The following is a 142,685-nucleotide window of genomic DNA, read 5'->3' as shown; positions in this document are numbered from 1 at the left end:
CGTGAATATAATTCATTACAATACGCGAAAGCTCCTTCTGCAAAACGATTATTGTTTTTATATTTAATTTAAATTGTTTGTCTGTTAGTTTTAATATTTTTTTATTTCCTTACATATTTTTGTAATGTAACATTGTTTGCTGGACTTGAATTTGTCCAAAATTGAATTAATTTCTGCCTGATCTGATCGACTTTTTAAAATGATTTATTTTATATATAATTTATGTAAACAGCTAATAATTGCTCCATTATTCTCTGTGTGTATGAGCTTGTTATCAGGATTATTATTCAGGTAAATAAGAAGGCGTAAATATGTCGATCAGGGTCAGGTTTCTTTTTTTGAGATTCATAAGTGAATTTTGTAGGCTATTGTGTTGTAAATAAATAAGGCTCATTAGATCATTCTAGAAGTTTTTTTTTTACATTAGGTAATGGTTGCTTATAGAAAATGCTAATTGTGACCTGAAGTCAAGCAGAGACCATATTATCGTGTGCCTGTGAGGATTTTACCAGTCGTGCTTTAAGATCTAGCACTTTAAGTTGCATTATGCTATGTCCAGTTTGGGCTGAAATTTATTTTCTTCAAACTATTGAATTCAATTGATTATTTTCTCTGTAAATGAAAAAGTTCTTTGATAAAGTTCTTGGATAAAGACATGAATTGGAATTTATACTGAATTCAAACCTTGAATAATATTTCTGTGATTCAACAAGAGGCTGTTGACACATCAGCACTTTGTAGGTCATAACAGACACGTCATCGCCTTCAATTTTGGATCTCTTCGTGACTTGAACTTAGTTTTATTCAGGACATTTTATTACTAGGACTCGTGTCTTGAATTCTTTTTGGATTTAATTCGCAATACCGTAAGTTCTTTTTATCTCATTTTTTTACTTTGTATTCTAGGGAAGTAAATTGTTTGCTAAATTTTACAAAGGCTGTTGTCTTCACGCTTTTCTGTTACTTATTTTAAGATCGTAAACTCGTAACATTATCCTTTCCCTTCATGTGCATAATGTCAATATTGTATTCCTGCAGCATCAAGCTCAATGTTAATAATCTGTGAGTTCTGTTGTTCATCTTGCATAAGAAAGTAAGTGGTGATCAATGAATAGAATAATCGGAGAAGGATCTAATATACACTTCAAAGTGCTGCAAAGCCAGTTTCAGAGTAAAAAATTCTTTTTCGATTGTGGAATAATTTCTCTGGTGCTTATTAATCTTTTTTGGCAAATTGAACTCTGGATGATCTACACCATTTTTGTCTTAAAAATAATATATGCAGTTATGTTTTCCCAGCTACACTAGATACAGCAAGATGACTTGTCTTCATGTCAACCTTACGTAAAATTTTCATAACGTTAAGGTTGACATTCTGCATTTCTTTGGACTGTACAAAAGTCACATAGTCCTAAAGCATAGTTAATTACAGACCTAACATGGATATCAGATAGGGATCGTTATGGGTCTGAAAATGTATGGTTTTGTGTTGAAAAATAAGAACTGCAATCCTTTCCCCGCATAGTTACGTTGTATTATCCTTTCCCCGCATATGAATGTTGTATTATCCCTTCCCCGCATATTTATGTTGTATTATGCTTTCCTTGCATGTTAATGTTGTATCATGCTTATCATTTCCCACATGGAAATGTTGTATTATCCTTTCCCCTCATGGGAATGATGTAGTATGGTTTCTCCACATAGGAATGTTGTGCTATCCTTTCCTCGCATGGGAATTTGTGTTATACTTTCACCGCATGGGAATAGTTTGCTTTTCTTTCCCCGCTTGGGAATGTTGTGCTTTCCTTTCCCCGCATGGGAATATTGTATTATCCTTTCCCCACATGGGAATGTTGTATTATCCTTTTCCCACATGGGAATGTTGTATTATCCTTTCCCCACATGGGAATGTTGTATTATCCTTTTCCCGCATGGGAATGTCGTTCTTTTCTTTCATTGCATGGGAATATTGTGCTATTCTTTCCCCGCATGGGAATGTGCAGTTATCTTTTCCTTACATGGGAATGTTGTTATCCATTCCCCACGTGGGAATGTTGTGCTATCCTTTCCCCACATGGGAATGTTGTGCTTTCCTTTCCCCGCATGTCAATGTTGTATTAACCTTTTCCCGCATGGGAATGTTGTGCAGTCCTTTCCCCGGATGGGAATCTTGTGATTTTCTTTCCCCGCATGGGAATGTTGTTATTTCCTTTCCAGCATGGGAATGTTTTGTTATCCTTTCCCCGCATGGGAATCTTGTGCTATCCTTTCCCCGCATGGGAATGTTGTGCTTTTCTTTCCCCGCATGGGAATATTCATTTATCTTTTCCCCATATGGGACTGTTATTATCCTTTCCTGCATTGGAATGTTGCGCAATCCTTTCCCGCATGGGAATGATGTGCTATACTGAATGTATCGTCAAAGCGAAGATATATCCCAAATATATAAAATTATCAACTGTTTCTATGTCAATATTATTATATTACTATTGTCTATCCCTAAGTTGTTTCCAATATTTTCTTAAAACAACTATTTTTGTTTTTATGGTATAACCTTAAGCGACCATTTATCACCGTAACCCTTTGACCTGTGTAGGTGATATTGTAAATCCTCCGTGTCGTCTGAAAAAATAACCATATCTCTCGCAAATAATAGTAGATCCATTTAACAATCCACCGTCTAAAGTTTCCTGTAACAAGGACTCTGGGTCCTCTCCAAACCAAGAACACAAAGCTGGTGGCACGAATTACATCCCCTCTCATGATACCAACTGAACACTCAGAGAACTCTCTTAAAATGTTTAGGCATTTCAAACAAGAATTTACAGTCTTATGAAGTGGTACTGGAATGGTTCTGAATATTTTGTTACAATTTGTTTTGGGCTTTAGCTTTGAACCTGTAAATAAATTTAAGAACATATTTTAAAATAGTCTGCAGCTACACGTGCAGCATGTCCATCACCTGCATATATATGCATATGAAGTATCACAGGTAAATGGCACTGACCCAAAATGACAAAGAAGGAAACTATGTTGCTATTGAGCAGAGAGCATCCTGTAAAATTCGGGTGCTCATAGGGTACTCTCCTACTGAAATCAAGCTGACTTGGGTCAAGTTTACGCATGTATTTCTCTGTCCTATTCTAAGGTTCTGAAGTCGTTTCATCGTTTTAAAGATGGTCGCTAATCCATGGAATGACCCACGTTCTGGAAGACCGTTGTGTTCGATCCTTGATCAGGACCTGGCTACTGTGATCACAGGGGCACGTTATCAAGAAAATTAAGAGTACCCGTCAATGAATAGAGGGCTTGGGGGTGGGTGGTCTAACACGTAACAATATGACACAAGGGAAGACACGAGTCCGCACCCCTCGGCATGTCCAACTCTGCTAGTTTGTGCTAATTACGTCTATTAATTTGCAACTTACTCCAGTTGTAATCAAGAACAGTTCAATTTCCAAAACAATTCAACACGCTTCGTTTAATTCGTGATATAGGCCTACTGAAGAAAAGTTAACAATATTGGTCGATTTTGACGAGACGAAATGTACATGTAAGGAATGTCGTTAGCATTCGGAGAGTCTTTGACTTTAACATTCACCGAAGTTAAGATCCTTACAACCTCTATCCTGCACTAAATAATGTACATGTACATTGCAATGCGTTTTAATTTCGGTGGTGAAAACAAATAAGATTGATCTTGGTGTGTGTGTGTGTGTGTGCGTGCGTGTGTGTGTTTGATTTGGATTTGTAACGTAGCTTTAACAATTTTCTAGTCATATCGCTACGATGTCTGCAGTGTGGAAGTTTATAGTGATGTCTAGCACTGGGGGATCATGACGCATGATGTCCCACCCAGTCACGTTATCCTGACACCAGGCCGACCAGTTCTACCACTAACCTCTTAATGCTGAGCGCCAAGCGAGGTAGCTGTAAATACCATTTTTGTTATGATTCAGCCGGGAATCGAAGGCATGACCTCCCGCATCCGAGGCGGGCGCTCTAACCACTAGGCCACCGGAGCGATAAGATTGATCTTGGTAATCTTGTTAGTTATGAAGATCGCCGAAAATTTACAGGCTGTCATGGAACTGGAAAAACCTTCACACTGGGCAGAATTATTGATAAATTGACCATGAGCGGGAGATGGATAGTTTTAGAGGCATCAACTGGAAAAACTACAAGTGTATTAAGACAGTATGTATGTAAAGAACTTAGTGTCATATATAATAGATTCACTAGCATCAAAGACGATGAAATATTAAGCCTATATATTGTTTATTTTCAAAAGACATACTTGCAAAATTTTGAATGTGGACGTTGTCATCATAGATGAAGTGTCCATGCTAAGTATGGCAGTTGTCTGTCATATCAAAGTTTTGTTCAGACATATTAGGAGCAGTGAGAAACCACGCTGGTGGTGTACACGTGATATTATTTGAAGACTTTTATCAGTTGCCTCCTGTTCCTACCCCAGAATATGGAGATGATGTAGCTTTTATAATATCATCCAATCTAAAGGATTATTCCCATTAAATCAGTCTGTGGACTCCATAGACAAGATGAGCCTGACCTTATTGCAGCAATTCATGAAATATCCAGGTACTGAAACAAATTTGTATCACATTCTACTTCTGATCGGTGTGTGCATTTTTTTCAAAATGCTTAATAGAAAATTTGACATTATACAGTTATCAAAGGTACTAATACCCAATTGAAATGAAGGAACATGTGTAAAGCAGCATGTATTTTTGCTTATACTGACCATATTTCTTAATGATGTGTTATCAGGTTAGAACTACCTGTACTGTAAATCCATAATTGTCATGTTTGGCAAATAAAACCTAGCCCTTTCTTAACTTTCATTTACAGTTTTCTGTCTTAAAGTTATCATATGATTTCCTCCCACATCGTCGTGAGGACCACCTTTTTATACCCCAACATGAATGAACTATGCAGGCGAACCTTGATTACTGGTGTATTTTGCTAACCACATCATGTAAATTTTCTAAGGACTACGAACTATTTAGATTTAATCTCCTTTTGGGATTACCAATCGATAGATCTTTGATTCATGGATATGTGGATAATATACATCAAGAAGAACAGATGGATAGATAGGATACAGTGTACACTAGCTTTTGAGTATCATATCAACATCTCGATAGGCCATCCCTTCCAACTTGCCCCACACCTGCTCCACACCGAAATGCAGTATCCTAGTATTTACCATATTTGCCATTTCGTTAGTATGTAATGAAAATAAGCTGATTGGATTGATAGATACTGGAGAGGAAGCGGATGCATTATGAATTCTAAAGGAGAAAGAAGTAAAGCAAATACTTACATCCAAAGTTTTACAAGTGCCGTTTTGGGGATACGCTGGCTTCCCATTGCTCGTCATCCTACTGGAGGCGTAAAAGCTTCTGAACTTTACATAATAATCTGGGACATTATATCTTATTTACAGTCTTGGGGTTTCACAGTTAACTACATTCTTCAAGATGGAGGTGACCAAAATTGGGAGTTTATATCAAGATGCATTTCAACAACAGTACTGATGCTAAGATGAAAGCTTACATGAGTGCAAATCTGATAAATTCAGCCCAAAAATTGCATGATCACAGAATTTCTCTCATAATGTAAAAAATGAGGAATGCAGTAATTAATATTGGCATACATTCCTTCAACACAAGGAAGATAGTCAAGGCAGATCAGTGCATTGTATGGGACCAGTGGATTAATGCTGCACAATGAGATACAGCCTCAAGCAAAACTGATTACAAAAATTATCTTACATTTACATCCAGATTCTTTTGAGAAAATGAGAGATCATCTTGCTGAGGACGTTTGGAACTGTGATATGCTAAACTTGATGCAACAGTACAGAAGTTCATTAATAATTGCATGTGTTCTGGATAGCGCTTTTGAATAGTTGGACAATACGAGCAGGCTGATCACCATTTTTACAGATCCAAGGCCGATTAAACCCATTTATGATACCCGAATAGAGTCCTTATAAGTCATTGTACATTGGTATCAATCATTGAGAGAGGAAATAGAAACAAAGCCCTTGTCAGAAAAGAAAAAAGAAAATATAATTCCAAGCACCCAATGTAATGATGATAGTTTAATTCCTACATTTACCGAATTATGTAAAATACATATCACTCATCTTCCAGGTCAGGATCTTTGCCCAGCCAGGTACCATTCTGACATCATAGAAAAAATGTTTTGCCAAGTGAGGGGCCTACAAAATGGCAATTTAACAAATCCAATTATCCTGATTGGATTTCTGAAAGGCACTTAAATTCTGTACACGGTGTCTACGTGCGTCACCAGTACTTAACCAGCTCAGAACATCCTTGCAGGTTGTAGATCGCATTTGGATGGATTTGTGTTGCATGCAGTGTCTATAATTTCGGTTATGATATGAACTGATATTAATTTCTTATGTACAATTTGAAGACTTGTGCAGATTTTACTACCTGATTTACAATGTGAAGAACATTCCTAAAGTTTGACACTGTTTTGTCAACGTAATTTGAAACGCTCAATGTGTTCATGTTGATTGGATGTCCAGGTACGTTTAGTTACCAAAAGTTACTACAAAAATTGAAGGTGATTGTTTTCGTAACATTGGCTGTTATATCAGTCATAAAATAAATCACTTTTCAGTCTTTGAAGTCAAAATTGATGTGTGATCCATGTCATTTTGAATATTTGACAAATTTGCACTGCCTATTTCGGATCTGAAATGTGATGCTTGGCATGGTATCCCGGTGTACAGTTCTGTTCTTACATTGTCGAAGATGATTCTTGTATGTTTACTCATGGGAACAGTTCAATATACAGTTTGCAAAAATATGTCTTGCCGTGTATGGAACCTCATTGGATTTGCGTTATTGTTCGTACTAAGCATATATATCATTTAAATAGACTGTCCCGTTGCTATCTATCACAACATTTGAACACAACCTAGAAACAAATTCATATAACTAAATATAAGCAGACTGTATTAATAAACCCCAGCACTCCATTACATTTGTCCACAATACCGGTACTCCCTGAGAAACAGTTTTCAACATGTTATAATCCAGCTTCATCATGTATCTTTTGTTCTTCCTCACTGACCATGCTTTAATAATATAAAAGTTAAGCTGTGGTTTTAAAGTCGGTGCTATGCTACTGAATTAGTGGTATAAATTATGTTCATCTTTTATCCGAATGATATATAGCTAGCAAGAAAAGAACGAGTATTTTTGTTGATACCAACATGTAGCTAGCAAGGAAAGACTGCGAGTTTTCGTTGACATCAACATGTAGCTCGCAAAGATGGGTCGAGACTTTTCGTTGATCAGCGTAGCACGACTCATCTCAAAAGAAGACAACTGAACTATTATAATATAATCTTCGGAATCCAAATTGTCACTGAGAGAGAGAGAGAGAGAGAGAGAGAGAGAGAGAGAGAGAGAGAGAGAGATTTTTAACGTAGCTTTAACAGTTTTTCAGTCATACCGCTACGATGTCTGCAGTGTGACAGTTTATAGTGATGTCTAGCACTGTGGCATCATGCCACAGACATGTAGGATGATGTCCCACCCAGTCACATTATCCTGACATCAGGCTGACCAGTCCTAACTTTAACCTCTTGATGCTGAGCGCCAAGCGAGGCAGCTGTTAGTACCATTTTTGTAAGTTTTTGGTATGACTGGGCCGGGGATGGAACCCACGACCTACCGCATCCGAGACGGACGCTTTAACCAATAGGCCACCGGAGCGGTCGCGGATACTTGAGAAAAGATACTATAAAATATTAAAAACTGAATACAGTTGTTAACAAGAATATGTGAACGATGCGTATCCAGCACAGAAATACGCGAGAACATCTTGGGCGTCTAGACAAATATGAATAGTTGATTCCTTGTTCAACACACTGACAATGTAAAGCTAGAAGATAGGAGTACAGAAGCTGGCATCATATCACTAATCATGCATTTTAAGTGAATAATATGGCTATAGAACACATTAGACATCATGATAGTTCCCTGTCGAAAGTTTCGTGAGTACTTTTTCCACAGGGGAGCAACAGAAGATGAAAATTAATAATTAGATCATTGCTAATAAGAATTAGTAAGTCTCGAGACACCATGTCCGAAGAGTATTGACAAAATCAATTTCAGACAACGAATCTACGTACATGTTAGCGTGTACTCCGAATCGATCAATAATGTGGCACCATAGCTTATCCCGGTCTGGTCTAAGGAAGTTACATGGTCATATGAAATGATGAACAACAGAAGGTGTACGAGCGAGTGCGACAGCATCATCCGCGGAAGAAAACAACGTCAGCATGACATTGGCAACAACTCAGCATGATTCAAGAGAAGCTGAAAATTCCTAGGAAATTCTCATAATACAGGCGGGATGAAACGGACATCAAGCAACAACTTCTAAAATCTGTTGAGCGATGTGTCTTCAGTTAGTGTACATTTCAACGCAGTTTCATATGAAGTAAGGACTTTGTATTTCAAGCTGAACATCTTCAAATAATGACAAAAAAGTCAAGGGGGGGGGGGACATTTTCAAATAATGACAGTAAAGTCAAAGGGGAACATCTTCAAATAATGACAATAAGGAAAATATGGATGCTAAATGTACTGAACACAGCTGAGAAACTGAAATCACTACTTGCAAATTTTGCATTGTATGTATTCCGAATTATCTTGATTACTCGTATATAGTCTCATGTATTCCAAATTATATTGGTTATACTTATATATTCCGATGTCTTCCAAATTATCTTGATTAGATGTATATATTCGGGTACATTTATCAGCTCCACACCTGCCATACACAATGCTAAGCCAAGTAATTACGTACAACTTAAAAGTATTTTGTCCTTAATGGTTTATCTCCCTTTAATTTTGGTTTACGCGATATTCTAACTACGCATCTTGCGGATAATTAATATCATGAAGTAGGTCAGTAATGCTATCATACTTTATAAATTCTGGTTCTGTACTCGTATGCGTGTTAAATTCAGAAACAATAATAAATTAATGATCTGCGTATTTGTCGTTTAATTTGGTTGTATCATTTTTCATAAGTACACGTGTTTTCACCGACAAATAAAGACGTGTACAATAAAGATCAATATCTTTATACAACTTGACGTTTTCTACGGAACTACAGAAAGTAGGAATACAACTTCTTCTTTACTTTCCACTATAAGGGAAATTAAAGAGAATATCCCGAAGCATACGAATTAGATCCTTTACCTTTGAAGGGTCGGGTATTACTGATAAACAATGTACAAGTGTCGATAAGACGATATCTGGTATTACTGACAAACTATATACAAGTGTGGATAAGGCGATATCGGCTATTAATGATATAAACAATATACAAGTGTGGATAAAGCGATATCGGGTATTACTGATAAACAATATACAAGTGTGGATAAGGCGATAAAGTGATGTTTTACCTATCACAGAATGATTCATAACTGACAAGTTTGCTAATATTTTTTTTGGCTTCTAATTTGTCGGCGTACTTTATGAAAGTAATATTTATGCACCTAGATTTAACCTAATTCTAAAAAGTTAAAAATGTTCTTGTGATTCCAGATAATACTCTTTGGTGTCATTCTTTCTTGGCACTCCGTACCACTTGTATTTGTTTCAAGTCTGCTTTTAGACTTGAAGAGCAGGAGAAGCTTTCTGCTGCATGTAATACTTTGTCAAGATCTATCATCATCAGCTACAAGAAGTGTAGAGTTATCTGCATACTGAATCATACGATATCAGTATATATCCCATTTATATTTGGATTATCTTGTATGGTAGCAATTGTAAATTCCACGCTAATAATAACTAAGCATGGTGAGAGGTGGTTCCTGTCAGTCTTCAATAATAACGAAAAACAATTTAGAACAGGTTCATTATTTAGCACACAACTGAATATGCCATGATAAGAAGATTCCATCCATTTAAAGAGAGATGGACCGAATCGAAAACTGTACGAGAGTGAATAATGAGAGACCATTTCACAGAATCAAAATATTTTATAAGTTCAAGTAGGACTAACTTGGCTACAACGTCTTCCACTTCTGTTTGTTTTAATAAAATCGTAAATGAGACTTGTACAATCTCCAATATATATTCCTTTCATTAAAAAACCGACTGAGTTTCGCTAATTATTTTTAATAATGAGCTTTTAATTCAATTTGTAACTTTTGAGGTCACCATTCAAAAGAGATATAGGTCTCAAGTTTACCTATATAATTTTGATTTTCCTTCTTTTGAAATACACTGACCCCTTGTTTTTGTTTAACAGATGCATCATAATTCGTAGCTTTTACTAAAAAAAAAGAATTTATAGAATTCCAGAGTGAAACCATCTAAACCAGATGATCAACTATTTTCATATTTTTCAACACAGAAACAATCTGGCAATGATGTAAACCTTCCATTAAGTCCCCGTGATCTGTAGATTATTCATTTATGAAGAGATTAGAGTATTCTTTGGTGATTATCGTGAAGATACAAGATTTCTATATTCAGTCCATTTATATTGATCAGTTGTCTGAAAGATATAGCATATGACAATATTTACATTTTCAGGATCATACAGCAGACTGTTGTTCAACTTCAATATTACTCGCCCATAGAATTTAAAAGAGGAAGAGCTATTATATGTAAATATATAAATATTATCTCTCTGCTGCAACATGAATATGAGCTAAATCTTGCGTCATAACCGAATTACTTTTCCAATACAGCTCAATATTCTTTTTTGTAGAGCAACTATATGCCAATCAAATGTCATATTGATCTCTACATATAGAAATGTTCTTTTATCCTTATCAGAAAGAGACTTCGACAATTCAGACAACCAGTTCTTTGAGTTGTCTCTAAACAAACAATATAGAGTGAATTGAGAGAATAATAAAGCAACACATTCGATATGTTATATGACAAACTGTTCTCTGATTTATGGCCAATTTCCATTTAAACCGACATCAACCTAACCTAACAATAAACAGCCTTCCTGTGTATAGTACCCATCATTTAGCTTACACAATAAGAATCACGGCTGTTTGCTATCGTTTTATTACGAGAGACAAGGAGTAAGAGAGAGAGAGAGAGAGAGAGAGAGAGAGAGAGAGAGAGAGAGAGAGAGAGAGATTCAGAAAAAAAGATTTACATGTCAATGGCATTGGTATAGTTTTTACATAAGTTTTTTTTTATATATATCATTATGACATTTCAAATGTGAAGTTAACTGATTCGGTTAGAACTGACAGGATTGAACAGTACGTTATGAATAATATATTGAAACATTTACGATCCGAATTGGGTAATGTACAAAACACTAGTAATACAGTCACGCAATTCACAGTGTATGGAAAAGCGCTGGTATTAAAGCTATACAGTACACAGTGAATGGAAAAGTGCTGGTACTAAATATATACAGTACACAATGAATGGAAAAGCGCTGGTACTAACGATATAAGTACACAATGAATGGAAAAGCGCTGGTACTAAAGATATATAGTTCACAGTGAATGGAAACGTGCTGGTACTAAAGCTATACACTACACCGTGTATGGGAAAAGTTAAGAATTCAATAGCTTTAAGATTCTAGCTGATCACTATCCTGTTTATTCTTGCACTCTTACATTTGATTTAAAAGTTAGCATAGCGCTTGCAGCAGTCAACGGACATGATAAAGTGTGGATACCGAAATTTTGAACTGGAACATATTTGTGTTAGGTTTTCTATGTGAACTTCAGATAACAATTTTACAATCTGTAATTGACAAATATAGCATTGGAATTGCTTTCTTTCATGACTGCACCTCCCTGAAGAGAATTACCGACATGGCAGCCAGTGCAACATTAATGGACCTCACACATAATGCTACCAGAATGAATTTAAATAGTGCTGTTATTGTGTACTAATAAATCCGCCAGGATAATTGATTTATTCACAGGGTTTTCAATTCAGAAACCAGTTTGCAGATACTACAAACTACTTCTCGGATGAACAACAAAGCACATAAATCAATATCACAACTGTTAATATTTATTTCACTGAGGGTCATTGTATCCGGTCTTATTTAATTAGTACACATGCTAATAGATTACATGATAGTGATCATAAATTAACGACTATATAAGAAGGTATCCGGATAGAGATCAATAAAAAAGAAAATGTAGATGCTCACAAAATGTTGATTTATTTTGTGTCCGATGCCAATTTAAGCATTCGAAACTAACTAAAATCAATCCAGTTTTAGACATAGATGATACCGGAGGCAACGTGTAGACATTTCGAAATGCTTGCAAGGCTAATTATATAAAAGTTGAAATATGTTCGTTTGGGTTGTATTTTACATTAAGTACAGAGAGGAAATGGAAACTGTCTTCACTAAAAATAATTTCATCATAGATGATGTACAAGATAGATTGTTGAAACTGTCAAACAGAACAAAGTGAACAAACTGTTTAGGAAACTTTATTATCCCTTTGATTCAAAATAAACTAAATATCCCTTATGTTGTCAACCAAAAACCACTTGTCGTCATACTTAGACATTGACACTTTGTTCATATTCATGCTGTAATCTCTTATGTTGTCAACCAAAAACCACTTGTCGTCATACTTAGACATTGACACTTTGTTCATATTCATGCTGTAATCTCTTAATTAATAATCTGAATAAATTAATTTCTTGGTAATTTTCATTTGTGGTTGAATACGCAATATGCGTAAATTAAAAATTCTTAGTTCTTTTGGATTACAGATTCTTTGTATTCGATTATAAACTTCCCTTTCGTCTGTATTAGTACTTAATGAATAAAGTTTCACTTTTAATCCACGGAAATCATTCATTTGTGCTAAACCAAATATGGTTGTCACCTGTATTACAACACTTGATGATAGCCTTCAAGCCACCGGAGAAGATTTCTGCCTCAACGCCGATTCACAACGAATCTATATGTTAGAAAAAGTCTCAGTATATCACCATATTTGTTGTAACCACGTTCTAATCGAACCTTCGCACATAAACCGTTTAGTTTATTAATTTTCTGGTTTTTTTTTTTGTTCACCGTGAAGATGTTTTCTCCTTACAAGTGATTCTTTTTCTGATATTGTTCTCAGAATTATTCATTCATCTGAGGAACTCTTTCGCATGAGTGTTTGTTGCTTTTGTCCCAAATTTAATTTTGGTTTTATGTACGATTTTAGCTACAATTCTGTGTATTTGTTTCATTTTTAAACATTTTGCGTTGTACCCTTGTAATCACCCGTCAACTTTTTCAGTAACTCTGACAAATAATTTTCACGTGGAATTAATTTCCTTGTAGCTAAAGGCTGTCTTTGAAATAGCAATGCATGTGTAATGACATATCTGAATTCACTTTTAGAATACGACTAGCATCATTGTCATAAGGTATTTCTAACAGATTAACCTCTATTGTGCATTACGCTGGCTCCAACATCCATCTAATTTCTTCATCATTTTCCTAATCATGCTGGAGTTATATATTTTTTAACCGGCATATATTGGTTCATAACTCATTGATAAAGATTGTTTGAATCTAGGTACATAATGAATGGCACTGACCACGATCTTCTGTATCGTTTAGTACACAGGGATATATATTTCAGTTATTTCATCGAAGAAGAGTAATTAAGAAGGTGAAATGTCGGCATACTTAGATATTCTCGGAATTTAAAAGAAATATACATATAAGCAAATCTTTTTACAGACTTGTTTCACAAAACTGCAAAACTGCTCATACCATTTAAGAATCAAATTTCATACTAAAGTATTAGTTTGTTAGTTTCAACTTTAAAAAAATAAAATAAACGACAAGCATTCGTAAACTTAAATATGGAGGAAAACGCAGTCTTCTGAAAATGCGCACAGATGCGAGTGTTTAATCAATTTATTAATTATTTATTAGCTATATGAAAAACTATAACCTTAATATACGAGAGAAACAATATTACTAATGTGATTTACAGATCAAAGTTAGAAACTTCTATCAAAAATGAGTATTGATGAGGTTCTAATACTTTGTATCAGTCACTTTCTCGGGGATAATTATCAACAATTTATCGTACATTTTAATACCTGATAGAAAAGTTCCCGCGGCACACCGTACATTTTAATTCCTATTGGAAGAGTTCCCATGGCATATCGTACATGTAATTCCGGATGAAACAGTTCCCATGGCACATAGTACATTTAGTTCCTGATGGAACAGTTTCCATGACACAGCGTACATTTAATTCCCGATGGAACAGTTCCCATGGCACATCGTACATTTAATACCTGATGGAACAGTCACCAGGGCACATCGTACATTTAATACCTGATGGAACAGTTACCAGGGCACATCGTACATTTAATTCCCGATGGAACAGTTCCCATGACACATCGTACATTTAATTATCGATGGAACAGTTCCCATGACACATCGTACATTTAATACCTGATAAAACAGTTACCAGGGCACATCGTACATTTAATTCCCGATGGAACAGTTCCCATGACACATCGTACATTTAATACCTGATAGAACAGTTCCCATGGCACATCGTACATATAATTCCCGATGGAACAGTTCCCACGGCACATCGTACATTTAATACCTGATGGAACAGATCCCATGGCACATCGTACATTTAATACCTGATGAAACAGATCCCATGGCACATCGTACATTCTAATACATAGTGGATCAGTTCCCATGGCACATCGTACATTTTAATACCTGATGGAACAGTTCCCATGGCACATCGTACATTTAATACCTGATGGAACAGTTACCATGGCACATCGTACATTTTAATACCTGATGGAAACGTTCCCATGGCACATATTACCGTGCTTTTTTATCGACAGTGTATTCCTGTATACTTTGTTATAATGTATACAATGGTTGATGCCTTGCACAAAATCGACAATATATTTTGCATTTCATTTTTTATGACTGATTTAATTCCCTGATATTTTTTATCATATATGATGTAGCAATATTACCCCCTGAAACAACTGGTATTCTTTTCACATTGCTATAAATGTTGTAAATTGCTTTCTGTGAAATTTATTGTTTATCTATTTTGGAATATATATGTTGTCCAACCTTTTTATTACACTGTTGCACATGTTATTTTTCGCACAAAAACGTTGCAAAATCAGAAAGAAAAACTGATCAAGTCACATCAGTGAAAACGGCAAACAAATAGGTTAACAAATTAGCTAAGTCGAAACAAACGACTAACAAGAAACAGCATCAATAATTACAAATTCATCTTAAAATAGAAAAATAAGAATGTGCATTGTGTCTTTCATTCCACAAATTTCTGACAAATTCGTATTTCTCGCTCATTAGTTTGGAACCACTTGTCATTTATATAGTTAAGAACATGCGAGATTCTCGGACATTGAAGTGTTTTAAATTTAAAATAGTATGCGAAGGTTTGCTGATATTTAAGTTTTGAAAACTACAAAAAAATATTTAAAAAAAGAAATACCGCGTTGGGCCCAGCTCTCACCTTCTAAGCTAATGAAAAATATGTGATACTCAACACATTATTATGTCTAAATGAGCCGTTAATTTTCTGGAGGGATGATTTTTTCCCTTCTTTTTCTTATACATACATTCCTAGAAAATGTAACAACAACCGACACGGACGTGGCAGCAAGAGAGACAACTCTTCCGACACTGGATCGAGCCCCAAGATACTAATGCTAGCATATCGATTTGTGTGTGTGTGTGTGTCTGTGTGTCTGTGTGTGTATTCGTGCACAATACACACATAAATGATCATCACATTTATTGTACTGAAATGTATGATCGATACTGATATTATAGTATCGATAAATATTGTTTCTACATAGGATATCACAGACGCAAACACGACAAATTTAATATCACTTTTTTGTACTTATTTGTCGATTTATATCAAAGATGAGTATAATAGTGACTCGATATTTACTATTTACTAAGCTTTCTGCAAACAGACAATGCCAATTCAGTTCGTAGTGTAATATTATAGAAAGAAAGTTCATAGCTAATTAATCAGAGAATTTCTAGAAATTGCGTCACTAAGCAAAGTTCATTTCATCTGATTAAACTCAATTCAACATGGAATCAAATGAGGAATATCGCACTTTCTCACGGTGTGTTATGTGTGTGTGTGTGTTTATATATACATATACATATATATCATATATATATATATATATATATATATATATATATATATATATATATATATATATATATATATATATATATATATATATATATATATATATATATATATATATATGTGTGTGTGTGTGTGTGTGTGTGTGTGTGTGTGTGTGTCTCTGTGTGTGTGTGTGTCTGTATGTCTCTCTGTGTGTATATATACATTTTATCCAAGGTATACACAGGAAAAAGAAAGAAAAATAGGCTCTTGGTTATTGGATTCTTTGCATTTTAATGGCATTAAAATAGTACATGATTCTTTTAAATTCTCTGATATTTCTCTGTTATGAAACAAGACTCTTTTGGTGAACGCCAATATACAATTACGTAATTTTAATCAACTATGCCTGCTGAATATCCAGAACAAACTGATTTTAATCAATCAAAAATATTAAAAAATCTCAGGAAGGATGGGTGACATATAATGAGTTCATGAATAAACGTATGGTCTGCTGGCTTAAACAGTTAATCTTAAAAATATGCACAGATTTTCCAACTAGTCAAAACTATCTGGTATCTTTACAGTACAACTTCATATTGCAGTTCAGACTTTTTGAGTAATTAAATTTGTGTAGAAATATAAACTCCATGGTGGCAACAAGCTCATAGCATGACAGGACGCCAGATCAGCAGATATTAGATAAAAATCTTGATGACTTTATAAAAAGCTTAAATACGAACTTTAATGAAAATCTGTTCAGAATTAGAGACACCATAATAGCAAAACCACATTTTATAAATCAGTCAGTCAGTTAGCTCAGTCAATATTTGCAGATGTAACGAATAAAGAAGTTTAAATGAGTTTTTGATGATTATTGCTTTCATACCAAGTTTAATGATAAATAATTGTTTTTACCCAAAAAAATGGCAATGGTGATATTAAGCTTTGCCAACTGGATGCAAGAAGATAAGATATGTGGACGCTGCTCATAACATGTGTACATATCAAGAGCAATCCAAATGCAGACTTTTAGGTGCCAGATCATTTCATTAATATGTGCAGATGTTTTTCCTAGTCGGATTCATGCGATATCTGACAAGATAAAACTGATATAATCCTAACCGAAGCCAGAAGACACCACCCACTTGAAAAAATGTCGCTTTTTGTCAAAATAATCCAAGATCTTGACAGTATAAGTATGCATTCCAAGTTATATCCAAATCTGATTAATAACGAAGTCGTTAGTCTGGTAAAAATATCAACAATTTAGATTTTAGACGTATAATTTTTATTTAAGGATAATCAAATCCATACAAGATATGTATGATGTTAGCATAAATATCACATTTGACCGAATTTGGTTAGGGAATAAACCTTCCAGACGGCAATCATTGGCAATCAGATATCAGATTACCTTGTTATAACCAATCAGCTATCCGCTTATTTCGTTTTAACCAATCAGCTATCAGATTACTTCGTTATAACCAATCAGCTGTCATATTTCTTCGTTATAGATACCCATATATTTAGCTCATAATCGAACTTGTCTGATTTTGATAATAGTGCAAACATAACAAAATAGACAATTGTTCTGTTCAGATACGAAGCCCTCTTAAAGTTACACGTTTAACTATTGAAATGACAGATCACCTCATTCATCAATTTAAACAGACATCTGCGACATCGCTTCCAATTAAAACTATATTGAGATTTTGCTGATACACCCAAATTCACTAATGAGGCACAAATCAATGTCTCTGACACGTCAACTCATTATATACGTTTCTTTTCTTAATGCATACCTTTTTGCTATATCAATATACGTCTATCATTCCAAAAAATTAATGTAAACAATAAATTAATATGGTCTGAAAATATCGCAACCTAAATGGTGTATGTCAATACCTACGTTACTATCGCTAGTGCAATTACGAAACAATTGTGTCAGACAAAGATGACAAATAAAACTGAAGATTGAATTAAAAAGTCTCTGATTCAATCGTGTATATTCTTTGAGAAATCTAAAAGCAAATTTTGAATAATTATACCCTGAACATTCATTCACAAGACTTCAGAATGTAGGTCGCTAAGGTAATGATACGTACGAAACCCTTATTTAGGCACGGCATTTTTGTGTAAAACGAGGGTCTTGGGGAATATAAAAGGCTGTCAAAATTCACTTGTACGTTTCATTATATAAAACAATCCCAAATAAATGGCTATTGCTGATGCATATCATTTTTTTACGTGCCATATGTTGTGATGTTCATTGGTTATAAGATATGGGATACTTACGTTACTTGGTCCAAATAATATGAAATCAAAATCAAGGGATTAAATAAACCCTTCGAAAATGTAACCATGTTTCATATATGTCAGAAAATAAAATCTTATAAATCTATCAATTAATATTTTGAAGTTTTTTTAGCATAAATAAGAAAGAGTAAATATCATACATTAAAATATAGTGACCTTTTGTTTATAAGAAATGTAATCACTGTGTATAAAGTACTGATACATACGTTACAAAGCGTAACGTATGTATTAAGACTTAATCCAGAACAAAAATGATTATCAGTGTAAAATATGAGTACAATTTAAATCTTCAGTTTAGCTCTACTATACAATTATTCTGAAAAACACAATTAATATTGGATACATTTTTTAAAAGTTTTAAAAGTGACTATGAATGACATGAATGAGTATATTCGATAACTAATGGTTGAAGGACTAGCATAAAAAAGAACAAATCTTTAGTGCGAATGTAAATTATAAACAAACTAGGACAAAAATTCAATGTAAAATAAAAATTAGAAACAAACCATGAGTGTAAATACTTATAAAAAGTTAATTAATTTCAGCCATACTCAATACTTCACTTGATAATTTCGTAACGTATTATCGATGCCTACGTTATTAGTCCCCTACCGGTGAAACCGGGGGGTGGGGGCTGTAGGTTTGCACTGACTCTTTCTTGTCTTATATTATGTGCTTAGGCTCTAATAAACATTAACTAGAAGGAAAAAAAATGAAGACAACAAGCTTTGTAAAATTTAACAAATAATTTATTTCCCTGAAGAAGAAACAACGATAATGTTAAAAAGGAACTTAGGGTTTTAAGAATCAAATAAATAATTTAAAAAATCCAAGAATAATCCAAGAATTGAAATATAGAAGTCCTAATAATATAATGTTCAAAGAAATTTGAGTTCTAGTCCCGATGTATACTATAGCTAGTATGGTGCAGTTGTGTCAACATTTCTTTGTTATTCCACAGACAATATCATTCCGGTGTTTCAATTCCAAATAAAATTTAATGAAATGTCTTTGTCCAAGAATTCTGTATAAGCACTAAAGCATTTCTAGAAAAAAGAATTATTCTTTTAGAATCCAAATAATCTGAATAAAAATTAAAATGTAACTCCAAAATGATCACAAAAAAACGAACACACTGACATCAAGTGTTTTTAAGCCCAAACTGACTAAATTCTCTGTACACATCGGTATTAAACATGACTACTGCGTAAAACCAGAATTTCGAAACAGAGGCTGTTTACATCTAAAGTCACGTATTCCCAGTATGACCTTGACAAAAACCAATCATTTTACTATAAAAGTAAGACAAAAAAAGAAAGTTGTTTACTTGACTCACTGGATTCTGAATCAAGGTCGGGAATTAGGTCAGCTTTAGGTGTTTACGACAAAACATTCAGATCAAACTAATTTCTGGAAAATGCCATATTCCAGTACAAAATTACAATACTTTAACATGTAATATATTTTTAAAAACTTACAGACAATTCAATTAAATCAAATATAAATTAAATCAAATATACATAACACTTGTTTATTTTAGAATGGCCAAAACAGGAAAGGAAATACATAAGGCCTACAGGGAACGCCAGAAGGCTAAAGGTCCAGAGTGCCTCCAAAAAGAGAGAGCTAGGCAAAGGCAATATTTTGTGCCATCATCACAATTAAGTAAGAAGAAAAGGGAGGAGAGAAACATGAAAAATAAATTAAGAAACAGACTTTCACGCCTGAAAAAAGGAAAGATAAGAAAGCAACGAAAGCATAAGTGAACAGACCAGTGGATATCACAGTGATATTGTGCCAAGAAATGAAGAGCAGAATGATCACCAGATAGTAAGGATACCATTTATTACTAAAAGTAACAAAATAAAAAGTTTCCAGATGATCAGGTGTAGAGCTCTTGCTCATGTCCACAAAAAAATAGGCAGTCTGAAATCAAACGTTTGAAACTTGAGACCTAAGATAAAGACAAAAAATAAGAACATTGATCGAATCGACTAAGTAAAAAAACTCAGATTGTTGACAGCACCTAAGGAATTAACACCAAGTAAACGAGCCGATGCAGATGTTGAAAATTTATATCTAACCCCAAGAAGACGGAATCTTGTAAGAAGAAAACTCATTGTATGCAATACAGTTTTGTCTGAAATAAAAGCGTTAAAACAGTTGTTTGGACTTTAAAATATTTCCGTGTTTTACACTACGACACATATGTTACCATTCTACGTTACAAAAACATTTTTTTAAATACATTAGTTATTTTGTTTTATTTTTAAAATTTCGGGAATTCACTTAATTAACCGTACAAATTGTAATCACATATCTACCTATAAAATATAAAATAAGTCATAAAGATTATATCAGATCAATGATTATGTGAATAATGATGATGTTCAACTGTCAAATACAGGAGAAAAATACTAAAATGACGAATGTACGTGTTTGATAGGGTTACTCCAACATATTTGTAATAATTTTATGCCAAAAGGGAACCAAGAAAATTGAGTGAAAACAATTATAGATTTAATGAACAGTCTCCAGTCGTGTGTATCTGATACATACGTTATATTTTGGAGTAACTTTAAACTTTCGTGCTTATATTTTGAATCGGAAATTGTTAAGATTAGAATGGTATTAATTTGACAACTGAAAATGTTTTTGATGTTTTGAATATTCATTATTATCAGTTTAAATAAAATTTAAAATATGAGAAATTTTGGTTAAGACGCATTTTACTTTACGCACATTTATCTGTTTTTTTCTTTATAACTCATAATAGCAAAACGCAATAATGTTTTGAATTAAATTTATGTGAAATTATCGCAAAATACCTAATTATACAATTTTCAACCATTTTCACGGTACAATTTTATTGTAAATCATAAGAAAATACTTTCAAATACGAGATACGAGAAGATTTGTAACGTATGTATTTTGCTTGAGAATTAAGGTTTTGAGACCATATTTGTGAGTAAACATAAACAAAATATGGGTCAGTTGGTGTTGTTAAAATTGTGCAGTTTAAATTTCAGATATTTCTCTGTAAAATAGGCGAATAAAGTTGTTGTTTCTAGATCTTTTTTTCTTCTTCCATTTTTTTACGTCTAATTGCTCCTCGTCGGTGAATTTGGTTCCATAAATGCCTTTATGCCAAGTTTGATCAATATATGCTCCAAATTAAAGATTTCTACAAATTGCGGTCAATATAATGCCAGAATTAAAATACTCCTAGATGTCTATTGTAATCAAACTTAATCTGAGATACCGATCATCTAAGATTATATATGAAGTTAGAGCGAACTTGTCCGACTTAAATGCTGTTTCTCAGGAAGGGCTCACTGATGGTGCACGACCCTCGATGAACACCAAAGTTTGGATGACGTCAGCTCACATGGTATTCGGTCAGGTTATCTAAACATGAAAATCTCAATAATCTAAAAAGACAAATCTAGATAAAGATTTTGCTTCTATAAGAGAACCAGTTAAATTTGTAGATATGATTTTAACTGTCCATATATAAACATTGTTTGCACACTTGTTAAGTCTTCAAGCTGAAATGAATACAAAATTTTTCAGTTCAAATATTTGTTAATTGTATTCGAAAAAGATTAGAATATTTGTCGATGTTAATAAAGATATATAGTCTTTGTTTTGTTGTGTTAGTTTTGACCCCCCCCCCATCCCACCCAAGTCGTATTGCAAGCACAGTGAACTTAGTCATCGAAATATAATAACATGAGTTTGTAGCGGTCATCATGAAATTTGTTGAGGATTCAAACGAAAAGAAACTGAATGCAGGTGTTATTTTCCCTGTTTATTTGTTTGAATTCAGTAGAATCAAAAATGTTCTTATAGTGCTGAACACCTGGACGGAAACTCGATTTGTTTAGTTCACATGGCGGCCATCTGGAATATTGCTTTGGAAAGTGATTTGTTATGAATCACAATTGCACTGATTTATGGCCTATTTAATATAATTGAAATTGGATAAGTTTGGATAAGTTGATTGCAGGTTTTTAAAAATTTGTCATACTGACATGTCCGACAGAATATTAATTTTTATCGGCAAAAAATGCTAAAATTTGACATTGGAATTCTCCGCTTAACCATAAGAAACTCAGATTTGGTAAATTATTTAACTGAGACCAGTACACGGGCATCACCATTATCTTATCTGTAACCCATACACAACGGGCATTGGCATCAGCTTATCTGTAACCCATACACGACACCCATATAAGGGCATACACATCATCGTATCTGTAACCCATACACTGGCGTCAATATCATATTATCTGTAAGATGGACCTCAAACCTAGCTTCCTGACCTAACCGCGTTTGCGAGCTGACCGTTCGGTTTCACGGGTAAATAGGTATTCCCAACAAACAATAGACAGTTTCAAATAGACATAAGAAATAAAAGGTAAAACAATCCCTGCAGAAATTCAAATGCATTCAAATTCAAATAAATATGGTTTTGCACTTAATTTTAACAGTAAAAACAGTCAGAGTCAGAAGCTTTAGTCTTACAGCAGACTCTCGACTGACACAACTTAAATAAGTGTTTTCAAAAGTCATATCAACTGACCCCTGTATTTCTACGTAATACGAAGATGACATCTGCATTACTGACCTGTTAAAAAAGTAAAGCACAGTGTCGGAGGTTACGGAAAATGGCAATTGCATTGCAGTGCAACAACTTCAAAACTTCAATACAAGACCAAACGTGGGGCTACATCGGACTTTCTGAGATAAGATAACCGGGAATGGGGTGGGTCAAGATTGGTATTAGTTTGCGGGATTTACAAATGCGCTGACGGAACAAATGTTCCACAACAGTTCGTTTATTTTTCGGAACTCTGATTGATTGATACGTAAGGCTTTGCTGACTTAATACACCTATTCTGTACCATGTTGTTCATCAACCTGCCATGTTACTTGGTATCTTTTCATGAGTACAATAACTAGAAATGGGGAAGTTATGAGCAATGCGATTATCCCTGGTGAATCGGACTTGAATTTCTGGTGATTTAAAAAGATTTTAAATTGTTCCGTTTTAAACTAATTATCACAGCATACATAGCTTACATTTCGCTTTCTTTGTTTCTGTTCAAAAATGTTGCCAAACTCGTTTGGCAAATAAACTAACGTTAGAATAAGATGTTTATATTCGAATATGCGCCAAAAAGCATTCTAATTCCAATGTTCGTATATTCATTTCACCTGTGCTAATTAGTCTCAGATCAGGCAGCTGCTCTGGCGAGGTAGATGTAGCAAGACTGGACCATCTATTTTGTTTGTGTCTGTAATGGGGGGAGAATTGTCCCTGGTGGGTGTCCCAACAAATTTGGTTTTCGTTATCTAGGGGTTGACCGCCCTCGATGTTATTGCCCGGTTCGAGTAAATTTAAATATAAGTGGTGAAACTTATAGGTGAAATAGATAGAGATCTGAGCAGGTATATAGAACAAACCAACACGAACCCCGTACATATAAACAAACAATTTAATCAATTAAATAAAAAAACACTGTGAAAATTCCTTACATCAGGAATATACTCTGCTTTTAGAAATTTAAACTTTCACCGAAATACAAAGAAAACGCAAATAGATTTAAATAAAATAGTCGATCTGTTTACTTATAGATTTAGTGAACAATCGAAGTCCACGTCTTGTACGATTGCATAACCAGTTCGTCTTCAGTTGTTCTGCTGCCACTGTAGCTGTTCAGACGCTTGGATCTCAGGATGATACTTTCCACCCTCCGTCTCAGGATACTCTCAGAATACGTTTCAGAAATTAAAACGTCGCAGGATTGCGTCACAGGATTATACGTCTCACTGCACTTCTCTCTATACTTCTCAGTATACGTCTCAGAATAACATCACATCATACGCCCCAGCATAATACGTCTCAGGATTATACGTCTCAGGAGCTATTTTCTCCCTTTGCTTTCAACGTTCCTCCCTCTAATCGGTAAATTAGTTCGTCGGTCCCCTTTGGACAACGGTTCTTTTTACGAGGAGTTTCTTGAGCTAAATAGGCGAGTGGTTGGTGGTCAGTTTCCAAAATAAATTTTCATCCATACAGGTAACATTGAAATTTAGTTATCCCAAAGATAATTGCCAAGCATTCTTTCTCAGACACCGAATAATTGCGTTCTGCAGTCGACAATTTCCTGCTACTGTAAGCAACTGGGAATAAACTTCCGTCATGCTCTTGTAATAACACTGCCCCTAAACCTCTATCACAAGCGTCAGTACGTAAGAAAGAATCTCGTGTCACATCAGGCAGTTTCACTATTGCGTCTGACGTCAGTCTGTCCTTTAACGTCTGAAATGCTCGTTCACATACGTCTGTCCATACAACTTTCGTCGGAGCTTTTTCTCGAGTTAAGTCAGTCAGTCAGTCAATATAACTCCCAGGTCTATCATAGCGTGAATTTCATTTCGGACAGTTTCTAAGTTTGCATAGGGTAGCGGATATGGTTTCAGCTTCACTGGTTTTTCATCCAGTAATTTCAGGGTGAACTCCTCCAACTCCGTCTTGCCAGGTCGTTCTGTCAAGACGCTTGAATGATCTTGGAGTAACGAGTCCACTTTCTTAAATTGCTCTGACATTAACGTCCCGTCAAGCACAACGTCTACGTAGGTTTCTTCCCTCGTCAAAGAACAAATAGGGAGTACTTCCGCATCTCCTCCGTTGTCGTCGACTTCTTCCGTTACAACCGTAGCTACCACAAACTCTGTGGGTGTTTCTCTTTCACGGTGACGTTTCAGAAGATTTACGTGGTACAACTTCTCCTTGTCTCCTACCCGGATACGGTAGTTCTATCCACCCTCTTTCTCCGTTACCACGAATGGTCCCCTCCATGAGACTTGAAGTGTGTTGTGCTCTAACGGTAGCAACAAAAATACCTTGTCGCCCACCTCGAAGTGACGTTCTTTCGTCCTTTTGTTGTAATATTTGGCTTGACGCCCCCTTGCGTCACAGAGATTCTCCTGAGCCAATTTCGAAACCTCTTCCAGCTTGTTGCGGAGATCAACAACATATTGGTATGTTGTTCGCACTTCCTCAGATGCTTTCTTATACGTCCATAATTGTTTTAACACAGCCATGGGTCCCTTGACTGTCCTTAAATATACTAATTCAAAAGGTGAAAAAACCAAACTTGCCTGTGGTACTTCTCGATACGCAAACAGTATCGCGGGAAGGTATCGATCCCAATCCCTAGATCGACCTTCACATAGCTTCTTCAGAGCCTGTTTCAATGTCCCATTGAAACGCTCCACCAACCCATTGCACTGCGGGTGATACGGGGTAGTCGTCAGGTGTCTAATAGATAGTAATCTATTTACTTCCTCTATCACCTGGCTCACGAACTGCGTCCCCTGGTCAGTCAGTATCTCCTCAGGGACACCAACTCTAGACCAAACTCCTAACAAGGCCTCAGCCACCGTGACTGAGTCAATGTTCTTCAAGGCCACTGCCTCTGGGTACCGAGTGGCGTAATCTACTATCGTTAATATATAACGATTACCGCTTTCTGCCGCCGGCTTTATCGGACCTACCAGGTCCATCTCCACCCTCGAGAAAGGTTCGTCAATCAGTGGGGTGGTTCCTAGTAGCACCGGGCGATGGGAGGTCTTGGGTACCACCCGCTGACACTTGTCGCACGACAAACAATACCTCCGAACATCCCCATACACACCTGGCCAGTAGAACTCCCTCACTAACCTATCTCTGGTCTTCGCCACACCCATGTGGCTTCCAAGTAGACCCTCATGTGCCAGCCTAAGCACTTCCGCTCGCTTCGCTCTGGGCACAACAACTTGCTTGAATGTATCGGTCCCTTTCTTGGCGTACCGATACAAAATACCGCGTTTCGTCGCGAACTTCACCTCGCCGTCTGGCATTCTCCGTATAGACCCATCCTTTGCATACTTGCGTATCTTGTTGAGAGACAAATCTTCCTCTTGAAGTTTACTCAACTCGCCAGGTAGCAAATTGTCTATGGGCGAAGTCGTGGGTCGTAGCGGCTTTGACCCTGACCATCGCTTCATAGCCCTCGTCTCAACAGACCCGGCGTATACAGGTGTACACGTCATAGGGTTAGGTTGCGACAACACATACCTACACCCTAATATTACATCATGAGACAGTCCCGACAAACACGCTGCTTGAATTCGTCCCTTTACATACGGCGAATCAAGATCAATGCTAACGATCGGAAGCGAATCCTTCGTCCGGTTAGCAAACTGGACCTCAACCGTCTCGCCTGTATAATCCCCAGGCTTGACATACTTACTATCCACCAAGGCAGGATAACTGCAGCCAGTATCATACAGTACGGTTGCCCTCTCACCGTTAACCATAGCTACCGCTGTGTTAGTCAACTCCACTGTTTCTTGTCTCTTAACAGTATTCGGAGTTACCGAATTAATCGTTGTCGGACGATACTTCCTACAATCCTTAACGACATGGCCTGGTCTGTTGCAGCCGTAACATACCGGCTCACCTTTCCTCCCCGTGGTATCCTTCTCTACCCCCTGAGTCTTCCCCGACCCACGGAAATGTTCTCGGCTGAGATTTCCGGCCCCTGGCCTCCCACCATTCTGTACATTCCGTCTTTGGCGTGCCACCTCAGTGGGCTTTCTATGCTCGCCGATTCCAGGTCGGTCCCTGCCGCCCCAGGTGGTTGGGCGCGAGTGCGCGCTCTCATAGCGCTCGACCATCACGCTTATATCATCCAAGGTAGAGAACTCATACGTTAGCGTGGTGAGAGACATTTTCATCCATTTATCAAAAATTACGCGTACTCGGCTATGGAATTGCGCGTGCGTTTCGGTAGCTCTCTTCGACGATTCTCTAAAGAGTTTCCGGAACGTTTCTGCCGACGGCTTATAGTGCCGTAGTAGCGCTTTCTTCAGAGCGTCGTAGTCGTCTATCTCCTCCGGTGTCATATTGTAGTAGACGTCTTTCGCGGCTCCCTGTAAGAATGCTGAAACATTGATAGCCCACTGGTCTCTGGGTAGCAGATGAACCAGTGCCAACTTTTCGAACTGTGTCAAAAAGTTGTCAACAATTTCGTCCTTGTCATTGAACATGGGCATGGTGATCTGTATTGGTAGTCTGTCTTTAGATCGTCTACATGCGGACCTGGACGTTCGTTCAAATCTTCACCCCTCCTGAACTCGGCTTCGATCCTCAGTCTCTCCATGGCTAACATATGTTCGCGTTCTCTAGATTTCTCCTCGGCCTGTAATCTGGCTACTTCGAGCTCTCACTCACGCTCAGCTGCTTGTCTGTCTTTCTCTCGTTCCGAGGCTAATTGCTCCTTGTGTTCCCTAACACTTCGTTCGACAAATTCAGCTAACTTGCTCCCATCGTAACCTAACTCTTCTTTTCCTATTGACTTAAATTCCCTAACTAATTGTCTGTCTGTCGCCATCCTGGTCTACTTGTAAGGTGACACAAGAATTTAGTTTTTTACCTATAACTTACGTTTTACTGCCCTATTTGAAAATAGCCCCTCACGTATTTATCGTATGCCTGACTCAGTTACACCAGACGGTCCCTGTACCAATCAATCAATAAATAAACGGGCAGTACGCAGCTGGAATGCCTCTCCAAATTAGTGCAGCGCTTACCCACTAACAAGGTGTAATTTATTACTGCGGATTTTGCCTAAATATCACAAGAGAATACAAATTTCCCACTTTACTCCACAAATTTAGAATACGACTTGATAGCAAAGGTATGTGTCTCAATTCTTACAATATTCTCAGCATAATATGAAAAGAAATGGCAAGAAATTCGCATGCACTCTATATATATATATATATATATATATATATATATATATATATATATATATATATATATATATATATATATATATATATATATATGTGTGTGTGTGTGTGTGTGTGTGTGTGTGTGTGTGTGTAAACAAAATAGCAGACAATGACTCGATTCACTTTGATCCTTATAGTAATAATGGAATTATTACTATATAGATACTGATTTTGTTCTATATTTGCTCAGACTCTTTTACTCGAATGAAAAAGTTCTGATATCCCGGACGAAAGCTCCCAACTTGTAATGGGGGGTGGGAGAATTGTCCCTGGTGGGTGTCCCGCCAAATTTGGTTTTCGTTATCTAGGAGTTGACCGCCCTCGATGTTATTGCCCGGTTCGAGTAAATATAAGTGGTGAAACTTATAGGTGAAATAGATAGAGATCTGAGCAGGTATATGGAACAAACCAACACGAGCCCCCGTACATGTAAACAAACAATTTAATCAATTACATAAAAACACTGTGAAAAATCATTATATCAGGAATATACTCTGCTTTTAGAATTTTAAACTTTCACCGAAATACAAAGAAAACGCAAATAGATTTAAATAAAATAGCCGATCTGTTTACTGATAGATTTAGTTCATCATAGGATCGAGTGAACAATCGAAATCAACGTCTTGTACGATTGCATAACCAGTTCGTCTTCAGTTGTTCTGCTGCCACTGTAGCTGTTCAGACGCTTGGATCTCAGGATGATACTTTCCACCCTCCGTCTCAGGATACTCTCAGAATACGTTTCAGAAATTAAAACGTCGCAGGATTGCGTCACAGGATTATACGTCTCACTGCACTTCTCTCTATACTTCTCAGTATACGTCTCAGAATAACATCACATCATACGCCCCAGCATAATACGTCTCAGGATTATACGTCTCAGGAGCTATTTTCTCCCTTTGCTTTCAACGTTCCTCCCTCTAATCGGTAAATTAGTTCGTCGGTTCTTTTCGACAATAGTCCCCTTTGGACAACGGATCTTTTTACGAGGAATTTCTTGCAAATCCCCCGGAGCCTATTCTGGTTTCTCACGTAGAAAAACTTAGACTGATTTGATTTTTAAACCTAGAAAATTTTGTATGGGAAAACACGCCCCTTATCTAACGTAACCAATCAGAATCAAATATCTCTGCCGCGTTTTTCCAGAGGCGCCAAAGTCAGGGTCAGCATGACCTGGTAGTTTGAGTAACAGAGTTTCTGAGATTTCTCAACTGTGACAGTTTTGCCATGAAAAATGAAGTTTTCCTTGTCCCTAATAGTCCGCCTGGCTGCTGTATAAACAAATGCTTAATTAGGAACAAAATTCTCCCTCTAAAGGACATTACCGTACACGGTAGTATGGCGATATGATACGCGCCTGTCTCAATAAATCTTATTAATGGTTCACTGGTCTCAACTAATGTATTCTTGTTAGATCACCAGAAATTTGCCACTTCACAGTGTTAACACACTGTTTTTTATACCATTTTTTGATTTATATTATCCAGAGTGACAGTCGTTACTCTAATGCTTTTGCATGGAATAGCGGAATTCGATAAAGATGAATTCTTCTTTCTAATTTGTTTAACGTGAAATGCGAAGAAAGTTTTGAATTTTGTCCAATTCGCGCTTCAGCACCCCCTCCCCCCAAAGATAAGTTTCAGCAAACAAACAATGCTTGTATGTCCTGATTGTATATTTTATTTCGTGCACGTACCGCTCCGGTGGCCTAGTGGTTAGAGCGTCCGCCTCGGATGCGGGAGGTCGTGGGTTCGATCCCCGGCCGAGTCATACCAAAGACTTTACAAAAACGGTACTAACAGCTGTCTCGCTTGGCGCTCAGCATTAAGAGGTTAGTGTCAGGACTGGTCGGCATGGTGTCAGGATAATGTGACTGGGTGGGACATCATGCTTCATGTCCGCGGCATGATGCCCCAGTGCAAGACATCACTATAAATTGTCACACTGCAGACATCGTAGCGATATGACTGAAAAATTGTTAAAGCTACGTTAAACATCCAAATCACATACAGACACACTTTTTCGTGCACGATACAAACACAGACGACACACACACACGTATATATATTTTAATTCAAATAATACTATCATACAGGTTAGAGAATTTTTAATTCGTACTCTACGGAGATTCGAACCCAGGTCCGCGGGGTAAACGGTAAATGATGTGACTCAGTCGGTGTTATATGCACTCGTGTATAGCAGACAAACTCGCATGAGAAACTAGTAATTAAGTCACATTTTTTGGTGATGTGTGCTTAGTCATGAGGGCAGATGGGCTCGTGTCTGCAGGCAAGGCGATGGGTGCCGTTTACCCGCGGACCTGTGTTCGAATCTCTGTAGAGTACGAATTAAAAATTCTCTAACCTGTATGATAGTATTATTTGTATTAAAATATTAATTCTGCCTACTGTCATCAAGCATTCTTTTATAGGAATCCAGGGATAGCACTTTCCATTATGTCTGGTGTATATTTACTATTCTCTCTCTCTCTCTCTCTCTCTCTCTCTCTCGATCAATCGACCGCTCCGGTGGCCTAGTGGTTAGAGCATCTGCCTCGGATGCGGGAGGTCGTGTGTTCGATCCCCAACCGAGTCGTACCAAAGACCAATGGTACTAACAGCTGCCTCGCTTGGCGCTCAGCATTAAGAGGTTAGTGTTAGGACTGGTGACAGGATAATGTGACTGGGTGGGACATCATGCGACATGATGCCCCAGCGTTAGGCATCACTATAAACTGCCACACTGCAGACATCGTAGCGATGTGACTGCTGAATTTTTTGTAAAGCTACGTTCAAAATCCAAACCACACACACACAATCTCTCTCTCTCTCTCTCTCTATATATATATATATACTAAATGTTATTTTCAAAGATTTTGACCACTTTTTTTCTTGAATCAAGAAAAAGAACGATGCATTATGATCATGCAGACCAGTAGCGTTTTCTACTTTCATTTAACGAAACCTTCACCGTGTGAGAACAAGGTAGAACTGCCAAGGATTTTGAACATCTGCCAATTTAACTGCGAGGCGAAGGAATAAAGAAAATAATTACTCCCCGAGAGGATGAAGCCGCAAATTTACCCCAGGCTTCTTAATATCATAAAAATGAGTCTTCAATTGTAGTTCTCTTTGATATCACGTGACTTGAAAGAATCTTTATGGGCTATCAAATTTATATATATATATATATATATATATATATATATATATATATATATATATATATATATATATATATATATATATATATATATATATATATATATATATCTGTGTGTGTGTGTGTGTGTACTGGGGACCTCTCCTCTCCAGACGATGAAAGCAAAATATTGTATAAAATGGAGCAAAATATGAAATGTTTTGTTAGAGGAAATAGAATACATATCAGATCTAACAGAAACACGCAGTTCTTTTTCAATAGGAACGTCACAGAAATGCATACTTTGCACGAAGAATATTCATATAGTCTCTTATTACCTAATAACACACACACACACACACACACACACACACACACACACACACACACACACCGTCTGCATCAAGAGTAATCGGTTACCTACTATATATGATTTTTAGTTTTGGAAATGAATTCAAAATAACGCTAATACCAAATTCATCACAGAAATTTATCAATAACCATAAATTTGATTTCAAATCTACATTGAATCTGTTTGATTGGTTTCCACTGAGTGCATATTTTTGTATCACCTGAATCGAGGACTCGAAATTCTGGAATTCTCTCCAACACCCAACTTTGTATTTTAACTACTCCCCAAAGCATAACACCAAAGTCTTCTATGTTTAGAAAGAAAGATGAGAACTATAAATCAGACCATTATAACACTAGAATTCATTTTTACAGGACTTTCTTCACCGGTACATTACTTTAATGACGGCGTAACGGTTTAATGAAAAATTTTGTATTTTTCATTTTTATTTTTAAATATTATCTTTCTTTTTTTTAAGAAAGCGGCTGTATCGCCCCATCATTCATATACCTATTATCATTGTCGTGGTCATGGCGATACTCTAGCATTGCTGACAAAATAAGTTATAAGATGGAGTCCTTCCTTCATTTAATCAGGCTCAATAACGTTACAAACTTTCATTTCATTCTATCTAAGATTCTTAAAGTCACTCTACATCTTGACTGCATCATCCCTCTAAACACAAATTCTCTTTCTCTCTCTCTTACACACACGCGCGCACACGCACACGCACACTCAGAGGTGTTTAGACCCCTTTTCTCAGTGATCTCGCGAGAAAGCGGATTATCGGTGATCCCTGCGCAGTTTGTATCGGTACAAAAACACTCATGTGAGTTTGTGCGTATGTGTATGTGCGTGTGTTAAAAGTACAATTAACCCACTGAACCATACCGACACAAAGATATGACTCACTTCGTTTTGTCAGCACGTATGAATCCGAATGCCACTCAGGGCCGGCGCTACCATATAGGCAAACTAGGCAGCCGCCTAGGGCGCTGATTTCAGGGGGGCGCATTTTAAAAAAAAATTATTGTTTATAAATTTTGAAATTGATATTTTCCGGGGGGGGGGGGGGAAGGGCGCCAGAATCTAACCTTGCCTAGGGCGCCAGATAGTCTGGCCGGGTCTGGCGCCGGCCCTGCTGCCACTTCATTCTTTTTCCATGGATCATGAATCTGCTTGGTTCACTTTGAAACCACTGAAGTGAACAGTGCATACCACTTTCTCTTTTCGTACTTTTCCTCGTTAGAAATTAAACAGTACCGAGTTACTTAGGTACTTGCTGCTGCGCAACAGGTGCGCTGGTAAGTAGTTTGTGCATTTTCTTATCGTTGGTGTTAATAAGAACTTTAAATTGGCCAATTTATGGTTTGCAAGATCAGATCAAAGTGGAGTCATCAGCTTTTATTCAATGAAAATGTTCTCTGGCAGGGGTCACTGTCAATGGATGTGACCTATAGATAACGAAAGGTGATAACCCGAATTTAGTTCCGAGGTAGCTCAGTTTTTTGGCCGCTAGACTGGTATGTGCCCATCAATTGTCTGTAACATAAATTATCCAGTTAATGCAATCTTACCAAAAACCAGTCGCGGGACCCACAATAAGGTGTTTTTCATTACAGCAGACGAATTCTTATTTCTGCTTACGCCATGCTATAATGAGTGCGTAAAGATCCAAGAGATGATAGGATTAGGTTGATTAGATAAGACAAAGACGGATTAGCAATCTCTTCCTTTTTTAAAGCAAGTGTTATGCAGAATATGTTTCACGTGGAACAAACTAACGAGACTTGGTAACAGGTATGCTTTCACAAGTGTCATAAAATAGAACAGGCAATTTCAAATGGAAAAGGAATTAATTTGTACCTACAAATAAAAGTTTAAATAGAATGGGCAGTTTATGCATTTTAGTGACTTGTTTAGTTATTGTTTCAAATGTGGCATCCAAGGATATACGGGATTTTGGAGTCGAGGTGGAAATTTACAAGAAGCCAGAACAAGAGAAAGAGGTGTGGGTAGAAGACATGGTAAGTTTTTGAAACTGCATGGTTCTTGTCCGATATGGGTATTGATATTGCATAGCTCTTGTCCAATATGGCCATTGAAGTTGCATAGCTATTGTCCGATATGGATATTGATATTGCATAGCTGTTGTCCTATATGGGCCTTGATATTGATAGTTATTTCCGATATGGGTATTGATATTGCCAAGCTATTATCCATTATGGGTATTGCTATTGCATATACATTATCTGATATGGGTTTTGTTATTGTCCGATATGGGCAATGAAATTGCAAATAGCTCTTGTCCGATATTGTAATTGATATTGCATAGCTACCGTCCGATATGTGCCTTGATATTAATAGTTATTGTCAATAAATGGCATTGCAATTGCATAAATCTTGTCCGATATTGGTATTTATATTGCATAAATATTGTCCGATATGCGCATTGATATTGCATAGCTATTATCCGATATGGGCATTTACATTATATAGCTATTGTCCGATATGGGCAATGATATCATAAAAGTGTACAACACTAAAAATTCAATGACCGTCAGATATTAGCAAATACTGGCAGGCATTGCATTCGGTAGAAAAAAGAACTACTGACATAATCTCTTAAAAGAAAAGGTTATCAGAACAAAAAACTTTATATAATTATCTTGTTGAAGTGCTAATTTTATATAATGATCTGGTCAAAGTGTAAATAAATTTCCTCTGGATCATCTCTGGTTTGAACTAGATAGGTGACAATGGAAATTGAAGTCTTTACAAATGTTTTTTTTTATACTTCAGTTTTTGGATGATTTTACTCAGAATGAAAATAGAAATTCCAAATTGCAGATTTAGCTGAATATTGTCTTTGCTCTTCACACTTTCGCATTTCTCTGGTGTCAGTTTGTCTTTTATTTCGGAATTAGTAATCTCATTTGAATATTTGTAATCAGTTCCAACAACTGCTTTAGGATAAAAAGAAAAACACAAGGAAATAATATTACGTCACTACGTCAAACTGGCATAGTGCAGGATAAGAAACTGACTGGCAACTTAAGTAATGCCAGTATACGAAGTTTGGAGTACCTGTCTTTAAAATTTCAAACTAGATTGAGGGTAAAGGGATTTAGAAAAAGCAAGTCTAATAGTCAAAAACCAGTCGGAGATAGTTGGACTACGTTGCTGTTGTTGATGTTGAGAGAGTCGCCCCATCACATATAAAATGGGCTGGAGTCTTTGCAAACCACGCACATTCGCTCAATTTTTCAATCACCCTTTAAAGACAACTCGGTGTTTTCTGAAGCCTGGTTCATCGTTAAAACATAAAAATTATTTAAAATATCCAAGTATATATTGGTGGATATCCATGTTTCGCTTTCTTTAATATTATATTTTCCTTTTGATGGATCCCAATGTTTTGGCTTTCTTGATATTGATAGATCCCAATGTTTTGCCTTCTTTCATGTTAAGTCATCCTTTGATGGATGCCCATGTTGGTATTTTGGGGTATGATATCCTTCTTTTGATGGGTCCCCATATTTTTCCTTCTTTATTATTATGTTATCCCCTCTGCCACATCCTTTCGACTCTGACAAAAACAACCCTAAGTCGAACTGTTATATACGCAGGACAACAATGCAAACATTATTTCTTTCCCAAATTGTAATTTTTCCCTTTCTCCTCCTTCACAAAAGGAAAAAAAAATATGGAGGTAAATTTATTTCTTCGGAACTTAAAAGTGTTATTGACTTTAGAATATACTGCAATTGCACTTTTTGAAAAGTCAAATAGATCACAACGAGGCGTCGATCGTATTTCTAACTCTCTCATTCTCTCTCTTCTTTATCGCTGTTCATGTACACGATAAAAAATGTATGCAATCGTAAACTGAGAAATTACATCAACGTACAACAATCTCTTAAAATGTTCCGAATTTGCAGTTATGAACCTTACTTTACCGTATTGCACAGCATTAATGAACTCGGTTGGAATGGGTATTTTAAGGTAATCTAACACACACTTCTGTATTTCTAAAACAAGGACCTATCCCCTTAAATTCTCGGAGTTCAAATAAATGAGTCTGACTCAGACAATAAAATAAAAACCGATCTCTTGGGCTTTGGGCATCGCTAAAACTGCAGTCATTGGGGCTTTGGGCATCTCTAAAACTACAATCATTGTGGCTTTGGGCATCTCGAAAACTGCAGTCATTGGGACTTTGGGCATCGCTAAAACTGCAATCATTGTGGCTTTGGGCATCTCTAAAACTGCAATCATTTGGGCTTTGGGTATCGTTAAAACTGCAATCATTGGGGAATTGGGCATCGCGAAAACTGCAATCATCGGGGCTTTGGGCATCGCTAAAACTTCAATCATTGGGGCTTTGGGCATCGCTAAAACTGCAATCATTGGGGAATTGGGCATCGCGAAAACTGCAATCATCGGGGCTTTGGGCATCGCTAAAACTTCAATCACTGGGGCTTTGGGCATCGCTAAAACTGCAATCATTGGGGAATTGGGCATCGCTAAAACTACAATTATTGGGGCTTTCGGCATCGCTAAAACTGCAATCATTGGGGCTTTGGGCATCGCTAAAACTGCAATCATTGGGGCTTTGGGCATCACTGAAACTACAATCATTGGGGAATTAGGCGTCGCTGAAACTGCAGTCATTTGGGGACTGGGGCATCGCTGAAGCTGTGCAATCGTTTATGGTTTTGGACATCGCTGAAACTGTGCAATCGTAAATTGTTTTAGACATCAATGAAACTGCAATCTTTTATGGTTTTTTAAATCACTGAAACTGCAATCATTTATGGTCTTGGACATCACTGAAACTGCATTCGTTAATTGTTTTTGACATCACTGAAACTGCAAACGTTTATGATTTTGGACATCACTGAAACTCTGCAATCGCTCGGTATTTTGGACATCACTGAAGCTGCAAACGTTTATGGTTTTAGACATCACTGAAACTGCAAACGTTTATGATTTTGTACATCACTGAAACTCTGCAATCGTTCGGTATTTTGGACATACTGAAGCTGGAAACGTTAATGGTTTTAGACATCACTGAAACTCTGCAATATTTTGTTGTTTTGGACATCAATGAAACTTCAAACGTTTATATTTTTAGACATCACTGAAACTGCAAACGTTTATGGTTTTGGAGATCAATGAAACTCTGCAATCGTGTGAAGCTTTGGACAGCAGTGAAACTGCAACCATAGAGTATTTGAACATCGCTTAACTGTCGACATAATTGAAAGTTTAGACATTTAAAGCTTTGAACAAGACTGAAACTGCATAAACATTTGGGACTATGAACATCACTGAAAGTATGCAGACATATTAATCTTTAGACATCACTAAATTAGTGTAGTCATTTGTGGCTTTGAATATCACTACAACCTAAGAACTGTTCAGTGATGTTGAACAAATGAAACAAAAAATCCAGTTCTAACATTTGTTTATTATCCTACTTTCAGCCTGGATAAAATTATTGATACTCCGAGGTCAGTTTGTGTGCTCAATACGTTTGGGCGACTCCATAATCATATTATCCAGCATCATATGCACATCACGTTATTTTTTGTCTTAATTGGCGTAACTTTGGAACATGTATAATTTAATATGCGAACATCAAAATATACGGTTTCATATAATAACAGTATTTGTTCAAGACAAAGCGTTTCAAGTTGCTGCAAAAGTTTATTGATGCAATATTGAATGCGATCAAAAATAAAAGCAGTTCCGATTGGTGTTTTCTTATTGATTTTAAGAAAACAGATTATATTGTTTATTTTAGGGATGCGGGATAATACTACTAAATTAATGTATGGTAAATTAGAGGGGTATTATCAGTGGTACAGTTTGGGTAACGTTTATGTGAAACTTCTATGAGTATTCCTTTTTAATCTCCTCCATTCCCCATCCCAATCCCCACGCGATGCGATTGCAAATTGAACTACAACTTAGGTTCCACATACGGGGTTTTTGTTGTCTTTTTTTACCGTATTGAACAGAGTTATTTGTACGTACCTGATAATAATTTGATTCACTCAGCTTCGGTAACATCATTAAAAATCTCTAAACTCAGCTTCGTTTTTTATGCCACCGCCATCAATATAGACGGGCATATAGTCCTCCCCGTCACGTTACGTCCAGTTCAGTCCAGCACAAGTTTCATTTACTTTCAATAACTTTTGAAACACGTAATATATCAAAATTGAATTTAGTAAGAGGCCTAAGCAGACCTATTTCAAATTCGATTTTCACTGTTTTTAGGAAAAGATTTACGGAGTTATGGCCCAGTTTGACTTAGAAAAATTATCTGTCAGTTTTTCTGCATAAGAACTTTTGAAGGACTTCAAAAATTGAAATAAAATTACTACGAGTCTTTAAACGAGGAAGACCTACGTCGATTTCAATGTTCATCTTTCTCTGGCAGAAAATCACAGAATTTGACAGGTGGCTTTTACTTCTAATTGAGTCCTATTATGGACATCTGAATCCGTTACGTATGGGCACATTTCTGTTTATTATTTAATTTTTGATACATAAGATGTGCACAGTATTTGTTTTCTTGCTAATTGTCATGCTGGTTTTATGGAAGGTGGAAAGAGAATGCCGGGAACTGTTCATATTTCCTATGGAGACTTGCCTAGGGCATTTAGTGATTTACTGTTACTGTCTGGTTGCAAACAACTGTGCCTTTGCTAATGCCAGATTTTAATTCACGTTTTTGTCTGGTGTCATGATACGTCATCATCAAAAGCTCACACAAGCAGTATAACTTTATATTTTGAAAAATGAAGATTCGAAATATCTTTTCAAATGTCAAGTTATTTCTCTATATCTCTCTCGAATTTAAATATAAAATGTATCTATTCTGTTTTGCAACTGTTCAAGATAGAAAACGCTGCCTTATTATGTTGTTAACGTATCCTTATATACCAGTTTCAGAAGAAGTGATTGAAAAAACCCCACCGCTTAACACTATTTTAAGTGTCCACACCCCCACGAAGAATATTGTTTTCGACTTCGTGTTCTAAAACATGGGAGATTTGTTAGTAACAGCTGAGGTGCATTATGAAGAAAAACCTTCTGACTAAATGAACAAGACCAGACTAAATCTAACTGTAACACTAACCCTAATTCTTTAATCTGTGGATTGTTTCATATCAAAGAGTATTATCAAATAATGAAAATGTCCATACTTTTCGAATGATAAGCGCCTAGTCCAGGTTACCGAGAGGCTTTATTTGAGATGCTATCTAAACCTCCCTGTGTGATGGCGCTACTGCTAATGCCAGTTGATTCTACCTTATCAGGGGCGTACGCTCCAGGAAGAGTGCCACAGTTTGGATAAAACAGGTCGCCAATTGTAAATCTTATCGCATATACCATAAAACCATACTGCTAGTACTTTAAGATTGGTTATTCACCCTTTGGTATCAGTTTCAATATTCGGTTTAACATTCTATCGGAATCATTTTTACAAATGTCTTTGACTACATATTCAACAGTGTTATCACGATGCTGCTTTAGTAATAAACATTGTTCTAATCAAACCTATTTTAGTTTCTTATATGAATATATATTTTAACCATATTATTAAACCTATTTTTATCAATTGATCTGAAGTTATATAAAACTGATTTTTTGTTTGTTTTGTAACTGACTGCTGTGAACTGAATATCATCACATGAAAAGTTGACAAGTCATGATACTATAGATTCTTATAGAGTACCTTAGAAATGAATCGTCAAAGTCTACACCGGCTGATTTAGGGTTTCAATTACGCACACATTGTGCGTGCGGTACGCTTACCACTCAGCGGTTAATGGAGAAACACTGACAATGAGTAGCACGTGACGGCAGGTTGAGCCCAAGTCCAGTCCCTGTAAAACTTGACATGTTCGAAAAATGCCCCTCCATCCTATCGCGTACATTTATTTCAAGGTCCCCTGTTGCATTTTACAGTTCAAACAATGCGAACAATGCAGTATATAGGTCATTAGCTGTATATAACAGTGACCGTTCCGGTGGCCTAGTGGTTAGAGCGTCCACCTCGGATGCGGGAGGTCGTGGCCGAGTCATACCAAAGACTTACAAAAATGGTACTAATAGCTACCTCGCTTGGCGCTCAGCATTAATAGGTTAGTGTTAGGACTGGTCGGCCTGGTGTCAGGATAATGTGACTGGGTGGGACATCATGCTACATGTCTGCGACATGATGCCCCAGTGCTATGCATCACTATAACCTGCCACACTGCAGGCATTGCAGCGATATGACTGAAAAATTGTTAAAGCTACGTTAAAAATCCAAATCACACACACACTGTAAATAACATGAAGCATATTGTTTAATTTTAAATTTATACCTGTTTTCAAGATTTTACTATAACTAAATTATTTAAAACAAAAAAAAAAAAAAAAACAACAGATTTTCAGCCATTAAATTCTCAATAAAAACAACAAGGTATGTCGCTCCTCTGTAACTGGAATCCCAAGTAAAGGCCCCGTATGTTCTTATTTCGCTTATAGGCTGTAACCAAAGTGCATGTTCCAACAATTCTATCCGGAACCTTTTTTACAGATCACTAAAATTTTGTCTAGCATAATTTGATGCAAAAGCTGAACGTTTATTTAAATGAACAATGAACGAAATTATTTACCTCATTTCTCTGTGAATAGTTATTCTTCTCAGATTTCGTTGCCCAAAGTTTCTTGTCTAACCACTTTCTTTTAGTATGGCAAAAAGCAATGGAGAATGGTAATGAATGTCTTGTTCAGTGTTGTAAATCGGAATGAACCTTAATATTTGGGATTTAACAATGCTCCTGAACGTATGCCATGGATGAAAACTATTTATATGTAGCAATCGACGAATATGAGCTTCCTTGAAATATACCTTAGAAATTATCGCCCATCGGAAAGTTATTTCCTTTGTATATTCTTACATCTAGGAAATCTACACTTTCCTTGATGATTTTAGTTTTAATTTTATCTGATAAATGGTTGTTATTCTTCCGGTTAAGAAACTCATTTAGTTCTTCTTCCGAATGGGTCCAAAATGAAGAAAATATCATAAATAAATCTGACACAGAGAATATTAGCCTTTGAACCTTCGCAACTATGTATTTTTTCCATTCTGCTTTATAAATGTTTGCTTAAGCTGGAGTTAAATTCTTCCACATAGCCCTCCTTGTTTTGGCGATAACTGTATTTATTGCAAATAAAGGCCTTTTTACCACGACAGATTTTTAGAACATTGTCTGTTATAACCTATTGGTCTTAAACAAAGTAACAGAAAATAGCAACAACAAACATGTTTTGTAAAATTCAATGAATAATTTATTTCACTAGAATATCAAGTGAAAATTTAAAAAGAATTTACTTCAATTCCATATAATCCTTAAAGTTTTATCACAAGTCCAAATGTGTGAAGTTCCCATTGAATTCTAGTGGTATTCCAAATAAATTCCGATATTGAATGAGTTGATCTGCCTTTGGCTTTAAACTTGCTAATGTGTCAATGGTCTGGAACGTGGTGATGTGTTAACATCCTTTTGAGATATCACAATAATAGAGTCTAAAATGTCTTTGAATGATTTCACTATATTTCCAAATTAATGATTTAGTCCAAAAATGTTACTGAGCACTTTGTAATTTAAGTGAATAATAATATTAATAAATAAATCCATTGAAATTAAAAAACGAACTGAACGCAACAATAAAACGTATTCCGCTTCCGAAGTTTAGGCAAGAATGAATAATCCTTAAGTAAACAAGTTTACCTCCCCACTTGACCTTGGTCGCAAATACCTTTTTCTGAAAATGCTTTCAACTTAATGGAAATTTTCTTTTCTGGAACTTTCCAATATAAGAATCAAGACTGTATCGTTAACTCAAACTGACGAAAACATGTTTACAATTAATAATGACATGAATAATTAATATGTAATAATTACAGATTAATTATTCAGATCATTATTAACATGTACTCTATGATAGAGAAGTATTAGCTGTACATGTAGATCATGTTGTTTACAAAATGAATCCCACTGGTCATCAGGTGGACCATCAACTTGATCTTGGACTACGGTCAATTATAAAATACAGACACATACCATATAATCATTATATAAATAATGAAAAAGTCAACAAACAATTCAAATTAAATATACATACTATTTTCAAATTGTCTCATCTGATGAAGTTTAATCTGATATATATTTATAAGCATGACCTTTCAACAAGTAGCCAAACCATAAACGTACTCGCCTTTAGTATAAAGGCTATTATTAACTGCTGTAACCAGGGTACAGCTTTTATGAGAATTAATGGTATTCGGGTTTTCCAGAAAGTCATTTGTATCTTCAACGTCATCCATTTTCCAGAAATTTTTGAACAACCAAAGGAAAGATAGAAATACATTGATCTTTGGTATCAAGTCATCGAATTCGCTTTTCAAAAAAAAGACAACAAATATTACCCCAACAAACAAATACAAAACAAAAAGAAACCAAAAACTCACCTTTAAATGTAAATCTGACTTCCAATGATGCATCAGAATGTATTGATCTCGATCAACGACAACGGGAACATTATACTTATTTGCTTCTTTAATACCAACTATTTGTTTTCGGATAAATGTTGCAATGCCCTAATTTTTTACTTGCTGAGGTTTTGAATTCTAAAATAAAAGGCAGGCATCCTTTTGTTTCCGATGTTAGAAATTCCGATCATCTTCCGGTATATAAGCAAGTTTTCAACTGGATTTGTTTCTGAATTTGGATTCAAGAAGTTGCTGTTTTATTTTGTTTTTGGCTTACCAATTAGGTGAATAAAAATTGTATGGACTTTTGCTTTTCAAACTCTTTTATGCCCTCGTTCAAATGATTTATATTGCCTGTGATTATATCAAACTGAGATCTTTTGACTGCAATTTGTGCTCTGCGGAAGTCAGAACATAACGTTTGGAAAAATTGACTGCTGAAGTTCTGCGTCTGGAATGCGTATCAATGAAAAGGTGATCCAGTACTGAAAGTAAGGATCCGCTGTTTCGTCTGTCATGTGTATGTTGTCAGTCACTATATGGAACTTAGAATTTTCTTGTTTAGGGACAAAATCAAAGTTTTTGGAGATAACAGAATTTGGCATGTCAAAATTCCTGTTTTCATCAAAAGAAAATTTTGCTTTTGAAAACGCGTTTTGAACAAGCAACTATCACTTTCCATAGTTCTGCAGGGATTATATTTAAACCACTGTTTTGCCAGTCATTGATTCTGATGTCTGCAGTTACTGTTTTCACGTTCGTTTACGACTTCTTGGACAAATATTTTAGGTTCTGTCTTAGCACAAGGAAAAAATTACATCGTGGCGATTCCGAAGTGGCATTTGTCTTGCCGAATACATGATAAATTTGAAGTGCCATTTACTATCATCTCTTAAGAGAAGTTAAGTAGGGACCAGTCATTGTTTCCCGTTGCGTTGACCTGTGTCCTCTGTATCATGTTGCGTGCTAGAAGCTTAGTGGTTGTAGGGTGCTGTAAGTGAACGCGAGTTGGGCGACATCAGAAGAACAGACGGACCAGCAATTGTAGAAGAGTTCTTTCTACTTGTTCTCCTGGTCGATTGAGTTGTTAAAACTAATATTTTAGGAGCAGGTGGTGAAATGCAAAATATAGGGGTTGGGGTGATAGGGGTTAGAAGAAACTAGAGAAACCCCACTTGTAAATGTAATTGGTCAAACAGAGAGGGCAGGTGCGAGTGCATTTGTTGGAACGTCTTGATTTAGGTGTCTGCCAGTCCGATTCCGGTGGAGACAATGTCATTTTTGTTACAAATGTCCACGCAATTTCAAAATGCATCTGACGAAATGTATTTGTACTGTTTCGTGGCACACTGATGTGCTTCTTTGAACCCATCTAGCACTCCATCGTCCAAAATTGGTCATGAAACACTAATTTCACCCAAAGCTAGAGACATAACATTTGGATTTTGCTTTTTCTTAAAAGTTTTGAACTGAGGACGATCCAATATTTGCCACTTTTCAGTATGGATGCGTTTATGCTTATATGGCAGAATTAAGTCATGGAAGTGACGTTCTAGATTTCTGATTTTCAGCGTCACTAAGTTCTCAGATGGTGAATAGCCTAAATGAGAGTAGAGAATACCAGAACGAAGAAAACGAAGTCTCAGGTAGTTCCGTCTATTGTCATTTGTGAGTTTGTGAAGTTACAGGGTAGATGAAGACACTCTAGGATAATATTTTTGGAGTAATCCAGAATGTAATTTTCCAATCGTCTTTTAAAAAATTAAATCCTGAGCCGAAAGTTAAAGGGGAGATATGCGAAAGTCAAACATTGACAAATAAAAAAAAAAAAATTACCATGGCAATGGCGCGAGCTTGAGAAAAATCGTATGCAGTCAGCGATAAAGCAGTTGCAAGTCACCGAATAAATCAAATTGAAATGCGTAGTGTAATCTGATTTAGCGTATCCGAGGTTCCGCCCTATAAGGTGCTTGTACTGGGTTAAATATCAAATCAAACCCACCCAGGTTATATGTACTCTCATGGCTTAGTTTCAGCCTGGTATCTGAGAGTAATGCCAAAGTATGACACAGTCATAAAAATGAAGACTGGTGCCAACTGGTAAGCTGAAGCCAGATGGTTATTTAGCGTGTCTCAAGGTCGCATCTAATCCTCAAATATGTAATTAGTTCACATTGTATAATTTGGAAAATCAATTGAGCAAATAGGAAGTACTATTATTCTCGGGATTAGTTGCAAATTAAAATTTTAATAAATCTGAATTTTCATTCTAAATTTGAAATTAGAAACAGCCTATACTTCATTAAAATAATACTCGATAAATAGATGCCAGTGTACTCATATTTAGGTACGAGTCGTTCAGTGCGGTTTCGTCTTTAATTGTGGATTGAGAGATAATTAGATACATATACAGCATTCCACAGCGGCTTCTTTCATAGTTTGGACTCTTTGAATCAGCAAACCATGTTCGTAAGTATTTGTATTCCTTTATTCACACTTTCCGCTGATAGAGTAACGTGCAAAACAACTTAAAATATGGGTAATATTCCTGAAGGAATGTTTTTATCTGTCAGTTGTAAGAATACAAGGTCTTAGTACATAGAACACGTACATAATGGCAATCATCCTGACAATTTAACGGCCAGGATCAGATAAAACGTGCAAAAACGCTCAAAACGATGCTTGATGAAAATTCCGTGCTCATTGTATCGCTGCACCTATGCACCATCCTCGTCATATCCATCCATTTAATAATACTTCTTGTAATTTTTGTATATAAAAAACAAATAAAAAGGATAAATATTTGTTTAACATAGAGTCAGGAACTTAGGGGCTAGTTGTGTAACTTTCCGTGAAATCTTGACTAATTTTTTTATAGATTATAGTGATAAAGTTTCAAAATTAATAGCTTTTGATGTTGCCTGATCACTAATAATTTTATAGTCCAGACCTCCAATGAGACAAACTTATAATACAAGTTTACCAGCCATTCGTCGTTTATAGGTTTAGAAGAGAGACAGCCAGAAAGGAAAATAAAGGGTTTTAATGTGCGCTATGGAAACTTATCTTAGTTTGTCCATAATGGCATTTGGAATCTTGCTGAATCTAACACAGTATTTTAGCAATCAGCTCTAAAACTGCATTGCCAAACATATTCTCTCTTGAAGATCACTACATTCTTAACCATTCCTTTTATCAGTTCTCGGAAATACCATACACTCAATTGATACTTGCAGAAGGAAGGCGGTAGTAATGCTAAATCACTGTGTTTTGTATGATTGCTCTGAAGTTAATATAACCCTGATTTCGTCTGTCCTGGAAATCGCTTTTTATTGGTTGGTTATATTTATTCATTTCCAAGACAGGGCCTGAGGCATACGAAACGTATGTGAACAAATCGTAATTTTGTCAGGGTTTTTGACTACATGAATTTTCAAAGGCTTACTTACATTTAGTAATCAAAACAGTACAGAGATGGTTACCCCAAACATCTATTTTCACTTCCATACAGATATCGTTGTAATCAAGCGTATATAGTTCTCCAAATTTCCATTTTATTCATCTACCCAAGCCGTTTTCCCAGTTCCTAGAGAACAAATTACCTATCTCACGCCCAATACTAAAGCCATTTCGTTATGTACTGGGAATTATTTACTTTTGATCCAGCAAGAAATAAAGCTTGACATGCAATGTAATGACCAATATGAACCGTGACAAGAGATCAGAAGGTTCCACCCACAGTTATTAAGTACTTCGGAAAGTGGGACAGGTAAAAGGTGAAGTTGTGTGCATTTACAAAAAGCACAACAGAGAGAATGTTGGTATACCTTTGATGTCATTTTCATGTACTGTGACTGAATTTCTTTATATTTGTCATAAAATAAGCAACACAATCTCTAGAGCAGACACTCAATGTAAATGAATACTTCCATGTATTCCAGACATGAGATTGGACTAGTCCAAAGTACACTAACCGTAGCAGTTCTTAAAATAGGGAAAATAAATTACTCTCGAGTAGCTTGTGAACGTGTGATAAATCAATTATACAATAAAAGACAGGTTATCAGTTAGTTTTCTTTTTCCAATTTATTTCTGAAACCCAGGAAATGAAAATGATCAAGCGAGACTACAAGTCTTTTGAGAGATGAACATTTGAAATAAGGCCAAGCTGTATACATTTCACCCTAAACTGCACCGATCAGCCATACACCAAAAGAAAGGGAATTATAATGTTTAGATGGGTGGTGGTGTTTCTTTTAACAATACCTAAGATGTACATGGTCTCTTTTCCAATAAACAGGATTGCCAGTGAGGAAAATCTGGTAAATTCTTTGTCTTTAAAAATTAAACTCTATGCAAAGTACGAAAGTGCAAAGAGGAACCTTCAGAAAAAGTTCAACGTTTGTGTAATTGCTTTTCTCTTTTTATTATCACCGTGTATGATTTTCTCAATACAGTTGTACATTAATAGTGATTCTATATATATAAAAAATAAGCTTGTTCCTTCTATTTTGCTCTTTATTTTACAACATGCCTTGTGGCAGTATTGTGTGTGAAATGTCTTTAATTATGGAGAAATTAAAAGTGCTAGAATCCAGAAGTTAACCACCTTAAATTTAAATCTTCTGGAATAGGTGAAAGAGGTGTTAATTGAATATAAAAGGAAGAGAAAAAATATGCCGAAGTAGGTTCGTATGCTTCCAAATACTAGAGAATTGCCAAACATTTAACCCTTTGACCTTTGGTCCCTATGAACCTAATATATTCCATCTATGTTGAAAATGTAAAATTTATTAGTGACATATAAAAAAATAATTGCAGCAAGTTTAATATTACTGTCTGTTAGCACAACATTGGTTCCTGTGTTAAAAAGATACAGTGTGCATCGTGAACAAATCTCACTTGTCACTATTGTAAGGTAATGGAGGTGGGGAAGATGATGGTGGTCGTGGCGGTGGAGACGGGGTGCTTGTGTGAGGCTTTTGCACTTATTAATACTGTTCTGTCGAAGAAATGTATGATAATTATTCCAAAGAGCTCCTTACGTGTTCGCTACTTTAAGTTTTCAGCTATGCAACCAAAAATAAATCACGCAATAATATCATATGTTTGTTCTCAGTGGTTCCACTCCACAGTTAATAAGTACTTCTGAAGGGAGGACAAATATATGGTGAAATTTGTTTTGTATTTGCAACAGGCGTAGTGGAGACAATGCTGGCATACCTCCATGCCACTTCTCTGTGCTGTGACTAAAATTTCAACAAGCACAACAGACATAATGCATGCATGCATCAATGCTACTTTCATGTACTGTGACCGAAATTTCTTTAAGGAAACAACGTGATGTCTAAAACAGGCAACGGATCGAAATGGCTGCTTCCATATGCCCAAGAAATGAACTTGAATATGTCCAAAAGTAAACAAATTTAGCAATTATTAACATCGGGAAGTTTTCTTGTTGCCAGAGTAAACAACAATAGCTCCTAAAAACGCAACAAACGAATTTGTAATAAAACCTTATCAGCCGTTTTATTTTCTTCTTACAATTTACCTTTGAAGTCCAGGAAGTGAAAATGATCAAAAAGAGATGCAGTCTCTTTAGAGATGCACATCTGAAATAAAAACCAAGCTGTATACTCTCTTACTCTCTATCCCAAATTCGACCCATTAATCACACGTCAAAGTAATGGAACTAAAAGTTCTTTTAGAAAATACCTACTATATGCAAGGTCTATTTTTTTTAAATAACCAGTATTGCCAGTGAATAAAATCTAGGTTATTATTTTTTTTTTTTTTTGCAAATCAAAGCCAGTGCAAAATTCGAAACTGTAGGGCGGAACCTAAACGACCTAAATTATTAGGCGCGATGTACAAAATGTCTATAAAACTCGAAAGACGGCTTGGGTAGTTGTCTGAAGAAATATTTGGGATGGATAAAAAGAATAGCAATCTGGAAGTTAACAGATTTTCAGCTGCCTACATATACACTCTAATGCTTCCTAAATAAAAGCTGGAAAACTTGTGCCATCAAAAATCGCTCTCCTTAAGTGATTTATAACCACTACATTCTACATGAAAAAAAGAAAAAACACTAAGAGCCAAATAAAAAAGCGAATTTAAATACAGCTGAAACTCGATATGCCCGTTAGAGGTGAGCACTGAGAACTAATATAACTAAAGTCACGTGCTCCAGACAATAATTTCCGCATATATACTAATGAGGTTATACGTATGAGTTTCGTATATATGTGTATATATGGTCCGCAGTACTGGAGAAAATGTGTGAGTCTACACAGACCATAAGCGTTTGATGGGTCTTAAGTATCTATCTATCTATCTATCAACACTGTTTTGTTTTAACTCATCCGTAATTTAATAGCGTAATTACAAAAGAGAAAGAAGCGGGGGGTGGGGGAGGGGAGAAGTGCAGTAAATGCCAGTAGAAGTGAAACACTCAGGGCAAACAATAAACTATTATATTCATCCAAGAGTAAAGTAATTTGAACGTTACTCAGACAGGCCCGGCCATGGGCAAGGCAAACGAAGCAGCCGCCTTGGGCCCAGCGCTTTTAGAAGCCCCGCTCTGCTGACGGAAATCAACTCCGCAATGCAATTTTTTGCTTGGGGCACTGCTCATCGCTTGCTGCTTTGGACTCAGCAAATCCAAGGGCCGTTTCTGGTCCCAGAAACTGGCAGCTATTATTATGTCTCATGCAAACTTCATTAAAAAATTTGTTCTCTGGGTACCCAAGCAAGTGGGTCATTATTACTTACGAACACCGTAGTCATTATACAAAAATTAAGCTGGTTCAACGCCAAATGGAGCGCATTTACGTTGGGGCAGATATGTACCGTGAAATAGTCAGTATGAAAATAATTTATCACAGTCGTTCTATCAGTCTTGGTTGAAACTGGGAAAGTTAGAAAGGAGGAAGCGGGATTAGCAAGCACCGAAAGAGTACTATTTATTCCATTACCGGCTTTATTTAAAGCGTGAACGTCACATTTTAATATACCTTTTTATAATAGGCACTTGAATAAAAGGCACAAGACTGTAAAGCGTTACTTGTTGAGATGGCTTAAGTGGACGATCGCAAGGCGGAAAGTGGTTTCAACAAACGAGTCTAATTAGTGACGTAAGCAAACAGTAAAGCACAAACCCACTTGTTTTTTTTTTCTTAGAATTTCAAGGTATATACACGATATTTTCATTATAAATTTACGCATTTATACCAGTGGGGTGTAAAGCTTATCCCTAAATACTACCATCGTATGTCTGGATCCATTACTATATACATTGTTTTTATATAGACTCAGACCAACAGAAGAAACAGATTAGAAAGTTATTAATAGTTTCAAGCAGAAATCGAACCCGTGTCGCTAATAACGGCTCTTATCGTTTAGCTGTCATGCATGAACGTATTGTGCGGTATTTAACCAAACCGTGATGTTTCCGGCTTGCGGAAGGAAACGTTTGTTTTTTCTTCACTCGTTTGCGTCTCGGAATGTTTAGTGGAAGACCACCACGAAGCAGTCAACACAGATTTTTGGTGATGCAGCACAAACGCAATGGCTGAAAAGGAAGATGCCGTCCTATTTTATTTCACGTCAAGTTGAGATTGCACTGAATTAGTTTGTACGTCTGCTTAATATCATGTCCTTTTTATTTCTTTTGCAAAGTAAAACAAAACTGGAACCCACGCTTGGAGTGTTTAAGTTCCACATTAGCGTTCTTTGCAGGGACTGTAATATATCAAATACCTGCATATTGAAAGGAATATTCTAATTTTAGTGAAGAATTGTCAGTGAATTTGACACAAATAATGCTTCAGATGTCACTCCATGATGAACATATGTACTTAAAAAGATATGCGATTTAAACAAATTTAGATAATGTTATTGCATCAGTTCATTACAGACATGCAATGGTTGCATGGTTAACTCTCTAATGACTCATCATAGACTAAACTTTGAACAAACTAATTATCCTTTGTTATTATTTTAGCTTGTCTTTTGCCTTTCTTTTTCTTTTCTTGTTGAAGACTTTTATGGCATCTTAATTTGTTCTTTCTTCACTTTCGACGGAAGGGAGTGGCTTAAAAATGTCGTAATGCTTTTTATTAACCACTTGTGTTTTTGATAACGCTACCTTTGTGTCATTTTCTTAAACAATCTAGGGAAACGCCCAATCCTTTATCAGGCTGATAAATTATATTATTTCATAGGTGTAACAGAGTAACAATTGAGTCAGTGGGATTTTTGTACATGAATATAATATTTCATTAATGTTTTCTCGTTAGATCATCATCATCATCATTTTGTGGCATAAACTATTTATTTACCCATTGTGAAAGAACAAGCCACACCTTAAAGGTAAATCTATCCAAAGTGTATAACAAGAAAAGATATGGCAATAAAAATCTTATATATAAACAGTCCACTGGGGGTATTCGTTGATACTGAACTAGTTTGTTAACGAAAGGCATCGTTTCAAGACAGTTATATTAAGACAATGAATACAAAGAAACTAAGGACTGAAACAACTTTAGGGTATGCATTATTTTTTAAACGTATCCGTTTATAACATTGTGAGATTTATGTGTTTATTCGTTTAATTATTGCGAGTCGGTGTTGGGAAGATGTCTTGAAACGGAGTATTTAATATTTATAGGAGCAGACATGATACTATACAGTATTAATTAGACTTTATGGTAGCATGAATTAGTTTTTAACATAAGGAATTCTCTAGATATTTAATAAACAATTTTTTTAGTAATTTTAGATACGGTGTATACGGAGTTTGGGTCGTGCACCGTGGTGCATGGCGTAAAGTACCGATCTTCTACTTGGAAAGGCTTACTGATGTGTCAAGCAAATGTTAAGTAAGATAACCCATGCATGCGTTAAATTAGAGTTTCGTCATGTGTTGTCTTTACGTGATTAGATAAAAACTATTTTTAATATTTGCCCTTAAGAACCCATGAGTTGACAATGACTGTTGTCTTAATGTCCTTGGAAACAAGGGAACATAGACCTCAGAAAAGGCTCACACATAATGTGTTTGATTTGCTCGGTAGTGAATCCCCTTGCGTATCACAGTACATCAGGAATAATGACTTTGGGGTTTGTCTTGATTTTTAGTTTTGGTGTTTTACGACACAGGAACATAATGAGGTTTTACTAGGGCAGTGATCCAGGCTGATCCTTTATTAAGATTCAAACCCGCATTGTTCTTGTCGTGATATCGTCAAGGTAACCACTTAACATTGGTAGTATCAGGACTTATTTATCTTCCTACTTGCAAACAAATCTTAGTAAGCAATAAAAAGAAGACATTATAACCATAATTTTTTTCAGGTATGTATATATGTATAGTAAGCATGTATGTACATAGGTATAAAGCTTAACGGCACATCAGCACAATGACAGCTATATAGTGTTGAGCAGAAACAAGGTTACACAAATTGTAAAGGCTGAACACTTGTCAGAATCCACAGGAAGACAAAACGTTCCAACAAAAGTAAATATGCTCCATCAGACAACATATAAAATGTACAGATATTGAATAAAAATAGCCAAAAAACCATACAAACAAGATGATACAAAAACGGTGATATTCCAAAAGTACCAAATCAGCATTTTCTGTATAAGCAGTACACTTTACAAAAGTCAAAAGCTTTAGTTAGAATATCATCAAGTTACGCATTCCACTGTAAAATGTTGTTTCCATTAGTCGCCTCTACCAACATGCATGACGACGCATATGGCATATTCCACATCACATAACCCTGCAGAAAGACGCATCTGGCCTATTCCACATTACACAACCTACATGAAGACACATCTGGCCTATTCCACATTACACAACCTGCAGGAAGACGCATCTGGCGTATTCCACGTCACACAAACTGCATGAAAACGCTATTCCACGTCACATAATCTGCAGGAAGACGCATCAAGCATGTTCCAAATCACACAACTTGCAGGAAGACGCATCGGGCCTTTACCACATCACAGATAGCTCAGAAGACGCATCTGACCTAGTCCATATCACACATCAGGCCTATTCCACATTACACAACCGGTAGGAAGACGGTTAAGGTCTATACCACATCACACAACCTGCAGGAACAGGCATCTGGCCTGTTACACATTATACAATCTGCAGGAAGACGCATCTTGACTATTCCACATCACACAGCCCGCAGAAGATGCGTCTGGCCTATTACACATCACACATTGGGCATATTCCACATTACACAACTTGCAATAAGACGCATATGGTCTATTCCACATCGCACAACCTGTAGGAACACGCATCTGGCCTATTCCACATTATACAACATGCAGGAAGACGCATCAAGACTGTTCTGCATCACACAACCTGTGTGTATCATTTCGCATGTCTGCCAAAAAAGGAATGTACAATGCATACATTTCCTTCTCCTTCCGGTTATTAGAAAAGTCATTATTATCAGAAAATCATCCACAATTTGAAAAAAAGTCAATAAAATAACATTCACTTAAGCGACACACATACAAACTTGCTGCCTTTCAGGCAATCGTACCAGTTCGTCCCGCACACTGGCACCATGAAGTACTTTAGTCTCTAACCGGAATACTATATATCAAGTGCATAAATGGAGAGCTTAATCTTTGTCATTCCACCCGCCCAACTCCAAACAAATAATTCAACACAAGAACAGCAACTATAAAAAACAACAAAAATAATTGCTAACATGAAATGCGTACCTATACTCGTTTGTTTTAAAGTTATTTATCCCCAATTTGGCATTGTTAACAGCTGGGCTACAGTTACCAACAGTATCTGTAAATAAAATATACACGGACTACTACCAGAACAGCTGATGCTTCTCTCTGTGTTACGGATCCGACATTTTATATCAAGGGGGCATGGGCCAGTTTTTATGTGCAAATGTAATGCCTCAATCAGCGACCTAGTATTAAAAAAATCCTTAAAAAATCAAATAGACAAGTGGGGTCAAAAAGGTCCATAATTTTGATACCTATATTAAAACAAATCATAACAATATTATTCACTTGACCAGAGAAGTCAATGGCAGTTCATAGCAGAAGAAGTTTATGCACCCCAACCCCTATTTTATACGTGCATTTTTCACATCCAAAGGCCATTTTTGACAGCATGTGGTGCTCACAGTGCAAACGCAAGCCCTTTTCCTGGATGACATTTTTGAAAAACATTGTCTGCTAAATAGCTTGATGCAATTCAGAATAGTTGTCATCCAAGGAGTTTTTGAGATATTCTACTTGCCTTGAATCCACGTGTCTACTGCTATGTGAGGCTAGCTCTTCTTAAAGCCGACTATTGGTATTCACTATCAACATACTGCAGAGCAACTATGAAAGGTGTACGTGCCTGATGACATCACTGTCAAGAACAACACCAGCCCGAAACACCTTGTTCACAAATATAGCCATATCTTTAAACAGTAAACAACGATAGCTGAAAAAGTCACACCATAGCCTTAAGTTAAGAAATTTGCCAGAGGCCAATTTATGAAAATGGACCCTGCCGCCTTAAGAATTTGGCTGAAAATGGTGTACGTCAGAAGTTGTGTACATATCACATATTTGGACATTATCTAGCACAATGGTATAAAGGAAAACTTTTTGTGCACAAAACTAAAAATGGGGTCACGCTTTTAAAAAAGTTACTACTTTGCGGCAAAAAGCACTGCATTATTTACATTGTGAGTTATGACTGACTGCATTTCTTGAAAGATTTCAAATTGTTTGCAACTTACAATGCTTTTGGTCCTTGTTTACCACCAGAACATCAGTGCATAATCAATATTCCTTTACAATGTTTCATGAATGTCAAGATGAGATCTGGAAGTTATAAATTTTAGGAGGGAATGACAGAAATGCTATGTTAGTTGTCAGTGACCGAAGTGAAAAGTTTCTATAAACTCTTCTAGCAAACTTAAAGAAATAACACATTTAAGTAAATCATGTGCTTTAGAATTACTTTTAGACTGATATAAAAGAAGCGGTTCCGAACTTTTCATTATCATTCTGGAGATGCTACTAGCAACATTAGTATTGTGTCGGTGTGTGTGTTGTGTGTGTGTGTGTGTGTGTGGGGGGGTAATCGCAACACAAGTCTAGCTAGTCTTGAGAAGTCAAAGTTTAATCAATTAACATTAGACAATGCTGGAATATTGATATACTGATGTGTGGGACCCTGATAAACTTACAAAGTGACGTATCAAATAAATTCATTGATACATAGCCAATGAAATTGACCATACATATACAAATTACTCAATACAATTTAACAGAGAAATTTCTTTTCAGACATTAATTTACTTGCAACTGACTTTAATGCTTTATGGAGTTTACAAAATCATTGTAAATAATAAGATACGGTATAGAACAAATATTTACAGTGGAAAATTCAGTTCAAGGTAAAAAGCATTTCACCGGCTTGGCTTTTAATAAGCACGTACCATAAATCAACTCCCGCAGAAGATAAATATGTCCGTCAAAGTCACTCTCTTGTGCATTTAGATCAGAATGAGTATCTGGATGAGATTCAAGCTATTGTTTCTTTCAGCATGACTAACCAATTAATCCTAACATTTTACCATGCAAAGTGAGACCAGCAAAAAGAAAAGAAAGCAAGTGACATTGATGTACGTTTAACATTCATTGAAAACATAAGAATTTCAGAGGAGAAACTGTAGGCGTATTGACAAATGCATGAAACTGCCACATAATTTTAAGCTTTTCCCCATTTGTTAAATTGAACCTGGAAAGTTCAAGATATATACATAACATTGAAACATTTCCTATTATTACCCAAGTGTGAGATATGAATCTCTTATGTCAACTTTAAAGTGGGGTCATGGAGGTAGAAACTATGTCGGTGTGCTAAAACTGTCATTCTTCTCACCAAAATATAGCAAGCAATATGCCATATGCATCATTATTTCTAAGACCGTTCCACTGGTGACATTCAATATTCACAACAGTATGTTTATGCATGATTCCTCTGAATTCTATCTGCTCCTGTGGAGTTAAATTACTTTTAAAAATACACGTTGACATGCCATGCAATTGTTTATGTGTGTATGTATTGAAATGTGAATAATATTCATAAAAATAGGGGTGCAAACCTTGACAGGTACAGAAAGTGCAAGACAATACATTATGGTTATCATTTTGTTCCCGTATTTAGTAAGTTAAGTAAAAATATGCTACTTTGTCATGATGTAAACAGTTCTCACACTGAGGTACAAAACACAGTTACCTCCCTCTCCAAAGAGCATTACATAAAACACTAAGTGATATATGGAAAAAGGAAGGTAATATAATGAAGCTAATGTATAAAAATTATTTAAGTATGCACAAAGAAACAGAAAAGTATAATAGATGTGGCTGACTGCACCACAAAAAATGATCAATTTTCCTTAAGGGGGCAGGGGCCAGATTTTATTCAAATTTAATGCCGCAATCAGCGACCTAGTATACAAAATCATAAAAAAAATCGAATACACAAGTGAGGTCAAAAACGTCCATATTTTTAGATAACTATATTAAAACAAAGCATAACAATATTATTCACTTGACCAGAGAAGTCAATGGCAGTTCATAGTAGAAGTTTATGCACCCCAACACCTATTTTATACATGCATTTTTCACATCCAAAGGCCATTTTTGACAGCATGTGGTGCTCACAGTGCAAACGCAAGCCCTTTCCCTGGATTACATTTTTGAAAAACATTGTCTACTAAATAGCTTGATGCAATTCAGAATAGTTGTCATCCAAGCCGTTTTTGAGATATTCTACTTGCCTTGAACCCACGTGTCTACTGCAATGGGAGGCTAGCTCTTCTTAAAGCCGACTATTGGTATTTCACTATCAACATACTGCAGAGCAGCTATGGAAGGTGTACATGCCTGACATCAATTTCAAGAATAACACCAGCCCAAAACACCTTGTTCACAAATATAGCCATATCTTTAAATAGTAAACAACGATAGCTGAAAAAGCCATACCATACCTTTAAGTTAAGACAGGGGTAGGCAAACTACGGCCCGCGGGCCCGCCAAGGGCTTTCATGCCGCCCGCCAAGGGTTTTCATGCGGCCTAGGAACAAGTCATCATTCGCACTGATTCTGTTTATGTTACTCTTTTTATCAAATAAATGTGCTTCTTTTGCAGTTTAAGTTTAAGTTTTCAAATATTAACAACATATTAACAACTGAAAATTAATTAGATGTTATTTAGAAAAACCTTTTGTTTTTGCTATTTCAAATATTAATTATTTTACTTAATGAACTATGCGGCCCACGACAAGGTGCAAATTTGTGTATGCGGCACTTGCACTGGAAAGTTTGCCCACCTCTGAGTTAAGACATTTCCCAGGGGTCAATTTACGAAACTGGACCCTGTCACCCAGGATATAGAGAAGTGTTTAATTTTCTGATATTAATTTTCAGAAATCATTCAAAATCCCAAGTAAGACCAAACGTTTTACCTACCGGAAACATGACTCACACTATAGGATTTGCACACCTTCCCGTTTGTTTTTACCCCACTATCGATTTAAAGATCTAGATGTATCAAGGATATAATGTACAAAACGTAGTCATTTCACTCATCAATTTACAATTTCTAACTTGATTGTTGACAGGAGCCCAATAATCGTCATGTTGCTGGCATTTCGAATCAATCGGGGGTATCTTTAGCAGCATGGTCGCCATATTTGCATGGGCGAGTCTCTGTTTTCAAGCAGCATATGTAACGTAGTTCACCTTCTTCGAAAATCTCAATTATTCAGTAAACTTAGGAGTTACATATTTTTGAACATATGTATTAAGCGTTCCTCCTTTTTATTTGCTTATTTTTGTTCAAAGTATCAAAATTAGACATTGCAAATAGTAGAAACCAGAATAGGGGATTGAGCAGTCCATCTGAATGTTTACAGCGAGAGGCTCTGTATTGGTTTGAAGCGTCAATAAGTTGGCAGTGTTAAACGTCAAACAGGTTAGAAATTATAAATTGATGGATGAAAATACTAAATGTTTTGCTCTTTTTTTTAAATATCGTTGATTTTTTCGTTTTTTAAATCGGTACGGAAATACAAACAAATGAGAGGGTTTGTGAATACTTTAAAGTGTTAGAATCATGTAGGATAATGGAAACGAGTGACCAGACTTTGTTTCGCGGCCTGCTAGAGATAGAAAATCACAAGTCTAGAACAAGCGGGAACTAGCCAGATTATGCAAGAATATTATGAAATAGGCAAGAGTCGATGAGCTTGCTGTTAAATGTTTGTATTGACTGATTATTCACGAACTCATGGAGATAAAAAGTAATGTGGCACGTGCGCATTTACGACCTTTACAGATTCATTCTTTTCTGCATTTTAAGGAATTGTTATTGATATTGTCAATTCACATTTGTAAAAAATAGAAATGGGGTAGTGGATGAGCCTCGCATGATGCATAAGTTCAATGACAATAAATAATGTATGGTGTACGCTACAATAACTTTATTTTCTTATTTCGTTCCTTTCGTTATTGACGGATGCGCAAAAGAAGAAAATAACGATGACTGTAAGAATTATTTGGTACCACTGTTTTCAAAATGCTAGAGTATTCTCCAACCCACTTCCACCCCTCGATCGTAGTTTGTACACCCCCTCGCTCTGAGATTTAAAAAATGTATGGAATTATTCGGAGCTTATCGAAGACGATAAACTACGTTACTCTTGTGTGAAAAACTAGATTCACCAAAACAAACATGTTAGTAAAGAAACTCCTGTTTGGACTGAGGCGCAACCAAGATTACGAGGTGTTGGTCTAGGCGAATGCTGTAGTAGTTAAGCTTTCAAAAACCATGCTTTTACATATACCTCTAACCTAAAGAGCTTGCTACAAAAGCGAGGGGGGCCCCGAGTGGCCGAGTGGTCTAAAGCGCTCTCCGTTACGGATCAATGCCATCTCACCTCTGTCTGCGTGGGTTCGAGTCTAGGATTCGGCCAATGTGGATATGTGAGAAAGCTTGCCAGTAGCTTCTCGTGGGTCGTAGTTTCTTACCGGGGTTCTTCCTCCACCATCAATACTGGCCCCCATGCATAGCCTATCGTGTGCTGAAAAATGGCGTTAAACTCCACAACAATAACAACAAAAGAAAGGCTTTCGCCTCCAACAGAACTTGGCTCACTATAATTTAATACAAAATAAACTTGATTTTTTTTTACTTGCAGATCAATTACAACGATGATTACATTAGTGACGGGCAAACAGTAACAGGTGATATGCAGTTATGTCCGCCTATACCGGGTGTGGTCACGGACGACGCATGCGTAAAGAATACTTGCGACAGTGACAGTTCCTGTAAGGACATGGAGCGCTGTTGCTTTAACGGTTGTGTATACGTTTGTATGCATGAAATACAACCAGCTCCAGGTAAGAAAATATTATGCAAAGTGATTATTAAATTAAAATATACACCAATTAATATTTCAATTAATAATATACACTAACTACTATTTCATAAATTACGGTTAAAGATTACTCAATCTTTTTGCATTTAGAGGTTGTCTATATTGAAACAAGTTGAAGACTGTTGCGCACTAAATTCATCCATTGTAAATAATGAAATAAGTTGAAGCCTGGTCCGCACTAAATTCATCCATTGTAAATAATGAAATAAATTAAAGCCTGGTCCGCACTAAATTCATCCATTGCAAATAATGAAACAAGTTGAAGACTGTTGCGTACTAAATTCGTCCATTGTAAATAATTAAATAAGTTGAAGACTGGGCCGCACTAAATTTCTTTCCATTTGTTTATAGTGATATAAGTTGACGACTGCTCTGCACTAAGTTTATATTAGTCAAAGACGTGGAAGGCGTCATTTATGTTGACCCTCTCTTTCGGATTGAATGAAATTCAGCCCTGGAAAAATTGCGTTTAAAACATGTTATACGTTTTTTCATCCAATTTTTAAAAAATACTTTCCAAAGGTATTTTGGATGATACCTGCAATAAAAAGGCGAAACAAAGTCGATAGGTCTCTGTAACTGAGGTATCAATACGCAGGCCTTAATATTTTGTATTTCGCCAAGTAAACGTGTCGCAATGAGTCGTTTCAATATGGAAATAAATACAAAACAACAAAGTAAACAAATTTAAAATATTTGTGTGTAAAAAACATGTTAGTATGGGAATCACGCTGACCTTTGACACTTAGACACACACACACACACACACACACACTCCTAGCTCCAGCTGTACCGACCAGGAGATCTTATAGTCAATTATAGGACGTGGACATTTTACGGCGTTGATGTGGAAAATTTCGAGAATAGCACATGGAACACGGAGGGGTCGATCCTTCGAAAAAAAAAAAAGCCTGCACCATTGCCAAAGCGTTTTCCTTAATGTATCGCCAGCGATTCATGCCCGAAAACACCCTGCCTGTCATCCACCCTCAAACGAGCAATTTTGTCACACGTCAATACTCGGTAAAAGCCCTACGCTCTAGCTACATTACTTGTGCGACAAGGAAGACAAATGGATCCATCACGCCCGAAACGGAGGAGGCGAAAAGGCCATCGGAACTTATTTGGTGGATGGCTGGGACTTAGAAACCCCAAGATCGTGTACGAGTTTAACGGGTGCTTAGTTTACGGATGTCCGATCTGCTACCCTCAACGTGACACTAAAGACCAGTTTTTACAACGTACCATGGAAAATTTGTACCAGGCCACTTGTCAGCGGCGCTTGAAGTTAGAACAGCAAGGATACCAAGTGGTGAAAATGTGGGAACACGAGTACGATCACCGTTTGAAAACCGATCAAACGCATCATGGAAAGTTACAAGCTGGTGGACCCTCTGAACCCGCGGGACAGTTTGTTAGGAGGACTGATGAATGCCGCCTGTTTGCTGTACCACTCCGACGAGGAGAAAGTAGAATAAATCGATTACTTGGACGTGTGTTCGCTGTATCCTAGCGTACGTTTGTATGTGTTTCTTTGTGTGTATGTACGTGTGTTTGTTTTCTTCCCTTAACAGAAAAGCTTTTCCCTTAACAAAAAGTGTGTGTGTATGTTTTTGTATGCATGCGTTTGTGTTTGTGTATGTGTGCATGTGTGCGCGCGTACGTTTGCATGTCTTTGTGTTCTTATTTTTCCCTTAACAAAAAGCTTATCCCATAACAAAAAAGTATGTGTGTGTATGTGTGCGCGCGTACGTTTGTATATGCTTGTGTGGGTTTTTTTTCCCGTTAACAAAACAAAACCCACCTTGTCCCTGCTCATTGTGTTTGTTTTGTGTGAATGTGGAGTAGTGTGACTATAAAAACTAACTCTTTTGCTGAGTTAACTAACGCGGATTTTGTTAGTATGGGTGTGTTGTTTTGTATAAAAAGAAAAAAGAATTTAAATTGGCACTCTCATCACTTTGGATTATTTGGTAGGTGATTCTATGTCTATAAAGTTATATGTCCCGCCCCGCCACGCGTTATAGATTTTGCTTCCACTGTCATTGTTTTGCCCGATTGCGGTCAACCCCTTTCCACACTGCTGTCAATGTCCAGTACCGTGACGTCACACCACCTGTTCCTTTCTTATTGTCCCTATACAGACCCAATATTTTTTGTTGTTATACAGGTCGAACCTTTTGTCTCTTTAAATCATGTCCGTGAACCGTCCCAAGGTTTTTCATAATAGTAATTTCCATTGTCCGTGAATCGCCGTGAAAATCTTTAACGCTTGGCGGAGCGGGACATATAACTTTATAAAACACCTGGCGGACATTGTTGTCAATGTCTAGTACCATGACGTCACCCCTGTTCTATTTCCCTTGTCGCTAAAGTGGCCCAATATGTTTTGTCCCTATACAGGCCCAAATTTTACCATGTTATATCCCCATTGTCGCCAATATTGATATGCCTATTTTAAATGTTATGTAGCTATTGTCGCTAAAGTGGCCTATTAAATTCCCATGTCCAATTCCCATTGTCGCTAAAATGGCCAATTAAATTCCAATGTCCAATTCCCATTGTCGCTAAAGTGGCCTATTAAATTCCCATGTCCAATTCCCTTTGTCGCCAATTTTGATATACCCATTTTTTAACGTTAAAGTCCCATTGTCGCTAAAGTGTTCCAGTCCCTTGTCGCTATGTTCAATACCACATTCACTCGATGCTAAACTTCCCATTTTAAATTCCCATTGTCGCTAGGGTACAACACCCCTGTTTAACACAGAAGTCCTATTGTCGCTAGGTTATCCCACTACGATACTTATATTCAATGAAAAAGTTAAAATTTGATCTTTTACCTTCTTCATATCTTAAAAAAGAAATATGACTGTTTTCTTTGACTAACCAGAAGAAGACAAAAATTTGTTCAAGAAAAAAATAAAATATTATTATCCATTCATGTACTTCTTCATCAGATTTATCAAACCTTGTGTTATCTTCATCAAATCTTGTTTTATGATCAGTCAGGCTTATGTTTTGTTCATTCATCTTTGTGTTGTCTTTATCCAATCTTGTGTTATGATCATTCTGTCTTGTGTTATCTTCATCCAATCTTGTGTTATGATCATTCAGTCTTTGTTATGTTCGTTCATCAGTCTTGTGTTATGATCATTCAGTGTTGTATTATGATTATTCAGTCTTGTTTTATGTTCGTTTAGTCTTGTGTTATAATTATTTACTACTGTGTTATATTCATTCAGTCTTGTATTATGATCATTCAGTCTCGTGTTATGATATTCAGTCTTGTATTATGATCATTCAGTCTTGTGTTATGATCAGTCAGTCTTGTTTTATGTTCATTTAGTCTTGTGTTATCATCATTTACTATTGTGTTATGATCATTCAGTCTTGTGTTATGATCATTTACTATTGTGTTATGATCATTCAGTCTTGTGTTATGACCATTCAGTCTTGTGTTATGATCATTCAGTCTTGTTTTATGTTCATTTATAGTCTTGTGTTATATTCATTTACTATTGTGTTATGATCATTCAGTCTTGTGTTATCATCATTTACTATTGTGTTATAATCATTCAATCTTGTGTTATGATCATTCAGCCTTGTGTTATGATCATTCAGCCTTGTGTTATGATCATTCAGCGTTCAATTATTATCATCAATAGGAAATAATCTTTACTCCCATATTTATGTTTAATTTAGTTTATGATTTTTCTATTTCTGATTTGTCTGTATAAGTTCTTTCGCTTAATGTTTGTCTTTTTATCTACATGATTATGAATGTCTTTTATAATTTCATCTATTTCCTTTTTAATCTGCTTGCTCCACTGTATTTTGTCTATATTGCTAAAATCTCTTCTTAGTAGTTTCATCTTTTTATCTAATCCCTCAAATCCTTTTTTGTGCTCTGTCAGCATTATTTGGAAATTCTGTCTGTGTATATTTTACCGTCTGTTAGAACTTTTTCTATTGAAGCAGATTGTTTATCTTAGAGAGTTCTTAAGCATTCCGTTTGAAACGCTTTATTTTATTACATAAATCAGACAAATCATAGATAGTTTTCATATATTTGAAGGTAGTTTCACTTGCACTAACTTTATTCCTTGTGTCTTTCTGTTGACTTCTTCAAAGTCATTCTTCCTCTCTAATTGGAAAGGACTATAACTAACAGGTGTCAGTCATCTTCCAATCTGTCTACAACAGCTGTCAGTCATCTTCCAATCTGTCTACAACAGGTTCAAAGTTATCAACTAGCTTTTATTCACATGTTCATCTTTTCATCATTCTGTTTCTTTTCATCGTTTAGTTGTGTTTTTTACAGCATATATTGAAATTGTGAATGTAATGTCTTAGAGACTTATTTATTTCTCCAACCTTACGCACCAAGGATGATATATCAAAATGTATACTTTGTTCAACTGGTTATAATATTTTCAGTATTTGTTTCCTACATGCCCTATTTTCGATTTCGCTCGAACAGTTCGGAAAGCTTGTAAAACAGCTGATATAACACTTAATCTCTATGTAAATAACTACTGAGCAGCTGAAATCGTTTACTTGTTATCATCCATTTGTTTTTGAAAGCTGGTTAAGGGAAATGTGTGCTTTCGGGCTTCAAACTTTATAAACTGTATCTGATTCGGCAGATGTGTTTATAGATCTCACATTATTATATCTTAGTAGGCAGATGTTTTTATAGATCTCACACTATTATATCATAGTAGGCAGATGTGTTTATAGATCTCACACTATTATATACTAGTAGGCATATGTGTTTATAGATCTCACACTATTATATCTTAGTATGCAGATGTGTTTATAGATCTCACACTATTATATCTTAGTAGGCAGATGTGTTTATAGATCTCACACTATTATATCCTAGTAGGCAGATGTGTTTATAGATCTCACACTATTATATCTTAGTAATTTAGAACTATAGTTTCTTATAGACACTGTGTATTTATAACTCGGATTTATTTAAACATTTTAGTTATGTTCCTCATATTCACTTGTTGACAATAGCAATCGTTCCTTTTGTGACTTATGATTACAAACTCATAGAAACCATTAGGCATAATATAGTCATGTTTCAATTTCAAAGGTATTTTTGTATTATATGTCTTTTTTATAATTTGAAATATTGCAATATCTATTCCCTGTAATGAAATATATAATTTACCATTTATATTATCAACTGTATTTGAAAAATATATTTCTTTCTCAACGGTCCTTTCACAGTAATGTAACTAAGCTTTGGCGTTAGTCGATCCGGTTTTGCCATTTAAATACCGATAATTGTTTGAAATAGTCCAAGCGAAGCAATGCTGATGTTCCGTCCTGTTCCATCCCAACCAGACAACAACCATCATATTTAATTCATTGTGACGTATTTTTAAATGTCGTTTATTGTGACGGTGACACTCCATCAGTAGTATTTTGTTTAGTTGTAACAGAGGTTACACTCTTATCGTGTTTTAATTTTTATTGTATACCAGAGTGTGTTGTAAAGTTTTTGCAACAGACCCTAGTAAACGTTAGAAGCATCAAACGTCCTAGACCACAGGCCCTCGCAAATCCGAAACTAGCTGCTAAACACCCATTCACCGGAAACACTTGCCATACCAGCTTCTAAAATTCAAAAAAAGAATATATGCTGTGTTATATTATTGGCATTATAACAACAATGATTAACAAGCAGTAGAGACGGTAGTGGCAGAGGTGACAGCCTTGACAAACTCAAATAAAGGTATACAAATATTGCCGACTATTTAACTTTGTTGAAAAAGCAGCCAGCAGCATTGCCTTGAATAATTGGTAGTGTCATAAACTAGCTTTTATCATCGGCTTATACAAAATATTTCTTTTAATGCCATTTTGTTAATTAACTTGTTTTCTGTAATTGTATTAAAATATGTATTTGTTGAAACAAAGAAGATTAAAGACTAACTTTTATAAGAGCTGGTTAGTTAATCTATTTCAAAAAGTAAACTGAGCCAACTCCTGCAAGCATAGACATGAAAATAAATAATTGTTTGTAGATGGTCTATATAACCATGTACCCGTAGGGTTATCTGCTTAATTCTTATTAGCCTTATAATTTTTGTTGTTGTAGTTGTAACCAAGTAGGGTTAATTCTTAGTCCAAATGAATCTCATGGCTTCAGTAAATTAATGTGACAACCTACCATTTTTACATCATCACATTACTGGGTGTTAAAAATACTCATTCACCGCCAACTGCAAGGCGTAACGTACTTTTTGAATCTGAAATACATTCTTCAAATCCTTTTGCTATGTTTTCATCTGAATGATAACCTTTTGTCAGCGAAAATTAAATTGTCGTAAAACTGTTTTATTTTGAAAAGTAAAGCTAGACATTTGTAATACTTGTTCTATTTTTACACGAGCCCCTAAAATAGAAATCACATATTATCTACTAATCTGATTCTGACGCGTTACCTGTTTCATTTGTTGTTGTCATTGAGTAAGAAATACGTCTATCTCCATTCTTCTTCCTTTTCTTCTTTCTTTTCTTCTTCTTTTATTGTTTGTGTGTTACAATACCGATAATTCTGCTCCATATGCCATACTCCTTCCGACCATAAGTAAAGTTAATATATTTGGTGTTTTTCATCTGACAGCAGCAACCTCTTCAGTCTAGTTGTAATAGTTGAACCATCCATAACTGTTGTACTGTTCATAAATCTTTGATCATGACATGGAGGGATTGAAAGTTCGTTCAGATTTGGTTAGATCTATATTGTTTAGATTTGGTTAGATCTATATTGTTCAGATTTGGTTAGATTTATATTGTTTAGATTTGGTTAGATCTATCTTGTTCAGATTTGGTTAGATCTATATTGTTCAGATTTGGTTAGATCTATATTGTTCGTATCTGAAAGTATATATGAAACCTATTAATTGTTTTGCTAAAGCTGGGATACTTATATCTGATAAATGGCAATGAAATATTCCAGATCCCGTTGATACCATCCACGAAGCCCAGTTTAATTGATTTTGCCTAAATTTCATGTCACATTGAGCCATATAGGTGTTCAATGAGTCGTCACAATAACATTTTAAAATGTAATTACCAAGAATGTTGAGAGGTTTTTTTTATTGGAAATAGTTCTTTGTGTATAGCAGACCATTAACTTTAACTTGTAAAATTCATTAAACATAAAAAGTCTTGCAAAACAATTAAATTGGTCAAACTTGCTTGCAGAAGAAGAGTAAAGTGTAATATTAGATGTTTGTTTTAAATCTGAACTCCATTATTTATTGCTTGCATTCGTGGCTGAATTAATAATATTAAGGTTATGTATTCGATTTTTTAAAACTCTGTCTTTTAGTTTATGTTGGTGCCCTGGGGCGGAGGTTCTATTGTTTAAAAAATATTTTAAATGTCAGTTGGGCTTCTGGTCCATGCTGTTTTTTGTTATGAGAACTAATATTAAGGCTGGCGGCCTAGATTTCAAAATAACAATTTGAAGGTTGACTGCCTAGATGTTTTAGCAAACTTGTTAGGGTCAGTGGAATAGGTAACCGCTTCTTGTATTTAGCAACCTTTAAATAAATTGCCTTCCAGAATATGAGTCTCTTGACCAGACCAGTTTTTGAAATGTTATTTAGATGTTCGAGTTAATGGGACTAATTTGAAGAACATACTTTGTTCACGCATGCGTGATAACACTCCACTCGTTCGGATTTTCGAAAATATGGGGTAATTGGTATATAAATGATGGATTTCTTACTGTAATTTAGTGTATTTTCTTTAATGCAAAACATCTCTGTGGAAGGCTATTGATTTCAAATTATTGATGTATTCCCTATATCATGGTCTTTAATTTGCTCTATGGAATATCCTCAAGACTTTAAAATGAAATAAGAAACGTGATGGAAACACCTATTGGAAACAACAAAAGCTAGAACAACAAATGTTTTCTTCGCTAATAAAGCTAGTATTTTATAACCTTATTCTTTTACTGCAACTTTTTTTTATGTCAATCAATGAGCGTATCCAGTCATAATTAACGCATGCTGTTAAAATTCTACTTGTACTACTGGAATGTTGATTGCTTGACTGGTTTATTGGTTTTATACATCACTTTGGACACTTTATTATGTTATCTCATGCCGAAGAAGTGTGACCTAAGTGCTGGTCTGGACGGGTATTGATCCCGCGAACAACTGAACTACCGCGTTTCCCCAACTACCTAAATATACCCTAGTTATTTATTGTACCTAAGTTATTTATTCCACATAAAAATAAAACAGACCTTGTTTAAAGTGCTGACGAATGGACATTTTAAACCTATCACACTAAGTGCTGTAACAGACAAAATATATGTACTAACCGCACCACCCGTTGCGTTTATTCCAACGATCTTTAAGAACATGCAAAAATATTGAGTCTAGAAACTGCAAGTGGTGGCTCTTTTAAATGTCTTACACCTTATTTATTGACATTTAAAAATTTGTCTAAATGTGATCTTAAAAATATATAGTAATATCTGTGCGTGAAACCATATTATATCACTATACTATCAGTATCACATCATTAACAGTAATAACAAAATTATGTATTTATAATATTTCTAAAGTGTCTTGTAAAAGCATTCTGCACAAATTTCATTACATTTTATTTCTTCTGAACCTATATTGCGCATTTTTCAGTTTCTCCATATGTGCATTCATCGTTCTTTGTGCAAGGCTTATACTTGTTTATACTCACGTACCCCAACAAATTTCTTGGCTGAATCAAACCTTGAAATCTTGACTTAGTGTAATCTAGAACAATTATGACCACCCACCCAGCTGATACGTTTAATTTGTTCGTTCATTAGCTCGTGTTTTATCTTCCTTCTTTTATTCATGTTTATATGTTCTTGAACTGTATTAAAACACTGACATAAAATAGAAAATGAGCTAGGTATATGTTCGAATTTGCAGAGCTACCATATTCGCTCATGTCTTTGTGCCAGTAGCTTTGAAAATCCAGGTTTCAATGTTTGTTTCAGTGAAGATGTGATCTGTCGAAACATTTTGTAGCAACACAGACATGTTAACGCTGTTCGCATAATGAAGTATTAGCCGTTATAGATGGGCAGTACAAAACTGTAACAACATTATAACCAGTGTATCGTAGTACTGTAGCAAAATTATAACCAGTGTATCGTAGCCCTGTAACAAAAGCATAACCATTGTATCGGTTAAATATTTAAATGATTTTTTCTTGTTTCTTATGCCCTATTGCCTGCACATGCACAATAGGGAACCAATAGGGGAGATAATCACTTATAATTATTTTACTGCATGTGCGTTTCATGGACATTTAAATGAAATTAAGAATTAAATTAACGGTCTATTAAGCGTAGTGTTTATTCCGTGGACACCATCAGTATAACGTTATTCAGAAATCTACCTAATGATGCTCTGTTTCAGTGTCGTTTCTTGATCAACTTTGTATTATCACCATCAATTCAATACAAGAGGTACAAAATGTAGTGTGTGTGTGTGTGTGTGTGTGTGTGTGTGTGTGTGTGTGTGTGTGATTTGATTTTTAACGTAGCTTGAACACTTTTTGAGTCATATCACTACGATGTCTGCAGTATGGCAGTTTTTAGTGATGTCTAGCACTGTGGCATCATGCCGCAGACATCTAACTCCCACCCAGTCACATTATTCATAAATATGATTTTTAAAAGTAAGACAATGTTTTATCAATGACAAAAACTGGTAGGAAACTAGTAAATTCAACGATCAATATTATAAATAGAAAAGTAAATGTTTATTGCTATATATTACGAACTAGCAGATTATCGATAATTTCTTTCGTCATTTAAAATTACACCAGTTTTCTAAACAATATTAATGTTGTTATTTTCCTTTCTTGCACTGAGTATATCTCAGTGATGTAGGTTACTGTTTCCTTTCTTGCACTGAGTATATCTCAGTAATGTAGGTTACCGGTTTTAATTATAAAACATTTAGAAGTGATACAGATATACTATGAAATTGAATATTTTTACTTGAATGATAGAAACGATTGGTTACATCATAGCATTTTATCTATTGCTGTCCAGCTGAGTGTGTTAAATACCTTCCACTGTGTTTGTATATAAGCACACATCATAGCATTTTATCTATTGCTGTCCAGCTGTGTGTGTTAAATACCTTCCACTGTGTTTGTATATAAGCACACATGTAGTTCAAGTGATTAATGACTAAAAAGGTAGGTTATTTTTTAAAATTGTTTGTTTTGTATGATATGGAAAGGGTACTTATACATGTGTAACGGTACTAATATAAAAAGTTTCATATAAAGGAAATAAAACTGTTTACGTAGGATAACTTTGAATTATATGGCGTGTGAATAAATCAAACTCCAATACAGTAGGACTAATTCGGCTAAGGTTTCACTTATTAAATCTCGGTCTTGCGAGAAAATTTCCACTTGTTGGCCTAGATCCCAGTCAACTCTGTTAATTGGTTTCCTGCTTTAAAATCCTTGAACTAGAATCCATTTTCTAATGGAAAATAAATAATAATGTTGATTATTTGGCAAATACATATTAGCAGTTCTTTTTTTCAATTTGTTTTTGTCGGATGCATGAGACATTTCCACACGCAGGCACACACAAAGCAATGTTGAAAAGGATATCATAGTCTCTGCATTAGTCTGATCTCGTTCAAGCAGTTATTCGAGACTCTAATCTGTAGACTTGTAACATCTCGAGTACCATCTTTAAACACACGCAGAAATTAATAATTTGCATGTTGTTGCTACTTAAATCGCATGATTACAATATGGCCGCGTTCTCAAAATGACGCCATATTGTTCATATGGCTATATTGGTAACGGTCCTTAGGGCTTACACTTGTTCTTATGGGCGTGAATTAGATGACTTCTTTTGAATTAGAACATTTAAACATATTTATATACCATTTTACGTTCGATAATTTCTTCTTTCGCGGAACGATCTGAGATGTTGCGACTGTAATCTCTTTTGGTTATATCACTGAGTGTCATGCGAGAGTCTGGTTAAACGAGACCTGCCATTACTTTATAAACCTAAACTCGACGAGACACTGGCTGGCCAATATATGGCACTTGAACTTGACGCAATTCCACGAACGTAAAACAGTGGCGTAGAAAGAAATTCTGCCCAACTAACTCTTCCCGGCTCCAGCAAAACTTAAGATTAAAGTAAAGTTAATTCTGGGGTCGCCTCCCAATTAAAACGAGTTGGTTTATGAAAAATTTGGGCCCCCTATCCCACCTCTCCTTGCAGTTATAGGGTTTGCTTGGACGGTTGTTATGCCATTGATGCAATGATTTCAAACCAACGGGAAGTTTACTTTACAAAGATGCAGTCCTAAGCATCTGCCAAAAAACATTTAAACTGCCAACAAGATAACTCTACGTATCGTAGCAATTCCTGGTTCGTCTAGACGCTTTGCCCTTCCAGTGAACTCTGTCGATTTAATTTGCAGTAAATTTAATACAAAAAGGAAGTTGGATCTGAGACAATCTTTAATAACTTTAAAGTTCCGCTTCTTGTTCAGTGTAACAAGTCTGCACTACATGTACTTTGAATTTACGTTGCTTAAATAATAAACTGTTTAAAATAACGTAATAACATAAACTGAAGAGAACAAGCTGATTCATGAATAAAAAGATTGTAAGAAATTGAAATGAACGGATCTTTGACCAATGTATGTGCTTAAAGTGGAATATATTCTTTTGTTATTATAGTTTTCCGTCAATATCTATAAATGTTTCAAGCCGATATAACATCTGAGATGTTGGAATGTATCCATGAAAGAAAATGTGGAAATTATTTTCAATAGGAATGTAATATCAAGGTTCAGTCAAGTTATAATCTTAGTATTAAATTTGTGCCAAAACCATGCAGTGAAAATAATTATAATTTCAAACTGTCGACACAATTCTCCAACCACTTATCACATTTCATGTTAAGATATTGTTGTATTTTTTTTTAAAAACGTTGGAAAATGCCATTACCTGATAATTGCAGGAAGTTTATAACTTCAGCCAATGCGGTATGAGACAGACATCGTGTACATACTAGCTGAGTAATCGGAACCACTCCATTATGTAGAAATATTGATATTGTAAGTGCAAGGAAAATCTTAGCGTTCTTTAAGAACAAACTGTGGCGGTGATCGTAATGGCGATGGTGGTAGTGGTGATGGTAGTGGTGGTGGTGGTGGTGTGTGTGTGTGTGTGTGTGTGTGTTGTTAGCTTTGACTTTTTTCACGCTTTCTCACTTATTCACTTTGATCTTCCTTGTATGACTGATGGCGATGGAGATAAATACATTTACACGGTCTAGTACATGCATCCTTAATTCCATAGAAACCGTTTCCATTGAAAATAGTAGATGAATTTGATCGACTCGTAAATAGATTTAATTTTGAAAGAATTTAAAAAGATGTTAAAGTTATAACGTCCTATAATATATTTTATAAGAAATATTATTTTTCTTTTGGAAAAAAATTAAGTTAAACATTGTAATTACTTATAAATGCATGCATTTAAACACTGTAATTACCTATAAATGCATGTGTTTAAGCCCTGTAATTACTAATAAATGCATGTGGTTAAGCATCAGAGCATATGCAATTATTTTTGAATGGGTTTGATCAGAGGTCGTACTAAGGGGTTGTGAGGGGGTACGGTTCGCCTCGGGTGACAGTCAGAAGGGGGTGGGGGGCGAGGAGTGCCATCGGAAGAGTTGAAATACCAGTATAAGTTTTTAAAAACTAAAATTTTCCAAAGTAAAAGTTATTTCCAATTTGCTTACGACAGCACTGTACAGTTTAAAAATCTACTTGGAAACATAATTTATTTTTCTCTGTGTTTACATTTTAAAATTATTTGTAGGTGTGCCAAATGAAGGATCCGCCCCGGGTGCCAACTACTTTAGGTACGCCATTGGCTTAGATATCATATTCTTTTCTTGTTGTATTTTTACAAAAGTAGTAAGACAGTCAGATCTTGGACACATTTCAGAAATATTCATTTTCCGGAAAAAATTTTTAATGTCACTCATTAATGATGTATTCAAACAACATTAAATATAACTGAGTGAAACAGATGCGAGGAAATATGAGTAGTAAGGTGGGCCACTATACGTACAATGGAAATTAGCATTACGGAGACCCCTGGGCCACTATACGTACAATGGAAATTTAACATGGCGAAAAATCGTGGGTCAATATACGTACAAGGGGATTTAACATGGCGAAAAATCGTGGGTTAATATACGTACAAGGGGAATTAACATGGGAAAAAAATTGTGGGCCGATATACGTACAAGGGGAATTTAACATGGGGGAATAGAGTTTGGGGATTGTTTAGGGACAAAGGGGAATTGAATATGGGATTTTTTTTTAAAATTTTTTTTAAAAAAAGGGGTAGGCAATGGAAAGGCTATCTCTTTTCGAGAAATATGGCTGGCCCTGAAAAGGGCCTTTGGGTTTATGTTAATGTATTCATTAACATAAATGGTACCGCATTGGTCTTCTTCTTGTCCTTAGGCTACGTCTCACTGTTGGTCCGTAAATCAGCACTCTTTTCAGGCATCCTTGTCTTTCAACGTAGATCCTACGTATCCACAGGCTGGTGTTTGTCCTGTGGACAACGGTCCACTTGGATCGGACATACATGAGCATGTCCGTCCGGAACATCATGGAAGACACAAGCGTAGAAGATTGCACATCGGTCCACATCTTGAAGCGACGAGAACAAGTGAATCAATGCAGTGAACTGCGCTTATTTATAGGTACAGGAAGGATTGAAACGGATTGAATTCATTCACCAATCCGAACACGCGTTACAAAATTCAGTCAGCTCGCATCCAATCCGAAGAGAGCAGTCTGTGACGTCACGTGGTCTATATAGATTCGTTAGCGCTTGTGTGCAGTCAATCTATGCGACAGTGATTCAACATGACGGAAACTCAGAAAACGATCCATTGGGGTGCACCAGCAGGGGAGACTGCCCAAGGGAACCCGGACTTACTTTCAGAAGAGGTACATTGGGATTTTGTGGATTTTCTTACCTCGCAAGAATTTGTTCCGGAACCTTCGTTACCTTCTTCATTACCGCAAGTGGAGAATTTTAGACAGAGACAGAAAGAAGAATTGGAGAAATTTATGCAACGACAAAAGGAAGCGGAACAAGCTTTTCTCCTACAGCAACAGCAACAGCAACAAGAAGAGGTAAGAAAAAAACAACAGCAACAACAGCAAGAAGAAGTAGCAGCAAAGAAACAAGAGGGTGAAAATCAAACGGCTACGGTACTGTTGGACATTTTAGCGGAGTTAAGAAGTCTGAAACAAATGTATCAGACTTCTTTATCACGACCGAAGAGAATACGACCTTCCCGAGCTAAACACGCCAACCCTGTGACCAAGCCTGTCGTACCACCCTTAGTGATTTCAACCCAATCATCAGAAGTAGGCCTTGGCCGTGGCAAAGGCTTAAGGCAGTTAAAGTTGATTGGTTAAACTCACCCCTACACCAAAATAAAAAGGCCCTTTTCAGGGCCACCCACATTTCTCGAAAAGAAATACAATTTCAATTTGCCAATAACTCAAAAATAAACCCCACCCATTTTACCCTTATAGTACGTGTCTGTGTATGAGTGCGTGAGTGTAGCTTCTTATTTTAAAATCAAAACTCAAAGACACTTACCTTATATCATTCATGTATTCTTTTATCCATTTTTTTACAATCCAATTCACAATTCACCACAGAACACTTTAATTAAAAGTTCATTGACTTCTTCTTTCTCCTTGTTTAGTCTCTCTGTTTTTTTAATTTCTTCACCGTTTTTTGCTCATTTTCCTCCCTTCTTCTTTTCTTCTCCTGTTTCTTTGCTTCTTTTAAATAGAATTGTCTTCTTTCTTCCTCTTCTTCCTCTGAAGAATCCCTCTCTTCTTCCGAAGAATCCCTCTCTTCTTCTGAAGAATCCTTCTTTTCTTCTGACTCCTCTTGTTTCTTTTTTGGGCAATCTGGAGACCAATGTCCTTTTTCTTTACAATAATAACAGGTATCTTGACTTTTGTCTCTTTTAGTCCCTGTTTTTGTTCTTTTTTGACGGTCTGGACACTCTGAAGACCAATGCCCTTTCTTCTGACAGATATAGCAAGTATCTTGACTTTTATCTCGAAAGGAAGGAGAGTAGTCCGTCGGCTGGTCTGAAGAGAATTTTCTAATGACCCCTCGCAAAGCTCTGACGAAACGTTCCATCTGGGTAGTCTCTTCCATCGTTGTGCTCGGCTTGAGAGTGAAATGAATAGTGAAAGGACAAGACACACACCCTTTTTATATACGCTGGTTTGCCAAGACTATAAATTAGTCTGTGGTGTTTAAACTTGAGTCATTTGACGTTTTGCACTCAAGATGAAACGATCCCATTCATTCGAGAAGAAAGAAGAAGAAGAAAGTAAGAGGCAGAAACGTGATCTATCGCCTCGTACCAGGGCTGAAATCTTGGCACAAATTCATGCCAGTGATTTTGAAGAGGACATGAGTGAACCAGAATTTGAAACCTCTAAACCAAGTTCGTCACCCTTAGTCAACCCTGAAAAATACTATTCCATTCGAGAGACGGAAAAGCGCTCCTCTAGAAAATTTAGAACCACGGCTTACACCTACACGGTGAAGTTTAAAGATTTCAAGGCCGACGTACCCTTGGAGAAAGCAGAAGGGTTCATCACCGACATGTGGGATTCTTTGCTCACCGCACTCAAGCGACAATGTCAACCCAAAGAAGACGATCGCTTGACACTATCCATAGATCACGACGGTTTGAAATCCCCTGTTTGGATCGAGTTTAGCAGACCTGCAGAACTAACCCCTTCCAAAATCATGGACAAGATTCAACACGTACAACAATCTAATGACCAGTTTGACATCACCGATGGTAAAGCCACACTGAAAATGGCCCACGTTTCTCTTCCTCAAGGGACAGGACGCAAAAAGATGTTATTGGTGAACGAACTTCGCAGCATTAAGCGTAGTCTTGTCCAAATTCACAATCCTCATGACCAGATGTGTTTAGCCCGTGCCATCGTGGTGGGACGAACCTATGCCAACAAGAACGACACGACAGAATGGAAAAGAACATGGAACACTATTCAACGATCCGATCGAGCCAAACAACGAAACGAAGCAGAACTCCTGTTGCAACAAGCTGGCCTGTCCAAAGACACACCCTGTGGCATTCCTGAGATGCAAAAATTGCAAGATGCCCTTGCTCCACGCTACACCTTGAAAGTGCACCCTCAAGAAATGCGCGGGTCTCTGTTGTTTCGAGGCCAAGACTTTAAGGACGGAAAATACATTCATGTTTATCATCACGATGACCATTTCGATACCATTACCAGTATCACCGGATTCCTAGGATACAGATATTACTGTGAGAAATGTGACTATGGTTATAATAATCGAGAGCAACACAAGCATTGTGGATGGAAATGCCCAGGATGTTTGGCCTCTCCACCCTGTCTGAGCGAAGAACCAGTGCCTTGTTCGACCTGTTTGTCAGCCCTACCTGTTACCAACAACATTTGAAAACACAAGGTTCACAGAAGAAATGTGCTTGTCAACTCCTGAGATTGTGCCCTACGTGTAGACAAGGCATACGTACCAACAATGCCAAGGCACACGTATGTTCAGGAAAGAAAAAATGTCACATTTGTCACCACATCGTGGACTTGGAACACGAATGTTACGTGCAAAAATACCAACCCCCACCAGAGAAAGAGGACGGTCACAAGAAGAAAGGCAATTTCATCTTTTTCGATTTCGAATGCATGCAAGAGACTGGCATTCACATTCCTAATTTCTGCGTGGCTCATCGAGCGTGCGAGAAGTGCATTCAAGAACCTATCTTCAGTCATTGCCCTCACTGCAGCAAGATTCCTGGAGGACGTGAAAAAATCTTTCGGGGACCAAACACGTTAGCCGATTTTGCCCAATGGGTCTTAGACCCCGTCGACAAGACGTGGAGCCAAGAGGACATCGAACGTTACGGAGATTGTCATCGTCATGCCACGGTGATGGCTCACAATTTCTCCGGATACGATGGACAGTTTCTTTTGAGGTATTATGCGGAACAAGGCACCGAACGTCCTAAAGTGACTTTGAACGGAGCCAAAATCATTTTCATGCAAGTGGGACAAGTACAGTTTAAAGATTCGATGAGTTACTTGGCCATGCCTTTGAGCCGAATGCCTAAAACGTTTGGAATGACAGAAATGGCTAAAGGGTACTTTCCACACTTTTTCAATACGGAAGCCAATCAACATGCTGTTCTACCCCATTTGCCTGAGGCTCACTATTACGACCCGGACAACATGCGTACCGAACAACGAGAAGCTTTCTACGCTTGGTACCAAGCTCACGCCTCGGACCCTTTCGACTTTCAGGAAGAAATGCTAAAGTATTGTCGTTCCGACGTGGACATTTTACGACGTTGCTGTGGAAAATTTCGAGAACTGTTCATGGAACACGGAGGGGTCGATCCTTTGAAAGAAGCTTGCACCATTGCCAAAGCGTGTTCCTTAGTGTACCGCCAACGATTCATGCCTGAAAACACCGTGGCTGTCATCAGTCCTCAAACGACCCACTATGTCAAGCGTCAATACTCGGTCAAAGCCCTACGTTGGTTACATTACTTGTGCGACAAGGAAGACAAATGGATTCAGCATGCCCGCAACGGAGGAGGCGAAAAGACCATCGGAACGTATTCGGTAGATGGCTGGGACTTAGAAAACCCCAAGATCGTGTACGAGTTTAACGGTTGCTTATTTCACGGATGTCCCGTCTGCTACCCTGACCGTGACAGTAAAAATCAGTTTTTACAACGGACCATGGAAGACCTGTACCAGGACACTTGTCAGCGACGCCTAAAGCTAGAACAGCAAGGATACCAAGTGGTGGAAATGTGGGAACACGAGTACGATCACCGTTTGAAAACCGATCCCGAGTTTAAACGCCTCGTGGAAAGTTACCAGTTCATGGACCCGCTGAACCCGAGGGATAGTTTGTACGGAGGAAGGACCAATGCCACCTGTTTGCTGTACCAAGCTGACGAAGAGAAAGGAGAAGAAATCAAATACTTGGACGTGTGTTCGCTGTATCCCTACGTGTGCAAATATTGTCGCTTTCCTGTAGGGCACCCGCAATTGTTCACGGAACACATCGACCTGAAAAACATTCGACAATACGAAGGCTTGATCAAGTGTAAAGTTTTGCCTCCCACGAACCTATACCATCCCGTCTTACCTCACCATTGTCAAGGCAAACTGATGTTTCCCTTGTGCCGTACTTGTGCCGAAACGTGCAACCAGGACCAACCTTGCCATCACAGCCAGGAAGAACGTGCCTTGACGGGAACCTGGGTCAGCGTGGAATTGTTCAAAGCTCTGGACATGGGATACCAACTGTTAGAAGTGTACGAAATTTGCCACTTTCCCAAGACACAACAGTACAACAAGGGTGACCCTACTCAGAAAGGCATTTTCGCCGACTACGTGGATGCCTTTTTGAAACTGAAACAAGAAGCCAGCGGCTATCCTTCCTGGTGTCACACTCCCGAAGACCAAATACAATTCAAAGAGAAATACTACGCACAAGAAGGCATCTCTTTAGACCACATCGAAAAAAACGAAGGCAGGCGATCGTTTGCCAAAGTGATGTTAAATTGCTTGTGGGGTAAAATGGCACAACGACCGTGTTTACCCAAGACGGAATATTTGACAGAACCTTCCCGCTACTTCCAGATGATTCACGACAAAACCAAATACATGAAACACGTGGACGTCGTTCGAGAGGATTTGATCTTGGTCAATTACGAAGAAGATCTGGACTTTGTACAAGACGACCCTTTTGGAAATGTCATCATTGCGGCTTACGTGACAGCTCATGCTCGCTTAAAATTGTACGAAGCTTTAGAACTGTTAGAAGAACGCGTCCTGTACTTTGACACGGACAGTTGCATTTACATCCATCACCCGATTCAACAGCACCCTGACATCGAAGGAGACCGTTTAGGAGCCTGGACAGACGAGCATCCCGACGACAAGATTCTAAGTTTCGTCAGTGGTGGTCCCAAAAATTACGGCTACGAATACCGGGACAAACAAGGAGAAGTGCACACGACGGGCAAAGTGAAAGGACTGACTCTGAATCATCGTACCAGTCGAGTGGTCAACTTTGGGGTATTGAAAGAAGCCTTGCAATCGGGAGAGGATGGAAACTTTAAAGTGACCACCTATCAACCAAACAAGATTGTACGTTTACCCACTCACCACATCGTCAGTCGACCCTTGGAAAAAGTCTATCAAATTGTATACCAGAAGCGAGTGCGACTTCCCAATCACTTCACCTTACCGTACGGTCACGTCGGTATTGGTCTGTATATAAAAAGGAACCCTAGGCAAGATCGATAGTTCATTGTTCATTGAAGTAACTTACCATGTCGTTGACGAAGAAGAAACCAGATTGGTTAGGAGTCAAATGTTGGACATCACCGAGACCAGGGTTTTGAGGCTTGGACACAAGAGGTGGCCCAGTATGCACGAGAGTTATTCAAGGAAAAAAGTTACTTTTCAAACTGTGTTAGTGACCGTGCCAGAAGAACCCGTCACCCAGGACAGGACTGTCGTGGACAGGCCTGAAAGACCCTTTCGGGAGGACACTTGTGTGACCTTACCCCTACTATAGAACTGGTTAGAACTTTACCCAAAACATGTTGTACAGACACTTGTGTTTATTCCACGTTCATGGTTATCATGTGCCTTTTATTCCTGTACTTAAGCCTTTGGCTTTTATGTATTTTTTGTCTTTCGTATTCATGTTTGAAAAAAACATTCAATAAACGTGTTCTGAAAAAGTATATAAACTCTTGTCTTGTTTGTTTTTCGTGTCACAAGTGACATTTCTCACACCATGGCTACCTCTGCTGTCTCTGCTCCCTCTTCCTCTACTGTCAAAGTCATCGACGAACACTTAGATCGTGCCAGTTGGGAGGCTATGTATCTTCGCCATCCCTTTAACATGCTCATTGCTGGACCTAGCGGTTCAGGCAAAACCGAATTCGTCAAACGTTTGATCGAACATAAACATCATTTGATCGATCGACCCCCTCAACGAATCGTGTGGTGTTACAAAGAGTGGCAATCGGCGTACAGCCTCTTGCGAGAAAGTCAAGGCGATTCCATCGTGTTTGTGGAAGGCATTCCTAAAGAAGACGATGGCATCGTCTCTGACTCCCGTCTAACCCATTTGGTCATTTTCGACGACATGTTAGGAGAAGAGGAAGAAGAAATTAAACTGTGGTTCACGCGCAAAGGGCATCACCGTAATGCCAGTGTCGTTTACATCACCCAAAATTTGTTTCAACAAAGTAAAGCCCATCGCACCATCAGTCTCAATGCGCATTACGTGGTCTTGTTTAAAAGCCCTCGAGATAAATCGCAAGTGCAAGTCTTAGCCAAACAGTTAGGAACGCCTTGGTTGACTCAGGCGTACGACGATGCCACTCAAACGCCACACGCCTATTTACTCGTCGATTTGAAACCTACGACTCCCGAGGATTTGCGATTTCGTACCCACTTGTTTCACCACTGGTGCCAAGACGGAGGGCCTGTCCTGTACACGTCTCCGTCCTCGACTTCATTTCACTCCACATAAAAAAATTTATAAAAACCTCAGACCCTTTTTCGTCTGTCTCACTCTCAGTGCGAACATGACGTCCCTTCAGTCGCATCTTCCCGTCAAATTGATTCGTGCCTTGTATGGCATCAGTCGAGAAAAAGATCCACAAACACGAGCTCGTGTCTTAGAAGCTAGTCTCAAAGAAGTCTTACGATGGTTCACGGTGACGGCACGTCAATTACTCCAAGGAATCATTCAGATTCCTCATCAAACCAAACGCTTTTTCGATCGAAACAAAGTCGCTTTGGTCCAACTGGCCGATCCCCGCATCGACACTCAAACCAAAAAACAAATCATTTTGAAACCTGGAGGGAGCGGTACTCTAGGAGGGGTCATCATTCGCTCACTCTTAAGATGGGATCCTAATGCCCCCAAAGTTATCCCCAAGACAAAAGTCCAACGAAGCCCCAAGAAGAAAAAGACCAGGTCCCCAAGGAGAACTTCTCCAGTGGCAGGACCCTCCTCTGACCAGACACCACCACCACCCCGGAAAAAGAAAAGACGCCCCCAGAAAAAGAAAAGTCCACAGAAAACTAGTCGCAAGAGAGGCACTTCGGCCAGGACGCAACCTTACACTCGCAAACCACGACCTGCCCCGGCGGTGACTGCGTCTCCGGCAGCTTCACGTTTGTCCACTTCTCCGTTAATGACACCCAGAACTGAAGAGTACTTGGAGACGTTGATCACACCAAGAACTTCTCCGTTGATGACCCCCAAAAGAACTTCCCCAGTGGCAGGACCTTCCAATTTAGTGGCAGTGGCTGCTGCTCACAAAGTACCTTCTCCCAAAATCACAGTTCAAGAAAGATCGGGCATGTTAGAAAGTTTGCTGGATTTGTCCAAGCAAGAACTGGCTCGATTTAGTCCGTTACGTACCCCTGCACGACGTGTCATGCCTGTCCTCAAACTAATACGACGTAAAGACAATCAGTGGCGACGCGTTCCAGTATAAAAAAGGCCTGTGACCAAGTAGGGTATCAGTGTTTTTTTGGTGCTCCTGAAGACTCAAAGATGTCACCCTCCAGAAAACCCCAAGGAAAGAAAAGGAAAGGACTGCCACCACGTTTAGCCAAACATGGGGACATGTTATCTGTCCTGTCCAAAGCTTCTCCACCCCTACGAAAAAAACTCATTCAAACAGCCTCCAAAGAGGTCATCGATACCGTGTGCGAATGTTGTTTGAACGTTTTGAAAGGCACGATCCCTTTGTCCAAACACCAGAAACAATGCTTAGGCAAACATCGTCACGTTCTTCGCCAAATGGTTCAAAAGAAAATTCCCATTCGTCAAAAAAAAGAAGATGTTAGTGCAACGTGGAGGTATTTTACCTCTCTTTTTAGGCCCCATACTGAAAGGAGTCTTGGGAACCATGTTGGGAGGACTGGTGGGAGCAAGATAAAAAGGCCTCGAAAGTTCCAAGATCTCAGAATCGACCCCTGACAACCCCATGGAAGGACGAAAACTAGCTTTAGTACCTTTCAAACGATGGATGGAATACCATCGGTGGCAAGAACAACACACCCCGCATTTACCTCCCAATCCCCATTTGAGCGAGATGTCCCAGTTACAACACGAATTGCAGTCCTTGATGGATCGCCAAGATTTGTCCGAAACAGAAAAATCGCAAAAGTACGGTCAACTCTTGCAACGACTGCAACTCTTTCACCAGAAAGCTTTAGACGAAACAGCTCTACCCACTCTGAAAGATTTTAAGACCTTGATGAAAAGTCCAGCACCATCACCATCACCAGTACCAGTACCAGTACCACCAGTACCCGTGACCAAGACAGAAAAAGGAGAAGAAGAGGAAGGGTTTCAAACTCCACCAGAAAAAGTACGCAAGTTAACAACACCACCTACCTCCAGAATTGGATGGATTAAAAAGATGATGGCCACCCCTTCTTCCTCACAAGAGAAAAAGAAAGTGAAGACAGAAGTGAAGACATAAGTGAAACAAGAACAGATATCCCCCGCTCAGACATCCTTCTCCTCTTCGACACCTATTGCTGGCCGCACACGCAAAGCATTGCAATCCAAGAAAATACCCCAAGAGAAAAAGAGTAGCATCCTTCAAGAGTGGGTGTCTTAATAACACACCAACCAACACAAAAAAATGGAAAAAGTCTTAGCCAGCATTTACTACGATCCCTCCCATCCTGCAGGTTACGCAGGAGTTCAAAAATTGTATCGTGCTGCCAAAACGCGACTGAAAAGTCTCCGTTTACCTCAAGTGCAACGATGGTTACAAGAACAAGCTACCTACACTTTACACAAACCCATTCGACGCAAGTTTGCCAGAAGTCGCACCCGAGTGGAAGGCATCGATCATCAATGGCAAGCCGATTTAGCCGATGTCTCTCATTTGGCCAGCTACAATCGTGGCTACAAATATTTGTTTTGTGTCATCGACGTCTTTTCCAAATTTGCCTGGGTCGTGCCCTTGACTTCCAAATCGAGCAGCGAGTTAGTGCGAGCCCTGCAACGGGTGTTGAAACAAAGCGGTCGTCACCCTCTTCGATGGCAAACGGACAAAGGCACCAAGCTTTCCAAAAAGAATTAAAGAAACGTGACATTCATTTTTTTACCACCGAGAATCCCGAAACCAAAGCCAGCATCGTGGAACGTTTTCAACGCACTTTGAAAGAACGCATGTGGAAATATTTTACGCATCACCACACTCTGAAGTACATCGACATCTTACCGCACCTGGTGCAAGCGTACAACCAATCTTACCATCGAAGCATCGGACGTGCCCCGCAAGACGTGACTCCCGACAACGAAGTGTTGGTGTTTGAGCGTCTGTTTGGTACGTCCCCGACGAGGGCTGTCCCCGAGAAAAGTGGAATGTTGGCCGTAGGAGATTGGGTGCGCATTGGCAAAACCAAACGCACTTTCGACAAAGGTTACTTACCTAATTGGACGACCGAATTGTTTCGCGTCACTGGACGAGTGCATGGCCGTCATCCTGCCGTCTATAAATTGGAAGACATGAACGGAGAAGTGCTCAAAGGAACGTTTTATTTGCCCGAGTTACAACGTGTCACCAAAAAAGAAGACGACGTGTACGACATCGAAAGCATTCTCGAACGGAGAACCCGTAAAGTGGGCAAACGACGTGTCAAAGAAGTCAAAGTACGTTGGAAAGGATATCCACCCAGTTTCGATTCTTGGATCGACGCTTCGCAAGTCATCGACTATAAAAAGAAGTGACCATCATGCCCTTTCACACAGCAGACGCAGCTACGTCGACCACTCCTCCTTCACCTAGTTCTTCTGTGCAAGATTTACAAAAACAACCCTTGTGGGTGTGGTGTGGAGAACGTGTGCCTAAAACGCAAATCGTCTTTTTCTGCCAAATCTTCGTGGTGTATTGTGTCATCGGGGCAGCCATCGCCAATTTGAGTTTGCAACAAGGAGACAAACAATTGTGGACCATTTTATTGAGCAGTTGCATCGGTTACCTGCTTCCTAATCCCTCCCTGAAATTCACCTCGAACGGGAACCCCGGGAACCTTGTGTCCAGTGCCAGTGCCAGTCACCACTTCAACCACAACCAGAACCCCATTTTAGACGGAGACACGCTTCTGACGTCCAGTAATATCCCCTCGGACAGCCACAGAACTCTGGAATTATGAGTCACCAAAACCAATTTTACTTAACCTTACCCAGTGACAGTTCCATGGAGGTGTTTCCCAAGAACACGTTGTGCTGTTACACGGCCAAATTACCTCAAGCCATCCAGTTAGATCACGAAGCCCAATGGGAAGTGGCTTTAGTAGAAATGATTCACCCGACCCAATGTCCTTCCCAATCAAAATTTTTTTGATGTGGAAGTTCATGACGAGCAAATGCAACAGTGGATGGATAGCAATGTCAAATATGAGAAGAAAACCCGTACACAAAATCAAAAGTACACCACCTATCACTTGTTCATTTCACCAGGCTATTATTTTAGTGTTCAACATTTGGTCAGCACCATAACCTCCAGGTTTAATGTCGTGTTTCTGAAAGCTTTGGAGCATGTCAACAAAAGTGTCACCATGGAGTACCACAAAGCAGCTCGTCGCTTCTTGATGAAATTTGAACGGAGTAAAATCATGTCCATTTTATTTTGTCCTGGATTGTTTGACATGTTGGGCGGAGACATGAACATGAGAAAGACCATGATCAAGAAAAACGAATTACCCATCGTTTACGACAACGAGTCTTTTAGCAAGTTATTTCGTGCCCCGGTAGAACTGAACCAAGGACTGAATTTGATGTTTGTGTACTCCGATGTGGTGGAGTATAACGTGGTGGGACACACCTCCGTACCGTTACTGCGTGTCATTCCTTTCAAAGTGGATTCTGCCACGGGCGCTGACGAGGAAGGTGGAAACACTTACCACGTCCACCGCGAATTTGAACATCCTCACTATTTGCCTGTCAGTAAGTCGTATTTGGACACGGTCAACATTGCTATAAAAGGAGATCTGGGACAAAATATTCCATTCACCAAAGGAAAAGTCACGGTGAAACTCCATTTTCGAAAACGGTTCTCTCACGACTCGTAAGTAAGTCATGTATCCAGTGTACCGAGGGGTTGCTCGACAGCGAGGACACGGCTTAGGAGATATGTTAAAATCGGCCTTTCGTTCGGTGGCCCCGGTGTTGAAACCGATGGTGACACGTGGATTGCACGCCTTGAAAGATGCGGCACTGACGCAAGGCAAAGAATTTCTCCAAAATGTCATCATCGACAAACAAAACCCTAAAGAAGCCTTCATGAGGGCAGGCAAAAATGTCTTGCTGCAAACGGGCAAAGACATTTTAGGCCAACGAGAAACACCTATAAATGCCCTGCACGCTACCGAGTCAGGCATTCAGCAAGGACAAGGCAGAAAGAGACGACGAAGAAAACACCCTTTCACCAGACTTCAAGCGAGAAAGGCCAAGAAAAGAAGAACCGTTCGAGACTTAGACGTTTTCGATTATTGAGAAAAGAGACAAAAAAATGATGCACCGAGAATCTTGCGCTTGTTCCAAGACGGAACTGGACCTGTTTGCCATGACCCCCACGATGATGACGATGCAAGAATCCCAGTGGGTGGAATTTCACCCCGTCTCCTCACTGACCGATTCCGCTCCCATCGAGTTTGAAATCAAAGGACAGCCCGAAGATTACATCGATCTGAATAGCAGTTACTTGTACCTGAAAGTCAAAATTCTAGATAAGACTGGAGGTGCTATAGACGATGAAGCAGTAGCTCCCGTCAACAATTTCATGCATTCCTTGTTCAGTGGAGTGGACTTGTACTTGAAAAACAAACTGGTCAGTAGCAGCATGGATACTTACCCTTATCGTGCCTACCTGGAAAATCTCTTGACGTACGGAATAGATGCCAAGAACACTCATCTCAATGCCTGTGTGGTATGGGAAGCTGACGAACCTACCAAGTTTGAAATATTTTAAACTGATGAAAAGAAAGACAACAATGATGGATTTGTAGAACGAAGAAAGAGAATCACGGGAGCCGACACAAGTTTAGAACTGATGGATCGTTTGCATTTGGACATGTGGTTGCAAGAAAAGTATTTGCTGAACGGGGTGGATGTCCGTCTGAGACTGAATCGTAGCAGTGCCGCTTTCCATTTGATGGCTGATAGTGACGGTTACAAAACCAAAATCCTAGAAGCCAGACTCTACGTACGCCGTGTGGAAGTGTTACCTAAAGTGGGAAACGACATCAGTCAGACGTTGAGCAGAACGACCGCCAAGTATCCCATACGACGCGTGGAAGTGAAAACCTTCACCATTCCCAAGGGACAGCGATCCATGATCGAAGATCATCTGTTCCAAGGACAGTTACCCAAACGTTTGATCGTTGGTATCGTCGAGAATACAGCCTTCAACGGAGCTGCCGAAAAAAATCCTTTCTACTTTCAACACTTTGGCGTGTCCAAAATCGAAGTCAGTCGCGATGGCAAGACCTTGTGTACCCGACCTTTCGAACCTGACTTTACCAAGAAGAATTACTTGAGATCGTACTTGTCCCTGTACGAAGCCACCGGACAGTTAGGAACCAATACCAGTCACGGTATTACGTACGAGGATTATGCAGGAGGCTACGCTTTGTGGGCTTTCGATTTCACTCCAGACCAAGGCAGCGACGAGGGACATTTCCACCCTATAAAATCCGGCCAGATTCGTGTGGAAATTCAGTTTAAAGACCGAGACCCTGATGAAACGGTGAACGTCATCCTGTATGCAGAATTCGATAATACCATAGAAATCAACAGTTTGAGAGAAGTCATCCTAGATTACTAGAAACCATGGAAGACTGTTATCCCTCTTTACCTAGTGGAGAAACTTTTAGTGTTGCATTGTTGTTAAAAAATGTTAGAGTTGTTGTTTAGTGTTAAGTGGTTTTTGAATAAAAAATGTTGTGTTTTGAAAAAATTGTTTGATGTTATTTTGTTGGATTATTGTTAAAAATGTTAGAGTTGTTGTTTAGTGTTAAGTGGTTTTTGAATAAAAAAATGTTGTGTTTTGAAACAAATGCCTTTGTCTTTTGTTTAGCTATAAGAATGTTGGATTGATGCTCTTTCATTTCTTACTATCCCTCTCATGACACTCACTAAACGTTGCGACTCAAAAACCGTGTGGGGGATGTTTTCCTTCACGTCCGCGCTTTGACTTTAAGAACCGGGTTGTTTCCAGTCTAACCATCCATTGTCGACTCATCCTCCTAAGAAGATGTGCTCCAAACTAGCTAAACTCAACGAAGCCTACGTGAATTTGCATAGGGTCAGACACAGTCTGATACCGAAGCCAGAAGAAATAGAGAATGTGAGAATGTTAAAAATCACTGAAGACCTGATAGAAGAGCTCTTCAGAGAAGAAATGAACAGGGAAAAAGAAGAATGGACAGAGAAGTACAGACTTCAGAGACAGCAGCAACAGCAGCAACAACAACAACAACAACAGCAGCAGCAACCTGAAGCTGACAGAGGCTTTGTCGATTGTCGTATCGACACCAAAGAGTTCTTCTTCTCTTTCCGAAGAAGCAGACCTATCGCCAGAAAGTCTATCCTCAGAGGACATCGCATTCTTAGAAACTAAAAAATGCCATAGCAAACAAAAAAACAGCCCTTTTCAGGGCTACCCCCAATACTCTAGAAAAGAAATAACGATCGATTTGCCAATGTGTGTAGGTAGAGTAGTGTGAAAATAAACACTAACTCTTTTTAAAAAAATGTGAGGGTATGTGTTTGTGAGTTTGTGTGTTTGTAAGTGATCAAGTACATTGGTGTGGATAGTAGATTAAAATGATGTCTTTATTTGGTGTTTGAGGTGTAGATTTGAGGTTAGATTGGATTGCTTTGCGTATGTGGATAGTCTATTGAAGTGATTTATAAAAAATTTTAAAATAGTGATGGGTAGCATAAAAAAGTGAGTGAGTGTTTCTTTTAGGTCCGCGCGTTGTTGTTTTTGGTCATGATGTAGGTAACATCAATTTTATGTTTTTTAAGGGGATGTTTTCCTTCACGTCCGCGCTTTCACTATAAATTGAAACTCGCTGGGAAGTCTAGCTACCCTTGTTGATTGATCAACACCAAAAATGAACACGAGACTGTCTAAACTGTTGGAACTTCATGTGCATCTGGAATATGCCAGGCGCCTGTTGAATGAACTGGCCGCGGAAGCCATTGTGGAGGAGGGAAGGATAAGAGAGGAGGAGGAAAGAAGAAAAAAAGAAGAGGAGGAGAGAAGATATAAAGAAGAAGAAGAAGAGGAAAGAAGATACAAAGAGGAGGAGAGAAGAAACAAAGAAGAGGAGGAGGAGAAGGAAAAGAAGAGAAGAAGAATAAATTTCAGAATCCCAGAGAGCGAAAATTGGGATTCTGAAGCGACATATCCTGCTTCTGCTCTCTCCCCCAAAAAAGTAAAAAGTAACTGGGGGATAAGATGTGTATGTGGCGCCAGGCCTGGAAGGTGCCACCATTAACCAGGTGTCCATGAAGTTCCAAAAGAAAAAAACAGCCCTTTTCAGGGCTACCCAATACTCTAGAAAAGAAATAACCATCAATTTGCCAATGTGTAGGTAGAGTAGTGTGAATATAAACACTAACTCTTTTTTAAGATAGTGTGAGGGTATGTGTTTGTGTGTTTGTGTTTGTACCCACTCACGTACGATTGTGTGAATAGTAGATTATGGATTTGTTTATTGTTCTTAGCGTATGTGAAGAGTATAGTTTGGGTTTTGTAAGCGCTCACGTAAGATTGTGTGGATAGTAGATTATGGATTTTGTTTATTGTTTCTTAGCGTATGTGTTTGTGTGTTTGTGTTTGTGTGTTTGTGTTTGTACCCGCTCACGTACGATTGTGTGGATAGTAGATTATGGATTTGTTTATTGTTTCTTAGCGTATGTGGAGAGTATAGTTTGGGTTTTATTATATGAAATGAAAAAGTAGGGGATGTTTTCCTTCACGTCCGCGCGTTGTTTGGTCATGATCTAGGTAAGATCAATTTTACGTTTTAGGGGGATGTTTTCCTTCACGTACGCGCCTTAAGTATAAGAACCCACAGTATTCGTCGTTCAAACCATTCTGCAAAGAATAAAAAAAGAAGATGGCTTCTAACCAAATGGACAAAATACAAACATTACAAGACGTTTTAGACAACTTAGGAATGATGGAGCAGATGTTGATAAGACTGGTTGAAGACCATTATTCCTATAGTCCCCATCGTGTAAAGATGGAAATTAATAACTTAAAAAAGGTAAAGGACAAGATTAGTGGTGTCATGAAAGAGATAAAGGAGGAGAACGAGGATGAAGAGGAAAGAATAAGAATAAGCAAATGGAACGAAAAGATTGAAAAAGAAGAAGAAAATGAGAAGAGGAAGAAAGAAGAGGAGGAAGAGAAGAAGAAAGAAGAGCAGGAGAAAAAAAAGAAAGAAAAGAAGAGAAAGAGTGTTGGAGATAAAATAAGAACTTGGTGGAGAAAAAGAAGAAACTAGAAGCAGAAGAAAACCCAAAGGCCCTTTTCAGGGCCAGCCATATTTCTCGAAAAGAGATAGCCTTTCCATTGCCTACCCCTTTTTTAAAAAAAAAATTTAAAAAAAAAATCCCATATTCAATTCCCCTTTGTCCCTAAACAATCCCCAAACTCTATTTCCCCATGTTAAATTCCCCTTGTACGTATATCGGCCCACAATTTTTTTCCCATGTTAATTCCCCTTGTACGTATATTAACCCACGATTTTTCGCCATGTTAAATCCCCTTGTACGTATATTGACCCACGATTTTTCGCCATGTTAAATTTCCATTGTACGTATAGTGGCCCAGGGGTCTCCGTAATGCTAATTTCCATTGTACGTATAGTGGCCCACCTTACTACTAATATGTTCCGGATGATGTAGGTGTGTTCAGGACGATGTACGCGTTTTCATGATGATTTAGGATTGTTCTGTTATGATATAATCACAAAATGTTCTATGTAGCATTGAGTAACAAGTCATTTATCCAGACTCAATTCTATGATATTTGATCGGTTCAATTATATGACATTCGATCCGGATTCAATTCAATGATATTTGATCCAGACTCAATTCTATGATATTCGATCCTGACTCAATTCTATGATATTTGATCCAGACTCAATTCTATGATAATCGATCCGGACTCAAATTCTATTTATTCAATCCGGACCTAGTCCTATCATATTCGATCCAGACTCATTTCTATCTACAATATTCGATCCTGACTCAATTCTGTATATTCGATACAGACTCAATTCTATGATATTCGATCCTGACTCAGTTCTGTTTATTCAATCAGGACCCAATCCTATCATATTAGATCGAGACTCATTTCTACGATATTCGATCCTGACTCAATTCTGTATATCCAATACAGACTCAATTCTTTGATATTCGATCCTGACTCAATTATGTTTATTCACTCCTAACCCAGTACTATCATATTCGATTCTGACTCAGTTCTATGATATTGGATCAAAAAATAATGTTTTCAGTGTTTTTATGGATAAAAGCAATCGAACAATCAAAAAAAAAAAATATTGCTGGAGAAAAATAGAGGGGTTTGGGTAGGATGGCGGAGTTATGGTATTAAATAAAGTCATAACATGTCGGGGAAAAAATTATTGATTTTAACGAAAATAATATTATAATTAGTACACCTGAAAATCTGTGATTTTGGTGATGCCTTAATTGTATGTACTCTGTAATCTGAAGGAGGCAAGTCAAATAGTGTTTGGAGAGACTGCAACACAATTTGTACTGCGAGTTAAAGATCAGTCTCTGAATTTACGACGTCTCTAGACACAACTTGACAAAATTAGACGTGTACTTTGGTTGCGGATAACCTCCATTTGTCACACAAGTTTTTTGAAAATGTCTACTTAACTCATTCAGCATTTATTCAAAAAAAGGCTATTCAATACCATGAGAATGTTAAAGCTAAAGCTTGGAACTCGTTCATGTTTTCTGTAAAAAAAACAACGAAGTCTCCCTATATTTATCCATCTTATATTTATCCATTATTATAAGTTCTAACTAGGGACAATATAGACTCTTCTCTGTCATCATGTTATGCGCCATTAGACCAACGTCCATGGCGTCCATTCTGCTAAGGATTTGAACTGAATAACGTACTCTTGCAAAACATTCAAACACATACATTTTACTCTTTCTTTTCTCAAAGCCAAAATGAAAACCGTAATCACCGACAAAACACGTATAACTTTTGAGTAGAACAGTATTCAGATGTAAAATAATTTTGCAACGAACTTTCCGAACCAACAACCAATAAGTATTTTGTCCTCTGCCTCTTTAGCAAATGTAATCCACACTGTCTTGGATCCCCATATCGCTTCATTCTTTCAGTTTGATTAAATGTAATGAGAAGAAACAAAAAGGTAATAAGTTGTTTGTTTCTTTCCTCGACAAAGCCATCGTTTTCTACGAAAAAAATGTCAGGCATCCAGACTAATTTGTCCTCCTTCATTGGAAAACATCGATCAATTACTCAATAAACTGACTGAAGCAAACTGGGAGAGATATGTTGAATGCAGCCATTATTTTTCGTAAAAGCTGATCTATACAGCCAAGTCTTTGAAGTGCTACAGGGTGCGGTTTTTTCCCTCTAACAACACTGGAGTCTCGACTTGTGTTTTTATAATAATTCTCCTTCATGGACGACTTCTTCAATTTACACCAGTTTGAGTTAGGTAACTGTTCCGTCTGGCAAGTAATCAGACTTCAGACTGGTTTGGGGCTGTTGTGCTCTAATAGAACATCGTGGCGATACATATCGACGGGGATTCCATATATTTTGACAGTATACTAAACAGAGGAAAGCGGTTATCCCTGGATTCCATCAATGCAATAATGTAGGATCCAGAGATAAACGGTTTATATATATATATATATATATATATATATATATATATATATATATATATATATATATATATATATATATATATATATATATATATATATATATATATATATATATGTGTGTGTGTGTGTGTGTGTGTGTGTGTGTGTGTGTGTGTGTGCGATCCAGGGATAAGCGTTTTCATCTTTGTCTGGTCTATGATCTATTTTTCATGTATATACTTGGTAGTTCCAAACAAATATCCAAGTGGGGTTGTGCGTGTGGCTGAGTATTAACTTCTGCTTACCTTGCTTTCTCCTGCACCTCAAACACTTATCATCAGATTTAGAGATGAAAGCTTGCTCGTTTGTAGAGGTATCTACAAGTTATTAAGTAAAATTTTAGCAGAAACAATTAAAAAAGGAATGAATACAATCATAAACATAAATCAAACATGTGGGGCCAAGGGGAGGGACATTCAGAATAACATTTTAAGTATTAAAGCAATTATAGATTATATACAGGAATGTGGGCTAAAAGGTGCTGAGGTACTTTTTGACCAGGAAAAAGCATTTGACAGATTAGAACACAACTATATGCAAAAAGTCTTAGAAAAATTTGGATTTGGAAATAACTTTCAAAAGTGGACTAAAATCCTGTACAACAAAATAGCCTCAAGAGTACCGGTCAATGTAGCGAACACGGGAAAATTCGACATACAAAGATCAGTGAGGCAAGGATGCCCACTATCTATGCTATTATATGTAATAGCAATTGAGAAAAGAAGAAAGACTAAAGTTAATAGGGGAAATATGCAAAAACGACAATTACAAAAGAGAAAACATTTTATTTTTAGGTGGGAAATTTGACAAAAATACACTTTATAAAATTACAGATTACATTGTTGGAACAATGAGGGCCTGTGGGCAAATAATAGTGATAGGTAGATAACTATGTAATAACTTGTCAAGAAATTGGTATTTGGGGGAGAGGAAGGAACATAAAGGGGAGGGGAATGGGAGGGAGAGCTTTGGTTGACTATCCATTAGGGGTGTAATACTGTTAGTGCGCAGGCCAGAGCCTCCAACTCTTTCCCCGACCCTGACATGAGCCCCACCAAACAACAGGACCCAATTTCAAGTCTTAAAAATTTAATTTTTTTTGTTGTTTTGTACTAAAACTTGTATACATAATTTGAAAATCTACTAAATCTAAAAATACGAAACTACAGGGAATCCACAAGGAATCTATATGGGGAATTTACAATGCGATGGCATCATGGGGCTACGTCACATGGCGCTACGCGAAGTGGACAGGCCTATGAAAGAGCCTTGGAAAAACACCCCATATAGAACATAAACAGACAAAACAAAAACACAAATACAAACAGAGAATACTACATAGTAAATATCCCACTGACCCCGTCTTTATCTCAAACCATGCAACTCCCTTACTGTATGGTTGACAAATCTACAATCTTGTAGTTATACAAACAAATTTGGATTTTTTTAAAGAAATAATTTAATAAAATAATAAAAAGAGGCCTAACTCGATTCAGGAGAAATACAATGAGAATAAAGAAGTGTGGATCTTGAATCGAGCACAGCCTGTCTATTTCTAATTCTAGTACTTTTTGCGAGGAACGACACAGATTAACACTCGAATAAAACAATAGAATTTTTTTTTCATAACCTAATATATTGCACCGTTCCGATCGCCAAAATTCTAAATTGAAAATAAATTAACGGAAAATAACATAAAATATATTAAAATGGATTCTAAATCCAAAAGAATTGAAATAAGACAACTGGGAAAAAACTTGATGTATACTTGCTGTCTCAAACACACAGAAAATATACCATACACACAATATAGCACTAATACACATAGCAAGCACTGAGACTTAGGCAACCTCTAGCAAAGGTCACACAATTTTCAAGGGAAGGGACTTCGAGCAAGGTGAATAAAACCAGGCTCGGACGAACGACCCTATAAATAACACTAGGGAAAAATAAATACCCCATCAAAAATTTAAATTTAAATTTTTGATACAAAATTCTGTTTAAATAGAAAATACAACATATCTGAGGGGGAAACACACAAACATAAAATACTTTTTAAATAGTTTTTTTTTGGAAATGGGAGGGGGCATTTGTCTGGTGCCAAAAAAAAAAGTTTGTAGAGGTATCAATACATCCTTCTTAAACTAAAATATACTACATATAGGCATTTCGTTAATTAAACTTTTCGTTTGTAGTTAAATGTATAGACTGTACCCGTCGTGTGCATACCTATCATTTTCAATGGCCGTTCAAAATACCTGATTTCTCCTGGGTTAGATTCATCGTCTTGGAATTAACATGGATCTGCGAGACAGAAAAGGCGAAAATTGTTATGTTATGAACGGAATAAACTCAATGTCCAAATTATAAGCACGGTGTTATGGTAACGTTAATAGCCTTCAAACCAGAGTTAGGACAATTACTGAGATAATAGAAGATGTCAGAGATTCTGCCAAACACTTGGTTTGTATCTACGGAATGGATGAAATATGTCTAGATTAGTGTCATGGATATTTCAAATAAAACAGGCGGTGATATAAGTTTGAAATTAACTGATACTGAAGAAGGTGACAGCGTTAAGTTAGCGTTTCTTTGAAAACGAAGAAAAAAACCTAATATAATATTTGTGGCTTTAATTTTTTTAATGTCAATAATGGAAAAGATGTAAAACATGTAATCATTCTTGTTGCTGCAGTTTTTCTTTCTTTTCATTCAAAACTTTAAGGAACCCTTGACTTGTGCACAGTTGTATTTCATTCTTTAACAAATCGCAAGACATTAAATAAGGCACGTCAAGTCTGTTGAAACAGAAATGTTACAGTCAGCGACCGGAAAAAGACGGTCCTTACAAAAGATCACAGCCACTTCATGAAAGCTTTCAGAGAGAAAGGCAACACGCACACACACACGCGCGCGCGCGCGCACACACACACACACACACACACCATACATAATCATATACACCTTGATTTCTTTCGTAGGAATCCGGAATGACTGTGTAGATAGATGATAATTAATTACTAGGTCGCCATGCGAGTGTGTCAGCTACGCCTGATTTCATATAACACCGACTCAGTAACATTATGGTTTGGTGTTGTGTGCTTATTCGTGATTGAATATGGACTGGTGCGTGCTGACAAGTTGATGGGTGCCGTTTACCCGCGGACATGGGTTTGAATCTCAGTAAAGTACAAATGAAAAATTTTAGAATCTATACGATAATATTATTTGTACGAAATCAGGAAATCTAGTTTTAATACATATTTTAGAAAATCTTGGCTAATCTTGAAGTTCCAAAATGACAATTCGAATATGTGAATAATTCGTGTAAGAATAAAAATAGTCAGTATTACTTTACATCGAGGATGTTTTAAGATGGAATATTTATTTGGACCCTACAACCTGTTGATAAACGAAAGAACATGCATATGCATGCTTCTAGATTAATGCTATGATACAACACATGCTCAACTAAAATATTTGAAAAATGACGTTATATTCTGTGTGTATTGAGAGAAAACAAGGCATCTGTTTAAGTTGTTCCAATATTTGCTGATGAAACTGATATATGTAATCTCTCCGAGTCAGGTGTCCTAAAGGATACACGGTGAAACCAAACTGAACATCTTGACAAAGGTATAGAATTTTGTCAATCCTCGGAAGCCGATCTGATTAAAATCGAGATCTCTGACAAAAGCGGAGATCTGACAGGCATATATCAATGTTAATGTTCATGTTCTGTGACGATTGGCATTCACTGTCCACTTGACGATTGGCATTCACTGTCCACTTGACGATTGGCATTCACTGTCCACTTATTTTTAGCACTCTCTCAGATAAGCCGTTGCATTCTTGCTATACAGAGTTGTCGCTAGTAGCTACACGTTCTGAATGAAATATTTCACTTCAGCAATATTAAAACCGTAACGGATTGGTAAATTAAATTCAGAATGCTTCGTACTGGCATCTGTCAATGTACTAACGGATAAATACCGCATAAACTTGCTCATAAGTCGAGTCCAACAGCAAACTGCAAAGACCCAGACCTGCCGTAGCATAAAGCGCTTGCATATCTGGGTACATGCAGCTTGTTAGCAGTAATCAGTAGGAGTTAAGGAGGAAAGAAATCTTAAATTGATCCAGACAATTATACAGCTATTTCCACGACAATTATACAGCTATTTCCACGTTGCCTGCGTTACGCAAACATTTGAAATGGGTTTATTCCAAACAGTAAACAAATGGTGAAGTAATACTGTATGACTTGACGCGATTCCATCAAAGCAAATCAAAGAAAGATTTTACTGAAAGTATTGTCTCAATGAAGGAATAAATTAAAATCAAAACTTTTTTCCAACACAACGAGCATTCGTCAAGAATGTTTTTTTTATGAACATTTTTATAACAATTTTATATCAAGGATCTTTTATTGAAATTACATTAGTCAAAATTAGGGTTGCTTGTTGGGTCCACTTATTCTAGAAATTGACTGCTAGCCGATGATATAACTCTGCTCGCAAACTCACCCCTCCATTTGCGAAAGATGCTTCATATGTGTAATAGATTAACAAGGAACTTCACCTTCAACATTAGTAAAATCTGAGTATTAGTTGTCAATGAAAATAGAGAACAAAACATGTGAGAAGTTTAACTGGAAATTTCATATTTTATTTATTTTTTATTTATTTTATTTTACCGCTCCGGTGGCCCTGTGGTTAGAGCGTCCGCCTCGGAAGCGAGAGGTTGTGGGTTCGATCCCCGGCTGAGTCATACCAAAGACTTACAAAAATTCTACTAACAACTGCCTCGCTAGGCACTCAGCATTAAGAGGTTAGTGTTAGGACTGGTCGGCCTGGTGTCAGGATAATGTGACTGGGTGGGACATCAAGCTACATGTCTGCAGGATGATGCCCCAGTGCTAGACATCACTATAAACTGCCACACTGAGTATTAGTAAACTGCCACACTGCAGAATTCGTAGCGATATGACTGAAAAATTGTTAAAGCTACGTTAAAAATCCTAATCACACACACACACACAAACACACACACACACACACTTCATATTTTAAATGGAACCGCGTACTTTGGATTTTCTTTATGTTCCAATACAATCTGTGTATGTAAAGCAAGGGCCGCCCGTCCATGTTAGCTAACTAGGTGGTTGCCTAGGGCGCCAAATTTAAGGATAAATTATCGGGGTGGTGGTCTCGCAGATTGCATTGTTCGCCTAGTGCGGCAGTTACTGGCAGCTATTCTAGGGCCGACCCTGGTCAAAAGTAGTCAAATATTGTGCTAAATGTAGAAAACCATATTATTGTCCTGTAGGAGTTGGCAAAGATCCAGTTCTTGTACCTACGTCAGCTTGTACAAAACAAATTGTGACACCATCAATCCTTTATGGTTGTGAAGTTTGGTCAAACATCAGTCTCAAAGATTCAAGACAGCTCGATGTATTTAGCATCACTGTACCAAAATTCGGCAAGGCTTTCATCAGACCACACGGACAGGAAACATCGAATGTTTGCTGAGAATAAAGAGAATTGCATCAGAAATTAGCAAAAAGGAAACCGAACTGTCTTGGTAAATGACGCCATCTTCCAGAAAATGCTACATATACAGGTGTTTTAACTGAGATTTCGTCTATCCATTTCTTCAAAAGACGTTACGTTCTGGAAGCTTTTACTCCCCATATATGTAGCATTTTGCACAAATATAATATTTATGTATTTACTGAAACTGTGTAGAAACCAAATATTTCCAGGAAAAATACAATGGAAGCACATTATAAAACATGCTACTTGTGAGTGTGAGAACTACTGTTTTACAAACCTATTGTGACATCTGATGCAAAAGATTCAATGAAATATTGATGCTTCTATATAAAAAAAACACAATAATTTTGTTTACATTCCACGCAAAGGTTATGAAAACGGTTTCAAATAATATCATTCAAATTTGTAAATACTGCACTTATTCTTAAACAGAGGTCATGTCCTAAGCATTTATTTGCCGTCAAAAAAGCGCTCTTGTATGGAATCCTGTTACGGCTAATCGCTACATTGCATCATCGTGTACTCCTCTACGTTGCGATGGAGCGATGAGGCGATGCGATGGTGAAATCACGCGATGCGACGGAGCATTGAAATGGTACGTTGAAGCGATGGTAATTTCATCGCTCCATCTCCCGGTCAAATACTATAAGATGGAGCGATTGCCCCTAACAGGATTCCATACTGTGCGATAAGGGAAACATTTTTTGACACATTCTATAATTACGTATAACTTTGACGTTCTTCTTGTTGTGTTCCTTTACAATAAAGCAGATGAGGAATTTATTCAGCATCTGCTGGATAAGGAATTTCGCAAATGTGTCGGTTTAGACGAGCCCTAAATGCTAAGGACTTTAATAATGTCTGTTTCAGTGTTCTCTTTATCTGTAATACATGAATTTTATTTTCATTAGTAATATTACTTTTCAAAGTATCTAAATTTGGAAGACACATGATACTTCAAGTCTTGGGACCCGTGCAGCAGTGCCGTACTTTCAATAAGCATTTTGTTCTGATATGATGTACGGAACTGACCTAATACACCCAGTCCATCACAAGCAGAAAAAAAACAGAACTGAGTTTGATTGACAGAAAAACCAATCTCATGAATTCCAGACCAATTGGAAAAGCTTTTCTAATGCGCATTTATTCACAATATGACTCAAAATGTCAATTTTAAGTAGACTTAAAAGGGGATCGTTTTAAACTAATGTCGAGATCCGAAAAGTTCAAAGGTCGCTGGGCGGTGCTATGTGCACATTATTATTGGTACTCTGTATTGATGAATCTACGGTTGCGTATTTATTTTGGAATACAGCATAAATTCAATTACTTTTTTTCTTGTAGTGTATTCTTTTAATAAACCTTAATGAGTATATAATAAAAAGTTACTTCATTTGTATGGGAAAATATGAGCTCCTTTTCTTTTCAGGCTAATACTGCACTCCCAAGGTCGTGCATTATTACTCAGAAAAACTCGTTCATATTTTTTCATACAAATGCAGTAACCTATAAGTATTCTCGTAAAACTGGATGCACTTTGCATTATCAACTGAAAAAAATATGGAACTGAAAATATCCCTCCCCCCTCGAAAAAAGTCCACATTTGCTCGGTTGCTTGACCCTTAAAATTGGTCTCATTTTATTCCTCTTTCAATTTCCCCCTCTCTTACGTTGCAAAATGTTGTGGATAATAGAATACTGGTATTACTTGACAAATATGTGCAGCAATAGCATATATTGAAATTACACATTTTCGAATTCCATTTATTTTTTCATTTACTTCCTTTTTATTTCGTTCATTCTTTTTATGTGTTTTTAGTTATTTTGTTATTTTGTTATTTTTAATTAATTAATTAACCAATTAATTAATTAATTAATTAATTAATTAATTAATTAATTAATTAATTGTCTGTTAACATGTTGTAGAGAATGTTTTGATCCCAGGAGTGAAATCTTCCTTTAGTAAATGGTTGCAATCGACGTCTGTTTATAAGCTATTTCTATTATTACCACAATTGCTGCTTTTTATTTCGTTTATTTATTTTGTATTTTTGTGAAAAGTCGCGCAACATGCATTAATTATTAATAACATGTACTTCATGCATGAATAATGAATTTCAGTTATGAAGAAAATAAATGATACACGGATTCCTTCTCTTTTTAGTTATAGATTGGATAAAAGAACCCCAAAGATCAAAATCAGGTAGGTACAATGGTTGCTTGATTGACTGACTGGGTAAGCGATGGATTATATGATTGATGGACGGATGAATGGATTTATGTCCCTGATGTCGAAGAGTATAATGGACCAACAAACAACTGGGCAAACGTATTCTGTCAATAAAGCTGCACATTAAATTGACTTATCACTATAGTAGAGACAGCCACGCCCTCTTATTAGCAAAACACATCATATACAATCAAAGTACTTTATGTTAACATTTAACCCGTGTGAATTAGTATTTATTTATGTGTGTGTGTATACGGAAAATTCATGTTAAATGATTGAAATATATTTAAGTTATGCGTAGCTGAGTTTGTATACGACATATTGTGGCTGTTGGTTAGTTCATGTAGATTAGGACTGGATGTATGACATACTTCCATTGCGCCTGTAAATCACACGTAATTCACACCTTTTCCAGCAATATTATTGGTTGGGCAGTCCATATGTATCGGCACGTGTCAGTGTTTGACTGAGATGCGGTGACAAGTTAATTGTTTGTAGCTATACGCATCTGCAAGTAGCTTTTATTGTTAACATATCCCACTTTCATATTTATGATTAAAGGGACTAGCTTGTAATTTATCTCCGACTCCGCTCGAAAGAAACACGACCACACTAACATTTGTAGAGTTCGACATAAGGCGGGCTAAACAGACGATTACATTTTTTGTATCATTAAGCATTAAAACTTTGTTGAAGCACACTTTACAAGTGCATAATCAACACGAAGACCATAGATTTATATATGATATATGGAAATATAAGTCATTTGCTATCTGGTTCTTTATGTCAAAATTCAATAAAACAAATAAACATTCCTTTCAAATATATCTTGAATATATATATATATATATATATATATATATATATATATATATATATATATATATATATATATATATATATATATATATATATATATATATATATATATATATATATATATAATTTGTATTTTGTGTTTGCTTTTTTCCATGATTTTATATTATGTCCAGTGTATAATTAATTGGTATTTTGTATTTGACCTTTGTCCTTAACAGAGGATCGAAGCTGGGCCTACCTGATTAGTGTTTTTTTTATTAAAATAAACAATATATTACGTAGCTATGATTTGTAGATTCTATATTAATATTATTATTAGGAGGAGGTAAAGATATTTACATGGATTTGAATTCAGGATATTGGTGTTCTCCTGGGGAAAAACATGGTCAACATGCCCTTCCCCAGATAGCTTGCTAAAATTTAAGTAAACATACCTGACCTTGTTTACGACTTTAATGGAAATTTCCATTAAGATGACAGAGCATTTTAAGAAAATGATTATTGTATAAATGGTTAGGAGGAAGTGAAGTTGAGAGGATTTAATTTATTTATTTAAATTATTCACTAAAATTACAAAGTGCCCATTGATTTAGAACTAAACCAGTACTTAATATTATTGTGAACTCATTCAAGGACAGTCTTATCGGTGGTCACAATCTCTAACAATAAAGCTAGAAAAGTTAGCTGACCAATCTGATTTGCTCTTTAGTTACCTTTTTCTCATCGGATAACATCAGTGTTTTTTATAAATAGTATTTATCAATGAGCTACAATGATAAGTAAGCAAGCAGAAACAACTTTAGATTGGTTAACATAAGGAATGATGCAGAATAAAATATTGGACACATTAAAACAGCAATCTTTAAGAAGTTTTCCTAATCAGGCGAAGGGGTAGGAATTATTTATTATTTTCTTTACGAGACCATGAATGACCAAAAAAAAAAAAAATCAAAATTGGAGTATACATTTTACACAGAAGAACAAATGAATTATTTGGCAATTTCTTCCTTTCATAATTCGGAGCCTGCGCAATGAAACTTTAGTTTAAATATAAAAGTTTACAAATGTGGTCCCATCTTCTGTTAAAGCCTGAATACTTAATTTGAACTTGTACTCATATTGACCGCTCCGGTGGCCCAAGTGGCCAGAGCGTCCGCCTCGGATGCGGGAGGTCGCGGATTCGAACCTCGGCCTAGTCATAATAAAGACTTATAAAAAATGGTACATACAGTTGCCTCGATAGTTGCTTAACATTAAGAGGTTAGTGTTAGGACTGGTCGGCCAGGTGTCAGGATAATGTGACTGGGTGGGACATGATGCATGATGCCCCAGTGGCAGACATCACTATAAACTGCTACACTGCAGCCATCGTAGCGATAGGATTGGAAAATTGTTAAAACTACGTTAAAAATCAAAATCACACACATGCACACACACACACACACACACACGTAATCAGACTAACAAAGAAAAAAAATCATCTATAACTTTGCTATGAATACAGTTAATATTAAAAAGATGTCGCAATTATTGTTTAATATGTTCTTCCACATGACTAGCTGATTGTAACAATATTTAGAAACTCATTATATGTTTTTTATGTTATAGTAAAACTTCCCATAACCATCCCCTCTTCAGCCCACATTATCTGGCCCTAATAAAACTATTTTAATGCTAATTAAACCTCTATGTACTGGCAACATCCATAAACCGGCCACATATTTTGGTCTTGATGGTATCAGGTTTGGGGAATATTCGCTGTATTTTGTAATTTTTAGTTATAGTTTAATTTTTATGCTCAGACAAGTTTTGTGACTCCTTACCACTTGGTCTAGTTGTTTTACTACTTGTACGCATGAACTTGTAAACAGATTAATGAGCTTTATGACTCCATGACCCTTGATGCAGTTGTTATTACAGTTTTAGACATGAATTTGTAATCAGGTTCGCAAGTTTTGTGACTCCATCACCCTTGATCTGGTAATTTGTTTTTGTGCGTTTCATTTGATACATGTACATGCAGTGAAAATCAGTTGAAGCTGCCAATAACTTAAGTTATTTAAGATAAAAAAGAAATGAAAGCTCCTTTTTATTCAACCTCTTCCTCCAAATATTATTTTTCTTCAGCATTTTGGAATATACTAAAATTCTAAGCCAGACACTGCACTCGATAATCCCATTTGCGTTAAATTAATTAACATGTGCTGATGCCATTAAATCGTTCAAATCTTACTTTCACAGGTGTTTCGTGGCTGATTTCTGGACCGAGAAGAACGACAGATGATAGTGCGGTGATCTCAAATTATGTGCTAAATGGAATTCACAGTTTATAAATAATGCCAATTAAATTTAAATGTCTTTGTAACTGCTTGATATTTCCAATTTAATGCTCAAAGATAATCTCTATCCAAATAGATTCATAGGTAGGTAAGCAGACAGCTTGATGAATCGAAACATTTATAGTTTCATGCATATAAAAAATTCTGCAAATTTTTATATAACAGTATGGCAGTCGAATTCCTTTCAAATTCAACGCAAACTTCATGTTGTCTTAACACACGTTTCAGTTACTTTTCCTTTAAAGTATTTGTTATTTAGCCTCTGTACACAATGTATTTTACACCTCTCTGCATATGTACCAATTATATATTTTCTAGTGGAGTCTTGCAGCACATCCCCTGTAGAAGAAGATGAAGACCCTTTACTTTGCCCTCATGGTTACGTATGTCACATAGAAAACCCGGGGAATCCGAAGAAAGGGATTCCGAATCGAGGTTACTGTGTGAAGGAAACAAGCGACATAAGTAAGTTCATACTGACTGAAATAGTGTAAGTGTATTTTTTAGATAAACTTTACGCGCAAAAACAGCTTTTTAAGAAGACAGAAAAAAACAGAAGAGTAAACTCCGGTTGTTGGGGATATTTTCAATCGGACCTTGCTTGAAAATTGTATACATTAGATTAAAGTCCATTTCACTAAAAATATCAAAGAAAATGTATGTATTTTTCCAACTAATAAAAGTCTTTGTTTCATACTTTAATTATTTATTTCTTTCATACACTCCGTATTTCCCCCCAGGCAAAGTGAAATCGAATACTTGTTGGAAATTCGACGGTACGTTTTTATTGGTTAATTGGAACGTTATTTGAACCACAAGAATTTTGTCATTACGGAAGTGATTGGTAGTGGAGAGAAAGTTGTGTGTGGAAAGCTAGACGTGAAGGGGTGGGGTGGAGGGAGTGGGGGGTTGTTACGGAACTTATCTGGACCATAACTGCAGGGATTGGTAGCAGAGTCGGAAAGGTGTGGGGGGGGGGGCGCTATATGTGTTACGGAAGGCCATAGCAGGAGGGTTTTATGTATTTCGGAATTATGAAACACAAGTCTCCCTAACCTCGACTCCACTACCAATCCCACCCGTTACGACACGAATCCATGTACTTTATAGATTAAAGCAGCATTCAGACTTGCTTGTGATTAGATTGCTCGTATTTAATTCAGAACCATGCGACAGTTTTACCAATCACTGCCATCTCACTTTTGCCAGCATGGGTTCGAGTATCGAGCTCGGCCAATGTTGGTATGCGAGAAAGCTGCCAACAACTTCCCACGGGTCGATGGTTCTTATCGGTGGATTTCCTGGGTTTGTCCTCCACCAGTTGTACAGGCCGCCATGTAAAGCGTATCATGCGCTGAAAATGGTGTTAAACCCAAAACAGTATCAACAACAACAAGAACATAAATCGTTGTATAGATACACTTCGGCAGCGAAAGCACGTGCTCTACCCCTTACTTTTCTACCCATTATATATGGGTTGGCTGTGTGCAGTTGCGTGTGCCTTAATGTCTTCTTCACTGTCTTGTAAACATTATTATACGAGTGTATGACTAACTATATCCTGGAGAACACCTCACCCTATTTAAATGCTAAATTGTTCGGAATCCCCGAATTCTCTCTTGACTCTCCTGTGCCCTTTACAAATATGATTACACCCCTACTTATGATGGGAACCACAAAATGCCAGTATCTAAATTTTCGATCTTTTGCGATCTTTAGCTTTATGTACAATTCCTCGACCAACTCCTTTCGTCTGACTTTAGAGTTGGATATCTGGGTTGTATTTAATCGTTTATTTATAAATAACACAAACACCGAATTGCGAACAGCGCAGATTGAGATCTCGGTATATACTTTTTTAAACATTTAGGTGCATGTGACACTCTGAGCAAAACAATATCTCTCAATCTAGCGCATCCGATTTGATCCAAATTGCATTCTTCACAAGAAAAACAAAGAAGTGACATGTGCTGACGAAACTTCAGTCCTTCATGGCGACAAATGGCAACACTTTCTTTAGCGTTTTGGACCAACCATACATGTTATTTGTATGTCCATTGCACGGATCGACCTGTAACAAATCGCGTTCTTCTCTATAGCCACTCACACCAGAACGTCCTTTGCGCTATTGTTTCCTCTCTTTCGTAAATGTTTTTAAAGAAATGAAATATTTGTTATTATATGTTTGTTACATAACACTTGCATAAAAAAATCAGATATTTTATTTTTAATATTTTAAATTGGACGATTTATTAGCGGATCATGTACAGTATACGCATCCGCTGACTCCAGTGCGATAATAAAATAATGTGAAAAGTGACATCTTGGCTGACATAGACAAGCGAAGCACTAATGAACACGTTGTTTTGTTATTATTATTATTATTATTATTATTATTGTTGTTGTTGTTGTTGTTGTTGTTGTTTTTGTTGTTAATGTTTTAATTTGTATGGGCTTATTCCTCTGCAAGTACGATCCTATGGCATCTGATTTTAAGTCATAACAACTTGGTAACAGTTCAAAGGTGTAACGTCGCCCTCTTAGTAAGAGGGGTAGTTAATTGGATTTGGCTGGCGTTATCTAGGGAATGACCTTTCTCGATTTTATAGCCCGGTGGGAGTGGAAACATAGAATATCAACAGAGAAATGATCAAGACTATTGGAAAGAAATAATGCATTACGAGCCACCTTAGACAAGAAAAATAACAGAATTTAATCAATGATAATTACGTTATGTCAACAGAATTTAATAACAGTGTTTAATTTGAATTTATTTTATCATAATAACGAGTGGTGAAAAGAGCGCAATGTCTACGACTGATTGCATCACCTTCCTTCCTTGACCATGTCTTCCTATTTCATCAAGTCTTCCTATTCCGAACGCTTTGTCCCTTCCTGGAATGCCTAGTCCTTTATTCTGAACTCGTCACTTCTTTTTTTACTTTCTTCTTCGGACTGTCCCGTCTCTTCCCGGAAAGCTCTTCTCTTAAATGATAAAATTAACCCTAAATCTTTTTCTATGGATACATACAATCCCTCAGTTACGCTATTCAGAAGCGTACTAGCTATCCACACTGCATAAAGTCTGATCTAATCCGATAGAACATAACATTCGCTTCACAGCGACAGGCCCTAAATTAACACGTAAGCGGTATAACTAAGATTACAGTATTTCTTTATCTAGGCTACCACATGCTCGATTACTATTGCATAAAATTCAAACAATTCTAGCTCACAGCAAACCCTAACTTACAAGATTAATTAAACATTACAAAATCAGATCTAATATGCGATTATCGTTAAGTCACGATTAAAAAAAATCAGTATCGTCCTAACAGACAAAGGAAATTATTTCATATAACCCTATGAAATCCTACACATATGAAAACTTAGATAGCATGCAATCTTCAATTTTATCAATGAGCTAGTAACTGTAAAATTAAAGACATAAATTGCATAACAACTCTAGCATTAACAGATTTCCATGAAATTGAATAAACGATACATAATATGGATCCTAGTAATATCAAACACATTTGCACAAAATTAACAATCACAAATAGAAATTACGTGAAAAATTAAATTTGCGTACTTAATGCTGTTCTCTTTCAGAGCTTGTGGGTCCTATCACTGAACCCTGTCTTCTCTTACAAGACAGCCACCTGGTCCACTTCTCTTACTTAACGAATATAGCACTATTCTTTTTAGGCTTCCCCAGCGTCAAACTACTCCTCTCTCAGGAAATTTAAGACTAAAGAATTTCGACCCAGGTCGTCACTTTAACTTCACATTACTTTCAAAGTATACGCCTTAATTTACTCTGCCCAATCGTACGCAGCGGTTCCTGCATTTTCCCAAGATAATCATTTATTTCGTCAGATTTTAGATAGCCTAGAATCTGTGAACTAAGGTGCATATAAATTTCCCTTTAAAATGATAATTTGACAAGGGTTCCTATCAAGCGATTATAGTTGGTAATTCAAATGTTTACTTTCTCAGTAAGGCGTTGCAATGCCCTGGTCATATCTCACTGAAACATAAATGCTAGCCTTTCAAGTTTTAACACTGACTGGAGGGGGGGGGGAGAAAAGAAAGGTCGAAGTGACCATTTACACAGACTTTCTGGCTTAAATGTGATAGTGGTTTAATGCTCAATACATTCAACTTTAAGGTTCAATACAATTCAAAATTCGAAACTTTACAAAAGGTCTTGAGTAATACTCTGTTGAGGGAATTTTGGGCTTGTACACGGCCTTGGCTTAATTCTAATATCTCGTTATTTTCATACTTATTGCCAGTCGTGCCCGAGAAAGAAGAGGAGACGTTGTCAGGTCTGAGAGGACAAACTGCATGTTTAATCGATAATTACTACCTTTTGGATGGGGCGGTTATGGTCTTCACAGATAAAAACTGGTAAGACACACACATACACACACATGCACGCGCGCGCGCGCACACACACACACACACACACAGAGGGAGACCAGGAGACCACAAATACTTAGCAAAAGTAAAAAATATTAACGAAAGAAGCAAATATTAATTTCACTGGGCGCTGATTGAAATTCTCAACATTCATGAGCGATATAAGTTTACTGTCGAAACTTGTTCGAAGATTTAACGCTTTTTTATGCAGTCAAATAATGCATGGTGATTAATGTTAATTTTACTGAATTCCACAAATGATGAGAAAGCTTAAAATCGTAAATTGCGCCACAAATCAGCAATCTCGATACAATACAAGGATTTGCCGTAAAATCCACATTTCTGGTTAGCTTGCACTCGTCACGTCCATTCCTGCTTCTACCTCCTTTATGCACACTTCTGTATTCCATGAAGTTACATTATTTTCCCAGTTACAAGACGACATATTCTATTCTATTATCCCGCTCATAATACAACACCTTCCCACGTCAACCCATAACCTCTATACAGTGGCAGCGCGAGTGTTCAAGGCACCAAGGAACACTTTTCTGAAGTGGCGCTTATACTTTGCTGCAGAGAACGGTTTTATCTCATTTGCCTACCCCACTCATCATTCTCTCATAAATAAAAGCTCTTAGAAGAATAGCTCCCGTTAAACTAAACTGAACGTAAAAAAAATATCAGCTACAAACAACGAAGCTCCCACAGTGACCTCTTCGTCTGGCACCTCGCATCGTCGCTGGCCTATTTAGATAGGGTTATCACATCGGAAACTTGGCTAGCGAAGCTGTTTCCCTCTGGCCAATTAATCCTATGTAGATAGTGTTGCCAGATCGGAAACTTGGCTAGCGAAGATGTGTACCTCTGAGCAATTATCCCCTCTCAACCCCTCTCGCACGCTCCTGCCTGTCCACCCATCCACTACAACATACATGGAGCACTCTTATTTATTAGGGACCTTGAGCAAACTGATTTTCAATGTTATTAAACACATGTATCGTCTCAAGAACTCGCGGTACTAATTCAGTTCCCTTAGTAAACCTATGCAAACACCATGATATTAAAAATTCAAGAACTTAAAATTTTTGAGTGCTCATGATCAAACCTATATTTATCAGTATAGATGAAACCTGGATGTCAGCTTCTGTGTAGAGGAAAGAAAATGAGCCGCGGCATTTTCTGGACTTGCATGTGTTTGAAACATATGCTTTCAATCCCGTACCAAACGGTCAGGTACTAAATTTAGTAATGAGTGTTCCAAACTCAACACTGTTAATGGACTGAAATTCCATCAATAAAACAATGCCTCTATTTTATTTCACTTACAACTAGGATAAGCTCTCAAAAGATTCTTTGTCCTAAAACATAACTTACATTATTAACCAATCCTGGTCAGCTAAACCCATATATATTATCTTCACCCATTTCCAGGCTGGTTCCCATTTTTCCATATCATTAGTACCGTGTGTCCTCAAGTGTCCGCCCTCACCCATCCTGTACGCTATGATTTTGCACACACTTTTATAACGAGCGCAAAGCGAGATATTATGATAAATCACCAGTATCAAGTATATCCATGTGAATGCTTTGATAAATTTTCGTCAACCAGAAGCTTGTCGTAAAACTTTAATAGCTCTGAGCCTTAGAAAATAGCCAAAGATCTCTGGGGCGAATACAGGCTTTTGTCTTTCTAAGGGGTTCGATTTTAACAATAGAGTTGTTCGTTTTGTTTGAAATGGCCACTTTTCCCTGTTTTTATTTTCAGTGGAAAATGTACCAATCTGATTAGAAATTGGGTTTCAACTGACATCCATACCGTCCCTATATACATCGAAGACCACAAATGAAATGACTGATTGCATATGTTCTCTTTAGTTGTCAGTAATGTATAATTTAAGTTAAAATTACTTTAAAAAAATCAAAAATAAATTATTTTGTTTGCTAATAACGAAAAAAGACACTAATTGAAAAATCAAGAGATATATAGTACACTGTAGTAGATTTTCTTGTGCACATGCAAAACACGTGTACGTACCGCAATGCAATACATCTGAAAGAAGTCACGAGATGTCCTTAGTATACACGTGACGCTATTTATGCTGCGTATGCGTTTTTGTTATAAAACTTCATTCATATTCAACCCCATTTTGAATCCTAAATGTGCACTCAGTAAAGGACAAACTTTTGTCATCCTCTCCTAAACATCACATCACTCTCGTCCTAACTTTACGTAACCCGAGCAGCCTTTCATCACATAAGAACTACACGTAATTTCGTATTTTATTCTGCACATCTCTTTCTTCCCGTCCTGTCACATTCTTGTTACATGATACGAATATCAGCCAAATCTCCATCATTACAGTGTGTGTGTGTGTGTGTGTGTGTGTGTGTGTGTGTGTGTAGCCACCTTTACCAGTCCTTCTAAGGTATGGAATATATTTGTTTGTTTGTACGATGTGGCAGTATGATAGAGTGTTTATTAAAAAATCTGGATAGAGTGTTTATTAAAAAAAATCTGCTCTTATATATATATCCCTTGCAGATTTAAAAGACTTTTCATGCAGCAAACCCCAATCCCCACCCACCCCACCCAACCCCACAAAATACTCCATATAATATGACCGAATTTGACAGAAATGATCCTGACAAAGGCAATTGGTCAAATCCTGTTGATATACCATGAAGTATGGATAAGAATACATAGAAACCTTGAAACAATTGTTAACGTAACATATACCATCGACGGCGTTTGAAGAATTGTTTTTGTTACAGAAGGCCAGATGTATTGTCCAGCTTCTCTTGCATTCAGCTATTAGGCAGACGTGAGCAAGACAGGCTTACTCAGGCCCACTTGTCTATCTCTTGTTCTCGTCATTCTACAATTGTAACTGTTGCATTTTTACGCGTGCTGACATGTGACAAGAACGATATACTCAGTTGTATAAATTCTTTTTCAGCCGTTGCAGAAAGGGTGTATTGTCCTGTATTGGGAGGAAACACGTGCCAAGGGAGAATGGAAGCATAAATAAGTTACGCAAAAGCGACAGTCGAAGTTAAATATCCATTCTGTATATTTATTTGATAGATTTTCACCTTCCTGTGTTTAATATTTCACATTGAAATCGGGCAATATCCAACCAACGTTGCAGGAAACGGTCCATTTCATACTTCTTCAGTTTCTTCAATTTACGTCAGCGTTAAAATCATTTGTTTGTTGTAAAATATTTGATACATCTCTAATGATATACAAAAACGTATGCATTAAAATGTTAAGTGTTCTGATTTATTAACGTTTAAATCACATACCTTGTTACATCCATGCATTTTCGGAAATTCTCTCTCTCTCTCTCACGCACGCGCTGACACACACACACACACACGCACTCGCTGACACACACAGACATACATACACACAGACACACACACAGACGCAGACACACACACACACACACACACACACACACACACACACACACACACACACACAGAGCAACAGCATGCAGTTAGTGAACCTGTAACATTCTCGGTATCCTCAGTCTCCATAGCTAGGTGCATTAGTCAATGCTTAATATTCTAAAATTAAAAACAAACCAGCCTCGACTGTTTCTAAACCAAGTGATTCCACACTCATAGATATATGGTGTAATTATGGCTGCAATCCTTCAAAGACTTTGCGGTATCTGATGCATGATAGTAAATATATTTACCAGCAGCTACACCAAACGTTGCACTGTATGAGCCATCGATAATTGAGGAAAGAAGGAAATGCTGCTTGCGGATGTCAGTAAATGCAACGCTACATGAGGATGAACCGTAATAGCAACATCTTGCCAACATCTTATAACCCCTTATTTTAATCTAAGCAATCGGAGTTATCCTTGAAACAACACGTATGCCTTAAATTGATGCCTATTCAACCTTCGTTACACCATATTTTGACCATATGTCTTCAAACGAGCACAGCAAAAATTATTGACTATAATTAATTATAATTAAAAGTAGAGCATAGATTCCACAATGCTATTTACTTATGTAATTTTAAAGTATTTAGAAAAACGAAATCTTGAATAAGCAAAATGTACTTTTTCTTCATTTTCCAAACCTTCAGAAAGATTGAATAAGTCCAAAACATTCACATTCTTTAAGTACTGAACCCATAAACGTGTAAATTTATAGCTGATGTTGAATTGCTTACCTGACTACTATGACTACTATGATTTGATTACCTGACCACTATCATTTGATTACCTGACTACTATGACCAATATGATTTGATTACCTAACTATTATGACTACTATGATTTGATTACCTGACCACTATCATTTGATTACCTGACTACTATGGCTACTATGATTTGCTTACCTGACTACTATGACTACTATGATTTGATTACCTGACCACTGATTTCATTACCTAACCACTATGATCTGATTACTGACCACTATGATTTGATTACCTGACCACTATCATTTGATTACCTGACTACTATGACTACTATGATTTGATTACATGACCGCTATAATTTGATTACCTTCCAACTGATTTGATTACCTGTCCACTATGATTTGATTACCTGACTACTATGGCTACTATCATTTGATTGCCTAACTACTATGGCTACTATCATTTAATTACCTGACCACTATGATTTGATTACCTGACCACTATCATTTGATTACCTTACAACTGTTTTGATTACCTGTCCACTATGATTTGACTACCTGACTACTGATTTGATTTGATTACCTGACCACTATGATTTGATTACCTGACTACTATGACTACTATGATTTGATTACCTGACCACTGATTATATTGCCTAATGACTATGATCTGATTACTGACCACTATGATTTGATTACCTGACCACTATCATTTGATTACCTGACTACTATGGCTACTATAATTTGACTACCTGACCACTATCATTTGATTACCTGACCACTATCATTTGATTACCTTACAAATGATTTGATTACCTGTCCACTATGATTTGATTGCCTGATTACTGATTTGATTCGATTACCTGACCACTATGATTTGATTACCTGGCCACTTATTTGATTACCTGACTACTATGATCTGATTACTTTATCATAATGATTTGATTACCTGACCACTGATTTGATTACCTGACCACCGATTTGATTACCTGACCACCTTTGATTTGATTACCTGACCACTTATTTGATTACCTGACCGCCTTGATTTGATTACCTGACCACTATGATCTGATTACCTGACCACTTTTGTATGGAGACACTGACACACTAATGATCCTGTGTTGTTTAAAGCTAGCTTTGCAATGTTTTTAAATGTTCATATCTGACTGAAGCTTTAAAACTAACAAGAAATAAAGTGTGTTTCCTTGGTGGTTTATAAAATTATTTTACATCTTAGCAATTACTATAAGATAGTCAATGTACTGCAAGAAATTACAACAACGTAATCTAGGTACTAGAAGCAATTACTATAACGTAATCGCGATAATCCAAGCAGTTACAATAATGTAATATAGGCACTACAAGAAATTACTATAACGTTATATAGGTACTACAAGGACTTCCTATAATGTATTATGAGAACTAAATGGAGTTATTATAATGTAATCTCGGTACTAATAGCAAATACTACAATGTAATCCAGGTACTACAAGCAATTACTATAAGGCGATATTGGTACTACAAGGGGTTGTTATCATGCAGTCGAGGTACTCTTAGCAGCAACTATAACGCAAACTAGGTACTACTAGCAATTAGCATAATCTAATATAGATGATGTTAATTTAATTTACTTTGAATCATTTAATTACGCGAGGAAACATGGGCTTCGTCTAACTTGTTGATCAAACAAGTTGCTTTATAGAACAGCGCCAAAAAGTAAGAAAGTAATCAAGCAATAGCATACCTTGTCTCATTATGATAAATCTACCAAAGCTCTCGTGCTTATCTAAGTGTCATATTTATCTCTGAGCGGTCTTCGAGGAATGTTGATTGCTTTAGCAGTCAACCCTGTCTTATTCCTGTCTACCAAATTAACTGTCTTCAGCATTCTCGCATATAATACAAAAGTGCACATTGTGATAAAGGACATGGTATTAACGTCGACGAAAAGAAGATGAGGATTTGTTGATGATAATGATGATATGGACGATGATAACGAAGAGGAAAACATGTTGATAAATCTTGAAGTGATGACATTCTATTGGATTAATTTTCAGGTATTGGATTAACAACTGCAGTTGCAACGGTACCGATAATAACGACGATAACCTTGCGGATAATGATGACACAAATATCAATTATAATCGTGATGATTGTGCTGATTGCAGTAATAATGGTGATAAACAAACGATGTCAGATGCAACAACATCGATTACAACGATATCGAAATTTGACAGAATGAAGTTTTTACCACTATATAATTTGTTTAATGAAAAAAAAGAAGCAAAAGCGAGAACAAGAGTTACTGAACAAGAATAAAGCAATGGAAAACAAAACAGAATTGTTATGAATGGAAGTCAAACGTATTTCTCCAGGCTAGTCCAATGTGTTATGTATATTGAATTTAATTATTTGTCTGTTATTTTTATTTTATTTCATTACATGCTATTGTAATGTAACATTGTTTACTGGACTTGACCTTGTCCAAAATTGAGTTCATTTCTGCCTGACCTGACTGACTTTCTTTCAAATTGTTTTAATTTAATTTATGCAAACAACTAAAAATAGCTTCATTAGATTCTCTGTGTATGAGCTGATTGACCGAATTATTTTTCAAGTAAACAACTTTTTAATTTTTTTTTTATCTGTCTCAGAGTAGGAATCATTAAGTTGAGTCAAGATCATACCTGTACTATGTAATATTTATCATGTAAAAAAACTTCTATTTTTTCCAGAAGAATGAACTCTGGACCCCCATATGGGAATCTATTTTGCGTTTTAGTTAATCTTATAACTGATGTTATGATAAAGGATTGTCATTTGGGCTTTAAACACTTGAGACGTCAAGTTGTTTTATGTGGTATCCTGTTGAAGCTGAATGTTTATTTTCTATTAATTATTGAATTCAAGTGATTAATTTCCCTATAAATACAAAAGTGCTTTGACTAAATTCTTGGATAAAGACATTTACTGGAATTTATACCGAATTAAAAACTGGAATACTAATTTCTGTGATTCAACAAGAGACTGTTGACACATCTGCACTTTGAGGGTTATTACAGACGTCATCGCTTTCCATCTTTAATTTTCTTGAGATTTGAACTGAGATTCACTTAGAACTTTTCATTGATAGGACTTGTGTTTATAATTCTTGGATTATTTTTGGATTGAATTCGTCATTCCGTAAGTTCTGTTTTCTCAATTTTTTTGCTTTGTATTTTAGGGAAATAAATTATTTGTTAAATTTTACAAAGCTACTTGTCTCCACTTTTTTCTGTTACTTATTTTAAGAGCATAGACTCGTAGCACAACTTCTTTATTTTAGACTAGATATTGCTATTTCTTGCAATTTGTAAGAGCATTAAAAAAACGTGTCAACTAACTCCCTCAGACAAACATGCAATTCTCCGTCTCGTCTTTACCATTTATATCTTTAATGCCCAGATTTTCATGTTGAAATCTTTGGAGTGAAAAAAACAAAACTAGTATTTTGTGAAAATCTGATTAAATTTTTTGTTGAAAAATGTAAATGTTTAAATGAAATTAACTCGAATATGATATGTGGTAAATTAACTCGAATACCATATGTAATAAATTAACTCGAAAATACGATATGTAATAAATTTTATCGCAACACTCTACTCAGCAGGACACATGTTTGATACTATTTATTAGATCCAGAATTGTTCATTTAAAAGACACTTTTCGATGCCCTTGGGTGTTGCGACCGGGGCCAAATGTCCCCTCTCTTTTCGCCTAAATTGCTCCCCCCCCCCTTCCCCAATTTGGTCTCGTTGCAAGTAGGAGCACTTTTGCCAATCTCCAACCACCCAACTATCAAAATTAAAAAGAAAGAATTGCTTTTATTTAACAATAATATTTTAAACTTTATACCCGTATTATTGTAATGTGACAACTTCTTCGCATACTGGATATTAACTACCAGATATATCAAAGTTTCAGTACGCAGACGCAGTCAACAATATACGTTTAGATATGCAACGAGGGTATCAGAGCAAGAAAATAATCGGAATTAATGATTAATATCCTTCTAAACACACGTTAGAGCATTTTCCTTTTTCTAAAAGGACATTTGAAACAAAACAGAATAGTTTTTTTGGAACAAACAAGTAACCTTTAGACATTAAAAAAACGGAAGAAGAAATATCGACCTGTCAAAATAGATTATAGGTTCACCGTATCTATTTTTCAAACCTAGAAAGTATGCGTGACATAAGCGGACAACAGCTAACTTTAGGAAATGGGATAGTCGACTGCTTGAATTGAATTGTATCAAATGAGCACTATGTGATGTGAGAGTTCTGACACACTAATTTTATTGATAGTATGTATTTTGATGGAAAAGATCTGTTATTTTAGCTTTTTCCAGTAATCTATCACCAATGAAATCCTTGCTAATTGAAATATAAATATTCATCTTTGTTCGTTAACTTCTTATCAGGATTTTGCATACATACTTAGTAAAGAGTTGGCAGCCATTACAGCACAGACTATGGATGAAGGTAACTCAAACTTGAATTCATTTTATGATCTGCACGTCTAAATTTTCACCAAGTCATCTTGTCCCTAAATTTCCACTAAGTCATCTTGTCCCTAAATTTCCACTAAGTCATCTTGTCCCTAAATTTCCACTAAGTCATCTTGTCCCTAAATTTCCACTAAGTCATCTTGTCCACGTAGTTCGTTATGAATGATCTTTTTATGACATATGCTGGTTGAGACAACCGTTTTTCATCTTCATATGTCAATTACCAGAGATTTTACATTTTAAAGTTTTAATTCTCCACACATACGTTCTGTCACTTTACTCATCTTTACTTCAGTGTTACCTGCTTCTCTGTCAACTGTGGTTTATAAATCCCGTGCATTGATTTATAGCACAAACAACCCTCATGGTTCGTGTTTGCTTGTCTTTGTTTCTTTGTGTTTTCAATGAAATGGTTTATATCCAGTGTAGAATTATTTTAGGAAACGTTATAAAACATTCAGAAAAATTAACTTACTGGCACGTATGTCATCTGCTCAAGGTTAAATCTGCCCGTCTTGGCGCATTTTTCATTAAAAAATGTGTAGTGTCGTCGCAAGCCACACGCGACAACCCGCTATGCTCCTTTATCAGCAATGAGTGCCGTTGCTGATATTTCCTCGTTTTTCACGAGTACACATAAACAAATGATGATGTCTAAATTTTGTAATTTTGCCAATCTAAGTGGTTAGAGTAACCGCCTCGGATGCGGGAAGTCGCGGGTTTGAAACCCGGCCGAGTCATGCCAAAGACTTACAAAAATGATACTAGCAGCTGCCTTGCTTGACGCTCAGCATTAAGAGGTTAGTATTAGGACTGGTCGGCCTGGTGTCAGGATAATGTGACTGGGTGGGACATGATGTTCCATGTCTGCGGTATGATGACCCAGTGCTAGACATCACTATAAACTGCCACACTGGACATCGTAGCGTAATGACCGTACAATTATTAAAGCTACCTTAAACACACACATACACGCGCGCGCGAATTTTCCTACACCAACAAAAGTATGGAGTTGGTGTTCAATTGACTGTTCTTGTGAACAGAAATGTTTAAGCAGTTTGTTAGATAAATGATTTGGTCAATGTATTTGTTTTTCTGGATTGACACCAATTATCAAAGCTTGTTTACTACTCCAAGTTCAACATATGGCACTTTTCTTCTTTGTCGTCATTTTCCACTCCGACAACGAGGAACATGCGCAACATCATCGCCACGGTCTCAGTGAAAAACGATTAATATATCGAAATATATCTCTTTTTGGTCTTGCATTATTCTAAACGTTAGAATGTATCTTTCTTTCCATGTCACCTAAGCATGAACAAAATGTTTCTTACAACTTATAAGCTTCATCATACAAGTATAAACCATTGTATATATCTAAATGTGTACACACGCGCATATATATATATATATATATATATATATATATATATATATATATATATATATATATATATATATATATATATATATATATATATATATATATATATATATATATATATATATATATATATATATATCATACCTATACTTCAAACTCACACAATAAACATTTATGTTCCATGCTGCTATGGCTTTTCTATACAAACTGGCATTAAAGTGGAAATTTCAGACTGGTTTTAGACGTTTTTCGATGAGAATGCATTTTAGGGGTCATTAATGGTTGATTGAGTACGCAAAAACTGCTTGTCATGATTTACATTTACGTTAGGTTCCGCTCGCGAGTTTCGCATTTTTGCACAGGGAAAAAGGCTTCCCACTGTTTCTCCTCAATGATAACACTCTTGTTTTAAGAGAGATGTGTAGCGCATGGGAAAGGATAAAAGAAGCAACGCTTCTCTTTATTTTCATATGTGATTGATGGAGCTAGTTTCGGTTTGGGTGTACACAGCAAAAAGCATTACTCTTTATGGCCATCTCGTACAAGATCGCTACCTTTGCATAGCTATTTTAAAAATGAGCTGATAACATTTTATTTTCGTCTTGAAAATGTATCACTCCCTTCCTAGGACGGGCAATAGCTAGTTATGTACATCTAAGCCACTGGAGCATGAGGCATAGATTTAGGCTTAATTTGTACGTTTGTAGCATAGGAATGAGGTCCGTGTGTGTGTGTGTGTGTGTGTGTGTGTGTGTGTGTGTGTACACAATTTAGATAGATACGTTGGTTTAATAGATACTTGATTTTAAAACAAATGGTGATACTGATAAATTAAAACAAAAAACTAAAGATAAATTGCACCGGTGAGAATAATACAGGACGAGAAATGTTGATATTGCTACGAGTCTACGCTCTTAAAATAAGCAACAAAAAAGAGTGATATACAACAAGCTTTGTAAACTTTATCAAATAATTTTGTTCCCCTTTAATACAAAGTGAAAATGAGGAAAAAGAACTTATGCTACTGCGAATTAAATTCCAAAATAATCCCAGAATTAGAGACACAATTCCTCGTAATTTAAAGTCCTGACTAACTGAAGACGATGACGTATCTGTTATAGCTTACAGAGTGTTGATGTGTCAACGGTCTTTTTTTTTTTTGAATCACGGTAATATAAATTCCAGGTCTGAATTCAGTATAAATTCCAGTGCATGTTTTTATCCAAGAATTTTATTAGAACACTTTTCTGAATTCAATTAATTTGAAGAAAAAAAATTCATCACATCTGGACACAACATAATACAACATGAAAGTGCTATATGTTAAAATACGAATAAATAAGTCCTCACAAGTACAAGTTATATAGTTCTCTACTTGACCTCGGGTCACAATTAGCATTTTTTTAAAAACATTACCTAATGGAAAATAACCTTCTAGAATGATCCTGATGTTTACAAACAATAACCTGGATTATGTATTCACTAGGAAACTTTGATGCAAATAATCATATTTACCTCTTCTATTAAAAATGATTCTGATATTAAGCTCATACACAGAATAATTTAGCCATGTATTAGTTATTTACAATGAATAAAACATTAACGTCAACTTGGGTCAAGCAGAAATGAACTCAGTTTTGGACAAGATCAAGTCCAGCATACAATGTTACATTATAATATAATGCAATCAGGCAAATTAGAATATAACTTACTAACAAAAATATATATATTAAATATACATAACAATATATTAATCTCTGTTACAAAGACGAGCGATGGCGTTGCGCCTTCGATGTACCTCTCTGACGGAGTGAAAAATGACAATAAAGAAGAAGTAGTGCAAGAGCTTTGGAATTTGATATCAATCCAGATCTGCAAATACAGTGACCAAAAGTATATATCTAAAAGAATGCTTAAACATTTCTGCTCAGAAGAAAAATTAAATGAAGACCAATTCCATACTAGTGTAGGCGTAGAAAAATTCCTTTGTCAAAACAGGGAGAGGTCAAATGTACAAAATTTGGACAATATTTTAAACATATATTTGCAAGTTTGCAAACAGGATTTAGAAGGGTGCTGAGAAAAAAATCTGACTTAGCAGCAACACAGAATTCATCGCAAGCCATGGACGTTAATCCGCTACGCTCGTTTATAACCCACGGAACTTGACTAGATATTTGCTTCTTTCTCATGAATATGCACAAAGCTGCTTAACCAGTCACTGCGACCGCAAATAAAATTTTCTCTGTATTGCGACCCAACTTGACCATTCATGCTGTTTGAATGAATCAGTCATTTCCTTTCACAAAAAAGAAACAAACAAAAGACAAGTAAACATGAACCATTGAGTTCATTTGTGCTTTAAATCAATGCAAGCAATTTATAAACCAACGATTGACAGAGAAGCAGATAAAACTGAAGTAAAGATGGGTAAAATCACAAAACGTGTGTACGGCGAATTAAAAATCCAAAATGTAAAATCTCTGGTAATTCACAAATGAAGATGAGTGACAGTTGTCTCAACCAACATAAATCATATCTTTATTAAACAAGATTGCACATATAATGACGTTCGTGACCATGATCACTTAATAGGGTCAGTCATGCTTGATGTTCTTTCGGTGAGTACGCCATGTCAATATGACTATAAGCTCAAGTAGTCATGCTTGATGTTCTTACATTGTGTACGCCATGGCAGCACGGCTATACGCTCAGGTAGTGATGCTTGATGTTCGAGCAGTGTGTACGCTAAGCAGCAGGGAAGGCGAACAGACCACTTTGTAGGAACGTCCAAATGTTGAAAATAAGCCTTCCTACGAACGATCGAAAAATAAAAAACGTCGACAGATTTAAAAAAAAGGCGTCGACGTTACTGAGAAAATCTCTGTGGAATTTCCAATTAATATTACTACATTGTCGTTGGTGATTTTTTGTAGTTTATTATGTACGCGCTTTACGCAATTACGTCTTCGCGTGGTCCCGCCTCCTCTGCTGCTATATTAATTAAATCATTATATTATAATAAAATGGTACATCAGGAATCTTATACTGCAAGAATAGCACGAGAACGATTAGAAGCAATCAAAAAATTTCTTCCTGTTAGAGATTCATTTAGAAAAAAAACCTACAAGCGCAGCAACAATCACAAGTTGAGTACGAAGAAGACACTAAAAAAACTACTAAAACCCGTCACCACAGCTACTGAAAAAGCTGCAGCGGCTGTGAAAAAAATTATATGGGGAGATATTGAGGATGATGAGAAGAGGAAAAAGGGTATTTTTCCAGTATTAGAACAAACTGCAGCGCAGACTGAAAAAATAGCAAGAAGAACCAAACAAACAAAAAAGATTTTACGAGATCTTCCAACTGATATAGCTTCAGCTCAACCTCCACCCGTTGGTGAAGATATTGGAAAACTTCGTACTAAAGTCACCGACGTGAGAAAAGAACTTGCATCTGAACCTAAACCAGTAGAAGAAAATGTTAAATTTATTGCAAAATTTAACGAAGGGTTTGTTGAAGATATTAGAAATACTAAAAGAGAAAAATTACCCGAAATAATGTTATTTGGTATAGTTAATAAATCTAATTTTTAAAAAAAGAACATAAAAAGTAAATGATGCTGGTAAAGTAGTATTATCGAAACTTTCATTGTGGATGCCGGTAATGACTCCAACGATCGCAGAAAAACAGCGATTAATTTCTTTCATGGACACAGGTGGTAAATCCCTGTTGTCATGGTTAACAACAAGCACAGATAGTGTGCAAACTAACGTTAACGATCAGTTTACATGGCATATAGCATCACAACAAGGTGTTTCTGTACCACGGCATATTTTTATTGCGTTTCATAACCATGATCGTTTAAATAGTCAAGAACGCTCTCATATGATATTTGATAAACTAGGTATCACAGATATTTCCTTACGGATAAACGGACAACAAGAACCAACAGAGAATATACAACTAAATTATGAACAAAATCATATAAGACGTGTATATCATCGTTTGATGTCATTCATGGGACGTGATCAAAATGTAGATACTGGGTTGCAAATATCACAACATGATTTCAGAACTTTGTATCCGATTTATTATTTTTCACTGGAGCATCTTGATCTATCAAAACAATCTGTCGTTGATATACATCTTAAAGCAAAATTAAAAACAGGTGGTGTTGATTATAGAGCAATCGCGGTTATGCTTAGTGATAAAGCAATATTACTTGAAGGTATTAGTGGTCGAATGAGAGTCATTGATGCACCAGTGGAAAATCTTTAATCATTATTTGGAGCGTGGCAAGTATTTATCATAAAATGCCATATCATCACGTTAGTGTCAGTCTGACTCCTGGTCAGATTAAAAAGCTTCAATCAACTTCAGCAAAAAACTGCGGAATGAAAATATCACTAAAGCGAGATCAGATCACGGGTGGTCAAAATAAACTATCATTATCAGAACGTCAACTTAAACATTTCAACGGCGCAAAACAATCAAAAACAGGAGTCAAACTTAATCTCTCTGCGGGTGCGGTTAAAGACTCAATTAAAACAGGTGGTATTTTTCCACTTCTCGCGGCCATTCCAGCGTTAATAGCTGCTGCCGCTCCAGCCGTAGCAAAAGCAGCCGCGTTAGGTGCTGTTGGAACAGCTGCTGGAATGGCTCTAAAGAAAGCAGCAGGAAAGGGATACAAAAAAAAAAGGGCCGGCCTAAGATTGCCAGGATCTCGTTGGGGAAGAGGTCTGAGACTTCCAGGAACACGTTAGACGTTCCAGCATCAAATTTTGATTTACTTAATGCTGCTAAACACCTAAAAATATCTGCCTTTAGAGGTGTTTTTATGCGAGATCAATTACCGAAACAACCGAACAAACTCGAAACAGGTATTATTAATCTTGACTCAAATTCAGGACCCGGTACCCATTGGGTATCATACGCGGTTGATCCACGTGAAATCGTTTATTTTGATTCATACGGGTTAGCTCCACCTATTGAGTTTATCAAGTATGTTGCACCACTTCACGAACAAGTTTGGTATTCAACGCTACCCACACAAACAATGACAGATCCGCCAATATGCGGCCGTGAAGTAATTAATGTACTTAACGCTATATCAAAATCATCCAAACCACCACATAAAGTCGTGCATGATTATACAAACAACCGCTTCGTTTTAAACAGATCTTAGATCTTATATAATGGTTGATATTTACGGAAGAAGATCTTCCCGCGTTAAGAAAAAACCAGGCGACGTTGATCTGTCGAAGTACGCGACTAAAGATGAACTCGCTGTAATTATGAACCTGGCTGGAGTTGATCCAGATGAGGTTGTTATTTTTCAGGATCGACATGGTAAACTAAAAACCAGCAATATCAAATGGAATGATATAATTCGACGAGTACTTGGCGCGGTCACGAATAATATCCCTGTGTTTACTGACAGCGGAAAAATCAGGGATTCAAGTATATCGTTTACAACCATCAGAGATCAAATTACAGCAAGTGTTGCTAATCGAATGAAAAATACCGGTGACACAATAACGGGAGAACTCAACATGAACGGGAATAAGATAGTAGTTTTAGCGGATCCAACATCCGACGAAGATGCCGCAACAAAAAATACGTTGACGTCAACTACAACACCGCAGATGGTAAATTATCCACGTTGCGGGCCGAGTATGACGTTCACGTACACGCGTTCACAAATCTTCCCAGAAACTTTAGAAAAATTAATGAAACCGCAGAGGAATTGTTTGGTAATCCGCATACCGTTCACGTAAAACTCGTTGATATCAAGACGAACATCGACACGATCAAACAAACACAGCAAAACATCGTAGCGGGGATTCCTGAGATCGTTAATAAAACCAGTTTGATTAAAATTCTCGGCGGTGTTACTCCCGGGCATATTACCAACATCGTATACACAGTATCATCTGGATTCGCAACATGGTCAACGCAGAATAATACTATTAAATATACCGCAATAGTCACTGGCGTGTACAGGCTATCTGTGTTCAGTGCCGCAAAATTTGAAATATTTACAACCTATCCATGGCGTCATTCAACTGATAAGTTTTTCGGGGTTGTATCTGTTATATTAAATAGCGGAAACGAAGAAACATTTATTCTGGAAGCAGCTGATAAGAAATTAACCGCAACATCTTACTGGTGGTGTTTGGAATTTGTAGCTGAAACACCTCAATTGGTTACTGCATAAAATATAATGAGTACCTCAATCGACGTTCAGAAATTTAGGTATAATCAAGCGCGTGAATGGCAAGCAGCGTTGGAAGATCGACTCGAACAATATACGGTAAAAGTAAAGAAATATCGACGACGACTAGTTATCGTTGACGTGATCGTTTATTCAGTATCCGCTGTTGTTGCTGGAACCGGTGTGATATTATCAGCGGTGATAATGATGGCACCAGTAGCCGTAACTATTTGTATTTCAGCAGCAACTATTGCAGGTGTGCTTAATATCATTGCAAAAAAAAAATGCACCTGCATGAATGAAAAATTATCCGATTACATGATACAATTACACACAGCGACGGTCGCATACTCGAAGTTATCTTCGTTGTTATCAGCAAGCGTCAGTGATGAAATGATTTCTGATTTTGAGTTTTCATAGATGATTAAAATATACAACTGCGCTGGTATTAAAGGTACGAGTATTAATAATGACATCACAGGAGCAACTCCAGCAGATCGTGACAAACACAACCCCGCACAAGACCACGATGATCTCGGTAAGCTCGACTAATCCCGAATTTAGTGTTAATTTTCCAACTGCGATTCGCGCGTATGAAATCGCGTTAGCACAATTACGAGTATATTACAGCTGGCCAAACATCAGATCGAAATCATCTGATGGTACACCGGCAAATAATTCACATGTATTTGCTAATAAAAACAAACCAGATGGAACACCTGACTGGAACGTTGTTGGAATACCAACTGGCAGTTATGAGATCGAAGAAATCAATGAGGAACTTGCGCGTAGAATAAAATCAACAACAGGAAAAGAATCAAAAATATCGATTAATGTTCTACGGTTGAAATAAACTCTCCTGATTATGTCGTTGATATTTATCAGTCCACGATAAGATACATACTAGGTTGGCCTGATATTGCGCCAGTGCATGAAGGACCACCAGAACCAAAATTAAATAAATTTCTCACTGACGATGCCAAGTTTATAGCAACTCCAGAATACCGAAATTTGTATCCATGGACTGGTAAGGATACTCGTGTTATTCGTAATGGAAAAGTATATCCTATGGTACCGTTTTCTATCATTGATTTTGATATAAAATTTTCAACTAATATTGTTTATGAAAGAGATTTCAAATCATCAGCTAATAGAATTAAAACCGAATACACAACTACATTAACGACATTAGCATATTTATTTAAAAACTATATCCTGGAGTATCCCAATATCAATCTAAAACATCAGATCATTGCAACGATACATTTAAATCAAATCGTATTAGATCTTAAATAAGCTAATCAGTCTATTATTGCAGTAATAAATGCTAATAATTATATAGATTCAGGAAAAAAAAAATAGTATCAAACAAGCATATATTGATCATTATAAAATAACTGAAGCAGATTTATTAAATTTTACACTACCAGGATTTGAAACCGGCGAATTAATAAGATCACTCAACGATATTATCAATAAAAACTTTCATGAAATATTAGCTGTGTGGAGAAAAATAGCCCCACCAGCAACCTTTTTTAGATATAATAATGATCCATATGGAAGCGGCAGGCATGTATCCCCCGGAATCGTTAATATAACATCGACAATCGCGGTTAATCTTGTTTGGGACGTAATCGATGGCAGCTGTCAAACAGATCTCGGAAAATCAAATCAGGCTCAACAAGTATACATCTTATACACGTTCACACCACAAGTTCCCCCTGGCGATTTGATCGTGCAAGAGCCAACCAATCCTGTTTATCTACGTACACATAATCAGTATTTGTCACGAATAAATTTCAAACTCACAGACCACATAGGACGATTAATTGACCTGCGTAATGAGGATTTGATTGTCAATCTACATGTAAGATCGTAGATCTTCGTCTTAAAGACTTTTATCGTAATGATTTTTGATCATAGATCTTTGGTCACAGATCTTTCATCAGAAACATTTTATTTTATCAGAAATACTTTTATTTTTTCTGAAACATTTTATTTTATCATAGATCTTTGATCTCAATATTTTATTTATTCTGAAATATTTCGACATTTTTAGTCAAATTTGTTATTTTTTCAGCTATTTTAGTCGATTCGTCGAGGACAATTGATCAAATTACAGTTTTTCGTCAGGTCAAACCTCAAGCGGTTCTCTAATTGATTTATCGATAAATCGTTAAAATCCTCGTTTCGAAAGAAAATTACCAGAAAAATTAACCAAATCGCATGAAAAATCTCATTTTTTGAGCTAATTTTACTGATTTTTGGCGATTTATCGATAAATCAATTAGAGAACCGCTTGAGGTTTGACCCGAATGATATTGTAAAATTTATCAATTTTCCCTGACAAATCGACTAAAATAGCTAAAAAAAATAACAAATTTGACTAATGCTGGAATATTTCTGAAATATTTTATTTTTTCTGAAAATTTGATCATTTTACATAGTTCTGAGCACCAACTAGCCCATCAAAATTACGAAATTGATTGGTTTGCATGATTCTGAGTACCAACTAGTCCATCAATTTCAGAAAAAATAAAATATTTCAGAAAAAATAAAATATTTCTGATAAAATAAAGATCAAAGATCAAAGATCTAAGATAAAATAAAAATGTTTCTGAATAAAACAAAATATTACACATGTTCGGTCGTTTCACCAACGAAGTTACTCTGGATCGTTTCACCAGTAACGAAGTTACTCGCTAACATAATTTGTCTTAATTGTCTTATACGAGTACTAATTATTTTTTTTTTTTTGCCTCGTATTCGTGGGATAACTCCAATCTAATTTTTTCTACTGCGGCAGAGAGAGGGACGAGTTCCTTCATTTGATCTTCTATGGTAGCTAGCGACTGAAACATTGCCGCTTGAATCTGTTTCATAAACTTGTATTCAGATGATAGTGTGTGTATTCCCTGGTTCTTACGTTCTTGTAAAATTTCAAAATCAGAAACTATTTTTTCAGGATTTAGTTCATCAGATATATTAATTCCATCTTTTTCCAATTTTTTAATAGCAACAATTACATCATTAATATTTTCGTAGTTCATTATTTAGTATATATTTATTTAAATCAAAAAAATATATCCTCGTGTTAGCCCCAAATCGAGTATTTTAGCGAGCTCACGAGGATGTTTCAAAGACGGCACAAACATATATCATGAATGATAATCCCTACATTTGAACCTTTATTCGAGTGTTTTATCAAGTTCAGTAAGTATACAATGAATGAATGACGATATTAATTAAGGACGGCACAAACATATACAATGAATGAATGAAATGAAATATATACAATGAATGAAATCTTAATTAAGGACGGTACAAACATATATGAGGCCATTTTCTACGCTCAGCAGAACACAGCCCCCAATAATCAGCCCGTGGGTGATGCAAAACATGTATCAACCACCAGTGACGTGTGGTTGGAGGGGTTCTGCTAAGCGGAGGGGGGCTGGCGGTGCCCCAATTAATTATTAAAATCGCTAATATGCGTAAACCACCGACGGTTGTCAGTGATGGGATTCGATCCTGGGACCATAAGTATCACGGCCAGATACGTTATCAACTGAGCTATCGAATCATCTAACAATATATGTTTCAGAAGTTATTATATAGCTACAGATCGGTTTCTGAATAGATTGTGAATATTTCTGCATTAAAACCGCGGTTTCTGAATAGATTGTAAATATTTCTGTATTAAACAGCGGTTTCTAAATATGTAAATGAGCAGCGTGTTCTGCCAAATTTATCGTTACAGATTGTCAATATCTGCATTAAAAGAGCGTGTTCTGCCTTGATAAAATATATTTGCATACTACCACTGCACCATCAAACGTTTTACCACCTGCAGATCGGTTTAAATATTTCTGTATTATAACAGATTGTAAATATCTGCATTAAAAACGGCGTGTTTTGCCTCGATTTCTCGTAACAGATCTAAAAATAGCTCGCTATATTGTACGATGTGAAATACGTTTATTTTTCTATTTTGTAAGTTAGAAACCATAGATATCTTTCTTTGGTATAATTATTGATATTAATTACGACGTAGATGATTAATTAACTAATTACGACCATAAAAATCGGAAATCTACGAAGAAACCTATATTACAGAAGTAATCTCCCTTTCGAATAATCGAAAAATCAGTAGTATATGGGGAAAATGCTGCGACCCAAAATAATAAATGGTTAATATATACAATTTAAGGTAATTACTTGATAGTGATGATAGTTTATCTCACTAACAATATTGGAATATGATTTTCTGTTTATATTTACTGGAAAGAGTAGATTTGGTTATATTTTCTGCGACGTATTTTACCACACGCGAGTTAATATCAAAGTATTTCGCAGCCGCGTTCATTGATTGAAATATAATCTCTTCACCGGTTTCTATGTTTGTAGATTTTACCGCCCTGCTTCCGGTTGTTTTACATCTCCCAGTATTACCACGTGCAGAGTTCTCGGTTTGTGTAATAGCCTGAAGATTGGATAAACTATTGTCGATTTTCACACCATTGATGTGATCGATCACAAGACCGTCTTTGATCAACCCAAAGAAACACTCGTATGTGAAACGATGACAAAGATAGGGTTTCTTCCCAGCAGTAAACAATAGGTAACCAACATTATTAATAACACCAACTGGTTTTTTCAACCCGCAATTTCTGATCACACCGTCAATATTTGATTCGTAGTTTGTTATTATAGGACGTGGGACAAATTTATTTTGCTCCATTATATAATAATATCATTTGTTTAAATCATAATTTGTCTGAAAACTTAGTTAGATAATCCTCTACGGATTTTATAGCTCCGTCACTGACATCAATTTTTTTAATCATAATATCTTTTAAGCTCTCTGTATTGTTTACCACCACAACACGCACACAACTCTGTTTTACCTCGTACTCCAACACCACATCGCAGACATGGTATTGGTCCTAAGCTTCCACGATGAACGTTTTGCATGTGTTGTCCGCAAAATTTCCTTTTGGAGGATTTATTACAACGAGTCAATGAACCCACCATGAGCCATTTGCATCGACACATTGTATACATAATATTTTAATTTAAATACTTGTTTGAAATATAATATTTTATTTAAATACTTGTTTGAAATATAATATGAACGAATTCGATAGATTATCCAGAATCAAGCCTTGGAGCGGAGATAAATTTAATCTCGACAGAATATCTCCTGATTTACCAAGAAAACATCTAGTTGATAAGAAAAATAAAAGTTTGATCAATAAAATTCACGACGCCAAGAAAGAATTTCACGCAGATGGTGCATCTCATGTCTGGTCAACGTTCAAGATTATACGCGACAAAGATATCATCGACGCTACGATGAATGACAAACGAGCAGCAATTATCATTAACTATCTTGATAATCGCAAATATCTTTTCAAAATAAAATTGTGTCGTGTTGACAGAAACAGATGATTGGATTATCCGTGACAAATATGATCATGTCCACGGTGATAAAAAAACTGTCATACTAAGTAGAGATTCCAAACCAGGTCTCGTGACCAGTATTGACAAACCGTATTATGAACGAGCATATCCTGTGACTGCGGTTATTTATGGAATCTATGTGATAAATGAAAAACCCAGCGTTGATAAACTGGCGCCGATGAAATTTTCAAAAATAAATTGTGTGGCTGAACGAGTAATAGAATATTTTACAAACGCGGCCCGTGGAAACGGTCTAACGGATAAAAGACGTAAAATAATAAACACGTGGGGAGAAACAGTTAAAGATACCTGTGCGTCTATCAAAGATGTCGCTGAGTTAGGAAAAAGATTAAAATTTCCAATAACCGTAGCGACGATAACAGGAGAGATTTTGTATGAATCAAAATATAAATCAAAAGGAGCTTCAATCAAAATTATTGATCATAACGCACACGCGTGGACTAACGCAGTAACAGTATTTTCACGAGATCGAACTGTTAAATGTTATCCTGGAGATATGTTTGATTTTATGAACGAAATAAGTAAAATCGATCCTGTGTCAGTATGGTTATTTCAGAGTTTTAGCGACGAATCATGCATAGAGGAAAAGAATAAATTTGATCAGTTTGTAAGACCAAATGGTGTTATTTATCGAACAGATCTTCTCCACGAAAAAATGAAAAATCTTGCACTGCAATATACTGATGATACTGACGAACTACTGAGCAACTGTTTTACTGTTCCGTCAGTTGCGGCTCATTTTGCTAGAAAGAAAAACTTGTGGAAGCCAACTCGGTCTGATTTTCTCAATGACATAATATCGAGTTGTGTCGAATACGGACACGGCGGACTATGGAATACTAAATACGATCATAAAGATGTTATTTCAGTTGATATGGTTGCATGTTATCCGGGAAGTTTTCTTGGATACGGAGATTGTTCTGTGTACTTTGAGCGATTCGGTCATCGGACGCACGAGATGACACGAGTATTTATAAATGGACCATTACCGGATTTTGACCTAACTGGATTTACTTGTATCGAGTCATTTGAAATGTCTAAAGAGCTCCATGCGATTTGCTCTACCTGGTTTGGAAAACATTTTTCAGAAAAAATGTGGGCACCAATTTTACTCTTACGGTATATGCTCGATTGTGCGATGTTAACACGGTTGATTGTAAGTGAAGCAATTATATCATACCGGAAACAAACCGAAGTTTGGTTACCACAACAAAAGGAGTATTCGGATGAAACCGATCACGAGAATAAAATTACAAAAGATCTTGGTAGAAAAATAATCGGCAAGTTTACCCAAGGAGGAGCATATGATCACAGACGACATTGCACAAGACTGATCATGGACGATGCTGAGTTAGATTTTATAATCGCTGATACAACGAACAGAAATACGTTTATAAGTCGAGAAATAGCTTTCTTGTCAAATGGAAATAAACTAGGTACAACTGTGAGTTACATGGACGGTGAGTCACCGCAGTATACTCATTTAAGATCTTCAATGCTCGGGTACGTTTCGATAAATCTATTATCGATGATAAATAAAGTTTCTACACTCGCTGTCAGAGTTGCTACTGATTCGTTTTATATAAGTAAAACATATTCAATACTGTTAGAAAAATTAAGCATAGGCACTTGTGCATCGTGGGGTTCGTGGAGAATAAAAGAGGAATATATACTCGATTATTCCGAATCCGCTGATGCTGCGGTTAAAGATATTTACCTGATAAAATCAGGCAGAAATAATCAGATATCTTCTGCACCATCGGTATACGATCCAATAACTAGACACAAAACGATTTATCTAAACGGACCTGGAAGTTCTGGTAAAACCACTCGAGCGATCGAACTGTTTCAGAACTCGGATATGATCGTGCTGACACCTACACACAGACTCGCGAGAGAGATGAAACAACGAGGAGTACAATCATGTACTTATCATAGCTTCTTCCGATGGAAGGGTGATGCATGGACATCTTTAAGGATAGGGGAGAAATACATTCCGAGAATTATAATATGGGATGAAATATGCACGGTGCCGTTAGAAACATTAAAACGTTTCTTGATTGGTTGTTAACAAGAAATACTGCTCTGATAATGTGCGGCTATCACGGTCAACCACCACCGTTTGTTAGACCATCTCCACATGATTGGCTGAAAAATTTCGCTGATTACTATGAAGAAATAACTGATGATCATAGAGCACTTGATGCAATGTTGAAGGAATTAAAAAAATTAATTAGACTACAACCGAATAAAATTCAGTGTGAAGTAATGCGTGGAATAATTCCAGAAACACCCATGAACGACTTTCTACAAACGTGGCGACCAAATGATCTGATAGTTGCAAGTAGAAAGATAGTTCGTGATACACTTCAACGGGAGTTGTTTCAGTTACAACGAGAAAAGTTTCCGACGTTGATATACCAGGACAGACCGAGAAACAGAATTTAGTATTAAATGATATTATCACAGCTGATGTTGATGTTGTTGAAGATGCATTATCGTTGAACAAATCTCCGTGGACACTAGGATATGCAATGACAATACATTCATCTCAGGGATTAACTATTACCGATACAGTTGTTCGGATTATAGATGATCGTATCGAGTGGTCAAACTTAGTTTATCTCGCAGTGTCTAGAGTCAGAAAAATATCTCAATTGAGACGAATTGTCCTAGACGAGTCAGTGACTAGTGATGATCTTGACGGTGACATAATAAGAAAAAAATTAGCTGGTTATAAACAAAGCGATAAAAAAATAATCGAAAATTTGATCTTGATGTTCAATTTATCAACGCGCTGAAACAACAACAGAATAATAATTGTGCAAGTTGTAATTATATAATGTTATGGCGGTATCTGAAAAATGATCCAAGACAATTTACCGTAGATAGAAAAAATAACAATCTTGGTCATACACGAGAAAATATCATGTTGACCTGTCTTGAATGTAACCGACGTCGCGGCGCTGACACCAGTGCTAGTTAAGTGATTTGGGTGGTAATTGTGTGTCCTCGGGAATTACTTGTAATTGTTCACGTACAAATCGACGTTGAGGAGTCCAGTCTGTAGATTGCGGGTCTACCTGAGGATCTTGTCACGGTGGATATCTTGTGTGTGGTAATACTCCAAATAGGATCAGTCGCTCTTTTTTTACCGCCTTCGAGTTCACCGGGCTCATATAAATACCTGACAGTGGTATTACCTAATAATGGTTGCGCTGAAAGATCACGTCGTTGTGTAGTTATACTTTATTTTGTGACTGCGCTAATAAGTTTCATGTTGGTCGTTCGACTTACTTCATTATTTAACGCGGCTATCACATTTGGTAATCTTGCAACCCATTCACGAGATCTCGTATCCTGAATAAATTCCTTCGCGTATTGATATCCAAATAACCGCTCAGCGAGTGTTCGATTAAATCGTTCAACAATTGCCTGATCACGATGAATCGCAGTATGTCCTCGTCGTATTTTGGTATTATGTTGTTTCATCAGCGATAATACTGGACCAAGAAATTCCTTGCCAGGATCAACCTGTAGCAGCTGTGGCCATCGTATACCACCTCGTTGATAAATTCGTTTAAACACGTTGGCCACTTCAGATGCTGTTTTCGTTGATAGCGGTTCTGCATCTTTATATCTACTTGCAACATCATCAACAGTTAGCGCGTATTTGTACGTTTTTCTACGTACAGTATCATGTGGTAAAAACAGAATATCAGCTTGATGAACTTCATTAGGAACACTAACATCGAAATGTGCAAAGTGAATTTTCTTAGGTGGTGGTAGGTAAATTTGCCGTATTGCCTGTTTGGATAACCACGCTTTAGCAGTAGAATGTTTAACCGCTGCTGCATCAGCAAGTTTACTAATTGCTGCTTTACCTTTCCAGTATCCAATTGGTGAATAATAAATCGATTCCATTTTATATATTACCAACAGCTAGTGCTAATTTACCTTTCATCGCGGATCTTACTAACCATTTAGCTAATTTTTCTTTGATATTTTTATTTTTTATAGAATTTAACGCATGAATCAATTTCACATATGCAATATGCCTATGTTGTAGATCATTGATTTTATACGCAACATCACGAGCATGGCATGCTTTATCAATAGCGTTTATTGGTTCCTCGCCTGGTTTTGGTTGATCCTGATTATCAAGCCTGATATCGAGTCGAGTACCAGGACCGCAATAATTATATCCTGGTAGATGTTTTTCTCCTGGGTATTTAGCCCACGGAGTTCCCGGTAACTTTGTTAATTTTGCTGCAATATCACCTCCTCGTTGCTTTTTTTTTTAACGCTGACTTTGCCCCTGAATTATCACCGGGAATAAATTTAAATTTCTTTGTACCACACCGCGTACACTTACCCGTAACCGCTGATCTGTTATTTTTTGTGGTAATAGTTGTTAGTGTATCCGTCGGGGTACGCGTCCTGCACTTCACACAATATAAATCCATGGATATTTTATACAGCATGGATATAATTGATTTCTCAGCGACAAATAAACGAGAACCTGTCAAGCACCATCCTGCGTTACCAAATTCCATCAGAATGATAATAGTAGGACCATCTGGAAGTGGAAAGACGCAGTTGTTACTTAATCTTATAATGAGATGGTTAAAGTGGGATAAATTGTATTTGGTAGCCCCGTCAGTTGATGATCAACGATGTTATGATGTACTTAAGGATTTTAATGAAAACGCGCGAATAGATAAAGATAACGATGCTATCGAGTTTATAACCGATATTGATGAAGCACCATCAGCAGATTCCATAGACGGATTTTATTAATAATTTAGTTGTATATGATGTTGTGATGCTGGACAAACAATCAAATCCAGCTAGGATTTTTTCTCGAGGTAGACATAAAAACACCGGTGTCATTTATGTTACTCAACGATACACACAAATACCAAAAGTGATCAGAGATAACTGTAATATTTTAGTTGTGTTTAATGGAGTTGATACACATACGTTGTGAAATATTCATCAAACTTGGTACAGCGGTGACATGGATATAATTAAATTTAAAAATTTCTTTTCACGAGTGCAAGCTACTCCGCATGGATTTATAATAATAAATTTGCACGATCCTAGAACAAGATATCGTATTGGACTTGATAAAATATTTGGATAAATTAATAGCAGCAGGGAGGGTGGGACCTCGCGAAGACGTAACTGCGTAAAGCGCATACATAATAAACTAGAAAAAAGCACCAACGACAATGGAGCAATATTAATTGGAAATTCCATAGAGATTTTCTCAGTAACGTCGACGCCTTTTTTTTTAAATCTGTCGACATTTTTTATTTTTCGATCGTTGGTAGGAAGGCTTTTTTCAACATTTGGACGTTCCTACAAAGTGGTCTGTTCGCCTTCCCTGCTGCTCGCTATGGCAGCACAGCTGTACGCTCAGATAGTCATGTTCGATGTTCGAGGGGCAAAATTTAATTTAAGACCTTCTAGACTTAGGAGAAAACTATCTCAGATTTCATTACTTTCTTCTAAGTAGGTTAGGAGAAGTGGAGATAACAGACAGCTGCAAAGGGACTGAGATGTACGCATGCCCATAGTTCTTCTGGCTTCAGACAAGCTGATCTAAAATTATGCTGATGAATGAAATTTGCAGGTCGAGTATCTAGCTTATTCTGAATTGTCTCTGGCTTAATTCCCATTAGTACAACAAACTTTCCGCAACGGCTGAGGAGGAAAGGAGTAGTATTTTAACTGAAAAGTATTTATCTTAGAACAATTACAACAGGCTCGATCGACAACTGGGCTAGTGTGTGGGATGGGATTTTATACGGAGGAGTAAGCCTCAGATTGGCACTAGAGATGGAAGAAACCAATGAACATGGGCATAACGAGCGACCGTGGATGGGTTATCACTAACTACCGTATCACACATGCTAATAATGGGAAATGAACCCGGGAACTTCAAATGTGTGAGAATATTGTTACTGGACCACGAAGACCTTTTAAGGTTCGTTGTGACAATTAACCACGGACAAACATACACTGATTACGTTTTCTTGCCATTTAAGAAAAGCAGAAAATGGTTAGCCCACAACCACTCCTACAATCACACTCCAGAGAAAAGTGATATTTGAATAAGAGGGGAAAGGTAATGATTGATGAATGAATTTCATGAAGAATCAATACAACGTTTTGTGTATGAAGACTATAATTTAAGACAGCAAGCTAAGAAAGCAATGTTTTAAAACTTAGTTAAGGTAGAATTATAGTGGGATAAAAGATTAGGAAAAATCCATTTGAGAGAGAGAGAGAGAGAGAGAGAGAGAGAGATTTACTTGCTATCTATTGTTCCACAAGTTCTTACTACCTAAATAAAGTACTTTGGACTACCCTGAATTTGCCATTCCTTAATCTTTGAGGTGAAAGAAATCACAGAACCTGAAGGGAACCAAATACCATGTGTGTGTCACCAAGTAACCTTATAAATGCTGAAATCTGAGATCAAACAAAGAAGAGGAGCAATGAAAAGCGAGCCTTTTGTCGTCTAAAAATTGAGCAAGAGGTGCACCATGTTCCTTTTCAATACAGTTCATATGATTTCCTTGTTCAATCTTCTAACAATTTTTTCTTACGCACCCGTACTTTCTGCCTCTTCAATAAAAGGGATTGGAAAGACATTCCAGGAAGTGCATAGATAACAGAATGTACAAAATAAATAAATAAATATTTGAGAAATAATATACTGTAAAAGGGACGTGGTGCAGTCTAGAGTTGAACATGTGTGTGTGTGTGTGTGTGTGTGTGTGTGTTGAGGTCTAAGAGAGTGTTAATCTCATTATTACCCAATCCAGCAGGATATAGTACGATAAAACACTGTTGTCTGAGAGATGGTTGTCTTTGTGGTCAGACATAATGTATGTATGTATGTATGTATGTATGTATGTATGCATGCATGCATGCGCGCGTGTGTGTGTGTGTGTGTGTGTGTGCACAATCTTTGCAATGCAGTGTCAAGTAAATGTATGTTCTCCCAAAAAAGACAAACAAAACAACAAAAAAAAGAAAAATAAAGTCAACATTGGTAAAAATCTTCAGAAGTCCACTTTTATTCTTAAACCGCATTCCCGTAAAAAGTCCAAGACCTTCTGTGCTGGAATAGCATGACAGGAAACATCGCAGAGTAAATGGCTGGCTCCAGTGGTCGCCTCTTATAACATACAGGAGGGATCATAGGGCGTTATTTTACATATCCGAGCTCGCAGGGTCTAAAGAAATGAACGGGTTTGTTATAAAGCATCAAATAACAGAGTTTCTATATTAAGTATTCAACAGCTTGAAAAAAAAAGAGGAAATGGAAATTTATAACCCCATACCTTTCAAACGTCTTCAACTGATCATGCGAAAATAATTCCCCTAACATTAAGCTCATCCTCCACCCCCACCCGCTGGAGCTGCTCAGTTGGTAGCGTTATACCTATGCAAAGTTCACCCCAGCTGGTTATATGACAGAATCCTAATCTATAAGTTTAATTGTGCCCGCCGTTTCCTTCATACATTAATCTAGATCTGGATTCCTTCTCCACTAACATCCCTGATTTTCTATTTGAGCGGATAAAGGACGTTAGTAAGCCTGAACACAAACAATATCTAAATACTAAGGGGCAAGCTTGAGTGCTTGCCCCTTACTTCCAAAACTTAACCACAATTAATTGCTCTTGACAAGAATGCTGTGATTTTGACCGTAATTTATGAATATTATTGTATTTCAGTCAGAAAAATAAAAGTCTGTAAATAGTCCTTTTTAAATTACATTAGTGAATGGCATGTTAATGTTTAAAATTCTTTTCTATTTGTGTGGGCCTATTACGTATTTCCTTATAAACTTTAATTGTACTCAGAATGATAATTAAAAAAGGATATCAGCGGGCAAATACACGAAAAGGCACATATTTACGTCGTCACATTTGATGGTTCAACTTCCATGCTGTCGTTTTTGGTCTTTTCCAGAATCTTCAAGATCTTTAGCCTCGTTCTTTTGAAAGTGTCCTCTTCTGTATATATTTATGTCATTCCACCTATTATAAATATTTGTCAGGTCAAGGGACGCAGCAGTGATGTTAATGTAATAAACAGTAAACAAGATTACCGTAATAAAGAACGCTTCAAAAAGAAAGTTGATATCTCACACAACTGTCCTTCCTTTCACCCTTATTTCTCCGGAACAGTTTTCATTTAAAATGCTGCCTACGCATGTACGTACCCATATACCTCTCTACCAACCTATTTCATACGTGGCCCTAACCGTAACCCTGGCTAGCTGAATCTTTAGCGCTGGGGAAGTGACTCATATTCTACGCAAATGATGGTAATTCTGATATTTCTCTCAAATGATTCTTGAGGTATCAGAAAAACTTATATATAGTTTGCATTTCCAAATATCTAGTTTTTTTCTTCTTCTTCTTGTTTTCTTTCGTTTGCTTTAAAAAGCCGCCACAGAATGATGAGCACACTCAAATAATAATAATAATAATAATAATAACAATAATAATAATTGTAATATTAAATAAATAAATAAATTAAATAAATAAATAAATCATGGTAATGTATATTTTGATTAAAATATTGCTATCCAGTATAGATATTCGTCTTCGAATTTGTCCGTACAATGTAACATTCGTCGTAGACCAAATTTCCGTTGTCTGTAGTTAAGGTTAAGGTATTAGTATTATTCCGTTTACAATGCTTTTAATGTATGTCATAAAATAAACCTCTCAGTCTACTTGACTATATGTACCTTTTTTCTTTCTTTTTTCCCCACTCAATTATCTCAAACTTCCTATCATACTACTTCTTGATATTTTACAAGAATTCAGCGTCAAATTTACCGAACCTTCCCAAATCTAATTCGGTCCGCCCTGCATAAAAATATTATCAGTCCCTAAATTTACAGTCAAAATGACTACAGTATGATATACTGGGTCACATCATTTCTTATTTATGCCTTATCTTTATTCTGATCAGTAAAGGATGTTTACATAAGAAGTGAATCTCATATTTCGACAAGCATAAGTCGCTAATCGCACTCCAATATGATTCCGACTTACAAAGAGGATCATTTTTATTTTAATGGAAATAGTTTAGAGAGAAAGAATTATAAACAATTTCGTTCATTCTGGCTCATTTGACGCACCTTTCATTTGCTGCACGTAAAATATTCCCGGAAGCTAGCTGAATTAATAAAGTAACCAGTAAATCAACGAAAACAACATGACTTAGTTGCTTTTCCACATCTTATCACATGGCTGGTACACTTTACATATAGTTTGTGCAGTTTAATATTTGTTATATGGCATCATGTTAACTTATCACTTTATGTGAATATGTTTTCTCCAAATACGTCTATGAAATTGTTCGCAGATTGGATGGGACCTCAAGACAACGCTCTTTGTCAAGTGAAATATCTTTAATTTATTTTCACTATTTTAATAATTGCTAAAGATCGTATACTTTAGACTATTTCAGGCTGATTATTTTTAGCTCAAGGGAGCAGTCATTTTAGGTAGCTGTGTGCCTAAATCATGTAAAATTCCACAAGAACAATATCCAAAGAAATTTCAGCCACATTACATGAAAGTAACTTAAAGGTATACCAACGTTCTCTCCACTGTTCATGTTGCAAATGTAAACAACTTATCTTGCATCCAACCACTCTCTCAGAAGTTCATAATACGAAGAAGTAATGTTTGTTGGATCCTCTCAATACCAGATCATTATCGTGATACGTTATTGTGATACACTTTACAACTGGTTAATTAACACAAATCTGTATAATCTTCTTGTTAAGTCGAGTCCCGCTGATGCAAACAGTATAGGCCTTGACCTGAAGTCGCATAATGCACGGGCAGATCAGGGTCTATGATTTTTGTTTTACTAATTACTCCTGAAGAAAACTGCACAAAACCAGTTCTGCAGGCGCATGTCGCAATGGTAGATATGGGTTCGTGTAGCTTGCAACTGTAATAAACCTTGTAAGCGAGTAAATACGATAATTTTATTCGACCTGTGTTCGGCTTAGACGTTGTTCATTCAACTTTCTATGTACAACTGTCTCTGACGTAACAAGAAGTAATAGGGAAAGAAAGTGTAAAGAGTTGTATAGAAATATTTGTGAAATTTGAATATTTCTAATCGATCATGTATTTCAGCTCCATTTAATCTCTCACAAATCTTCCGTGCCCTTTAGAAACTATGCACGTCCCTAAATAAATTGCAATTGTTTCTTCTAATTCATGTAGTAAAAGAATTATTAAATTTTGTTTCGATAAAGATGAAATTTTATGAACCCGCAAAGATATCACGGTGACCACTGCTTAAATTAAAAAAACGATGTTTACTGGTTTACAAAACTTGATATACACCTGACGAGCATCAGAGACGGTGAGCAGACCACTTGCTTGAAAGTCCAATTATAAAACCTCTTACGAAAATAAATAAATAAGGTTAATAACGTAAAACCGAAGCATCTAACTTACCGAGAGTTTCTCTAATTGGGTTACTCTATCTTTGTCGTTCGTGTTTTTTCAAATTATGTGTGTTTTGTTTACCCACCGTGACACTTATTTGTGGCCGTACCCTCTCTACTGCTATAAATGTGTAATTAAATCATCATTATATCAATAATGGAATCTTACACTAGTAGATTAGCTCGAGAAAGATTAAAAGCAATCAAAATATATCTTCCTGTTCGTGATGCTCTCAAACAAAAATTGCAAGAACGTCAAGAACCACAACTTGAATATGCAGACAAAAAGAAAAATTTTTTAAAACCTATTACAAAAACTACTGAAAAAGTTCCGGCAATTCAACAAACTGCTGAGCAAACTGAAAAGATAGCAAGAAGAACTAAGCAGGCAAAAAAGATTTAAGAGATCTTCCAGCTGGAATAGCTGCCGCTCAACCTCAACCTGCCCCTCGACCTGAAGAAAAACTCGAAGGCTCTGCTGGTGAAGAGCCAAAACCAAGAACAAAGGAAGAAAAAGTTGAAATGTTTGATACATTTACCCCTGAAGGTATTGCTGAAATAAGGAAAAGTGAAGAAATACATAAAATGTATCTGGATAGTTATGCAGAATGAGAAAAATATTTAAAACCTGAATTTACTAAAGGTGTATCTTTTAATCAATGGCGTAAATTGGTGTTTCGAGTATATGATGAAAAAATCAAGCACAAGATGAAAAATTTGAACAATATTTACAACAATCAGATGACTATATTGCTCTTAAATAATTAAAAAAATTCAAAAACAAGTATTGCTTTCTAGACCACAAACTCCTCAACAACAACAACTAAAACAACAACGGAAACAACAACAACAACAATTACAACAACAAAAATAACAAGAAGAAAAAACCAAAAACAGCAAAAACAGAAACTACCAACTAAACCTGAAGCTCAAATTCGTCAACCTTCTAGTTTTGAAACTGAATCTGAAAGTATGTTTACAGCTAAAGGTTTACGATCGATTAGGGCTGCGGAATTTCCTGAAATTATAGATCCTGCTGTAAAATATGATGAAAGAGATAAATATTCAAAACCTGAATATAGATTTTTGCCAAAAAATGAATGGATTAAAAATATAGGTTTAATCAGCTTTGGTTCTGAAACTGCAGATGATGAAATGTTTCAGGACACATTTCGTAGTCGTGTAATAGAAAGAGAACAACAAAAGTACAGCACTTCTTGCAACTATTCTAGCGTTAATAGCCGCTGCAGCCCCACCTGTTGCAAAAGCAGCTGCACTTGGTGCTGTTGGAACTTTTGATGGGATAGCATTAAAGAAAGCAACAGAACAAGGATTTATACAAAGGGGACGGGTATAAATTACCAGGAACTCCTTATCGATACTTCCAAAACAATTCGTTAATTCGTCCGATGTCAAATGTTAATTTACTTGATGATGCTACAAAATTAAATTTGAAAAAAAATTAAGATGTGTTTGTATGCGCGATTAATTACTAAAATAACCAACCAATATTGAAACAGGTATCATTAATCTCAATAACAGTTCTGGTCCTGGTACTCATTGGGCTGCATACGCAATTGATCCACGTGGAATTATTTACTTTGATTCGTATGGACTTGCTCCACCAAAAAAATTTATAAATTACGTAAGCACTATAAAACTCCAGTCTCGTATTCAACATTACCAACACAAACAATAACAGATCCGCCAATATGCATGCTTGAAGTAATTGCTGAACTCGACGCTGTGTCATCATCAACATTACCAACTCATAAAGTCTTGCACGAGTATACAAGTAGCCTCTAATCGTTTTAAACAGATCTTAAAGTATAATGGTAGATATTTACGGAAGATCTTCTCGCCTGAGTAGGACCCAGCAAGGCGACTTATCTAAATGTGCAATCCTTGACGAGGTCAAGGATGAACTCGCTAATGGCTTGAGTCTTGCAAATGTGGACCAAAATGAAGTCGTTGTTTTTCAGGATAAACAAGGACGATTAAAGACGAGAAATATCCCGTTGACAGATAGTATTATGGTTCAAGATGCAAACAGAAGATAAACAAATGGGCTGAGTCAGTCAAGGATAACGGAGCTACAATAAACGATGTTGCTGAATTAGGAAAGAAATTCCGGATACATTTTATAGGAATCAAAATATAAATCGAAAGAAGCTTCGATTTAAATTATTGATCATAATGTGCATGCGTGGACTAATGCAGTAACAATATTTCCACGAAATTGAATTGTTAAATTTTACCAAGGAGACATATTTGATTTTATTAACTAAATAAGTAAGAATGATCCGGTATCCGTGTGGCTGTTTCAAAGTTCAGATAGCGGAAACTATACTGTGCAAAACCGGCTTGGTGTGTAATTTTAAAAGTTCTACTGAGTGCGGCCACCACCATCACCAATTAAAATAGAATAAAGGAACAGGAAAACAAGAGCAAAGAAATAATACCAAGAAGAGGAAACGATTAGCAAACCGCCAAGCCGTAAACAAAGGAATTGCACAGAACAAAGGAACTCTCAAAGGAACGATAGGATCACGTAACAGAAAACAAAGAAACAAAGGAGAGACTTCTAGCGGAGGAGCAGACTGGGTTAGGACAAAAACAAAAGATAAGTCATCATTCAATGCTATACGCAATTTAAGTAGAAGAATGCAAACTAGGTCCAAACAAATGGCTCTATTCAATCCAAACACGCAAACACACAAACCACCAAACAGCCCTCTTAATAAATCAGTAAAAATATTGGATGTATCACAACTCCAAACAGCACCAATAAAGCATGTAACGGAAGATTAACGCAAGTCGTACCAACCACAGCAAACTCGAATTCAACCAACATCACACTGGGACCCCAAATTCTGGTCACAAACACAGACCAAACAAACCACAAACCAGCAGACATAACTAACACACCCCCACCCCACCAACAGAAACTACTAGAAATACAAAACTACACTCCAGGGAACAATATAAATACAATGCCAATACTATCGCCAATCCTCTTCAAGGAAGCGGAAAAACCAAACACAAATGAAGATATAGACACCACTATTCCAAACCTAACAAATGAATTTGACAGTAACCGACATACCTTAAACTCCCCACAATTAGACCACATAACCATAACCAGCACCCCAATATTCACCAAAAATGAAATAACCAATTCTAGAAACATGCAAACAAACCAACAACAGGAAATCAAACACACAACAATAAATCAAAACATTAGGAAAGAAACTATACACTCAGGCCAAACTCATGGACCATCTGGGATAATAACAGCAAGGGAACCACAAACCTATGGGAACAAACCCAATGAATTAGACACTACAAAACTACCCAGCAGCATCACTAATATGGCAACCCAAAGACCCCAAACAACCCAAAACACCCAAAACACATACCTGGGTAATGGCAAGGACCCACTAAAACCCCAAAACAACCAAAAAAAACCCCACAAGTAAGGTTAACTCAAAACAGGAAATAAAACAACAACATAACCCCCAAAACAAAATTTACAATTATCATTCCATCGAACACACCATATACATAAGCAGCAGGTGCAACAGAATTACTAGTCTAAGTACCAATAGTATTATGACAGTACTGGCCAAAATTCACACTGGACAATTCAAACTGATAAGACCAAGGCGAAACTACCTGATTGTTAATTGCAGCACAATTCAACAGGAGGAAAAATTCATCCAAATTGAAACTATAGGCCCAATAAAGATCAAAGTAGAGAGACACCATAGCACTCAGAGGAAAACACGAGTCACTTCGAACTCCAAACACAGTGAAACCACAACTAATCTGGCTGAACCCACTAAAACCACTATCTTTAAAAAG

The 142,685-nt window shown here is 36.8% G+C and overlaps 2 protein-coding genes across 3 annotated transcripts; one reads left to right on the top strand and one right to left on the bottom strand.

The window, feature by feature from the left end:
• Nucleotides 1-25,357: 25,357 nt before the first annotated feature.
• LOC149781991 (uncharacterized) lies at nt 25,358-27,640 on the bottom strand. Its single transcript, XM_089935053.1, has one exon. The coding sequence runs from the start codon at nt 27,638-27,640 to the stop codon at nt 25,358-25,360; it is 2,283 nt and encodes a 760-aa protein (XP_089791179.1).
• Nucleotides 27,641-33,281: 5,641 nt separating this feature from the next.
• Nucleotides 33,282-109,795, top strand: LOC149781990 (uncharacterized). Of its 2 annotated transcripts, none has more exons than XM_089933395.1 (7): nt 33,282-33,904; nt 58,701-58,902; nt 98,868-98,906; nt 101,994-102,035; nt 102,410-102,556; nt 106,390-106,504; nt 109,474-109,795. In XM_089933395.1, the coding sequence occupies exons 1-7, from the start codon at nt 33,767-33,769 to the stop codon at nt 109,571-109,573; spliced, it is 783 nt and encodes a 260-aa protein (XP_089789521.1). In that variant the 5' UTR covers nt 33,282-33,766; the 3' UTR covers nt 109,574-109,795. The 2 variants fall into 2 exon arrangements, with proteins under 2 accessions (XP_089789521.1, XP_089789520.1); XM_089933394.1 differs by having other exon boundaries at nt 33,295-33,904; nt 101,994-102,038.
• The last annotated feature ends 32,890 nt before the right edge of the window (nt 109,796-142,685 follow it).

The sequence above is a fragment of the Sinohyriopsis cumingii genome, chromosome 15 (assembly GCF_028554795.1).
Source record: "Sinohyriopsis cumingii isolate HCF-2022 chromosome 15, ASM2855479v2, whole genome shotgun sequence".
NCBI classification, from domain to species: Eukaryota; Metazoa; Mollusca; class Bivalvia; order Unionida; family Unionidae; genus Sinohyriopsis; species Sinohyriopsis cumingii.
Note: the sequence above shows the minus strand (reverse complement) of the source record. Positions and strands in the feature narration are given on the sequence as shown.

Coding starts and splice junctions, on each gene's coding strand:
- LOC149781991 (XM_089935053.1), bottom strand. CDS start 27,640: ATGCCCATGTTCAATGACAAGGACGAAATTGTTGACAACTTTTTGACA.
- LOC149781990 (XM_089933394.1), top strand. CDS start 33,767: ATGGGCAGTTTATGCATTTTAGTGACTTGTTTAGTTATTGTTTCAAAT. Junction 33,905..58,700: donor AGGTGTGGGTAGAAGACATG/GTAAGTTTTTGA, acceptor TTTTACTTGCAG/ATCAATTACAACGATGATTA. Junction 106,505..109,473: donor GTCTTCACAGATAAAAACTG/GTAAGACACACA, acceptor ATTCTTTTTCAG/CCGTTGCAGAAAGGGTGTAT.